Source organism: Tenrec ecaudatus, chromosome 4 (assembly GCF_050624435.1).
Source record: "Tenrec ecaudatus isolate mTenEca1 chromosome 4, mTenEca1.hap1, whole genome shotgun sequence".
NCBI lineage: Eukaryota > Metazoa > Chordata > Mammalia > Afrosoricida > Tenrecidae > Tenrec > Tenrec ecaudatus.
In genome coordinates, this window is record NC_134533.1 from 70,838,366 (window position 1) to 70,962,309 (window position 123,944).

The 123,944-nt window shown below is 40.7% G+C and overlaps 2 protein-coding genes and 4 non-coding genes across 11 annotated transcripts; 3 read left to right on the forward strand and 3 right to left on the reverse strand.

The window, feature by feature from the left end:
* Window positions 1-2,044: 2,044 nt before the first annotated feature.
* On the forward strand, window positions 2,045-17,738 carry PLEKHB1 (pleckstrin homology domain containing B1). 4 transcript variants are annotated; one of them, XM_075546249.1, is made up of 8 exons: window positions 2,045-2,799; window positions 4,622-4,770; window positions 5,859-5,934; window positions 7,205-7,357; window positions 8,276-8,378; window positions 9,305-9,344; window positions 16,040-16,139; window positions 16,444-17,738. In XM_075546249.1, exons 1-8 carry the CDS (start codon window positions 2,757-2,759, stop codon window positions 16,581-16,583), a joined length of 804 nt encoding a protein of 267 aa, XP_075402364.1. In that variant the 5' UTR covers window positions 2,045-2,756; the 3' UTR covers window positions 16,584-17,738. The 4 variants fall into 4 exon arrangements, with proteins under 4 accessions (XP_075402364.1, XP_075402367.1, XP_075402366.1 ...); XM_075546252.1 differs by lacking the exon at window positions 4,622-4,770 and adding an exon at window positions 11,787-11,891; XM_075546251.1 differs by lacking the exon at window positions 4,622-4,770 and having other exon boundaries at window positions 2,045-2,355; window positions 2,718-2,799.
* Window positions 17,739-30,946: 13,208 nt separating this feature from the next.
* On the reverse strand, window positions 30,947-92,811 carry RAB6A (RAB6A, member RAS oncogene family). Of its 3 annotated transcripts, none has more exons than XM_075546254.1 (8): window positions 92,265-92,811; window positions 66,678-66,736; window positions 56,176-56,229; window positions 53,681-53,786; window positions 51,478-51,589; window positions 43,085-43,178; window positions 33,726-33,792; window positions 30,947-33,008 (listed from the first exon to the last, which is right to left on the reverse strand). In XM_075546254.1, exons 1-8 carry the CDS (start codon window positions 92,332-92,334, stop codon window positions 32,944-32,946), a joined length of 627 nt encoding a protein of 208 aa, XP_075402369.1. In that variant the 5' UTR covers window positions 92,335-92,811; the 3' UTR covers window positions 30,947-32,943. The 3 variants fall into 3 exon arrangements, with proteins under 3 accessions (XP_075402369.1, XP_075402368.1, XP_075402370.1); XM_075546253.1 differs by lacking the exon at window positions 53,681-53,786 and adding an exon at window positions 53,853-53,958 and having other exon boundaries at window positions 92,265-92,810; XM_075546255.1 differs by lacking the exons at window positions 53,681-53,786; window positions 92,265-92,811 and adding exons at window positions 53,853-53,958; window positions 91,840-92,089.
* On the forward strand, window positions 34,267-34,373 carry LOC142447486 (U6 spliceosomal RNA). The gene has a single exon (XR_012784185.1). It is a non-coding gene; the product is annotated as a U6 spliceosomal RNA (small nuclear RNA).
* LOC142447512 (U6 spliceosomal RNA) lies at window positions 42,486-42,591 on the reverse strand. The gene has a single exon (XR_012784209.1). It is a non-coding gene; the product is annotated as a U6 spliceosomal RNA (small nuclear RNA).
* LOC142447545 (U7 small nuclear RNA) lies at window positions 45,299-45,359 on the forward strand. The gene has a single exon (XR_012784231.1). It is a non-coding gene; the product is annotated as a U7 small nuclear RNA (small nuclear RNA).
* LOC142447584 (U1 spliceosomal RNA) lies at window positions 62,261-62,424 on the reverse strand. The gene has a single exon (XR_012784258.1). It is a non-coding gene; the product is annotated as a U1 spliceosomal RNA (small nuclear RNA).
* Window positions 92,812-123,944: the final 31,133 nt, after the last annotated feature.

Sequence of the window (123,944 nt, forward strand, 5' to 3'; positions counted from 1 at the left end):
GGGCGGGTTCTGAGACCCAACGAGCTGAGTCAGAGAAATCGCAGCTTGTCGGTGAGGCAGTGGGAGACATATAGGGCTCGAGCTAGGGAGGTGCACGTTGACAACAAGAAGGGAGACTTTTTGCTTGCAGCTGCAGGACCTTGTTGTTTCCTGACCTACTCCCTGAAGTGCTGGGACAGGGGCTGCACAACCTGGGCCTGGAAAAATAAGCTCCTTGGAATGTTGGGGCAGAAGATGCATACTCCAATATCTGGAGAGGCTGGAAATGGGGGCTTTGAAGTTCTATCCTCCTGAGGAGCCAGAGAGGAGATGGGGGCTGCCTAGTCCAGATGTGGCCCAAACAGTAAGAGCCCCCAATAAAAGTATTTAATTAAAATAAAATAGAAAAGTGACTTGTTGGTCACCATCCATCTTAGCTGATTAAAGGACCAAGGTTCCCACAGCCAGCACTGCTGGAGTCGCTAGCATGCATCAGCGACTTCCCTCCCCAGTCCCTCCTCCTTCCATAAATCCATGAGACAGAATCTCACGTAGCCACCCTTCAGATCTGGAACTGAGCTCCTCCCCATGTTAGAGTGAGATGGAAAGGGCACCCCTTGGCCAAGGCCTAGGGTTGGGCAAGGAGGAACAAAATGTGTATAAGTGGATGGATGTACAACTCATGACGTGCTCTGCGCACCTTCACCTCAGCACAGTAAGTTCAACACACAAGCAAACCGTTTCCGTGGTGCTTATCATGGCTCTGGGGAAGCGCCAGGCATGATACTGTTAGGTTTCTCTCTGGCCTAAATTTCAGCCTCGGTCCTTGGCTCCCCGTGAGAAAGATTTCATGCCGAAGCCGGGCTCGTGATCCAAGTGAATTTAATGTGAGTTAAAAGAAGTTTCAGGTTTTACGCAGCACCCATAGGATTCCTTTGACCATGTGGCCTGGCAGAGACTGCCCCAGGTCACGCAAGGATCTCTCTCCTCCCAAGAAGATGACCAGACCGCCCAAGCAAGCCAAGACCCTTCTCCCTCTTGTCCCTGCCTTTTCAAGGGTTCTCGGAGGAGGCGTGGTGAACGACCCCAGGTTGATCCCATTGGCTGAATTGCAGTCACCTGGCCCAGGTGGGCTCCTCCAGGTGTAACACCCATCTGGGCCCACGGGCGGGAAAATCCAGCTTTGTCCTTTGCTGGCTCTCCTGGGCATGCGTAAATGGACTTCCCAATTCCCTAGGCTAAGCTACCTAACAATACCACGTGGTGTGTGCGGTTTTTCCTTAAGGAGCGCCTACACCTTTTATCAGAGAAGGTCGCTGACCACCATTTTAGAGACGTGTTGTGAGACCCTGTACAACGGAAGGGAAGCTGCCCCGTTCTGAGCCACCGCTGCACTTGTTATGCCGGTGTTCATTGTGGGAACCCCGAGAGTCTCACTGCCTACACTCCAGGTTCCCATTAATCAGAGGGGTGCACGCTCCTGCAGCAAAAGAAGGCCCGAAGGCTTTACTCCATCTGTCCTTCTGGTCGCCCTGCTTGGAGAAGGCTGCTCTTCCTGGCCTGTTGTGGGCCCTCCAATCCGAGGGCCTCATCTTCTCATGGTCTCGGACGGTTGTTCACTCGGGGTCTCCGTGGCGACGTCCTCTAGTGGACAGCCTATGTCTTCTTCTTGGTCTGGTCTTCCTCTGGAAGCGTGGCTGAGACCGGTTTAGAGACATAGGTAGTGGTTAAATGCTTCCTCGAGGGATAGGTTCGAATCCACCAGCCCCTCTGTGGGAGAAGCCTCAATTGCAGCCCTGGGCACCCTGTGGGGTAAACCCTGGCGTGAACGCCAGCGGGCGGAGGCGTTTGCGGCCTTTGTGCCCAGCATCCTTGGAGAGGTTTTGCTCCAGAATTCTGAATGCTTCATCGATTGCATGTAATCTAGCTCTCTGCGCATCCTGAGCCGCCTCCATCCTTTCTCCCCAGGAGTTGGGGCACTGGGGACAGGGAAAGAGGGGCAGCCCCATTCCTGGAATTCCCGAGGCAAAGGCCAATCATTCCTTGCGGGGGTGGGGGTGGGGGTGGGAGGAAGCTTAAGCAAAGCAGAGTTTTGTTTTTGGCTTATTTTCTTCCACCACGAACTCCTGGAACTGAGGACGGCCTTTCCAACTTCTTGCTGCCCCGGTGGAGAGGGGGAATCTAGGGCTGGCCGTGCCAGGGAGCAGACCGACTGCGGGAAGGCGGCGGCGGCCGAAGGGAACCCGGCAGGGTGCAGGGCGCTGCTCCCTGGGCCTGCGGGGCAGGGTGGAGCTCCGAGGCTAATAGGATCGGCCCGGCGAATCCCCGGGCAAGGCACGCTCTGCACGCGGGGCCCAGGCCCCAGGGGGGCCGGAGGTCAGGATTACAGGGGCCCCGGAGCTGCAGAGGGAGGCTTAAGGAGTCAGGCCCCCTGCAGCCAGGCCTGGGGTGACGGGCACGGCTCCGCAGGGGAGGAAAGAGCCTTAGCACTGTTTCCGAAAGAGGAAGGGCGGGGAGTAGCTCTTCCCTTGGGATCTATCTGGGAGATGAGAGATCCCTGCGGATCACAGACCACTCGTTCTTGCCCAGTGAGCTAAGGGCCAGGGCCAGGCATCAGCGGGAGGGGCTGAGGAAAGAGGACAATTTTGCCCAGAGCCGTGTCCCTCCCCCACTCTTCGCCCCCTCCCCCCTCCCAGCTCCCACCTGGAGCCACCTTCCTGATCCCCTTATCGCTTAAGGCGCTCAGGCAAATAACCCCTGCTGGAGCCTTCTCAGAAATGCTCCCTTGGCCGCCCAGGAACCATGAGCCCTGCAACTCCGGTAAGGACCAGGGGCCGAATGAAGGGGCGTGGGCAGGACAAATGCCCTTCCTAGTGCAGGATATAGAGGTGATCTGGTGGTTCAGTAATACGCTTTGGGCTTCGATCTGCAAGGTCCACAATTCGAAACCACCAGCCGCCACGCGGCAGCAAGAGGAGACTGCACCCGTGCCATCTCAGAGACCCATAGGGGCTAAAATACTACGAGGGTCATAGCCTGGATGGCACTGAGTGAAATATCGGGTGAGAGGGCCTGGAGCCTCGAGGCCTCTTACCTGAATGGCATTCCGTGTTTGCCTAAGTGGGACTCTGAAGCGGAGATATTCAGGGAAGTGATCTGGGAGGGTCAGGTCTAGGTGACAGGTATTCAGAAACAATCTTCTTTGTCCACTTGAGCAAGCCCACCCACCCCCCTCCGCCCCAATCCATTTTTTTTTCCTGGAGGGGCCTTTCCTACCCACAAATGGGACCATCTCTCACCTCATCTTGACATCTAGGCTCCAGCCTCTGTAAGGATGCCAGACCTCTGGAGCACAGCATCCACGGCCTTGCATGCAGTCTCCTTGCAATCCCCCCAGGTTTAAATACCTGTCATTCCCTTTCACCTGTGTTCTTCCATCCCTGCACTCTACCTTCCAAAGACACTGCGATACTGAACTCTCTTCTGGACTTGCTGAGCTTAGGTACTCCTGGAAACAGCTACTCACCTTTAAGATCCCTGTCGGCCTCCTCTGGGGAGCCTTCCTGAACCTCTTGGACAAAAGCAGTCTTTTCTTCCCCACTATGAAACGGAACCCTGTGCCCTAATTGCATCTCTACGAGTTTCGCTCACCAAACTGGGGAAGGGGAATTCGGTATGCTCCTTTGTGCCCAGCCCTAAGTGCCCAGGGCAATGCTTGGCACAGACTGAGCGTCAAGAAAATACGCAAACTTAAAAGATTAGTTTAACTAGTACAGAATATCTGCCGTGCATTAGCTTCTTTAAAAACTACCTATATGGGATCAAATTGAGGGCAGCAACTGGAGAGGTTAGCCAGGAACCTGAGGGGGCCGTGGGAGTGTGTCAGTGGGGAAGGCTGAAGGTCATTAGTGTCCTTGGATTGTACAGGGAGCCACTTGAGTTTTTGTTGGGCATATTGTCAACAGCAAAATAAATATTCAAAGCAAAAAAACTAGGAGATTAGCATCTCCTTTTTTTTTTGTCTAGAAAAAATTTGTAGGTTCTTAAGAAAAAGAACTAATGATTGATGTAATTGGTTCGCCTGAATTGTACACATGAAAAATGTTCAATTGGCAAATGTTATCTATATTTTATATTAATGACAAAAGGAAAAATATGTAAACCAATTGTCTTTCGTTTGCTTTAACAAACATTTATGGAGCATGTGCTTTATAACATTCTTGATGTTGAAGATATTGCATTCATCATCTTATTTGCTTATAATGAGTGTGCATGCATGCATGTATGTTGCTAATTGCATTGCTTAAAAGTATTCTAACTGAAGAGGACAGTGGTCAAACCAGTCTGCTTTGGGGAAGTCAGTGAGCTAGGAAGTCACTTGAATGGTGCCGTTCAATCCCATCTAGTTTATTGAACCAATGATAAGCAAAATGAAAAGTTGAATAGAAAGTAGATGTTTAGAAAATGATCCAATAAAATGATTTTTTTTTTAATGATTTTTAAAAAGAACTTCATGGTAAATGCATGAGCGGTCCCGGAAAGGCTGTGCACTGCCCAGCTCTAGGGCTGCAAACTACAAATCCCAGCATGCCTGGTCAGAGCATCTCTCCACGCCCCGCCTTCTCCCTGGGGGATGGGGCAGGTCCAGGGGGCGGAACCCCAGAGCGCCGCCTGGGGGGTGGAATGCCCCAGGCTCTCTCGGGCACTCAGAGCGCAGGCGCGGCGGGTTGGGTGGCAGCAGCATCAAGTAGCCTCCGCAGTGGCAACATCATCCTCTACAGGTGTAGCCAGGTGGGTGCTTCAAGGGGGCTAGAAAAGGGGTTTGCACCTGGCCCTCTCATGTGCGCTATGCCAGAGCTTGGAGAGGGGAGGGCGCTGCAAGAGAAAGCGCCTCCCGGGCCGGCCTTGCAGTCTAAGTATGCCAGCCCTTGCTACGCAGCAACAGGTGTGAGCAGATGGGGGAGGGGCAGAGGCTCTTGCTGTCATATAAGTTACCCGCAGGGACAAAAGGCCCCTGGATTACAAGTTCCATCACGTATGTGGGCAAGTTGGAGTAAAGATGGTGATCCAGCTAGCAAGTTTATCGCAAGGTGTATGATTGAGAAGCTGTGTTGTATGCGCAGTACTTTGGAAACAAGCCCCTCCCCCCCATTCTGATTAAATTGGTTCTAGGTGCGACCTGGGCTTCGCGAGTTTTAGAAGCTTCCACTCGTGTATTGGAGGAAGCTGGGGCTGCTGGCCCCATGGCTTACTAATCAAGTAGGGCTGATCAGGAGACTGAACCGCTTCAGGTCCCATTCCCTCCTCTGTAAAATGGGAATAAGAACAAGGAGTGTGTGCTGAAAGCACTGGGAACAGTACCTGGCAGGTAGTGCCCAATCAGTGATTGCTGCTGCTTCCCCTTTCTGATAAGTGGGTCCAGTGGTCCCGTGTGAGGGAGGCTTTTCCACCCCCTCCATTCAGGGCTATGATTCTAATGTTCTTGCCTGCCAGTATTAAGCAACTGCAGGGGTTCCCTGTTAAGAGTTCCTCATTCCAGCCTCACTACCTGCCTCATAGATATACTTTTACAGATCTGGAAATGAAGGCCAGGCCAGAGGGGCAAGGAATAGAGACTTGGCCAAGGACATAGAGCTGAGCTTGGGATTCCCACCACCCACCAGCTGCTGCCCCCACAGGGACAGTGTGCCCACCAGTTATCTGCCCAGAGCAGAGAATGGGGAAGAGATAGGCTGCCTCTCCCTTGCTTGTTTACTAACACTCCCCAGAACAGTTCCTCTGGGGGCCCCAGGGGAGGACGGTAGGGCCTGGGGGCTTCTCTCCCGGGAGCTGCTCTGGAACTGTTGATGAGGCCTGTGTGCCTGTGGCTTCTCTGACAGGTCCCGTCCGACTCCGAGCTGGAAAGTCCTTTTGAAGAAATGGCCCTGGTAAGGGGCGGCTGGCTGTGGAGACAGAGTAAGTGAGCTGGACCAAGTCCTTGACTGCCCTTCCCCTCATCCTGGGGTCAGGGGGAGGGAAACTAGGTGTGGGCTTGCCACCATGACTCCTCCTCCTAAATAAAAACCCAACCCAACCCACTGCCACTGAGCTGCTTCCTACCCATGGCAACCCTAAATAGGGTTTCTGAGACTACATGTTTACAGGAGCAGACAGGCTCATCTTTCTCTGAAAGTGAAGTGACTGGTGGGTTTGAACTGCCAACCTTGTGCTTAGCAGCCCTGTGCTGATCCCACAATGCCACCACAGCACCTTTCCCCTAATCAGTCAGTGCCTTTTTATCATTCTTGTTCTATCCACGTCCTGCCTTGAGTCTGCAACTTCCTTCCCAACTCCAACTTCTTGGTTAATTCGCACTTATTCTTCAATACCCAGCTCAAATGTCCCTTTCTCTGGGGAGTCTTCTCCCACTCCCTCTAACCCCCAGCACTGTCCCTGCTGTAGCTACCAAGATTGGTTAGCCTTGTCCCATAATGCCTTGTGTACATACTTATCAAATTGATCCTCCTGCGATACAACTGCTTTGACTCATGTCTCCCTACTTCCCCAGCCTGTGTGCTCTTTAAGGGCAAGAATAAGGTTTGGCCTACTGTGTGTTCACAGAACCTCGGCCCGAGGATGAACCCAGGGCAAAGCACAGAACAAGATGAAAAATGCCTCTTTGCAGTGCTTTGGAAACTGTCACACTCAAAACTCTCTGGCTTTTTGTGTTGTGGTTTCTCATCAGTGTCTGAGGTGCCACAGAGCTCAGGGTGCCAGACCCCCCTCCGACCAGAGTCATGATTTGAACAAGAGTTATGGCAAAGACCCCTAGGCTTAACACCCCACTCTCTTTTCTCAGTTTGGCTCAGTTCAGTAAACACTGAACATAGGTCCTGCCGGGTGCCTAGCCCCATGTGGGCACCTGTGGACTCAGTCTAGAGGAGGGGTCACACTCTGCACAAATTATTGTCACGTATGTTCAGGAGAAGATCGTGGCTTAGCACAGGGCTAGATCTTTACCCTGAAGGAAACTCCATTTTCCACTGAACACATTGATGGCGCTATGTCTCAGGCTGGATGGGAGGAAGACAGAAAGAGCCCCGGCCCACATTTCAAAGGGAGACGAAGGAAGGGGTGGTTATAACACTGGGTGCTGGAGGTGAGGGGACCCTAGCAGTGCACCTGGGCCTCCTGTCCCCCAGCAGACTGGGGTCAGCCTGTCTGGTGGGTGGGGAATATCACACAGGCTCCATCCTCCGCCGCTGGAAGCGGAACTGGTTCGCCCTGTGGCTGGACGGGACCCTGGGCTACTACCACGACGAGACGGCGCAGGACGAGGAGGACCGTGTACTCATCCACTTCAATGTCCGCGAGGTGAAGATTGGCCAAGAATGCCATGGTAAGCTGGCGTCCCCTCCTCCTTGGTCCTGTGACAAGGGTGGAGCCCCACTGTGTCTGAGGACACCTGCAGGTGGAAGGCTCTTTGCAGCTCCAAGAGGACTTCTGCAGAGCTTGGCACTGGGCCTCTACCAACTGACTGAAGCCCCCGTAGAGGCCACCCATTGTATAGATGTGGAACCTTCTAGATGGCAAGAGACTATGGACCAGGAATGCATGAGGAGGCTCAGCCTCATTTAGGGCTCTGTCCACATGACTGGAGTAGGGGAGAGGCCACCTTTGTCTGTAAAAGGAGTCAGTACCCAGTACCTGTGGGTGTGCATGAATCCATCAATCCCTCATTGAGCTCCTACCCATGCTGCGGTCCCAGAGGCCAGCCCCACACAGCACCTGTCCTCTCAGCACCCTCAGCACACGCAGTGCCACCAAGTCCATTCTGCCTCCCCAGGCTGTACGTCTTTACAGAGACAAACAGCGCACCTTTGTCCCTCAGAGCGCTTGGTGGGTTCAGACCATCGACTTTCAGTCAGCAGCACCATGCTTACCCCACTCTGCCCCTGCGCTCCTCTCCAGGCGCTAGGGATTGGGTACAGAGGAAGTGAAATCCAAAGATTCAGTACCTGCTCCAGGGACCCAGAGCAAATCTTGGAATTCCTCATCTAAAGCTCCGGTCCCAACGAGAACCGGGGAGTTGGAAGCTATAGGCAGGGAAAAGGGCAAGGTGGGGTGGCTAAGGAGTCGAGTCAAGTCCCACAGAAAGGATGTGGGGTCAGAGGATGGTGGCAGTGGCAATTAAGCATGGCCCAGAGAAGTCACTCTTGTTGCTTTCTGAGCTTGCTGCTGCTGGTGGTGGTGTGTGTGCATGTGCGCCTGGGCTTTGTGCCCTGTAGAAACCCCCTATATGTCTGTCTGCCTTCAGATGTGCAGCCCCCAGAGGGCCGGAGCCGAGATGGCCTTCTGACGGTGCACCTGCGGGAAGGCTCCCGCCTGCACCTGTGTGCAGAGACCCGGGATGATGCTATGTGAGTTGTCCCCTGGAGAGGAGTGGGTAGGACCATGGCAGTGAAGCCCTAGGTCCCCTGATGGTGGGAAGCGGGCGTGCCCTGGTCAGGCGGGTGTGCCAGTGAGGGCTGCAGACAGTGGTGAGGGATGATGCACAGGAGCTCACAGTAGGGCCCTGGGTGTTGGAGTGACACATCAACCTTAGTGGGCACTTTTGCTGCTGGTGATTGAAAAGGGTAACCTTGCTGCCAAAGAACCCCCTTCTTGCTTCCCTGGGTTAAGATGGCCACAGGCCTGCCCCCTGTAGGGTGTGGGGATAGAGGGGCCTCTGACCTGAGGCAGCCCAGCTCCATGGGGCACCCTGGTGTCACATGCAGCTCCCCAAGCCTAAGGCACCATCAGCACCCTCACATTCTTTCTCTCGGTTGGCCTTTCCCTGTAGGAGAGGGAAAGAAATGGGGTGTGGGGGAGGAGGGGACGCTGAGCTCTGGTAGACAAAGCACAGAGGCGCCTTGTCCACCCTGGCCCTGCGCCACGGCAATCAACAAAGGCCCAATTGTCTGGAGTCCACTGGGCTCCCGGGTCAGAGCTTGGGGACACTGGCTTGGTAGGTTCGGGATGTAGAGGTGGGCTGCAGCCAGGGAAGCTACGCAGATAGGTCAGGCTGAAGCCCACTTAGAGGGCACCCAACCCCACTTCCCATCGTATACACGGGGAACCTTCTAGATGGCAAGAGACTATAGACCAGGAATGAACAGGAGGCTCCAGCCTCATTTAGGGCTCTGTCCACATGACTAGAGCAGGGGAGAGGCCACCTTTGTCTATACCGAGGAGTCAGTGAGGCACTGGGGTGAGAGGCTGCGGGGGAGGAAAGTCTCAACTGTAGTGACCCATCTTCTTGCTCTCAAGCCCACCTCGTGTTTGCTAGTGGGGTTTTCTTTTGCAGAGCATGGAAGACAGCACTGCTGGAGACTAACGCCACACCGGTGAGCCCCCACCCTCCTCTACTCTGGTCCCCACCCCCATCTGCCATGGAATCACAGGTGACTCAGACTCGGTCTCCACCTGCCAGGGTTCCCGTCCAGTGTGGCTAGACTTGGGCAGCCTCAGAGGCCCTGAGTTCCAGGTGGAAAAGCATAGCTGGCCAGCCAGGGGCTCAAAGGCCGCAGAGACAGAAGCCTCCGGGAAGCTTGCTGGAGGGGTGCCATGTGAGCCAGGGGGCAGGAACTAGCTTTTGTGGAGCAACAATCATGTGCCAGGTGTGGTCCAGGTGTTCTCCCAGCCTCTTCTCACCATAACCCTGCAGAGGAGACTGACGTTCAATAATCCATGCAACAAACAGGGACTGACTCGCCGCGGTGTTCCAGGCCCTGTCAAGTGACAGGGAACAGAGGTGAACTGCAGCCTCTTCCCCCTGGGACCTCAGCCCAGTAGGGAGACAGACGTGAACTCGCTGATGACCCTCATGGTAACTACCCCTGGGGGAGGGGAGTGCAATGTGCCAGCCGGGGGAGCCTCCTGATGCAGTTGGGGGTCCAGACCCCGAAAGATACACAGAAGCCAATGGGATGGGCGATGTCGGCTGGAAAAGAAATAGCTTTCTTAGGCAGAGGGGACAGCATATGCAATGGCCCTGAGCAAGGCTTGAGACGGTGGCAAGTGAACAGAAGGTGGGCTGGAGTAATGAACTCCAGGAGTGAGAGGGAGGTGGAGTGGGGTGGTTTGCAGGCCAGGTCATGGGGTCTAGGCTAAGGGTGAAGGCTTCTGCTCAGCGCCCTGGGAAGCCACTGAGGAAGAGGGTCGTAAAATTCGGTCAGATTCAGACTTTTCAAAGGACAGCCTGCTGTTACACAGGTAATGGACTGGGGCAAGAGAGGCCAAGGAATCTCGTTCAAAGGAGGGCAGGTGACAGGCTGGGGCCAGCATGGAGACCTTGCTGGCAGAGACAGGCGGATGAGGACAGACTATTAAGGAGACGGACTCAGCCAGCACTTAGCGCCTGATGTGGGCGAGGGTGGGTTTGGAGAGCTGCCCAGCGCCCGTAGTTCAAGATGGCACAGCCTGGTCTTGGTCCCCATGTGCCTCACTTCCGGTGCTGTGTCTGCTCCTCTCTGAAGCACACAGAGGCCCCCTCATGTAGTGATAAAGCCCCTCGAGAAGTGTGGGGCACTGGGATACATTAGAATCCCCCTCGGGTGCCTCCCTGCTGAGGACCAGGCATGTGCAACACCTGACACTGGTCACATCATTTAATCTTCCAACAGCCCTGGCAGGGAAAAGTCTGGAGGCTGGTATCCTTAGTCCCATTGTATAGACAGGTAAGCTGAGGCTTAGAGAGAGGAAGTGACTGGTCCATAGCTTTGTCAATGGAAAAGCCTATCGGGACCAAGGTCAGTGAGATTTGAGAGGAGGGCAGTATCTGCAGATGGAACTGTGACACAAGCAGGGCAGTGATGTGTGTGTACATGTGTGTACACACATATACATGTGTTGAAGGGTCAAAGGGCTGGCCTGACTGAAGGGTAGTGGCAGAAAGAATGATGAGAGAGATGACCTCTGATGTCCTCAGGGGCCTTCCCAGAGGGTCTGGAGGTCCAGGTGAAGGAACAGGGCTGTCCCAGGCCATAGGAAGTAGTCAAGGGCAGTGAGCAGGGCGGACTGGGAGATTTGGGGCCTGAGTTGGGCCTCCAGGCCGAGGGTGGATTGAGGGAGGTAGAGCAGTGCTCAGCAGCGTAGAGGGACCCAGGGTTGGCTAGAGAAGGTGAGGGCTGACCGTCTGCACTCTGTGACTCTATGAAGCTACCCTGCCCTTCTCTGTCCACCCTCTTGCTGCTCAGCTTGCTCTCTGCCTGTCACCTGATCCACTATTCTACCTCCTGCTGCTGTCCCGCCCCACCACCACCACCCCCAGCCTGGCCCCTCTGGTGGCAGCTTCCTAGACCAGGTGTGTTAGTACCCAAGTCTGCCTGTCTCTGTGTCCACCTCAGTCTGCACATCCCTCAGCCTCAGTGCCTGTGCAGGCCGGACTGGTACTCACAGGTGCATATCTCACTCTGGCTGGAGGCTCCAGGAGGAGCCCTCAGCTGCCTTGGGGTACAGAGAACCTTGGGGTACAGCCAGGGCAAGATTGTTAGGGTGGGGCGCTGGATGTGAAGGCCAGTGGAGAGGGGGCACATCAGAGCTGTATTGACCCCCAGAGACTGGCGATGGTGGGCTAATGCCAGAGACCACAGGTCCTTTCTCTGCAACTTTGGCAAGTCCGTGTCCTTCTCCAAGCCACCCCCGTTCCCATGGGCTGTGGAGGAAGAGAGCACCCCCTCTCCCACCCTGACTTTGGTGGGGTCTGTTAGGAACTGAGTCTCTTAGGGTAGCGAGTGCCTCTGACGCCTCCCTCCCTCCCCCTTCTCGGGTCTCTGTGGCTTGAGCAGGCCCCAGCTGGAGCCACAGTCCCTCCCAGGAGCCGCCGGGTTTGCCCCAAGGTCAGGTGTGTGACCCGTTCATGGAGCCCCTGTAAGTTTGAGAGGCGGATCTGGGTAAGTGCTGGCGTAGTCCTCCCTGCCTCCTCCTGACCGTCAGGATGCGTCTCCCAGGCTAGGCCTGGGCATAGCCCTTCCCTGCTCACAAACCCCCCATGGCTCCCTAGCACCCATGGGACACCAACCCCAGCCCTTGCCACCTGGCCTTCAGTTAGCCTCTCCTGTCTCCTCATCCTCCTTTCTCTAGCCACCACCCTGCTGATCCTCTGTGCCCTGCTGCCCTCCCTCCGTCTCACATGCTGTTCTCCTCCTGAAAAGACCCTGCTTCTCCTCTGCCACCCAGCATTCTTTAAGAGCCACCTCAAAGGCTGGCTGGCACCGCTCAGGGAAGACTTCCAGGAGGCCAGGCCTTATCTCTGCCTCCCACAACCTAGTGCTCAGTACTGGCTTCATTCTGCTGGGGTCTACTTCCTATACTGCCTCCCACAACCTAGTGCTCAGTACTGGCTTCATTCTGCCGGGTCCATCGGCTCTGCTCTTCCAAAGCTGAGCCCAAGACTGGCTGCTCAGCGGCGAGGACAGCCTGTTTTGCCTGCATCCTGGCACACGAAGCTCTCAATCGAAGAGGCCAAAGGGAGTGTTCACTAAGTGAGCGAATGAAGGGAGAGTGAGTGCACACACACACACACACACACACACACACACACGGGCACTCAAGTGACATATTGTGACTCAGTCCATGTCTGTGTTTCTCGCTGCCCTGCAGAGGTTCTGGAAAGTAGGATTGGGGCCTGAATCCTCTCTCTGCCCCGCAGAGCTCAGCACAGGGCCCACTGGGGGCAGATGGGGACCAAGACCAGGCTCGGTGGGTCTCAGTGGGTGTGGCTGGGCTCTAGAATTGTGGACCCAGTTGCTATGGAGGTGATTCTACTCATGGGGGTCTGAGGAGAATTGTGCTTCAAGGGGTTTCTAGGGGCTGAACTTTTGGAAGAAGGGAGCCAGGTCTTTCTCCCCCAGAACCTCTGGGTGGATTCGAATCTCTAACCTTTCAGGCAGCTGCTGAGGACATTTGCCAGTTACACCAAACGGGCTCCCTAGAATCCTTAGGGACTTAAAAGGACAGAGGTTCAGCTCCTGTTTCTGAAAGGTCTAGGTCTTGGGTTGCTATTGTTGTTAGTTGGTCCTGACTCATAGTGACCCTGTGCACCAAGGAACAGACCACCACCCAGCCCCTCGCCCTTCTCCCAACTGTTCTAATGTACGGGCCCATTGTTGCAGCCATGATGTTGGTCCATCTTGTTGAGGGCCTTCCTCCTCTTGGCTGTCGCTCTACTTCACCAGGCACAAGCTCACATCCTGGCCTCTAAGGAGCATTCTGGTTGCACTTCTTCCAAGACAGATCTGTTTGTTCTTTTACCAGTCCATGGCACTTTCAATGTTCTTCACCAGCACCGTAGTTCAAGTGCATCCCATCTTCTTGGGTCTTCCTTTTTCATTGTCCAACTTTCCCATGGTCATAGGTGATGAAAAATATCATGCCTGGGGTCGGGTACACCTGAGTCTTCAAAGGAACCCTCTTGCTTTTCAACACTTTAAAGAGACTTATCCAGAGCAATGCTAGGAAATCTGTAGTTTGAAACATTTTTTCTGGGCGAGTGTATGCACTGGTTACACAGCCCTGGGTCTGTTAGATTCTCACGCTGCCTTGGGAGTGGGCAGGACAGAAAGGAGTGTCTCCATTAGCAGACGAGAAACTGGAAGCTCTGAGAGGTTACATAACCTGACCAAGGCCACCCATTTCCTCAGTGGCAGCGCTGGGACCCCCAACTCTGCATTCTGAGGCTTCTCCCTTCACCATAGGATACAACTTTGTTTAGAGGGAAGGATTCTTAAAAACAGAACTTCAAGGGCTGAAAACCTAACTATACCCAAATTTTCTGATGGAGGTCAGCTTTGCATGTGACCCCTGATTGGCTGGCATTGTCCTTACCCACAGAAGGGATTGGGCTTTCATAGGGTAGGGAAGAGGGGAAGGGGAGGGAATTGGCGATCAAGCTCTAAGGTTCCATCCCTGAAGTCCCTGGGGGCTGCCTGTTGCCAAGTGAACTACATGAGTTTGCCTTTGGGCCTCCCAGGCTTGGCGGGTAGAGACGGGAGCCCCAGTGGGCCGTGAGCTGGTGTTTTCCACCCTCCCCAGGGCCTCCCAAAGCCGCTGGTTCTCTGCAGCTACAGGGCAGGTGGATACTCTGTGGAACTCAGTTCCCTACTGCTTTGAAGGCTTAGATTCCTGTGACCCATCCTAGGCATTGCGCACAGGTCTGGCCACCTCTACCAGCTGCCCTCCTGCCTCCCTCTTAGGGAAAGGATGCAGTGAAGTGAGCCACTTGAGACCACAGACCCATAGCATGGTTTATCCGAGCCTTTTGTACTGCTCTTGGACTCTTCCCTGTCTCTAACTTGAAATTGGACTCAAAGTTGGGTGACCTTGGCTCTAATCCTGGCCCTGTCTTGGGTTCCCTTGAGGTAAATTCAATAGACATGTAAATACCAGGTGCCTACCCTCTGGTTGTTTCTGTCCAATCTGGCCTGATGAGACGTAATCGCTGCCCTTGAGGGCGGTGGGGAGGGGTGACTCACAAACACTCATGAAGACACAAGGACCGTGCGATCAGTGTTGTGCTGGAGAAAGCCCAAGTGCTGCAGGCTCTCGATGGGACCCCAACTGAGTCTGAGGTTCCAGAAGAGTGACACAGGAATTGCATGTAAAAGGCAAGGCAGGTTGTTGAAGGAAACAAGAGAAGGGAAGTGCTGAGCAAAGGCACCCAGACAGAAGATCACGTGGTGTACCTGGAGAACTTTCTTTATTGCTAATCTTCTCGACAAAGATGCCATCATATGTCTGCTTCAACCTGCCACAGTCTGGGTTCTCCCCCAAAACCACTTGTCTGAAAATGTTTATTCCAAGTTACCACTACCAAATTGCCCAGACCAATGGCTTACTTTCCTGATGTGGGCCACAAGGAGGGACACACTTGTCTTTTCAGTAGACCAGTCACGAGGCTGGTGGCTGATGCAATCTGAAAGCAAGTGAGAAGACATGGTTGGCAACCTGATCTTTCTGGTCAGAGTGCATGCTGGGGCATTCCCAGAGAACAGCAGTTACCAGGGAAAGTGGCAGCTTTGGGAGATTTAGAGATGATGTCATCCCTCTGAAATGGCCAGAGTTTGAGGTAGTGGAACCTCTCAGAGGAGGGGGACCCTGCAGGTGTGAAGATATGGGATGGAAGGGGGCTAAAAGGAAGAAGCCAGGAGAGAAGGGGAGCCTGGTCCCCTATGGGTAAGATGAGGGTACTGGATGGGAACTTCCATTTAATTCAGCACAAATGTGTGGGTTCCTGCTGGTGACAGACATGGGGGCAGATGTGGGGTCTGCTAGGAACAAGAGGTACAAGCAGACTGCAGAGAGCTCAGGAAGAAAGGCTTCTTTCTGAGACCGGATCCCGGGAGGCAAAAGACCGTAGACATTCCGCTGAGTCCCAGAAGATGGGAGGTAATAATGCTTGCCTAAAATTAGAGGTGGCATCATGTGGCGCTTTCTTTAGAATCGGGTAGATGGTAGATGCTTGGTAACACTTGAGTTACTTCCACTTCCTCCCTCTCTCACTCTGGTCTACTTCCTGGGAGTGGTGCTGACTAGAGACCCTGACAAGCGCAGAGAAATCACTGGGTCTCTCTAAGTGGAACTATCGCAGAGCTGTTAGCGAATACGAGGACACTTCAGGAAGTTTGGGTGGAAAGAGAACGGGGTTTTTCCATGAATGTTTGCAGGCTCCTCGTGTTAAGACTAGGAAGCAATGTTGGGAGCCATGGAGAATTTTTGAGCTGCGGAGGCTAGGGTGGGAGAACGGGCACCACTGGGAGCTGGTGCAGGGGAGGTCAAGACAGGTGATAAAGCCTTGTGGGGACTCGGGAACTCTTCCAGGAGCTCGATGCTTTTTTATTTTTTATTTTAAATATTTTCCAAATTTATAAACTATCGTTTCCAATTATTATTACTTTTAACGAGCCCATTTCTAAGTTCCGGGAAGCAGCTCTGTGGGACCCAGAGGGCTCTGAACCCCTGGGGGTGTGGGGGTTGGGAGGAGGTAGGGGACAAACCCTGGCCAGGGAGCTGCTCCATCAGTTAACCCAGCGGGGCTCCCCAGGTGCGCGTCTACAGCCCGTACCAGGATTACTACGAAGTGGTGCCACCAAACGCGCACGAGGCCACCTATGTCCGCAGCTACTACGGGCCGCCCTACCCAGGTATGTCTTCCTCGCCCCGGTGTCGCGCCCCTCCCTGCCCCCTATCATTCCAGTAATGACCTTGGATTACACTCTCCACCCCCTAAACTTTTCCCCACCGAAGCCCGGGCCGGTCGCGACGCCTGGCGGCTAGTGCAGGAACAGCCGCTTCCTTCCCGCGCCAGCGACGGCCAGCCAGCCCGCTGGAAAGTCCGGGAGCCTGGCGGGGACCTCGTTCTAACCGAGCCCTGGTACCCTGGGTGGGTCAGATGTGGAGGGGCCGGCAGGCATCGTTTGCCCCCTTGATGAATGGCTCTCCCCGCAGGCCCCGGCGGCGTGACGCACGTGATCGTGCGGGAGGATCCCTGCTACAGCGCGGGCGCCCCACTGGCCATGGGCATGCTCGCGGGGGCTGCCACGGGCGCCGCGCTCGGCTCGCTCATGTGGTCACCCTGCTGGTTCTGAGCACAGGGTCCCAGCGCGGGAAGCCCACCCTGCCTCCGCAGACATCTCTAGACCGCTCTTCCTCCTGGACACGACTCCTCTCCCAGCCCCGCAGTGGACACACCATCCCAGTCCTGCGCCACTTGGCCCCTACCACTTTTCCCTAGTGCCTCCGAGAAGCTTGGAGCCCCAATCCCCCCATGCCAAGAAGCTATTGTTTCACAGGTACCAACATTTCCCCAATTCTCTACTTACCATGGTCAAACACCCAGAAATTCCTGACGGACACAGATGGCGGTATTCTGCGGCCTGTCCCCAAACACACGCACCCACGTATGTGTTTCAAGACACAACATAATTTGACTTCAGGCCCTCCGGACTCTGGAGTCACCCTCCTCCAAGCGCTGCTGGCCTGATGGGGAAACTACATTTGACATGTGATTACATTTGACGAGTTGTCAGCCCTTTGTCAGGAATGCACAGTAGGCAAGAGTGGGAGTGGGGACCACACAGTAACTGCTGGCTTGCCTTAGAAATTAAAAGGCGGTTCACTTGGATTGGGCTGAGCTGGGCCTCCAGGCTCAAGAGCTTGCTGGGTAGGGAGTTTATGGACGAAAGCTTCATGAAGGCGTCTGTGACGTATTGCCTATTATTTGTATCAACACACACTCATAACCCACTCATTTCCCGGGTTTAACTCTACCCTAATATCACCAACTTCCCGGGCCTTTTCCTTCAATGGTCAGGTAAGCATTTGGGACCTCCAGCCTTACCTAAGAAATTGCCTCCATCAGGAAATGACTTTTTCATCACCAAAACGTGGCCCTTAAACCACAGCCATCAGTCTTGGTCTCTTCCATTGCTCTGGGGTACAGTGGTGTGCCTTTTGGAGAATAGTTGTGTTCACATCTGGGGCCTGTTTCCCCCTTTCCCACCCTGAGGTCCCTTGTGTGTCACTGCAGGTGGCCCAGTAATCCATTTCATTACCTTCCAGCCCCTCCCTTGTCCCCATCACCAATGGAAATGCTAATGTGGTCGCCATCCAGTCTCTGTTCCCATCAGCACTAGAAATGCTAACACACCTGCCCAGTCGCCAGAGTAGCTGGCTGAAGATTCCCTGCCCATGGGGGCTCCACTGGCTGTTGCAGACCAATAAAGGTGTGGATGGCTCTCGTTCAGGCTTTTGCTCTATTTATTCTCACCGGAGGCTCCCGGGGGCATCTTCATGACCCCAGCAAATACCAGCACCTTCTCTGGCCTGGTGCGGAGGGTGGATTCTGAAGTCATATTTCCTGAGGAATTTGGGTTGTCACTTAATTTTTCTGGATCTTGGTACCCCCATCAACAAGGTAGCAGTTGAAACTGGCCAGGGGCTGGAAGAGAGCCTGCCAGGTCTTGGTACCTGAGCTGAGGATGATCCAGGCCAAATCTTGCATGCTTTCTGAGGAGTCCTGTTCTGAGAGGTCTTTTGCAGCTCTGGTTCTTCAAGGTCACTCACCAGGAGGTACTGCACACCAGGTCCATCCTGAGGCTGTCCAACTCTACACTAAACGTCTGCACATACATACTTTGGGGATGCCAGCAGTGGGAGCTCACCAATACCAGAAGTATGACTCAGTTTCAAAACCAGATTCCTAAAGCCAGAAAGCTAAGCTGGAAAGGACCCTCATGCCCTTTGAAACTGGAGCCTCCCTTTTAACTAAGGATCAGGGGGGGAATTAACTTCTCAATTTCCATCCCTTGTGAGGCAGTTCAGCCTATGGGGCATCCAACTACAGTGAGAGCTTACGATGATCTGCTTCCTGTGTACTCTCAGGTGTTGCATTACAGCTCTATCTCCAGGTCCCAGTGCCTTCTAGTGCTAAAAACTTCCAAAGATTTGGAAACATCTGGTCTTCAGAAGACTTCGTTGTCAGGAACATAGCTCAGCTAGCCCATCCCCCCTACGCCTAGAGCACAGCACCTGGAGGTTTGAACTTAAAAAAATTTTTTTTATTGGGAGCTCTTACAGCTATTATAACAATCCATAATTCAATTAGATCAAGCATAATTGTATAATTGCTGCTACCATTCCCCTATAATTCTGTTATTCGTCCCCTCAAATGGTAAGCTCTAATAAAGAACTACAGGATAGCTTTGTTTCATCAGTGCTATATTGCACCCTGGATATGTCACCCATTCCGTGAGGGACTGTCCAGTTATCTTACAGGTGGGTTTTAGGTTTCCACTTTGTCTACACTCCTTCATATCAACTTTGTTTTTGAACTTCTGATACCTATTTCTGTTGATACCTCATGATGACACAGGCTGGTGTGCTTCTTCCATTTAGGCTTTGTTGCTTCCCTGCTAGATGGTCACAAGTTTAATCTCAGACGCTTTATCTTTTAATAGCTGGGCACCACACCAACTTTCTTCACCACATTTGCTTATGCCCCCATATTGTCTTCAGCAATCAAATCAGGAAGGTGAGTATTATTAGAACAAGAGGATTGGTCACAAGTCTTGGTCAAAGTCACAAATTAAGGCCCCGGACATGCCAAGGATGGGTAAGCGTGCTGAATAGAGTTCCACTGTAGTGCTGTCATCCCTGTTCCAGTGTGTGATGGGGAGAGGTAGCCAGCTGCTCCCTAGGTGGTTCCTGTCACCTCACATCCTAGTCTGTGTGAACCCATTTGGAAACACTGACGAGAAATGATGCATGGTGTTTTCCCTTTACTATCCAAGCGTTTCTTCATGTCATCACCATGCCCCTGCCCCTGCCCAGAACATGAATGCACCACACTTTACAGAAAGGCTGGGTAATCAAACGTGGTTCAGAGATGAAAATTCCGATTTCTGTAATCCCACACTTTAAACCTTTTATTCAATACCCTACAGCCCCCAACACACACAAGCAGCCAGCTGTTTGGCGCAAGTGTCTCCTAGTGTCTACTTCTTGTTTTCCTTTTGTTCTGACTGTTCCCTCTACCCCAACCCCCCAAATTCTCCCACCCCCACCCCCAGATTAAAAAACCTTTATACTTCTACCACATGCTTTCCATTTGCCTGATCGGACAGAGTATTAGGGCTGTAAATGGATCTTCAAGATACAATTTGCTTCAGAATCTCTCCACTACTAAGAATGCAGCATAAAATTTTAATTATTCCAGCCGTCTAAGACAGATTTTTAATTATTCATACACACATTAAGACAAACACTAATCCTTACAGACAACACAGTTTAAACTAGAGGTGACACAAGAGCCACATCAGACCCACACTTTGTGTTTTGTTTGTTCAGCATAGTGTCCAAAAAAGTTGGAATCAAAATGGTTTCTACATTCTCACCTGAAGATTACAAGTAATGGATAGTGGAACATAAAAAGACAGCATTAAGTATTAATGTGGAAGAACTGGAAATCTGATACACTGCTGGTATGAGTGAAAATGGGTATAACTACTGGGAAAGGCAAACCAAGGATGATTTTTGATCCATACATTCTAATCCTAGAGTACAATCAATAGAAATGCCACAAACACACAAAAAGTTATGTTCAATGCTACACTGGAAACAATTCCCATAAAAGAATATATCTATTGGTATATTCACAAAACAAATAATATTCAACAATGAGAATTATAAATCCAAAACAAGATATAAAAATATGGATAAAACCTCAAATACAAGTCGGAATTATTCTTGTATCTTTTGAGTAGTGCAATGATATGGTAATAAAGATGCAAATTATAATCCCAAGAGTAACCACTGAAAAAAGCATTTTTTTTTTAAAAAAAGCATTTCAAAGAGGTTAAATGAAAACCAAAACAAAGCAAAATGGAAATTATTCAAAAACATGAGCCATGCAGAAAACAAACAGCAAAATGACCAAACTAAATCCAAACATATATTTTTTAAAATCCAAACATATTAACATTAAGCATATATGAGCTAAAAGCAATAATCAGTAAACTCATTAGACTCTCACAAGCACTACCCAACCCTATGCTTTATACAAAAATGCATGAGGAAACACAAAGACAGCAAAGGTGATAAAGCAGAAGGCTGGAAAAGGGTATACTGAATGTTCAGTAGGTAAAGAAAGGTGGAGTAGCTATTTTAAAGTTAATCAAGACAAAAATTATGACCAGAAATGAAGACAATTTATAAAGAAAAACAGAGAACATAAAAAAGACATAAGCACTACAAATGCACACATGCTAGTAACAGATTTAAAATGCAACATGGATTGAACTAAGAGATAAATTATCATTATATTGGGATATTTTAATACCAATGTTTCAGCATTTTTAGTAATTAGTAGAGACAAAATTCATAAGAATATAGAAAATTTAAACATGAATCAGACTTAATGGACATTTAACACTACACCTAATATAAATACATAGTACTTTCTCAGTGTACATGAACAATGTGATCAAGATGGACTGTAAAATTGGTTCAAAACACAAGTCTCAACAAATTTCAAATAAAACCTTTCAGAATATTTTCTCAGACCACAGAAAAATCAAATTAAAAATCAATACAAATATCTAGAAAAGCTTCAAATATTTGGATATGAAACATACTTCCAAAAAACATAGGTTAAAAAATCACAGGGAAAATATTAAAATCTTGAATTAAAAGGAAATTTATAATTTTAAATGTTTATAATAGGAAGAAAGGATTATAAATTAGTAAGTTAAATCGCTGTCTTAAGAATCTAGACAAAGTTGCTGGGCTGCTAATGAGGGGCTGGTGATTGTGGACAGAGCATGTCTTTCAGGATCCTCCACCCAGTCCCTGTGTAGCCTGAAAGGCTATTACAATTTCCATATGATCATCACCTGCAGGTTTCCTTAGAAGGTTCTCAAGCACACAAAGAATCATCCTGACATTGCAAACAAATTGGCTACTTGTCTCTTCCATGCTCGTCACCAGGTTCCTTGGACTGAAATCAGTCATCTCTCAAGATGTGATGATAAGAGTTGTCTGAGCAGGATGTTGTTCATCAAAAGAGGTACCTTAGCCTAGAGACTCAGATGGAGTGCACCCAGCAGTGTCCTCCTTGAGGCAGACTGGGAGAGAGATTTGTGGGAACAAAGTAGCACCCCATTACCTACTGCAAGCCACATAGTTATGGAACACAAGAGTAACCTGGCTTCAGGCCTGAAAGTCCCCAACTGCCACCGTATGTTCTGCCATGGAACGGCGACGGAAATGTAGTTAATAAACATCTCATCAAATGCCAGACGAAGATGCTTACTTCTTCCTGCTCCAGTGGGTTCATTTGTCTCCTACTCTAATTATAAAAATATAAACTAACTTTCAAAAAGAAATGTAAAGAGGAAAATTAAACTAAGTAGGGAAATAGAGAACTGAAATAATAAAATGGAAAACAGGTGAACTGAAAAAAATTTAGAGTTGAACCTGGGCTGAGGACTAATCAGTTGAAGTGCAAAATCACAAATTAACAGTAAAAAAGATGAATAATTCTGTGCAAGTAAATTTGACAATTTAAGTGACGGGGACAAATCCTTTGAAAACTTAAAAAACAGAGGAAGGATCGTCCCTGACGTACACAAGGTTAGCATAATATGCTGAAGACTCTCTGGAAATGAAAACCATCTATGGACATACCACCCTGAATGCATGTCATCTCAGGAAATTATAAGCATAACAAATTTTAACAAAACACTAGCAAACTAAATCCATACATGTAAAGCCAAAACCCACTGCCACTGAGTTGATTCTGACTCTCAGAGGCTCGGTACAGGATTTCACCGCTGTGAATCTCTGGGGGCAGACAGCCTCACTGTTCTCCTGCGGACCAGCTCGTGGTTTTGAATCCAATGCTTACCCAACATCACAGAAAAAGATAAATCAGCTGACCAGGTATGTTTATCTCAGGTACAAAAGGTTGTTTTAACTTCAAAATTTAACAAAATTAACCATTCTGCTTAATGAGTACAGTGTTTTTGCATAGGTGATAACACTTGTTACACAGTGGTGATGGTTGGAAATATAGTCAATGTACTATGCTACTGCACTGACCACCCACAGCTGGCTAAAATGGCAGGTTTATGTATGCTAACAACTTTCTATCACTGTGATTGTTAACACAATAAAGGAGAAATATGATTAACTAAATCGACATAGATTATTTCAATACCACTCACACAAAAATGAGTCAGCATAGTAAGTAGAGAAGGAAGTGCCCTCACTCTGATAAAGAGCATCCATATGAAGTGAAATCAAATCAGTTTAAAAAAAGTCACAGAAGGGATAAAATATTTACAAAACATTATCTAAAAGGACATGAATCCAAACCAAAGAACTCTTAAAACTTCAAAAGCAAGCAAAATATGCCAACCAAAAGATGGGCAGTTATGAACAGATGCCCCACCAAAAACACATTGTTGACAAACAGGCATATGAAAAGTTGCTGCAAACTAAAACAATGAAAAAGCAAGATATTACACACTTACTAAAACACCGCCCCCCTGCACACACACACGCACACAAAACTGGAAGAAACCAAGATGCCCTTCAGTAGAATGGATAAACAAAATGTGGTACAGCATGAAATATACAGTATTAGTGAGAGAAATGAGCTTAAAAGCTACAAAAAGACATGAACTTGTAAGTACATGTTGTTAAGTGAAAGCAGTTTGAAATTACTACCCCAGAATAGCATTTGGAAAAGTGCAGCTGCAGACAGTCGGAGCCTCCAGGTGATCGGTCAAGCACTCTTCATGGCATCTCAGAGCCACCCAGCAGCCTCGCAGGTGAAAGGCCAAGGGAACTGTCCGCAAAAGGTCACAACCTTAAAAACCTTAGAGGGGCAGTTCTACTCAGGCACAAATATGGTTCACAGGAGCTGAAATAAGACTCATTGGCAAATGCTTTATTTCTTCTTCTGGTTTTTTTGATAGTGAAAAAATCAGTGGTTGCCAGAGGTGGTTATAAGAGGGTTGAAAAAAGGAAGTGCAAGCAATTTTTAGGGTCGTAAGACTATTTTCCATGATTCTGTAATAACACAGTATTATACATTTGTCAAAACTCAGAATTTTATTGACCCAAAGGGTGAATTTCAATATAACCAAATAAAAATTACAAAATCATTTAGGAAGTAGTCAGGGTTTCCTAAGAAAGCATGCAGACTGCGTGTATTACAAATATTTGCGGCCATCTCAGTGAAAGGAATAGGAAGGAAAGGTTATTGACCAAAGCAACTTTGGAAATAAGTACAGAACCCTGGTACTCGACCGCATCAATCTTCGACATAATTAGATGTCGACACAATGTTGAGAAAATTTTGCATTGGAGCTCGAAGAAAATATCAGGATCCGACCTGACGCTCATGATTTTTGTAAACAAAAGCAGTTTGTGTTTCGGTCACTCTGCATTAGTTGGCAGTTTAAACCTTTTGCGGCTGTGTTCCAAGCATTTGCTATAAATTTCTTAGTTTTTGTGTATTTTTGTACTGTTTTTAAATCTCAAAAGATATTGTTGATAATTTAGTAAACGCTTTTTAAAAACAGTTAAGAAGATTTTATGGGATTCCCCTTGCAAACAATGACTCTCTCTCTCCATCCCTCCTCTCTACATCTGTGTCCACAGATCCAGATCCTCATCAATCTCAAAGTAAGGGCCATATTGTAGTTAAAAACTTTAAAAAAAATTTTTTATTTACATTATTTAACTCTGAACTTTTGAAATTCCTGTGTAATATTTTATATAAAAAGGCAAGGTTAGGGTAAAAACTTGGTAGTTGAGAACGGATTAATCTGCTTTGTTATTTCTTATGGGAAAAATTGATTTGGAACTTGCCTGCATTGCATATCAACGCTCCTTCCAGAAGGAATTAGCGTCCATAGGTTCTACTGTAATCACAGGACTAAAGTCAAAGTACCTGTGCATAAGCATTGTATTCTAGTGGGTAGTTGTTTTCCTTGGGGATGTAGGGTAACAGTTCTGACACTATGAATTGAATAATGAAGTTAATGGCTGCCAGATGGATGTGAGACAGACCTCTCCATGTTATAAATAAACAAGGGGAAGAGACAAAAATGATCCACAATAATATATTGGAGACATCAGTATTAATTCTGAATAGTAAATTTAATTCTAAGTATGAATTTAGTGTACTAGAGACCCAAACCTGCTGTCATTAAGTCAATTCCAACTCATAATGACATAATGTTTGAGGCTGTAAATCTTTATGGGATCATAAAGCCTCATTTTTCTCCTGTGCAGCAACTGGTGAGTCTGAACCACTGAACTTGTGGTTAGTAATCCAATGGATACCTGGTAGTGCCACCAGGGCTCCAATAGAGATAGAGGGCTACATTGTTATTATGTGCATACATGTTAGCAAACACCTACAGAGGGGGTACTCAAAAGAACCTATGCATTTTTCCCCTAGGCAAGCATTGACCAACTTGCTCTAAGCGCACCCAGTAGTGTCTCCTGGGAAGGTTCTCTCTGGTCACAGTGAATTTTTTCCTAAAAGCAGTTTCATTTGAACCTTGTTTTTTGTGATGGCCGATTTAAAAGAACAGTATGTTGCTATGAAATTTTGTTTCCTGCATGGGAAAAATGTTGCAGAAACTGTTGTGATGTTAACAGTTTACAAGGATAGCGCTATGGGAAAAACCTCAAGTATACGAGTGGTTTTTCTCCTTTCAAAAAAAAGTGACATGTCTGCGGCCTGCGCCAGAGCCACCTAATTCTGGTTTAAAAGAACCTGAACTCTGCCCCCGCTGTAGGGAAGGAACTTATTGGTCGAGTCCATTTCGCTCAAAGTTCAACAGTGAAGGGCCGCCATTAGCAAAGGCTTCTTAGCGGGAAAACAGAGGAAGGAGCTGGATCCAAGTCCCGCCTAACAGAGCTCATAAGGCAAAGCCTCTGCCTAACCCAGCAAGAGAATCTTTGAATGGCAGAAATCCCAGGCGTCTCCCAGCCTCACAGCAGGAGACCAGACCTAGCCCAGCCTCTGTTCTCCCTGCAGTTGGTTTGAGTAACCAAGAGATGGTTCAGAAGCCCTCACAGCAATTTGTTGATTCAAAAGAACAGGAGCCTCTTATTGAAAGAGTAATACAGTTGTTATCAGGAAGTTTTAACCTAAGTACTCAAGAAATTAAAGTTGATACTGGAGTTGGATCAGAGTTGTGAAGTAAAGCCAAAAGCTGTAATTGAATCAGAAATTATTAAGAGTGGTAATTGGGCTTCGCAAACTAAAAGAACTATGGGATGTTTATTAGGAAAGTCTAATGTAAATTCTCAAGGTGTTCTGATTGTTGCTGGAATTATTGAACAGGATTATGAAAAAGTTAAGGCAGTAATAAATTCTGATATATCATGGTTTATAAAAGAGATCGCTTAAGACAATTTTTGCTTCCTTGCATTCCTAGAGTAAAAATGTATGTCTATCAGGAAAGAGTACTTAAGAAATCTGACCACCCTTTAAATCAAGGGGTCTTCTGGAATGCTGTTGTGGGGAAACCACAGTGCCCCCACATGGAATTAGAAATTGAAGAGAAAAGGTTTTTAAACTTTGGATGTATGGATATTTCTTTAGGGCATTCAGGAGGGCCTAAGACCCTACCATTAACTTCTTCTAAATCCAGCTTGGTAGAAATGAGCTAAGTTAACCAAGAGAGGCAATTGCAAGACTGTAAAATCATACAGTGTAAGAAGCCTGAAGGGCAAAGCGGCTTAATTGAGCCTGTAACCTTATCAGTAAGCTTGGAGAAAAAAATATCTGTTTGGTAAGTTACTTAAAGAACAGATGAACAAATTTAATAAGAATTTTTTCAGTCTTTCAAAGTATAAGAAGTTCTCACAATTTAGCTCTCTAGATTCTCTGAGAGCTGGGAGTGAAAATTTACTTAACAATGAAGGCTATCTAACCAGCCCTTATACTGAGTCAAAGGCTAGCAAGTTAACTGGGACTGCTAGCAGTGCTTTGAAATCCAAATTGTTAAAACAGAAGGGGGAGAAGAGGAATCTTATGTGTGACAAAGTTCATTTAGTCATTTTAACCAAAAAATTTTTCTCCTTACTAAAACCTTGTAATAAAATTAGGGAAAATAAACACGTTTTCAATTCTACAGAGAAAATTGATCCTAAGAAATCTGAAATGATGGAAACTGCATTTGGGATCCAGGCCCATTCACCTGGAAAAAGGGTTATGCATTTATATTTTTACAGAATAAAACTGATGGACTTCCTTTAAAAGGACGCAACCACGTTTGGAGAACGATGGACAAGGAAGAGATGGAGAAGCCATCCAATATTAATCATAATTCCTTTTTCAGGTTAATTATACCCTGAAGAGAGGGGCTATTTGTTTATATTTTCACAGGCAAAGGAGATAGGTGGATTTCTCTTCAGCCAGCAAGGCCCAGAAGAAAGCAGGGAAGCTGATGTGTGACCTGACCACCCTGTCCTGCTACTGAAGTTATTCAAAATATCAAGAAGACCTGGCAGATTCCTGAGAATGGCGTTTGCTGACCGCTGAGATATTTCTTCCGATGCAGATGCTGTCTAAGAAACTTTGGGACTCTATCATAACTGAACATTTTATACAATAGTAACTGGACTATTACTGCAGACTGTTGCTAAAAGATCAAGATTTTGGACTTGTCAATGTTATGTGATTGGAATGTAACTGATTTCTGTTTAACTCCTTACCTATATAATGTAACATTGCATGATTGGGATTTGATTAGGACACATTTGCAAGGGTTTAAGAGAAACATTTCAATGGATATTGATCAGCTTAAAAAGGATATTTTCTATACATTCAGACAGGCTTGAGGCATCTCCTGGCTCTGATATAATTAAGCACTTGGTGAAGGGCATGCAAGAATTGGACGCTCGTGCTTGGGTTCAAAGCATTTCTTAGACTGGGTTCCAGCCTAACAGTGCTGCTCATTATCACAATTTCCGTTCTGGCTGTCAGTGTTGCTTCTATAGAAAGCTAAGGGGTATGAAGGAGAATCATACTGTCTCTGGCACTTTTGAAGTTCATGCATACTGTGAGGAGCAGAGAACGGGAAGAGTGTTTAAGGACGAATCCTCCATTGTCTTGCAAAGGAGCCTGGAAGGTTAGGTTTCTAGTGGTAGGGGAGGACCCCTACCCTTGTGAGTAATAGGTAAGTCCTAATCACATTCTCATGGCATTGTTCCTCAATTTACCTTCCTATATGGTGCTGATCTGAGGTTGTCTACTACAAGCACATAGCTGGTTGCTGTGTGGCCAGCAGCTTTAACTATAGAAGCAGATATTCCTATTTGGCTCCATTTCTTCCGGCCCGGTATCCAGTCTCTCATACCTTCCTCCAATAGCAGATGGACATAGGGGAACTTTATCCTCCATGTCTGGATTTAAAATGTTTCCATTAAGCCTGAATTTTTGGCTATATTAATTGGATCATGAAGTTTTGCCTTGACAGCTTTTAATGTATAGAAAATAACCATGTCGCCTATGCGGCTTTTGAATTTTATATATGAGTTAAAGGGGGGACTTGTGGAGAGAGGTCAAAAGTTTAGACATCCTCCACAGGGTAGTTAGAGTACAGTAACCAGACTACAGGGTAAGCCTCTTGGGCAGTTAGTCAGCCAGACTACATGACAGGCCTCACTCCCTGCTACTGGGGACAATAAACTATTCCTCCTTGAGGCCTGAGACCAAGCGTCCTCACCCTAATAATGGTTCCTATGGAGATCTAGGGAATAGGTCAAAGTTAGGCCTCCATCCTGAACCTAGGATCCCTCCCCTTCCTACTGCGTGTATGTCCCTAGACCACTCTCCCCTCATTACTGTATTACCTATAGGACAGCCCCTTCCAGTGACGTATGTCCTCACCTGTAATTAGGGGGCTTGCATGTCCCCAGAGAATATAAAAGGGGCCGGGGCTACCATTAAACGCTCTCTCTCTCCCTCCACGTGGACCATCGAGTGGAGCTGAGGTGAGCATGCTACCAAGAAAAGAAAAAAAAAAGTGAAATGTCAATCGACGGCAAACATTTTCTGGAGGTCCGTCAACTACCCAATTAGACAAAAATGTCTACTCATAGTGCATTTGGAGTTCTTTCCACCAAGTCAGGCTATTAATCAAGCTTTCTATTGAGAGGTTCTGAAAAGCTTGCCTAAGTAGGACAAAAAAGTTGAGTTTCACAGTGACTTCCTTCAACAGTATAAGAGGTGTCAGTTTACAGTGGAGAAATCAAAACAGCACTACGTGGGCCAGGGGCTCAAGGTCAAAATAGTGATAAATCATATAAATGCAAGGGGGTGTCAGAAAGTTGGTGGAAAAAACCCAAGAATGAAACTTTTCAATTAACTTTGTGAACCCCCTTGCCTAGCATTAGAAAAAAAGAAATGTAGTACTGATAGATGGTACAATGTGGATGAACCTTGAAAATACTATTAAGAAGGCATATTAAAAAAAAAGACATTAAAAAAGTGGGGAAAAATACTGTAATAGGAAAACAAACATATAATCTCACTCATACAAAATGTCCAGAATAAATAAAATTTGACAGAAAGGAAACTAGCTCAGAGCTAGGTGAAAGCAGAGGCTGAGGTAAAATGGGGAGTGATTACTAATGGGTTACATACAGGGTTGAAGGATTGATGGAAATATTCTAAAATTGTGGTGATGGTTTTACAACTCTGTAGAAAAACTAAAAACTATTAAACACTATCAGGGTAAACTATATTTATTTAAAAATAAAAGCAACCTTAAATACATTAAAAACATCATAATGTACTTAAGAATACTAAGTTCAAAACCTTTTTCTTCTTGCATCTCTGGAATTGTTAGCGAGTGTAACTTTATTTTTCAGCTTTCTAATGGAAGAATTCTTCAGTGCAGTGTTGTCATTTATCAACGGAATCCAGTGTACTATTTAATCCATTTGTGTTATTTCAAGTATATTTCAAGTACTTTTCATACTTTTTTTGGGCTATGATATTTATCCTGATTCCAACTGTTATTTTCTTTCCATAACTTATTTAAAATGCTTCTGCTTCCATTGGTATTCACTTTCTCTTCTGAAGCAGTTTTCAGGTATCGAACTACTCTGGCTTGTGAGCTCATTCCTTTGGCAGAGTAAGCTCCTAGTTTGGGAAGAAATCCCTGAAAGGGACAAAGGTCAGAGAGGACATCCCATCATACCAACTGGTTGCTTTCGAACTGATTGCTGCAACTCAGGGTCATCCACTGTGTGCAGAGTGGAACTGCTCCCCAAGGTTTTCATGGCTAGGACCTTTTGGAAACACCTTTCTAAGCTTTTTCTCTGAGGTGCCTCTGACTAGGTGGGTTCAAACGGCCCATTAGCCAGTGCTAATCTGTTTGTACTATCCAGGGACGTCTCAAAACATAGTTCTCATTAGGGTCTTACCTTCAAGCTTCCAAGGCACTTAGAGGAGGCAATCTCCCAGTGTTCCTAGTTTACAGACTATAACCGACCAACCCAAAACCACTGCTGTCAATTCCAACTCCTAGTGACTCTACAGGGAACAATGATGGAATAGTGGTTATAAGTTGGGCTGCTAACTTCAAGGTCTGCAGTTCAAACCACCAACCACTCCAAGAGGGAAAAATGCGATTTTCTATTCCTGTAAACCAGGGGTCCTCAAACTACGGCCTCGGCCCACCAAGGACATTTATCCGGCCCACTGGGTGTTTTTGCCCCGTTTGCTTTTTTATTTAAAAAAAAGATGTGCAGTGTGCACAGGAATTTTTTCATAGTTGTTTTTTAAACTATAGTCCAGCCCTCCAACGGTGTGAGTGACTGTGAACTGGCCCCCTGTTTAAAAAGTCTGAGGACCGCTGCTGTAAACAATTAGTGTCTTGGAAATCCAAGGGGCAATTCTACCTTGTCCTATAGGGTCACCACGAGATGGAATTGATTTGGTGGCAGTGAGAATAGCCCATGATGTTTCCACGGCGGTAATCTTTAAGGAAGTAGACTGCTACATCTTTCTCCCAGAATGGCTGTTGGGTTCAAACTGCCTGCTCACTCCCATCCCTCACCTCCACAGGTGTTGTGCTTTTGTTGTTTTTCTATATTCCATTTTCCCTTCATAGTTCTTCTAGGGAAGGAGCTAGAAACACATGCAAATTTATTATCTTGGTAGGAATGGGAAACCAAGTCAACAATTGTTTTCTTGTTTTATTCATATTTTTGGCAGCAAAACTGTGTTTATTAAAAAAAAACTGGACAATGAACACACTTCACTGCTTCAATTAAAGAACCCCAAGCCAAAAAACAACACTAAAAGCACTTAACTGGCTATTTTCTTAAAGATACATGAAAAGAATCAATGTAGGAAGACAATCATCCTATGTCGGATATCACAACTTCTTCCAAATAAAGAATATGACCCATCTGCCATATTGAATTGATATTTATTTCAGGACATGCCATGTCAAAATAAAACAAAAGAGTCACCCCTTGCCTTTAACAATAAGATTGCGTTATAAAAACACTTGACAACTCCATCCTGTCTTTGAGCATAAGTTACTAGTATGTGGGCCAAGGAGTATCGGAAAGCATTTTTCTATTCAGATAAATAATCCAAGTGCCCTCTGAATATTACAAGGTGACAATAAGTGGAACGTGGAGGAGGAAGACGAAAGAGAGGGAGTAAGGTTCCCAGTTAAAGGGCTTTGTTGCAATGAGGAGATGAGGAAGTATGAAGATAGTTTTCTTATCTTTTCACCTCTATACTGTGGTAAGTAATGCTTACAACATAAATTTAGCAGGATTTCTGAGCGGATGCTCAGAAATTTTCTTCCTGTAAACAATGTATTTACAAATATGTTTATTAACTTACACAGCAACCTCACAATAACTAGTAACGGTTAAAAGGGTGCACGCCCAGTACATGTGTTTGCAGTGTTTCAAGGGAAGTACATATTGCCAAGGTGATCAAGCTCTAAATATTCAACGTAACATCCATAACCTGAAGTTACTTTTTAAAAAGCAGAGAAATAAATATCACCAAAGGGAAAAAATTAATTGTTGTTTAAATATAAAACTGAATCACCAGTTAATTTATCAAACTATACAGATCTAATAAAAAGCAAAACCAGCCTGAGCAACCCAACATAAAAAAAAGCTAAAAGTAAGGCATAAATCTGCATAATATTAAGTTTAGTTTCCATTCTCTTTCCTCTCTTCTATGCATGCTTTTCAGATCTGCCCAAAGGGCTTATGGAAAAAATGTTTCCTTCTTCAATTTAAGATATTTTCGTTGATTCTTCAATTTGGCCTTAAATGTCCTGAGTAAAGTATCTGCTATTCTCTGAAGGATTCTTGTTGGTGAGCTTTTAGATAACCATGGTTTCTACTGGTTATAGTTTTGATCATGGTGCCAAACAAGAATTCTTCCACTAGTTCTTTTTAAAGGAATTTTACTTAATGCTAGGCACATGCACAGTTTTGTTTTGTTTTTTAAAGAAAGAGAGAAAACCCAAGAGAAACCTATTGCTCTAAAAGGCTTTTCTTGGGAGAAACAGTTCCTTAGAACTTGGTGATTTTTCACAATAAAGAATTCAATATTAAAAACCTATTCTGAGGCATTTGTTCACATCTCTCTCCTAGAGTCTAATAAAGCACATGTGAAAGGGTCATTTGTTTTGGTTAGAAAGACGTTCTATGTTCCCCTACTTGTGAGTCCTTAATATGTTCAGTAGGACTCATTTTGAAGATGCATCAGACCTTAGAACCCTTATCAAGCACTAACCACCCTGATGGCGGAGTTCTGACCTGCAAGGAGGTCTTAACAATTTCTATCAGGGCTCAAGAATTATTTTGGACACTTTGGCCCAACAGGCCTAAAAAAAGTGGAAATCCTAAAATTGAAGGATAATTCAGACAGGCCTGGTCTTACTGCTGCTTCTGCTACCTGTTTGTTTTGAGGAAGGGAAGGTGAGGCTAGGGCGTACGAAAGGAATGGCTTAGGTGAAGAAAGGCAGGGAGAGATCAAGTAGGTAGGCAAGTGCTGTTATGAGCGTGTTGTTCGTCAACCAAGCCACATGCCACATTTATACTATTAAGATTTCCATCATTTCGAAATACATTATCATAACATTAAAAAAGGAAAACATGTTAAGAAACGGTATCTAATTTTTAAAGTTATCACTGGAATATGCTGAAATCTTTTGGCTTTTTGTGAAATACAAATAATGAAGACACTGACTTTTTGTGCTTGTGAAGCTAATAGATCATCTCCACGAGACAGGCAGCAATGATGAATTGCAATACGTTATTATTGAAGGGAAAAGGTTTAAGCCAATATTCACACTGCAGTCAATGAAAGAGTAAGGGGGTTGGGGGGCAGAGCAGTGAGCTTCTGGAGAAGGCTGAAGATGCCACGGGAGATTAGCAGGAACAGCCTCCTTCGCTGACAGGTTGCTCTGGAGGCTTTTCCAGTTTTATGTCAATCACTGAAATAAAAGTTAAGGATTTATAAATGGGAAAGTACAATTCTGCTGAATACAGACTCACCTGGCAAGCCCCTTACAAACCTATTTACTTCAGTCTACACAGTCATTATTTACTATTCGGAAATCAAAATCTGAAAAAGGTCTAGAACAACAACAAAGGAAGACTAATAAAAGGCTGTGAACACATAAAACTTTTAAAAATGGGAAGAGTGACATACAAAGCGCTATCACTTCTATGGCTTAATACTAATATGTATTCACGAAAAGGTTCAAAATTAAAACTCCCTCGGCCCAACTTAAATTAGATGGGCTTCATTAAGAATGTTCTGTTTCTGAAATCTCCAGCCTTGAGTACTTCTGGCCTATACGTAATGAAACTCTCAAATACTAGAAAAAGCCCAATACCAATGGGATGCAAAATAGAAAGCCTGGGATCAAAAGTTTCCTGCTTTTGTGTGTGTGTACACACACACACACACACACACACACACACACACACACACACACACACTCTCTCTCTCTCTCTCAATGAATAAACGCAGTGAAAAGCAGGCTGGGAAAGGTGCATATAGGTAACCATTAGCTGTAGAAATCTGAGCTTCTATGTGCCATCAGTTCCTGGCTGTAAAAGGCAACAGCACAATAATCTTAGTCAAACACACTAGGATCTAAACACGCGAATTACAATAAAATTTTCTGATGAAACAAAAAGGATACTGTCTTCTTTGCCTCTGTCCTGTGTGCTTTCCATTCCAGGCAATGCTGCTGCAACACGTCGAAAGAGCTGTGGTAAAGAGAAAGATAACTGAAAATGAAAATGGAGCAAATAGTATCCAGTAAAGGTGAATGACCATCGGGTGAATTAAAGGATATGGCTCTCCCGGGTTATTCATCCCTTAGACTTTAACATCATGAGTATATTTAAAATGTATGTTCAAATCCAGGACTGATGAACCAAGGACAGCAAGTAGGTAAGGGTTTGGTGGCGTGGTGATGGGGTAAAAGGGAGACAGTGTCAAGGAGTCCAAGAAATAAATGTTTGTAAACAGACTATGGTAGCAACTGTACAATTATGCTTGATGTGACTGAACGATGGAATGATATGTGTATTAACTCCCAATTAATACATTTTCAAAAGAAGAAATGTCTGTTCATTCTATAAATTTTGAATATTACAAGAAAAGTAGTATACTATATACAAGGAGATATAAAGACATGATTCCTGCTTTCTAACTAGTGAGATAAGACATGAACAATTATGCTCGCTTCGGCAGCACATACACTAAAATTGGAATGATAAAGAGAAGATTAGCATGGCCACTGCACAAGGATGAGACGCAAATTCGTGAAGCGTTACATATTTTAAAAAAAGACATGAACAATTATGAATTAAGCAGCAACTATTTTGAGTCATAAAACTAAAATATTGCAGGAACTTGGAATAAGGAAATATTAATTTAGTAAAACTATACAGAGACATACTTATCTTTCACAAATTTAGGCTTGTGAATCAGATATGGTGGGGCTTATAAATGGGGGAAGTAGCATTAAAAGTTAATGAAGCTTTCCTACAAAATTGGGAAGTCCACTTATATGATAAAGATTAATCTGGTCGAAATAACTCTTGATAATCCCCAGGAAATCCAACACAGCTGGCATTTTCTTTATCATTGGATTGAGCACTATCTGAAGTATGATGTTATAAAAAATATCTCAAAGAAAAAACCCACAAGCTGGCTAAGAATTTACTATTAGAGGTATGTAGGAATGGAAATTAGTACAATGAAAAACAGCTTTATACTTCTTATCTTACACCTGGTCGTAGGTACAGAATAGCAGAAGAAACTAATTATTTTAATTCTTTCTCTCTTGGTTAGGAATACAAGTATCAGAGTTAAATGCACAGGTGATGTAATTCCATTGTACCAAGTACCTGTTTAATTGTGGCACCGTCTCAGGTTCTCTGGGACAGAGCAATGAGCAAGATGTCATTTCTGAATTACATGAGCTCACAATCTAGCAAGGCTCAAACAATTCCCTAGGACACAAAGTGTTGAGTGTTATAAAGCAAGAGAATACAAAATTATATGAAAATACTGATGTAAGAAGGTCCTCTTCTCAGGTCAGGAAAAACCTTGAGGTGTCATTTGAGTTGAGATTTAAAAGCAGTTTTAAAATTTCAGTTGGCTGAAAAGCACAGTGTGCAAAGTGTTGAGAATTTACGTGTCTCATAAATATTGCTAAATTAAATTCAATCAAGAAGAAACACGACATGTTATAGGTGAAATACTAAGCTGGAGTAACAATTAAAATAAACCAAAGATTAACTGGTAGATTCATTACACACAGCCATCAAGTTGATTGACTCATCTCAGGCATCTGTAGCATTTCCAATACTAAACACCTGGAAGAACAGGCAGCCACATCTTTCTGTTGTGCAGTAGGGAGATGAGGTTGACCATTGATTTTGTGGTTAGCAACCTAACAAATACCACAGCACTACGAGTGATCCTGGTGGAGCCATTAATCAGCAAAGCATGCACAAGGAAATGGTCAAGCTTCTATCATCTACAAAGTTGAGCACAGTTACAGAAGACTAACCAGAGACTGTGACGTTTCAAGTTTTTGAGTTTGTTTTGCTTTTCTTATTTTTATCTTTGAAAAAAAAGTACACACACACACCCACACACACCCATAGTGAATGAAGGGGGACGTGCAGAGTGGAGACCCGAGGCCCAAGTGTCGGCCACTGGAGATCCCCTCATAGAGGGGTTTAGGAGAGGAGATGGGTCAGTCAGGGTGCGATGTAGTACCGACGAAGAACACAGCTTTCCCCCAGATCCTGGATGCTTCCTCCCCCAACTACCATGATCCGAATTCTACCTTGCAGGCCTGGATAGGGCAGAGGCTGTACACTGGTGCATATGGGGGCTGGAGCCACAGGGAATCTAGGATGGACGATACCTTCAGGACCAGGGGTGTGAGGGGTGATGCTGGGAGAGTGGAGGGTGATTATTATTATACTGTTTGCCTGGCGCAATAGAGGAAGAAGAATGTGTGGCTCATTGCCTCCAGGAAGAATTGCTTCCTTTGCCAGAAGACCAGAATAGGACAGAGCCTGGCTACTATTCCTGAATGTTTTGAACAAAGATTCCATAGAAGTCAAAAAAGGGAAAATATAGGGCAAATCTATAAATTCTAATACACTTCAGACTTCCTAGTCATGAATGTTAACTCTAGAAACTAATGCTGAAAGATAATGTTTTTCCTACACTTGTTGCTATGTTTCAGTTTATTGCTGGATCCACTGTGTTAATCCATCTCACTTAAGGGCTTCCTCTTTTACACTGACCACCTGCTGTATTCAACATGTCTTCCTCCACGGGCTAACCCCTATTGATAACTTGTCCAAAGTATGAGAAACAAAGCTTTGCTCTTTTCTTCTAAGGAGCATTGCAGCTACTTTATCATCAGACACAAATTTGTTTGTTCATCTGGCAGTCTATAGTACACTATTCTTTTTTAGAAAAGTAAATCATTTTATTGGGGGCTTTTACATAATTGTAGCAAAGCATACATCATTATCAAGAGGACATGCACAATTATTGGCTCCAACAGTTTCTGAACACTATCTTCCTTTTGCTCTTTTTAATCGTTTTGTTAGAGGCTCACACAACTCTTACCACAATCCATACATACATCGATTGTATAAAACACATCTGTACATTCATTAACCTCATCATTCTCAAAGCATTTGCTGTCTCCTTAAGCCCTTTGCATCAGGTCCTCCCTTTTTCCCCTCCCTCCCCGCTCGCACCTCTAGTATATTCTTTATCATCACCATGATTCAAAATCATCAATTGTTATTCAGTTGTTCTTATTCATTGCCTGGGTTTCATATAAATATGAAGCTATTAAAATTACCATGGCAGAAGGGAAGGGAAAAAATAAGGAGCTGATACCAAGGGCTCAAGTAGAAAGAAAATATTTAGAGAATGATGAGGAACAAATGTACAAATGTTCTTGACACGATGGATGTATGGACTGTGATGGGTTTAAGAGCCCCCAATAAAATGATTTTTTAAAAATACCATGGCTTAGGTCGCAAAGGGACATAGTTCCTCTAACATTTAAGTATGTCATTTGCAAGAAATCTGACCAATGCAGCACATCACTGATTTTTAGGTTGCTGCTTCCATGAGCTGATTATAAATTCAAAGACAGTGAAATCCATAACCAAACACTTCTCATTTTATCATAATGATGTAATCCATACCGAAGACTACCGTGCTTTGGAATTCCTATTCTTTACAATTTTAGCCATTGTTTGTTATGACACACATAATCAAATGCCTTTATAAGGTCAATGAAACACAAGATAACATCTTTCTGGTATTCTATACTTTCAGCCAAGATTTATGAGACGTGAGCAATGATATCCTCTACATCCACTTCTGAATCCCGCTTGGATTTTTGGCAGCTCCCTGTAGGTGTACTGCTTCAGCTGTTTATGAACTACTTTCAGAAAAAAAATGTATGCAATATGGTATCAGTGACATTGTTTGATTGTTTCTAGACTCTGTTGAACACCCTTCTTTAGAATGGGCACAAATATAGATCTCACCTAGTTGGCAGGCTTCATAAATGCCTTCCAAATTTCTTGGTGTAGACCAAGGAATGCCCCAGTACTTCGTTTATAATTTCAATTGCAGTCCTTCATTTCTCGAATCCTTGTTTTTTCATCAGTACCTTTAGTACAGCTTGGACTTCCTCCCTTAGTATCATCAGTTCTTGCTCATATGCTACATCTGAAATGGTTGGACGCTGACCTTTATCTTTGGTTCAGTAACTCTGTGAATTTTTCCCATTACCTTTTAATCCTTCCTGCAATACTCAAAATGTTTTGCCCACAGAAGCCTTCAACATTTCAACGTGAGGTTTGGACGTTTTCTTTAGTTCTTTCAAGCTGAGGAGCTGTCTGTGTTCACTAACACAGTCATTTTTTGGGTCTTATTGAGATGCTCTTTGAAAATTTCTGCCCACCTTTTACTTCATCATTTTGTGCAATCTCATTAACTTCTCTGTTCAAAGCACGTTTCAGAGTCTCTTCTGATATCCATTTGGTGTTTCTTTCTGTATGGTCTTTTTGGTGAGCTTTTGCTTTTTGTCCCTTATGATGCTCCTGATGTCATCTACAATTTGGTCATTTGTATTCAATCCATCATGAGATGGTCTCTAAATTCAGGTGGAACATTCTCCAGCTTGTATTTTGGCTCTCGTGAAGTTTACTTTTTTTCTTCACTTTCAACCTAAATTTCCGTATGAGCCATTGACTAGTTTAATCCAGTCAGCCCTGGCTTTTTTTATTTTTAACGTTGCTCTTGAGTTCTTCTATGCTCTCTTTTAACAAAAAGTATTGATCTGATTCTATCTGGAGAAGTCATCTTTTATATTGCTAAAAAAAAAAGTAATCTGCACTAAGTGGTTGGTCTTACAAAATTCTACCACATGATTGCCAGTGTCATTTCTATTTCCAAGGTCATATTTTTTAATACTATTGATCCTTCTTCTTGTTTCCAACTTTTGCATTCTAATCATTAGTAATCATCAATGCATCTTCATTGTACATTTGAGTCCATTCCAGACAGAACAAGTGGGTAGAATTATTCAATTTCACATTAACCTTAGTGATTGGTGTGTAAACCTGAATAATAGTTGTGATGGTTAGTTTATATAAACATACTTGCATGAAGGTGAGGTGGAGTCTTATCAATCAGGTCTCACCCTGATGACATTTCCTTGTGAGTATGGCCTTTGGGATAAGAGACAGACCCTGAGCAGAAGAGACTCTTTGCTTCTTCATCTTCTGTTGGCTCTGGTCTTGGGTCTGGTTTATTGATCTCTAGTGTCACCTGCCAATCCAAGGAGTTATCTGTGGACTGATGATTTTGGATTTATTTGGCTGACTTGGTAATTTCTGCATCCTGTTTTGCCATATCCTATTACTACATTAATCAGAGAAGCATTCCAGCCTATGGACTTGAACTGGACTGGACTGACCTACTTCTAAAATTGTGTAAGCCATTTCTTGATATAAACAACTATACACACACAGGCCATCAGTTTTGCTTCTCTAGAGAACCCAACCTAACACACTTGTATTGAGTCTTCTTTGTAGGAGTAAGGATCTTGAGGATAGATCGTAAGATGTTCTTTCTGACAATGCTTGCCATGACATTCCTCTAGTCATTGCAGCAGACTAAACCATGATATTAAACTCAAATTAGCCAATACTAATATATTTTGCTCACTAATTCCTAGTATATAAAAATCAAAAATCCAAACTCACTACCATTGAGTTGACTCAGATTCACAGAGACCCTATAGAACAGGGTAAAAGTACCCCTGTGAGTCCGAAGACTGTAACGATTTATTGGAGCGGAAAGCCTCGTATGTATCCTGGAGGATTGGAACTATTGACCTTGTGGGTAGCAGCTCAGTGCATAACCATTATATCATCATAGATCCTAATGTCTACAATATAGTTCTTTTTAATTAAAAAAAAAACCAGAATGGTTTCAGGAAGTGTCATCCCACTTTATTGCCTTATTGTTCCGCCAGCAAGGTATGCTGTATTGTTTTACTTTTCCAACAGCAATGGATGTGGGTTCCGATTTTTCAAAGTTTGTCTACAATATTTGTTAGTTTTCTGAACTGTATTATCAATTATGGAGTAAGTTTCTATCTCAGGTGGCTAGTGATCGAGAGCATTTCTCTTAACATTTGTTAGCTGCCCTAATGTCTTCTGTGGTGACACTCATGTTCTCTGGAATATTTAATTAGGTTGTCCTTTTCTTGTTGAGTTCTGAAGTTTTCATGTGCTTGGTCAAAATTTTCTTTAGATTTTAGAGATTTAGTTCCTTGACTGGTGTGTCATTACCAAAATTATTTCCTAGTCTGGGTTTTTCTTCATTCTTTAGGTAAAATATTCTGATGAACACAATTGTCTTATTTTTAGTAGTTCCCATAATTTTACCTTCTGTTGTGTGTTTTTCATTATATTTGGTAGTGCATTTATGCCCTGCTGTAGGGCCTAGAGTCTTGTCCGTATGTTTTTTACAGTTAAAAGCTAATATAAGTTTTTTGTTTTTATTTATTTACTTTAATTTGCCAGTTTGTTTTATTCGCCTTTGTTTTTGTTTTAAATCATTTTATTGGGGCTCATACAACTCTATCACAATCCATACATACATCCACTGGGTCAAGCACATTTGCACATTTGTTGCCATCATCATTCTCAAAACATTTGTTTTCTACTTGAACCCTTAGTATCAGCTCATTCCCCCACACCCCCACCCTGCCTCCTCCACCCTCCCTCCTTCATTAACCCTTGATAATTCATAAATTAGCTTGCCATGTCTTACGATGTCTCCCTTTGCCTACTTTCCTGTTGTCCGCCTCGCAGGGAAGAGGTTATATGTAAATCGTGATCAGTTGCCCCTTTCTACCCCACCTTCCCCATCCCGTCCCCTACTTTCATTATTGGTCCCGAGGAGTTTATCTGTCCTGGATTCCCTGTGTTTCCATTTCTTATCTGTACCAGTGTACATCCTCTGGTCTAGCCAGATCTGTAAGGTAGAATTGGGATCATGATAGTCGGGAGTGAGGGGAGACATTAAAGAACTAGAGGAAAGTTGTGTCATCGATTCTATACTGCACTCTGACTGGCTCATCTCCTCCCCGGGATGTCCAGTTGCCTACAGACGGGCTTTGGGTCTCTACTCTGCATTCCTCCTCATTCACAATATGATATTTTGTTCTTTGATGCCTGATACCTGATCCCTTTGACACCTCGTGGTCACCCATGCTGGTATGTTTCTTCCATGTGGGCATTTTTGCTTCTCAGCCAGATGGCCACTTGTTTACCTTCAATTCTTTAAGACCCCAGACGCTTTATCTTTTGATAGCTGGGCACCATCAGCTTTCTTCACATTTGCTTAGGCTTTTTCTTCAGCAATTGTGTCGGGAAGGTGAGCATCATGGAATGCCAGTTTAATAGAACGAAGTATTCATGCATTGAAGGAGTACTTGAGTAGAGGTCCAATGGCTATGTGCTACCTTAATACTAAACCTATAAATATATGCACATAGATCTATTTCCCCATCATCAAATATAAATATACTTATATATATACCTGCCTGTATTTAGACCTTTCTAAATGCCTGTTGCCTCCTAGTTCCTTCCTCTATTTCCTTTTGTCCCACTATCATGTTCAGCCTTCATTTGGGTTTCAGTAGTTCTTCTCAGTTACATTGCCCTTAATCAAGCCCTACCAGGCCTCCTACACCCTCCTCGCCATCGATTTTAGATCAATTGTTGTTCCCTTGTCTGTGGGGGGTTGTTAATAGCCACTTCCCTTCCCCCTGCTCCCCCTCTCCCATGTGCCCCCAGGGCTGTCAGTACCATTGTTTTCTCCTCCAGATTGTTTATCCCCTGTATATATTTTTAAAAAGATCATTTTATTGGGGGCTCTTATAAGCACTTATAGCAATCCATATATCAATTGTATCAAGCATATATGTACATGTTGCCATCATTATTTTCTAGATACTTACATTTTATTTGAGCCCTTTGTCCTAAAAGAGCAGGTAATATAATTTGTATTCAAATTCTTTGTGACTCCATAGACAGTGCTAGGTTCTAGAAATTAATTCCAATGTTATTTGGTAAACTCTGACAGTGGTTTCAGAGGGAGCTGAGAAAACTGAGGGAAGTCGCTTATCACACCTAGAAGTGGTATGGAGATTGTTAAGCATGTTTCTGAAGAGCTGCCATCTAACCTCAAACTAAAAGGAGGGCTAGGAACTAACCAGGATAGAACAGCAAAACAGAATATTTCAAGAATAGGAAACAGCATGAGTAAAAATGCAAATCATTAAATAATACACTATAAGGAGGACACAACAACCACCTAGATTAATTGCACATGATTTAAGACAAGGAAGGGGAAGGAATAAAGTAGTAAAGATGAAAATATAGATTTTTTAAATTAAGCTATACTTTTTCAGCTACAAGGATTTTATTTTGAAGTGAAAACCCGATGCTGATCACTACAATGAAAATATATAGATAGGCAGATCCCGAAAAAAAAAAGGGAAAAAAAAAAAGAAAATATATAGATATATTGCTCTGTAAATCTTTTGTCTGGGACTACTACTCTTTATAACATGTAGCTATGAAGAAACATGCATAAAAAATGTTGGCTATACTAGATGAGATTATAGAGAAAAAAATCATGCCCTGACCCAAGCTTTATCCCATGGAGTTGCTGGGTGAGTTGAAGCCAATTTTTGTTTTCCTGTATTTAAAATTTGTATGCTTGCATCAAAGGATGCATCTCAATTTCTTCATTATGTTTTATTTTTTACGATTTATATATTGTACACCAGGCAGGTGATTTACATTTCAGACCATCAAAAAATGTGGAGTGCTTCACAAATGTGCATGTCATCCTTGCACAGGGGCCATGCTAAGTGTCTCTGTTTCATTCCAGTTTTAATGTGTATGCTGCCTAAAACGCACTGTAGGAAAAAAAAAGATAATGTATGGTTCTTCCCGTATGTCTCTGATCCTCAACAAATACCCCCTTATACACAGTGCTATATGACCAGCAGTTTATTAAGAAATAAAAATTGTGAATGTACTTTCACATCAAAACCAAGAAAGCATCATTCTTAATAGCAACTACTAACTTTGCTTCATCAGTTTTATCATCGGAGTATGAAATAAGGAAAAATCACCATTTAATTGAAAAGTACAGTGGGTTCAAAACTTTGCAACCACAGTCTTGCAATCAAAACAATACTGTTTTCTTGAGTATAATTGGAAAAGTTAGCAAACTTTTTCTTTTGCTAAAAACGAGTACATTGGTATGTTTTTCAATGAAAATATTTGCTAGCTCATGAAGCTTGCTGTAACCAACTAGATGAAACATTAGAGAATGTTTCTGAAATAATTTCACACAGCATTTTAAAATGTTTTTTAATAACCTCAATCCATACTCAAAGCAACTTACCTGCTTTACATTATATCCTGCTTTTGCACTAGTTTCGATAAACATGACATTGAGCTCTTTGGCTTTCCTCTCTCCCTCTTCAATTGACACTTGCCTGTAGAAAACAAATATACATTCTATTTTTGAAACAATATTGCAAAAACCATAAGCAAAGTTCTGAAAATAACTTTTGTTGATATCGGTGACTACAAAGCAAATCATGTTTAAAAGTTAATTTAGCTTCTTCTTCACCTGTCTACCTTCCAGCTTATTGCTTTCCTTTCCCCCACACTTGTCCATCCACCACTGAAGGATATCAATGTCTATTTCTTTTAGTATGAAAAACCTTTTTCTTGATTTTTTTCTTTTAAAACAATGGTCTCATACAATACTTATCCTTTTGAGAATGATTAACTTCACTCAGCATGTCTTTCAAATCCTTCCATTTGACAGTGTTTCAGTTTTATCATTATTCTTTTTGTAAGTTTTAAAAAGTTGGGAATGAATACATATATCATTCCATATTTCAATCATGTCAAGTAGAATTATACAATTACTACCACAATCAGTTTCTAAGCAATCTTTTTCTACATGGACTCCTTGACATCGTCTCCCCCCCCCCACACATTACCCACCTCCCCCCAAGCCCCTTGTTCTACTTGCTTTCCCTATGGATTCAATTCTGGTTTCATATGACGAAAAACAAAAAAGCACGTAACACAGCTTCAAGGGGGTGACCTCCATTCACACAACACTTCTGAGATAAACTCCAAGATGAACAAATAAAAAAATGAAGAAAACAATACACCAAAAATACAGAAAATATTGAAAACCAGGTAAGGTCCAGCCTGAATCACAGGGGGATCTACTGACACAGTGTAAAATCTATGCCTTGTAAGGCATCTTTTATTTATTTGCTGAGCTCATCCTTAAATTTTTTAATTTAAAAACTATAAATAGCCTGCATTTTTAGTACTGGGTCATAAACAATTACCCTTGTGATTCAAAGTTTTATGTGAAGTTATTTTTATTGTTGTACAATGTGTTGATTTGTTACTATAAATGTAAAATGTATATGTTATATGAATAAATTATGGAATCATCCTCACATGCTCTTTAAATGTTTTATACTGTGGATAACGTTGTTATAAACACCTTGTGTCCAATACTTGTACACTGTGGACCATTTCTTTGGGTTGGATTTCCTGCAGCTCTAAAACTACAAATCAAAGACTTATGTATTTTTAAGCTTCTTGGTACATAATAGTATTTTTATGAGGAATCTTGTGATGCATTATAATGAGCAGTGTGCTTCAAAGTGTGAGCTCTTCGAGTACAAGGCTATATTCCTTAGGTCTGACTGGCCCAGGAAGGCACCCTGGTGCCATAGTGTGTTACACATTTAGCTGTTCAAATGGGAAAAAATGAGAATGTCTGCTCTCGTAAAAATTAAATCTCAGAAACTCAAAGAGGCAATTCTACTATGTCCTATAGGGTCACTAAGAGTCGAATCGACTTGATTACAGTGAGTTGGTATTTGTTTGGGGTTTGGTAGCTGGACCCTAGGTATTCTATATATGTGTGTGTGTTTTCAACTTGCCAGCTGACAAACCAAGCTTCCACAACACTGAGAAAACTAAAGTAATGGAACATAACTTCTACAAGCACCCACCACATTTATCCACTGTTCCAACTCAATACATGTGCCCATATATTATGCCTCCACTTCAGTTAGTATATAGCAGTGTATCCTAAAGAGAGTGTACCGTCCCCTGAGAGAGTACTGGAACAACTGATGGCTGCAAAATCAGAAACCTATACTTTTGCCTACATTATGGGCCATAGTACAAGTTTAACATTGCCAGGCGGATACTGAGTAATTTTTCTTCTGAAAAGGGATGGCAGGGCAAATAAATTGGGGACCTACGATATAGAGAAACTACTTTACTCCCAAACTCTACCTGTGTATCAAATTACAATTCCAATTTCTTTTTCCCAAGATGATATTCTAGCAATGCATCCTTCACAGAAATGGGCACTCACTTACATAGCTCTCTGTGAACTTTTCACATTTACTTTAACCTTTCATCTTCTCTCTGTAATGTATATATGTATATACACATATTAAACAATTTTTTCACACATATATTTTTAAAATTTAAGAGTAAGCTGCCAACCTGTAACCCTGTACCCTAAATACTCAAGCAGTGTGCATTCTATTAAAACCAAAACCAGAAGTGTTACAGCTCTTTTAGAATTTGTCTAGCAGGTTTTCTGGTTTTCCTGGAAAACCCCCACATACCAGAAAAAAAAAAAAACAGATATTAACATGGATATATTTTTATTAGTTTACACATTTTATTCAGGTTTTGACAATCATTCCAATAATGTTTTTAAAAGCAAGTCTGGATAGAGCAGAGGTTGTACACTGGTGGATATAGGAGATGGAGTCACAGGGAATCCAGGGTGGATGATACCTTCAGGACAAGGGGGGTGTGAGGGGCAATACTGGGAGGAGAGGGAGAGTGGGTTGGAAAGAGGGAACCGATTACAAGGATCTACATGTGACATCCTCCCTGGGGAACAGACAACAGAAATGGGGGTGAAGGGAGATGCCGGATAGGGCAAGATATGACAAAATAATAATTTATAAATTATCAAGGGCTTATGAGGGAGGAGGGAGCGGGGAGGGAGGGGGAAAAAAAAGAGGACCTGATGCAAAGGGCTTAAGTGGAGAGCAAATGCTTTGAAAATGATTAGGGCAAAGAATGCACAGATGTGCTTTATACAATTGATGTATGTATATGTATGGATTGTGATAAGAGTTGTATGAGCCCCTAATAAAATGTTAAAAACAAAACAAAACAAAAAACAAATGAAATATTTTTTTGACCAGAAACTTGCTCTCAACTATTTGGTACCCATATGAAGTGGGGGATGGAATTAAATGCTGGATATTATGATTGTGAATTCAAACAAATTAGTTAATAACTAATTCTCAAATATTTTGTTTTTAGTCACCAGAGCTGCTTTGATTTGGCCCTGAGTCTATCACAATCTCAGTTTTAATAACTTCCTTGTTTTATAGTCATGATAACATAAACCAGATATTTTATCTCAGATTTCAAAGTGGCTATTTCTTAAGTAAGCCTGGTTCCTTTCAGAGTGAAATGGTATTTAAAGATAGCAATCTGAGATCCTTACTCCTGGTTTAGGTCTTTTCTGTTAATTGAGATAAAAAATATTAAAAATTTTTAATGCTAAAACATGTCATGAGGTGGGGGGGAAATATCATTAATTCATTCTTGCCTTACCAGGGTAACCAGTTTTCCTATCTTCATAGTGAATTTTACCTTTTTTATTTATTTACTATTTGCTCGTTTCCTTTAACCCCTAAATCAGTGATTCTCACCAAGGGGCAATTTTGACCCTTACAACTCTTGCACGTTGGTAATGCTGAGAGAAATGTAAGGTTGTCATACCTTGGTGAGGCAGGGAAGGGCCCTATTGCTAGGGGTCAGGGATGCTACAAACATCCTGCAATGCACAGAATAGACTCCCACAAGTATAAGGCTCCCAACGGCCAGTCATGTTGAAAATAAGAAACACGATTCCAAATGGGGGATGTTTGATAATGTACGGCTTGGACCACTTTAGCTATAATCATTCCTGTGGAGATCTCATCCAGTCTCAATGGTTTAAATATCCTATCTAAGCTGATGGCACCTTTTCATCCATGTAACCTAGACCTCTCTTCTGAGCTCCAGACTTACATAACCAACTGCCTACCTGGCATCTTTACCTAGATAGCTCATGTTCTTTCTACACTTACCAAGGCCAAAACTGAGATCGGGATGTTCCTTCCCAAACCAGTTCTTTATGCATTTTCTTCCATCTGTTAGTGACAAGTACTCTGGCTAAAAATATGGGTGTCACTCTTCATTCCTCTTTCTCTCACACCCCACCTTTTGTCCATCAGAATATGCTGATAGGGCTATCTTCTAAATTATATCTGGATTTCACACAGCTGTCATTCATCATACTAGTCCAAATCTTTTGAAACCTGAAATGTAGTCTATATTAGCTACCTCATTTGTCACCCTGCTTCTATCTATTAACTTTACTTTCAATAAATCAAACAGCGAAGCATGAAAAGCATGTCAAACATTGGGCCTCCACTCAAGTACCCACTCAATGCAAGAACACTTTGTTCTATTAAACTGGCATTCCATGATGCTCACCTTCCTGACAATGAAGACAAAGCAGGTGCATAAAGATATGTGGTGAAGAAAGCTGATGGTGTCCAGCTATCAAAAGATATAGCGTCTGTGGTCTTAAAAGCTTTAAGATAAATAAGTGGCCATCTAGCTGAGAAGCAACAAAGCCACATGGAAGAAGCACACCAGCCTGTGTAATCATGAGATGGTGATGGGATCAGGTATGAGGCATTAAAGAACAAAAATCTTATCATTGTTAATGAAGGGGAGTGCAGAGAACGGACCCAAAGCTCATCTGTAGGCAATTGGACATACCCTTACAGAAGGACCACGGGGATGAGATGAGCAAGTCAGGGTGCAGTGTAGCACCGTCAAAACATCCAACTTTCCTCTAGTTCTTTAATGCTTCCTTCACCCCACTATAATGATCCCAATTCTATCCTTACAAATCCAGCTGGACCAGAGGATGTACACTGGTATAGATAGGAACTGGAAACACAGGGAATCCAGGATGGATGATCCCTTCAGGACCAGTGGTGACAGTGGCAATATCGGAAGGATGGAGTGAAGGTGGGGTAGAAAGGGGAAAACCTATCACAAAGATCTCCATACAAGCCCCTCCCTGAGGGACAGACAATAGAAAAGTGGGTGAAAGGAGACATTGGACAGTGTAAGACATGATAAAAAATAATAATTTATAAATTATCAAGGGTGAGGGAGGGAAGAGGGGCAGGGAGAGAGGTGATGATACCAAGGATTCAAGTAGAAAGAAAATGTTTTGAGAATAATGATGGCAACAAATGTACAAATGTGCTTGACACAGTGGATGGATATATAGACTGTGGTAAGAATTGTAGGAGCCCCCGATAAAATGATTTTTAAAAAAAGAAAGGAAAGAAAAGCATGTTAGAGTAGGCTACTCCTTGGCTCAAACTCTCTAATCTCATTCAGAAAAAGCACTTAAAGGGTCTGGCCTTCATTATACCCATTTTAGAACATTTTACTATGGTCTGAGGGAAAGCTTACAGAGCAAATTAGTTTCAACAATGTATATACACTTGTTTCATGACGATATTACTTGCAATCTTCTCAATGTAGTGGCACTTATCCCATATCCCCCGTTTCAATTGCCTATCTTTCCTGCACATCCACACCCCACCCCCTTAAACATACAGAATTAAATTCTGAGGAACATGTTCCTCGCAGGTGGACTGTTCACTATAAAAGCCTAGTTTTTATGCTGAGAAGTTATATCCAGGAGTAGTTCCGTTCCAGGATTGAAGAGTGTGTAAAAGTCATCCCACCAGTCTCTATCAAAACAACCAAGTCTGTTCCTATTCATGACTTTGAATTTTGGTCTACGTTTTCCTCCCACTCTGTTCAGGACTTTCTACTGTGATCCCAGTTATAGTAGTCAGGAGTGGTAACAGGTACCATCTAGTTCTTTATTGATCTCAGGCTAGTGGAGCCTGTGGTTTAGGTGGTCCATTAATTCTTCTGACTTGAAACTTTGGGGGTTTTTCATTCTCTTTTTCTCTGAAGGGGAAGAGATCGATAATTGTATCTTAAGATGGCTGCTCATAAGCTTTTAAGATCCCAGTTTCTACTAAGCAAAGTAGTAAATAAATCATTGTGTTTATGCCAATTGACCTAGATGTTCCCTGAGAACTAGAGTCCAAAGACCTCAAGCAGTGACTGAGTTGTTCAGGGTGTTCACAGCCAAAATGTCTATGTAACGTTGCACCCTGTATTGGCTATTATATCTAACTACATTAATATAAATAGGTATGTAGAAATATACTCCCTCACACACATATGAAGAATACTGATGGAATTTGGGTTGGGACTGAATTATATTTATTAATTAGTTATTACTGATAGTTCCACAATGTTAAAAGTTTCCCTATCTCCTTTGGTTACTTATAGTAGTGGGGTTTTATAGTTTGCTTTATATGTCTTTTATGTCCCTAGTTAGATTTATTTCTAAGTAGTTCATCTTTTGGGTGGCTATTGTAACTGGTATTATTTTTCTGATTTCCTTTATAGATTTTTTCATTAGTGTAAAGGAATTGCTTTGACATGATCTGGTACTGTGCCACTTTACAAAATATTTTCATTTAGTTTTAGGAGTTTCTTATAGTCTCTGAAATATCCTATGTATTGGTTCATATTATCTTCATATCGGGGTTGTTACACTTCTTCATTAGCAATTTGGATGGCTTTTACTCCCCTTTCTTACCTTATGCTCTGACTAGGGCTTTTTGAACAATACTGAATGAGAATGATGATAAAGGACATCCTTTTTTGGTTCCTATTTTCAAGAAGAATATTGCCATTCTCTGTTGAGAAAAATGTTGGTTGTTGGTTTTAAGTATATGCTTTTAATTATGTTTAGGGATGTTTCCCTTTTATTTTTATTTTGCTGAGAGTTTTCAATCAAGAAAGGGTGCTAGATTTCTCAAATGCATTTCATTATCATATGGTACTTTTCTTTTGCTTTATGTGGTAGATTATTATGTTGATTGAATTTGTATTATCGAACCATTCTTATATAGGTTGTATAAGTCACACTTAGTCATGGTGTTTGAGGGGATACAGTACTGAATTCGACTTGTTAAATTTTGGTTGAGGATTTTTGTATCTGTATTCATGAGGGATATCGGTTTATAATTTTCTTTTTTAGTGGTTATCAGGGTTATACATGTTCCATAAATGGAATTTGGGACTATTCTATCATTTTCTATATTCTGGAATAGTTTTGGTAACATCAGTCTTAGCTCTTCTTGCAATGTTTAGTAGAATCCTTTATTGAGGCGGTCTGGGCCTGTTTGTTTTTTGTTGCTGTTGGGAGCGATTTTATCACTTCTAAAAATTTCTAATTTGGGCTGTGTTAGATAGGTAGTATGTTTTTAGAAATTTGCTTTTGTCTGAATTTATTTTGTTAGGATATAGTTTTTCATAGTATAGTGATACCTCAGTTGTTGAACACAATTTGTTCCAAATTTGTGTTTGAACAACAAAATGTTCAAGAACTGAATTTACTTTTCCCGTAAGAAATAATGGGAAACCAAATAATTGGTTCTAAGAGTCCCAAAATTACATTCATCAATTCATTTTTCCAGGACTTTAAATCACTAGGAAGGCTTTTAGCCTTCTTCCTTCTTGCATATCATTGTCTTGGATATGCTATCGCCATCGAATTGTTACTGATTTACCCAAATTAACAATAACTTTTCAACCTCTTCTATGGTCTGAGTTCTTTTCTTTGGTGGCTAACGCTTCACACCTTTCACCACATTAGCTGCTTGAATCACGTATTTCCATCTTCCCCCATCTCCAAATATCAACAATGTGGATGGCCATGTTGATTCAGCCACCTAATCAGTCAAGCAGCAACCGATTTCAAATTTCACAATGATGCCTTTAACTTTGTCATGGTTCCCAGTTTTCCTCTTAGCTTTACTGCTGTGCTGGTATCACTGACTTTCTTTGGAACCATGGTTACGGAACACAATGACGATGTTTTAATGCCCCCACAGGAGAACTGTAAGCTGTGTGTGCCAGAGCAGCGCTTAGACTGATTCCTTAAAGGAGATAAAAATAACTGTTACTTAAGAACACTGACAGCAGATATGCATGCTTATGGCTTCTACAGCGAGTGCTAATACAGTTTACATCCTGTGACTTGAATATGGCCTTTCTTGTTTAACTAAAGTATCACAATCAAGCTATTCAGTTCAACTACACCGTCGGGCTGAACCATAAAAAAATAAAAAAGACTTAATACCACTAAATGTTTATAGAAAGACTACCAAGCAGAATGTTTATATTTAATCATTCTGAACAATTTTTAATGATGGAATTTGTTGTGTAAGACATTTTTCTTTGTTTATCTCAAGCCTGATAAATATTCTGAATTTTTAAAGGATTTATAATGACCCGTTTTGTAACTAAACAGTTTTGCACTTGAGTTGCATGCAAATAGGTTTAGATAAAACAAAACTCACTGGATTTAATATATATTTCAGGCTTCTTCAATGAAGAAATAGAGGAGGTGTAAGTTAAGTATTAGACAAGCTTTCTTTCAAATTAGTGACAAAAGTTAACAGATTGACTAATAAAGAAATAATACAGTATACATAACATATACCTCCCCCACCACCCCCCCGAAAACAAACAACCCCAAACCCTCCATACCTTTTGTCAGCAAGATCTGTTTTATTGCCTACTAACATGATGATAACATCACTTCCTCTTTCTGTTCTGACATCATCAATCCATTTTGTAGTTTGCTGGAATGAGTTAACATCTGGTACAGAAGGGTGGACACAGAGATTAGTGCTACTGAAAATTCCTTAAGTGACGGAACCCAACACCAAAAAGAGAGCCCAGGAAGTTGGAAGGGTTCTGGCACATTAGGACCTCACTTTTAATGTGCCTGCAATATAATTCCATTTTATCTGATTACAACTGCCAGTGATCTAAAGAAATCACAAGGGAAAAATAATCTCAGTGTTCCTTTTATAATTTATTTACGTTTTCGACATGATCAAATGAGTGCAATATAGTATGTACTTGAAAGCAAAAGAAAAAATCTTTTGTAAGGTAAGGACAGTCATGGCAGATAAGATGGTGTTACATTGCCAAAATGCTTTTTTGATTGATCACTCACACAAACCAAACATGACAAAGAAAGCATCTCCAGAAGTATGTCAGCCAGTAAGTTCCAACACATCAAGAAATTTTATAAAGACCTCAAATAGCTTCGAACACCACTCTGTTTGCACTGCTTCCTTAGTTTGTGATCACTTTAACTTGAGGTTCGTTAGCTTAGGTCACCACAATCACAACAAAATCCACCATTTCTAGTGTTGGATTCTCAGCAGAGTACTTTTCCGCTTTTACAGGAGCTAAGCAAAACAAGTTACTAATATTATTTTAACCGCATTTGTGTAAATTTTACAGAAATATACTCTAGTTTTCACTTGCTTTAGTTAAAGTAAGCACAAACATTTTAAAGCTGCAAAACATGTCAATGCACAATGAACATACTTAAAAAAAATTAAGTAGCACCCCAAAGTGAAGCTGCAAGAAAAGACTGCATATAGCACCTACCCAGAAAAATTGTTTTTTAAATACTTGTATGACAAATTTATAACTTCTAATTCGGTCATGCAATTATTGCTGACTAGGTTTGACTTTTATATAGATGCAAAAATGTAAAGTAATAGTATCATTAGCTCAAATCAACAGTACCTTTATTTTTAACGTCCTGAAAGCTGTTCTTAACATCATTGCCACCAAGTTGATGATGACTCACTCATAGCGACCCTGTAGGACAGGGTCGAACTGTCCCTGTTTCTGAGGCTAAAACCTTTTATTGTAATAGAAAGCCTCGTCTTTCTCCCAGAAGCTGTAGTATCCTGGTTTTTAATATACATTATGGACTATTAAGTATATTGTGTAATGTATATAAAATAATAAGACAATTTAGGGACACGTTCAATTAGGGAGCATTTTTCTGTCAGTCACTAAAGCTTCATGGAAAATTTAGTCACTTAAAATGACAAAGGCATTATTCAGTCTTTGGAAAATAAAAAAGAGAAAACATTACTTACAAGATTTTCTCTAGATCTCTTTTTTCCTTAGTGAGAGATTAAAATATAATTTTTCTTTTTTGGGTTTTATTGGGGGTTTGTGCAATGCTTATCACAACCCATACATACATACATCCATTGTGTCAAGCACAATTTGCACATTTGTTGCCATCATCATTCTCAAAACATCTGCTTTCCACTTGAGCCCCTGGCATCAGCTCCTCATTTTTTCCCTTCCTCCAAAAACGTAATTTCTTAGTAACAAAGTTAGTCAGTCTTAGTCATGGAGCCCACATGATTCAAATGAAAATGATTAATAGAGAACTGTACATTATGTTTTCTCTGTCTTCCTCTATAGAAAGAAGATGGCAGGAAGCAGAGAAAAGCTAGTGGGAGCTTTTAATAACCACAACAGAGGCTCTGAGAAATTTGGCAAGAGGCGTAAACGCAGACTGTTTTATTTCAGAAAAATCTGAGATCGAGTTAAATGAAAAAGGAAACATTCTTTCTACTAGAATAAAGGAAGGTATGATTTAGTGGTAAAAGGATACTAGCAAGATTTTCAGATAATTCCTGATTGAACTTGAACAACAATTTCTGGGAGAAAATAATCTAGCACAGTAGAAATAAAGCGTGTTGGCACAGATGCCAAAGTAATTATTTCTGACCTGGCTGATCTATAAAGTTTGCTCTTATAAAACTCATTTTTACATGCCAATATGAGGAACAAGCACAAGACAAGAACATGCATGCAGCTAAGCTAAATGTTAAAGAAATCAAGAAAGCATAATCCCCCCACTCACTTGTGATATCATAAACAACAACTGCCACAGTGGAGTCACGAATGTAGCTAGGAATCAAGCTCCTGAACCGTTCTTGACCTGCTGTGTCCCATAATTGCAATCGTACCTAACAACAAAATCAGTCAAACAAGCAAGAAAAATAAGAGAGGTCAACCCATTGCAAAATACCTACTTGTGATATCGTAAACTACTACAGCTGCAGCAGAATCTCGGATGTAACTGGGAATGAGGCTACGGAAACGTTCCTGACCCGCAGTATCCCACAGCTGCAGCCTGATCTGTGGGATGGGAAAATATAAATAAAAAAAAAAAAACCCAAAACCCAAAACAAAAACAAAACTTAATATTAAAAAGAACAAAAGAAACCATGCTTTTAAAAAGGGAAGGGGATGGAGGGATGGAGGCAGAAAGGAAGTTCATGCAAGAGGCCAAAGAGGCATGAAAAATAAAAATAACAGAAAATTTTCCTTTTCAAAAAGGAGAATTTTAAAATGTTGCTTGCTCAGTCGACACGACTGAAAAATGGCATTGGAAAAGATTTCACATAGACAACATGTCTTCCTTTTCTTCTTCCCTATAACCTCTTTTTAAATCTCGATGCCTTCAAGAGGGTTTTAAAAAGTACTTAGTTGATATTCAAATAGAGAAAAACATAAGTAAATGTCAATAAGCAGCCCAAGTTATTAGAATAAAGGAATTAATGCTTTTCAGAAAGTCTTTCTAAAGCTAAAATAGGTCAAGAACACTTTGAAATAGGGGCTCTGACTCCTTTGCTTATTGTTCCACACACACATTTCTCCCCATTAACCCAACTCACAGTGACTGTAGGAGTATAAGAACAACAAAGCTCACCAAAAAAGATAAAACATCTTTTTTTTAAAAAAAATATGCATGACAAAAGAAAAAAATGCTTTATAGTTGTTGTTTTTTTAATTTTCTTCCAAATCTTAGACTGTGGAGATGTTCCATTTACCATCTGCTTCTCTTGTGCCTCTTGGACAAAGTATCTTTTAGTAACTCTACAAGAAGTAATTACTTTTTTTCCTTAATATTAAAATACGGATTTTATTAATCAAATCAGAGGTGTTTTTTTTAACTACCACAAAGTAACTATTTTTTACTTCATCAACGTTAGGAGGAAAAAATACCTGAAATCAAGTATCACGTTCTCTTACCATAAAGCAACTTGGCAGCTTTAAAAAAATTTTTAAATAACATACTAAATTTAAAACTCAAAAGAGAACATATGAAAGAACAAAACCCACACGTCTAAGACACAGAGCAAAAAAAAAAAGATAAAGCCATCTTTCTTGGGTACAGAACTCAATATTGTGTGTTTAATCTGCAATGGGTAGTGAACTAGCCATTTTTCAAAGCATATGGAAATTACTTTGCCATTTAAAGGGATCATTACAAAGCCAACCAATAAATACATGTTACTTCTTTCTATTCACAGTCTACATTGGTACACTGTGTATACATTGTATACCAGCAAATAATATGTAACAATTCACAAACTATGTAATATTCAAATGAAATCTTCCTGAAGCATAATATTAAAAGTTCTTCAACAGTTATAATTTCTTCAGAAAATAACCCTTTTTTTTTTCTTTTTAAATCGTTCTATTGGGGGCTCGTACAACTCTTATCACAATCCATACATACATACATTGTGTCAAGCACATATGTACTTTTGTTGTCATCATTCTCAAAATATTTGCCATCTACTTGAGTCCTTAATATAGGCTGCTCGTTTTCCCTGTTCCTCCCCACCACTCCTCAACTCATAAACCCTTCATAATTCATAAATAATTATTCTTGTCATGTTATGCTGTCCAACGTCTCTTCCCTCCACCTTCTTCTCCGCTGTCCATCCTCCAGGGAGGAGGCCATACATAGATTCTTGTAATCAGTTCCCTTTCTATCCCACATTCCCTCTACCCTCCAGGCATCGCCACTCTCACCGCTGGTCCTGAAGAGGAGTCACCTGTCCTGGATTCCCTGTGTTTCCAGTTGCTATGCTATCTGTACCAATGTACATCCTCTGGTCTAGCCAGATTTGTAAAGGTAGAACTGGGATCATGATAGTGGAGGTGGGAGGGACAGGAAGCATTTAAGAACTAGAGGAAAGTAATGTTTCATCATTGCTACCCTGCACCCTGACTGCCTCATCACCCCACAGAAAGTAACCTTTAATTATCTCTTTACCCAATGTACTGTCACTTTCCCAAATCAAGAAGACAAAATACGTTTAAGAAGACCAGGGTCATCAATATTTGGAAACAATCTGGTTTTCTCCTTTATATTTCACTTGGAGATAAGAAGTCAAAAATAAAATGTTCTCTGGACTCTATAACAACTTTTTTCCTACAAGCCTATAAACTTAATTTGATAATGTTACTTATTACTTCTTACTATGATAACCACTAAGTAGCGCTTTTATCAGTTTTCTACTTGAGTGTTACAGGAAATTGCACTCTAAAAATATTACTTACTGTTCGATCTTCCAAGTACATTGTTTTTGATAAAAAGTCAATGCCAATTGTTGCCTGCAAAAGAAAACAAAACAAAGATGTTAACAAATATTAATATTTTAATGGTGGTCAGCAGTTTAGGGTTAAAATGGAAATTAAGTATGAAGAAACAAAAATATATCAAGGTAAGAAAGAACAAAATTTTTAATCATAATGGTTTCCCATCTATTCAACACCTACTTTGTGTTAGTGATTGTTCTATGGCCTTTACATTACCATCTTTAATCCTATCTTATTTGGAGGGACCAATCCCTGGAGAAGGACATCATGCTTGGTAAAGACGAGAACAAAAGAAAAAGACTAAGACTCAAGATGGTTCGACACAGTGGCTGCAACAATTAGCCCAAACATAAAAACATTGTGAGGATGGTGTAGAAGACAAAGCAGTTATACATATTATTGTAATTTTAGTACATATGGTCGCTATGACAACATCTAATAACAAAAACAATCCTTGTATATCACTGCAAGACAACCATCATCATCCCAACTTTTAACAAAGGATAAAAAACAGGAATAAGAAATTTGAAATTCAGAGATGCCAACTAACTAGCCTAATATCAGCCATATAACTTTTGCTGTACATTTGAGATTGCATATAACCATAATTTTTTTTTCAGTAAGATGATTTTTTAATTTTCTTTTTCAACTATTTTTGAGAACATACACAGCAGAATATACACCCATTGAACACTTTTTATATGTATAATTCAGTTATATTGATTACATTCTTTGAGCCAGACAAAAATTCTCTCCATTTCTGAGTTTTTCCTTCCCCATTAAAATACCTGATCCCATATAAATAGATTTTAAAAGAGCACAGTGGTCAAGGCAGACACTCTACTTGTTTGGCTTTAAGAAGACTTCAAGGAATATTTTTGTTTAAGGTTTAAAGATTATGTGGTTTAAGGTTTAAATTTTATCATTGTTTAAAGGGTTCACTCATCCTCCATGATTGCAGAAAATCTAGAATTCATGAAAATTTGAAATTGTTTCACATTTCCTCCCTTTTGAGTAGGATTGTCCTCTGGAATCGTTGGTCAAAATGTTCGGTAATGTCAGTCAGTCACGATCCAGTTCATTTAGTCTCATAGCAAAAAAAAAAAAGGAATTGTTCATGGAGGCACCTAACCATATATTCTTTTAATCCCTAATTCCTGACTCTCCTTCCAATGCTCAATGAATAGATCAATTATTGTGCCATTGATAACCACTCGCAAGTTTTTAAGAACTGAAGCGTTGTGCGATGAATGAGGTGGAAGATACGCACCAAACATGCTAGTAGACCACCAAGTGTCCTATGAAACCATAACACTAAACCTCCAAAGGAGTGACATCCAATGAGGTAGCTGGTTATACATAGGCCCGGAGTAGAGTTGTCGTGAGAGGGAAAAATCAAAAAGCATTACAAGGGTTCCAGCTCAACACAGTTTTTGTTCGCTTAATTCAAAGTTATGAACAGATGCTCCTAAACATCTAAAACGAAACTCTTAACCCCCTTTGAAAAGCTGCTCCTATCTCTACTCATTCCTCCTTCAGTTGAAGTTAAATCATCACATGTTTACATTTCTGCAAAACCGACTAGCCATTCTTGAGATCCTTTTCTCCCTCAACCTACCTCCTACCAATCAAGCTCGCACTCCCGCCTACCTTACAGCCTAATCACTACACAGAAGCATTTTTTGCTGACCATCTACTTGACCAAGCATGTCCATATCTGAGCACTAAGACTTGGGGCAGGCAGACCTCAGGGCTTTCTAGCAGATTTGTCAAAAAGTAATATTGCAATATTTGATATCCTAACTGCTGCTTCCATAGGTGTCAAAGGTAGGCACCCTGAGTATAAAGTCCTTGTCAACTTCACTTTTTCCTTTTAATGTTGCTGTTTATTTCCAGTTGGGAGGATTTCTCTTTTTATTGAGGTAAAATCCATGTTAAAGGCTGCAATCTTTGATCTTCACCAGTCAAAGTCGTGTCATCTAACCTAAGTTATTAATGAGACTTCCTCTTCAAACCTAAAGTAATGTTATTCAAGCTGCATTCTTCATAGAGCCCAGCTTCTTGGATTATTTGCTCAGAATATAGATTAAGTAAGAATGGTGAAAGGATAGAACCCTGACACACACCTTTCCTAATTTTAAACCACACAGTACCCCCTCGCTCTGTTCAAATGACTGCTTTTGGCATGGGTTCCACAGGAGCACAAGCATTTTGGAACTGCCATTCATCACAATGTTATCCCTAATTTATTAGGATTCATATAATTACATGTATAGTGAATGAAACAAAGAAAAACATCTTTCTGATATTCTTTGCTTTCAGCCAAGATTCATCTGATATCAGCGACAATATCCCTCATCCATGTCCTCTTCTAAATCCAGTTTGAATTTCAGGCAGCTCCCTGCAATCATTTCTGAAATATTCTCAATAAATTTTGTGTGTAATATTGCTGATACTGTTCATAATTTCCATACTGTTGGAACATCCTTTTCTGAAATGGGCATAAATATTGATTTTTTCCGCAGATGGCCAATTTCTTGCCACAAACAAGCTAGCATTATCAGAGCTGCAAGGGATTGTTCACACAGTTCAACTTGGAACCTTGTTTGCCGTCAATACCTTCAAGGCAGCCTGCGCTTCTCCCCTTCAGCACAATCTATTTCGCGATCATATGCTACCTAATGAAATGGTCGAATCTGAACCAATTCTTTTTGATACAGTACTGTGCATTCTTTGCATCTTCTTTTGATGCTTCTGCATCATTCAGTGTTTTGCCCACAGAAGTTTTCAATATTGATATTCAAGATTTAAATTTTTTTCTTCAAATTGTTCGGCTAGAAATGTGATTCTTCTCTAGTTTCCTAACCCCAGATCTTTGGACATTTTATTATAATATTTTACCTAGAGGAATGCCAAGCATGTTCTTCTATTTAGGTTTCTTAACTCTAGATCTTTGCATATCTTATAATACTGTATATACTCGAGTCTTTCAGCACATTTTAATGCAGTGTTTGCGGTAAAATTAGGTGTATAGGCTGATATTCTGGTCAGCTTATACTCGAGTATATACAGAAGTTTACTTATACACAATGAAATTCTACATAGCCAGTAAGAAAAATGAAGTCTTCTTGTAAGCTATAAAACAGATAGTTTTTGAAGAAATTACGCTGAGTGAAAGAAGTCAAGCACAGTAAAGGCAAAAGTGTATTACCTCACATATATATTTACAACAATAAACAGTTGCTAGTATAACCAAATACCTCATGGACTAAGGTTCCATGGTTTCATGGGATCTCATTATATTCTCCCTCCCAGGAGGAGAAAAGGAAAAGGTAGGGGGAAATGCAATGTACGGCTAATCGCTTTCATGAACAAATGAGACCAGACGCACTGGATGATGCCTAGCTACCATTACTACACATTTTGATTAATGATTCCATATGAATTCTGATTAAAATAGGAAAATATGGAACAGATTTTCAAATTTTTACAGACAACAGACTTTCTGGAACCATGGAGGCTAGGTAAACTATTGAAATGTTGCCTTCAAATATTATGTAAACCGTAACCCCCAAAGACAATGTTTTACATCCTACTTTGATAAATAATGACTAAGGTCTTAAAAGCTGTGAGTAGCTATCCAGGATGTAATTATTGGTCTTTTCCTGTGCAGAGGAATATAGAGTGATGAAAAATCAAAAACACCAGCCTTCTAGTCTCACTTCCTTCGAGAGCCGAGAGCCACGAAGGGGAAAGGACTGGTGTTGCTGCCTATTTGTGGTATTATCAGGTTGGGGCCCTCCGCCATCCCTAACATCTGCCTTCACTGCACTTGGAATTGCCGCCTCCTTCCCCCTCACTGGAAAGATGCTCCTGAGAAGATGAAGGTGCCCTAACCTGCACCCATGTGCCTCGGCCTCATACTTCTGTTCACTGATTTGGTCCCTGTGCTCCTGTGGGCTTTTCCTATCCCCAACAGGATCAAATAAAACTTTCTGTCTCCTATTGAAAAAAGAAACAAAAATATGCATAGAGACAGTTAGTGCACACAAATATTAATCTCCTTAACTCTGAGACCAGAATTAGATGATGCTCAGCTACCCCTCCAATTGTTCTGAAAAGGACCACTTCAGGAAGTCTTGGGGAGAATGGAAGAAGAATGTAGAACATTCAAAATCATAAAGAAAAAACTTAGTTTCATGGAAACTAACAGAACTCTCGAGATTAAGACCCTTATTCTCTTCTCCCTTTATGGCTGAAACTAAACTTATTTCTATGGCCCAATTTTCGATCCAACAAGAGACTGTCTATTTATGGGGAACAGTAACACTATTGAGGTACACAAATGATATAAAGTCCTTTTATATATTGTTGGGTGCTGTCACTTAATTCCAACTCAAAGTGACACTGTAAGAACATAACTATGCCATAGTGTTTTCTACGTAGAAATCTTAATGAAAGAATAACAGGTCTTTTCTCCTGCAGACCTGGCCTATGGCAGGGATGTTCAATACGTCAATCACAATCTACTTGTTGATCTCAAATGTAGTGTGGGTAGATCTCATGGTATTAAAAAAATAGACGTAAGCTTATCATCAATCCCGTCACTTAACAGATATACAGTGCAACCCATCAGATGCAATCTCAGGTGTCAAACGAATGAGCAAACAACTGTTCTAAGTGCAGCAAAACTGACAAACTAAGTTATTGCCAATTTTTAGACCTTGGTTTTTTTTCTTAAACTAAGAAAGGGTGTTAAAATGAGTGGGGGAGCTGGACCAAGTAAGAAGTCAAAAACGTACCACTTTCATAGGGAATGGGAGATTTTGACACTACAAGCCGACATTCAGCTGAAGTCCAGAGCGCATGAAGAGATCTAGAACTTACAGAGGGAAAGCACCCAAACCTGAGAAAATGTGCCACCTCCTTGACTGCATTACTTGGCTCTACTTATTTATGTGAGTCAGCCTTCTCCCACATAAAGATCATTGGGTCCAAGTACCTTTCCACCATGACTGATGATCATTTGGAAGTGTGCTTGAGGTTGGCTGTCAGCAGCTACTGTGCGGATTATGCATCCCTGGCTCATTCCACTCAATGCCAAGTCATCAGAGTTATAAACTCAGGTAATGACAAAAAATGTGCAGTTAATTGTGTTGTGTAATATGGACTCATGGGGTTATGCAAGGTACATAAACATACACTGTACATATAAGGAATTCTCAATGCATTTATGAATAAATGTAATAAATAAATAAAAATGTTTTGTATTTTTGTAATTGGTAGATCATTTTGACTTGATCATTTTATAAGTAGCTCTCATGCTGGAAAAGTATGGGCACGCTGGCCTGTGGGTTCAAATCGCTGACTTTACAATTAACAGCTGAATGTTTAACTATTGTGCCACCAGAGCTCTTTAAATTTTATATAAACTTTTAATTGATTTTTATAGTATACAATTTAAATGTGGTAACATTTACCTTAAACCAGTAGTTCTCAACCTTCCTAATGCCAAGACCCTTTAATATAGTTCCCCATGTTGTGGTGACCTAACAATAAAATTATTTTCATTGCTACTTCATAACTTTAATTTTGCTACTGTTGTTATGAATTGCACGACCCCTGTGAAAGGGGCCGAGATCCACAGGTTGAGAACCACTGCCCTATACAATCCAATGCCTAATCATAGGTCATGAAGTCTTATAGCTGTTTTCTTCGAGTTCTACAATTTTAGTTCTTACATCTAACTTGATCCATTTTTTAAGAAGTTTCTGTATGTAGTGAAATAGACTTCACTACTTTGTTATGTGGAGACCCAGTCAATCCAGTACCGTTTGTTAAAAAGACTGCTCTTTCTCCATTGCGACATCTTAACTATCTTGCCCAAAATCAGTATGTTTATTTCTACTCTTAATTCTATTCCAATTATATGTCTACTCTTATACAAGTACTAGATAACATCGATTGCTGTAGTTTTGTAGTAAGATCGTTTGGCTGCCCCTTGTATTTCTATATTGACTTGTCAATTTCTTTTCTTTTTTTTTTCCAGGGGAGAGTGAGAACGCAGTCCCCCACTACCACAAATTATGCAGTCGAGTTTCCCACATTTGGGGAAATCGCAGGGGTCAGCGCATCCGGAGTACAATGGATAAGCCTCGCCCTGGGAAAACCACCTTCATGATCATGGTATCCCCCCTGCCAGGTAAGTAGGAGACTTGTCAATTTCTACAACGAATTCAGTTGGAATTTTTTCAGGAACTCCATAAAACCTATATATCAATTTGTGAAGTAATCATTTTATCAATATTAATTCTTTCAATCCATAAATTGAGGGTCTCGCTCCATTTACTTAGTTCTTTCAATTCCTTTCAATGACACTGTCTGATTTCCAGTACAAAAGTCCTAATCTTCAGTGCAAATATTTCATAACTGCTTCTTTAACTTCTTAGGTATGTTACTCCTTTTGATATGATTGTAAGTTATATTAGCTTTTGAATTTTCATTTTAATTGTGTATTACTAATATAAAATTCAATTAATTTTTATATATTGATCTTATATCCTTATTTCTAATATACTTTTTGTGTAGATGCCTTATGATTTTTCATATACAAGCTCATGTCATGTGCAAATTGTTTTACTTTTCCAATCTGGATGGTATTTCTTGCTTTCTTTCTTTTTCTTGCCCAAATGGCTAAGCTAGAACCTCTAGTGTAAGACAGAATAAACGAGAGCACACAGATAATGTTCTAGATTTTAGGGGGCATCTGTCTTACTCAATCCTAGTATGATAGAAATACCACAAGTAGATGCTTTAACAAATTTATTTTCTCCCAGCTTAGGTAGCTGGGACTACAAGTCTGCATTCCTGCCAACAGAGTAGGAAAGGTTCTGGGGGAAGAATCTGTCCCAGCTCCTCAAGCCACTAGTTCGTACCTGGGCATGCAGCTAGTTTGTCTGCATCAACTTCAGCTATGGCTGCAGTGCCATGTCTGCTCTTTCGTATCTCAAAAATCTCACACCCTACACTGATAAGACATGATTAAAATTCATAAAGATAAACATGTTCCAAACGGGATTGATAACACATTATTTTGGGGGGGGACACAATTCAATGCATAATAGAAAGAATTCAGTTTTTTCAATGTAAATTATTATGCTATCTGTAGATTTTTCACAGATGCTGAAGAAATGGCATGGGGACCATGTCTGACCTCCTTCTTCTTTATCCACACTTACCATTCAACATCCCTCCCATAGCACTCTACTTCTCTACTGAGTTCACTAGTTTATTCAGTTGTATAAACAATACTCATTATTGTGGGTTTATTAGGAAAGGTCACAAGTGAACATCAGTGAACATTAAGGATGCAGCCCATCTTCTCCGTCACGACAGTAAGCTTGTCTTTCTCTGATCTTCTGCTTCTCACCTACACAGTCACTTGGCCTTTACCCTGCTTCTGCTAATGATAAATACCCTAAGGCCAGCCCATTCTGCAAGCCAGCATCCTGCCCATTTAAAAAAAAAATCATTTTATTGGGAGCTCTTACAGCAATTACAACAATCCATATATCAATTGTATCAAGCACATTAATACATATGTTGCCATCATTTTCAAAACACATTTTCTTTCTACTTGAGTCTTTGTTAACAGCTCCTCTTCCCCCACCACCCCACCCTCATGAACCCCTTATAAATTATAATTATTTTCATATCATACACCGTCCGCTGTCTCCCTTCATCCATGTGTCTGTTTTCATCCCCCTGGGGGCAAGTGGTTATATGCAATTGGTTCCCCCTTTGTCCTCCCATCTCCCCCTTCTCTCAAGGTATCGCTATTCTCATTACTGTACCTGAGGGGTTCATCAGTCCTGTATGTCGTGTGTCGAGAGCTCTTATTTGTACCAGTGTAAATGTTCTGGTCTAGCCAAATTTGTAAGGTAGAGCTGAGGTCATGATGGGGGGGGGGGGGAGCGGCACGAGGCATTAAAGAACTAGATGAATGTTGTATGTTTCATAGGCGCTATGCTGCACCCTGGCTGACTTGTCCCTTCCTTGTGACCCTTCTGTGAGGGGTGCCTCATTGTCTACAAATGGGCTTTGATCTCTACTCTGGACCCACCTCATTCGCATTGATATGATCAATTCTTTTGGGTCTTCTGATGCCTGATACTGTCGACACCTCATGATCACACAAGCTGGTGCGCTTATTCCATGTGGTTTTGTTGCTTCCCTGCTAGATGGCTACTTGTTTACCTTCAAGCCATTAAGACTCCAGCCATCTTTTAATAGCCAGCACCATCAGCATTCTTTGCCACATTTGCTTACGTAACCATTTGGTCTTTAGCGATCATGTCAGGAACATCCTTGCCCAAATGAACTCAGCTTTATTGTTTTCCATAGACTGGGAAACCCTTTGCTCTTTCATGGTCTAAGTGTGGTTTGTCTGCTGTCATAGCCTCTAATGTCTCCACCACTTCAGGCAGGGAAACTCAGCATGCAGTCAGCTGGTAGCCCCTCTCTTGATGGGATTTCTGGTTCTTAATTCTGAGATTGTTCATGTGTATATCCCATGAAATAGCAAAACTGACTGAGTTAAGAGTCCTATATACCTTATTTGTATGTTCTACCCAATAATCTCACTTTACTGAAGATGCCATCTATGTGCTGAGGAAGATTCCTTCTACTCACAATACACTGAGTGTTTTTACCGTGAAAAGATGTTGGGTTGTCAACTACTGTTTCTGCATCTATTGAGATAATAATAGGCATTATTCTATTCATATGACGTATTACATTGCTTAATATAATGCATTATATTGATACTTTTGATTAACTTTCATATGTTGAGCAACCTTAAATTCATGGGATAAAAATTACTGATAATAGTGTATATACCAAGCTGTTTTGAGAATGATGATGGCAACAAGTGTAGAAATGTGTGTGGCACAATGGATGGATGTATGGATTGTGATAAAGAGCTGTAAGAGACCCCAATGAAATGATTTAAAAAACAAACAAAACAAAAACAAAATGGCAAGAAAATAATAAAGAGTAAGAAAGAAGAAAAAAAAGTTGTACGAGCCAATAAAATGATTTAAAAAAAAGAAAAAAGTATCAAAAAAGAGGGAAAACTAATAGTAAGCAAGAAAAGCTTACACCTGGAATAAAATCGGTCAGTGTAAGACATGAAAAAATAATAATACCTTATAAATTATCAAGGGTTCATGGGTGGGGGAGGAGGGAAAAAACTGAGGAGCTGATACCAAGGATTCAAGTAGAAAGAAAATGTTTTGAAAATAATGATGCTGAGAATGAAGACGGCAACGAATATATAAGGGTGCTTTACTCAATTGATGGATGTATGGATTGTGATAAGAGTTGTATGAGCCCCAAAAAAAGATTTATTAAAAAAATTAAATGATGATGTATGCATGCATGGATGTATGTATGGATTGTGGTAAGAGCTGTACAGGCACCCAATAAAATGATTTTTAAAAAACCACCCCCAAAAGTAGTGTTTATCTAATACTTTTTACATGTTGCTGGACTCAGAATGCTAGTATTTTGTTGAGGACTTATTTGTATTTATATTTGTATATATTTATGCATATTCATATTTATATTCATAAAACACTGTTGTATAGATTTTTAAATTCCTTTTGATGTCTCTCTTGTCTAATATTGTTATCAGGGTAATATGGTCTGCTTCCACAAAGACTAGAGTCAAGAAAACCCTATGAAGAAGTTCTACTATGTTACAGGGATCAAAGTTAAAAACACATATAACACTACCACCACCAAGTCATATATTTACATTCTAAAATTTATGAGATCCTGCCTTTTGTGTGCTTTCTCAGTTTAATAAGATAGAAAGGTTAGATTACTGACGTGAGGTCTTTCTTCATTTTATAATAAGAATTCACTGCTATAAATTTCCTTCCAGCAGTGCTTCAGCTGCATTCCCTAGCTTTGGGTATGCTCGCATTTTCATTTTCATGCGTCTCGACGTATTTGATGATTTCCCTTGTAATTTTTACTGGACCTATGACAATTTCGTAGCATGTAATGTTAACTGTGACATTTGAGAATTTTTCCAAACTTAATTACTAGAGCTTCAATTTCATCATTCATTCCTGATTTCAACTTTATATATATATATTTTTCACCAAAAACCTATAATTGAATGAAAGCTCTAAAAAAATTAAGTACTTACAGTCACTCCTAACTTCATCTCAGATGTTATGAGAAATAATCTTTTATACATTGTGGGATAGGAAGCAAAGATTCAAATGAGAAGATATAAATTGTATGTAGTATTAAACAGATAACAAAAAGTACTTTTACATCCATGCCTGCATGAGAATAAATGAACTATAAAGAAAATAAATGAACTTTAAAAACACTTTGAATATTATTTATAATATAAAAGAGACAATTAATAGGGTAGCAAAACAAAATACCTGATAGGTGTTGTCAAAACTGTCATACATGAATCTGGTGATCAACGATGTCTTTCCAACTGAATGAAAATAAAATAAAAGAGCTTCAGTCAATAAATACATTACATTGTCTTACCAAATAATTCTTCCACTAAGAATTACAATTGATGGGGGAGGCAGGGTTGTATAAGGCGATACCAGGAGTTCATGAAGGAAAAGAATGTTCTGAAACTGAACGTGGTAGTAATTGTACAATACTGCTTGATGTGTATGAACTATGGAATAATAAATCTGTATTAACTCCCAATAAAATGATTTGGGGGGAGAAACATGTTGAAAGAGAGAGGGGGAAGAATTACAATTAAATTAATTTGAAAGATCTGCAAAGGTTCCATTAATAACAAAAAGCCGCATGGCCCTGAGTTTGTCACTTGCCTTTAATAACCAAAATGCTCTCAAATTATGGATATAGGTAAAGGGTATTTATATAAGAGCTGAGGAGTATGAAAAAACAAGATGAAGGAAAACAACCAAGCATATAAACATTACCAAGTCACAAAAGACCAAGCAGCTGTATCTTTGCTCTCAGTAAAAAAGCAGTAGCTGTATGTTGAAAGAATTAAGCAGAGGTTTTTATCTGTTGTTCACTAAATGTGAATTTAAACTTATAGCTTAAGTCCAGTCAACTCAACTACCTTCTAGGATAAAACTATCCATTAAAGAACCAGAAAAAATTATCTGATTATATCCAATATACAGTATAAAAATTACTAGATGTAGGAAGAAAAACACTAATTAATACTCAAAAGAATAGTCAATAAAAATGGGTTCTGAGATGACCCTCACTGCAGTTAACAAGGATTTCAAGGAACCACTATAAATATGTTCAAACACTTACAAGAAGATATACATTAACAGATAGGAAATCTAGCAGAGAAACAGAAATGAGTAAGGACTCAAATGTAAACTTGGGGATAATTGTAATAACTGGTAAGAAACAGTAACTGTTTAGACTTAACATGGACTGGAAAGAGCAAGATAATTGGTACTTCTGAATACAGATGAATAGAAATTATAAAATGGAGCTCTAAGAGAAAAATTATGAAAGAAAAATTAACCATTTCAATTATTTATAGTAGAATATCAAATAATCTAATATTCAAATTATATATCTAGGAGAATAAGAAAGAAAAGAATGGGGGGGAATATTTATAGAAATAAGAGCTGAACATTTCCCAAATATGGTGAGTGGCAAGAAAGAACTCAATAGATTCAGGAAACTGAAAAAATTCCAAGCAAGATAAAGACAAAGAAAATCACAGCTTGGCAAACTGTGAAAACCTTGAAAACATCCAGGAAAAAATTACATATGAGAATGTAATAGGAAGGGATGATATAGAAAGGGGTAGATACAAATCTTTACTTCTCCAGAGAGAAAAAGTTGCACCACCATATCCTAAAGCCAATTATAGTACTCTTTAAGAATGAGAATGACAAAAGTGAGAGAGTTCCTGGACACATACTAAAAAATACAGAAAAACTGGCAGAGCCCCAAAACTATGGGCCTTGGTCAACCTTTAGGCCTGAAACTGGTGGTTCAATTTTCTTTTTTGTGTGAATGGGGAGTTTTATTGGTTCAATTCAAGGACAAACTCTGAGGCAGAGGGTAGAGTCGCACATGGTCTGGGGACATCCGGACAAGGCCACTGACCCTGTCTGTCCATGCTTTGGTGTTGCTTCCCTTCCATGGATCAGTTCTGATCTCTTATTTCAGGCTTCAAATTTTAAACCTTATATGTATCACCATTTTTTTAAGGTTTTACCATCTTAAAGATTTTACTGCATCAAGAGATCTTAAGAAACATTGTAATTGGTGGTGGATCAATTTTCAGGTGTATGAATTGAGCTGTAACACGAGGAAAGGACAAACACCTTTGAATAAAAATCCATTTGATATAAAAAATGTAGCATTTACTCGAAGGCAAATTTCAAAAGACAGGAAGAGGTAGAAGAGAAAGAATGGAAAACATGAAAACACAGAAGAAAGTAGCGTAAGTGATATTATACTGTGGAGATAGCAATCAATATGAAACAAAATGTGTATAAATTGTTGAATGGAAAACTGATTTGCTTTATAAACCTTCACCCATTTCACACACACAAAAAACACGTTGAAGAATGTCTTCAGGATGAAGGGAAATGACATCATATAATATAAACGTAATTGTCATAACCTTCTGAGCTGATCTTTCTACCCTGAATTTAAGATCCTTTCTGAAGTCACTGTTTTGGTTGGATTTTTTTTTAGCCCATGCTAATAAGACTATACCGAGTACATTGTGGAGATAATCTGTCTGCAGTAATCCACTGATCACAGACACCTGTTTGAACACATTTTATCTGAAATAAAGGTGTGCATATATGAACTGGACCCATAGTTACAAAACGTTTTGACTTATCTTGATACTACTGTAATGTTCCTATATTTTACAAGACAGGACACAGGCTGTGGAGATTAGTGATGTGTACTTGTGAGAGGTAAGTGCTGCCATCACCAAAAACATGAAAACAGAACAGATACTCCATAGATTGAGTAAAATTAGATGAGACAAATAAAAAATAAACAAAACTTCAAAGTCACAGCAAACGTAGAACTTATCTCAGTTAAATCAACGGGCTGCATCTACCCAGAAACAAAGCGCAGAGGCAGAGAAGTACTGTTACTCTGAGGGATTACAAGCAGTATCACAGAATAAAATGCGTACAAACTGTTGAATTAAAACAAATCTGCTATGTAAACTTTTACCCAAAGCACAAATAGATTAAAAAGTCTAATATATATACATGAGCCCACTGTCAACTAATCAATACCGACTCCTAGCAATCCTATAGATCTAAGTAAAATTGCCCCAAAGCTTTCAAAGCTATAAACCTTTACAGAATCAGATGTCCTTATATTTATCCTTCTCAGTTTGAACCTTAACTTTTTGGTTATCAGATCAACACTTAACTCACTGCACCACAAGGGACTCCTTTGAGTACATATAACTCAAACCAAACAGCCAATCTGCAACTTGCAAGCTGATGCCAACTCACAGTGACCATATATAGGGTTTCCAAGACTGTAAATATTTTCTTAAAATTTTATTAAATATGTTCCCAATTATATATTTTTGTCAGTAAAATCAACACTCAAGAATAAATTTATGTATTAGTAGTAATGTCAATAGTGGAAATTTACTTCTACTTTAGAAGCAGGAGGGCACTCTAGACACTATTTGATAAAGAACATGAGAAATTCATGTACTAACTTCCTTCTGGAATTTTCTTCTTAACCCAAAATATGCAAATGAAAGTAAGAATGACAGGACAGCCTTTTCCGTGTAAAATATTGTTGATTTTAAATCCTCTCTCCTTGTGCAGCATCCAGGAGCACTGGTGGCACAGTCACTGAACAGGTGGCTGTTAATCAAAGGCAGTGTGAACTCCCCAGGTGAGTTCTGGAGAACGAGGTGAGAGTCTACGTCTGGAAAGATTATAGCCTGGGAAGCCATGTGGAGTAAGTCTTCTCTACCCTGTCAGAAAGCTATTGAGTTGAAACAGATTTTTTGTTTCTTTGGTTGGTTTTGCAGATTTATCAGGCAATGAAATCCATCTTTGGCTTTAATGAGCTAACAAAGATGTTAAATAAGGTTTAGTCTGTAGATCTTATGGAAGCAAAGAGCCTCTTCTTTCAATAGCAGAGTGGCTGACAGGTTTGAAGAGCCAACCTTGTAGTTAGCAGTCCAATATTTACCTGACAGCAAACACCACCAGGGTTCCTGAGTATATATATATATATATAAAAAATATACCTAAAAACTCCAATTGAAAGTCAGAGATTTTCAAACTGGACAAGAATGCAAACACAATACATTCTCTTTAATGCTGTTGTTGTCGTCATCAAGTTTCAAGTAGACTCTTAACAAGTCTTTATAAAACAGAACACCCAGTCCTCAGAATTGTTCTTATGTTTGACAGTTGTAGCCACTGTTGTCAATCCATCTTGCTGAGAGTATTCCTCTTCTGCTGCATGTCTTCTTTACCAAGCCTGATGTCCTGCTCCAGGGACTGGTCTCTCCTGACAGCATGCCTCTAAGGAGCATTCTGATTGCACTTCTTACCAGACAGACACATCTATTTGTTCTCTTGGCAGTCTATGGTACTTTCAATATTCTTTAGCAGCACCATCATTCAAAAGCATCAATATTTCAGTCTTCCTTATTCAATGTCCAACTTTCATATACATTTATGAAGCATATGGAAATTCCAAGGTTTGGATCAGGGGTACCTCAGTCATCAAATTAACTAGCATCCTTGCTTTTCAACATTTTAAAGAGGTCTGTCTACGCATCAGATTTAACCAATGCAAAAAAATGTCAAACTCTGTAATAGATACATTTTAAAAACAAAGTAACAAATAAGTTTAAAAGTAAAAGGATGTAAAAATCTCATAAAATTCCAAGCCCACATTATTTCACTCATGAATTCTAATCTAAGAATTAATCTTACACAAACCTTTTGGGAAAAAAAGAGCAAGAATACTTTCTAATTCTTGACATAGAATCAGTATTACCCTAATATTAAAACATGACAAAGATATTACAAGAAAAGAAAATTATAGATTAATACCTTTGATGAATACCCATTCAAAATTTCTTAAAACATTAGCAAGTCAAATTCACCTCTATATAAAAATATATATCTCATAATGAGTGGGAGTTTATCATCTTAGGAATAAAATATTTAACCATATGAAACAAGTTAATCAAATGATATCTAGAATATCAATAAAGAAAATCCACATAATCATCTTAGTAGATATAAAGTGATACAATTCCACATGAATTTGTGATAAAAGCTCTAAGGAAACTAGTAAGCCAGGAAAAAAAGGTAATTTCCTCAATGTCATAAAGAGTATCTATACATAACCTATAGCTAATGTCACACATAAGGGTGAAATAAAAAATTCTTTCCTCCTAAAACTAAGAACAAGAGCAGATTACCCAATGACACCACTACTATTCAGTATAGTACTGACATTCTTGGACAGTGCAGTACTCATCAGAAAAAGGCAAAAAATAAATCTCAGTTTGCTTGCACAGCTGACACCAAGCAAAAGGAGTGAGTCCTTGTGGTGCAGGCTATGCATTGGGCTTGGATCCACATGGTCGCCGGTTTAAAACCAACTTTCCTATGCATATGAGGCAATTGAAAAGACTATGACTTGGTTCAGGTGCACCTTAGTCCTCAAAGTAACATCATTGTTTTCAATACTCTAAAGAAGTCTTGTGCAGCAGATGTAATCAATGCAATACATCTTTTGATCTCTTGACTGCTCCATGAGCACTGACTGTGGATTCAAGCACCAATTAAAAAAAAAAACCCTTAAGAATTTCCTTCTTTTCCCTCCATTTATCACCATGTTACTGAAAAGGGAATTTGTGTTACTGACAAAGGGATTTCCTATGATCAAGTTATTGGTCTTAAAAATGTTATCAATCTCCAGCTTCGTTTCTATCACCAAGACCATATTTTCAACTATTGTTCTTTCCTTGTTCCCAACTTCTGCATTCCAGTCACCAACAATTACTGATGCATCTTGAGTGCATGTTTGTTTAATTTCCGACTGAAGACTGGTAGAATCCTTCAATTTCTGAATCACTAGCATTAATAGCTGGTGCATAAATTTGAGTAACAGTTGAATTGACTGTTTCCTTCAAAAAGGTTAGATAGAATCCTATCACAGATAAGCAGTATATTTCCAAAACTTAACCCTGAAATGTAATTTTTGACAATGAATGCAACCCAATTCCTCTTGATTTTGTCATTCCCAGCATTAAAAACCCTAAGACTTTCTGATGCAAAATGTCTAATACCAGCCCATTTCAGTCCACTAGCAACAAGAACATTGATTTTTATGCATGCCATTTCATTTCTGATAACTTTCAACTTTCGTGGAGTCATACTTCATAGATTGCAAGTTCCGAATATTAGATTTCTGCAATTCTTTCTTCTAACCTTGAGTCATGCCCCATCAGCAAATGAAAATCCCAGAGGCTCCACTCCTACAGGTTTTACTTCATTCACATCACCATGGTTGAATGTACTTTGAGAATGTCATTACTCTTCAATCACATTTCAAGTGCCTTACAATCCAAGTCGTCCATCCTCCGGCACTATCTCTGACAATGGTTTGCTTCCACGTATTAGGTCTTCAGTATCTGACAATGTTTCCCTGCTATGCTTGTGGTTTTCAGTGGTTACTTCCTCTGAAGTGGGAGGCCAATTCCTTCTTCTTCACAGTCTAGAGCAGTGGTTCTCAACCTGTGAGTAGTCACTCCACTGGGGGGTCAAACGACTCTTTCATAAGGGTCGCCTAAGACCACTAGAAAACACATTTCCGATTGGTCTTAGTAACAGACACTGCTCCCCTATCTGTCTCCAGGTGGGTCCGCTCACATGCAGATACGCCCACGTATGAGTACAGGGAGTGAAAACTGTTACCATGCCACACCGTGCTTCAGGACAAAATTTCATTTATTTGTAATTAGATATATTTTATAATATACAACTACATACTGTTTTTGTGATTAATCACTATGCTTTAATTATGTTCAATTCGTACCAATGAAAATACATCCTACATATCAGATATTTTCATGACGCTTCCTAACAGTAGCAAAATTACAGTTATAAAGTATCAATGAAAATAATTTCATGAGGAACTGTATTAAAGGGTCATGGCATTAGGAAGGCTGAGAACCACCGCTCTAGATGATCCTGCTGGCATTTGAAATACCAATGGCATAACTTCAAGCAGCACAGCAACACACAAGCCATCACATTACGACAAACTGACACAAGTGGTTGTAGAATTATCACATGACCCAAGATACAGCATCTGGAGTCTTAAAGGCTTTTAGTTAAACAAGCACCCATCTAGCAGGGAGCAATGAAGCCCACATGGAAAAAACACACCAGCCTGTGTGATCATGAGATGTCAAGGAGAAGAGGTATCAAAAGTTCAAACACAGCAACCAAATCGATGTGAAGGGGTATGGATGTACATGTAAAATAATAGGACTAAAAAAATAATAATAATAGGACTGTCCTTCTCAGAATGGCCACACTGAAAGTATGAGAAATCCAGAGTGTGGTATGGTACTGATGAACCACATTAACTGTCTCCCCTTACTGTTTTGGTTTACATTTGTTCTACCTCATTAATCATGTTACATTTGCCTATATTCATTGGTGTATTTAAGATCATTCAGTACATTAAAGTCAAGATAGACAACCCAACAAAAAAACAGAAATAATGGGTCCCTGAAGTATGGGGGAGGGGAGTGGGAGAATGGGGAGTTGTGAGCATTTATGACTGTATAATCCCACTAGATGGCATCAAACAACAGAATTGTATGTGAATGGATAGAGATGATAAGAAATGGCATATTAAAAATTATAGAAAGAAAAGAGGAATAAAGGCTCCTGGGGCGGTATAGTGAGGGAGGGGAGATAAAGAGGAGCTGACATCAAGGAGTTCAAGAAAGAAAATGTTTTGAAACAGACTGTGGTAGCAATTGTATAACACTGCTTGATGTAATTGAACTATGGAATGCTATAATATCTGTAAGAACGCTCCCAGTAAAATAAAATGTAAAAAGTAAGTAATTCACTGAATTGCACACTTGGAGATACTGAGAAAAAAAAACCCTGAATTGTGCTGGGCAGTGCAGAGCTTTTGTAGTATGAATTTTTCCCTACTAGGAGAGCATCAAGCAACTCCCCTTGAGTTAGTGCACCCAGTGGCATCATCTGGGAAGCTGCTCTCTAGTAACAGTGAATTTATTTCATAAAAGCAGTTTCACTGGAACCTCATTTTTTGTGATGACTGATTTAAGAGAACAGCGGGCAGCTGTTAAATTTTGTTTCCTGGGCATAAAAAAAACCACAGAAACTAATGTGATATTGAACACAGCTTACAAGGACAATGCTGTGGGAAAAACGCAAGTGCACAAGTGGTTTTCTTGTTTCAAAAAGGTGAAATGTCGTTTGATGATAAACCTCATTCTAAACAGATGAAAATGACAACTCGTAGTGCATTTGGAGTTCTTTCTACTAGGTCAAACTGTTAATCAAGCATTCTATTTAGAGATTCTGAAAATATTGCATAACAGTGTACAACAAAAAGGGCCTGATTTAAGTCACACAGGGGAACTGGTTTTGCCACCATGACAATTCACATGCTCAGGCACCCATCTCAGTGCATCGTTTTTGTTTTTTTTTTTAGAGGGGGGACAGCAGGCCTCTCTTGCCCCACACACCTTACTCATCTGACCTCACTCCTTAAGACTTCTTTTTGTTTCCACTAATGAAGAGGGCTAGGAAAGGACAGTGATTTGCCCACATAAAAGAGGTGAAGAAAAAAAAAAACAACTGAGGTGCTGTCAGCCATCCAAACAGATGAGTTTGAAAATGTTTCTAAGAATGGAATTGCAGATTTGACAAATGGATTAAGTGCAATTTTGCAATGCAGAGTACTTTCAAGGTGATAAGGTTTAATAAAAAACTTAAATACACAGCTTTGGGGAAACTTTTCAGGCTTTTTGGTGTTCCCCCTCATATGTAAAAATGTTTACGGTTAGGGAACCAGTGGAGAGGTCTGGGAGGCTGGCCCCAGAACCATAAATTAAGTGGATTCCTGCCCCTCCCCAAAAAAGAATTTGTTCCAAAGGACGACATTGACTCTGCAGCCCCGGGAGATGAACATATCTGATCAGAGCACACGGGAGAAGATGAAGGGGCAGGAGGAGAGAGTGGAGCACAGCCTGGCCCACCAGGCCGTGAGGATGATGTTCCTGAGTAGAGCAGCCAGTCCACAGAGAGAACAACATGGCTGGCCCCACTATGAGAAATGATGCCAATCAGTGACTAAGGGCGATACAGGGGACTGCACCGGAGACACTGTGGGAATTGCACCTGACCTGATCCCACCACACCGAGGCAAAGCACTGGGGGAGTGCAGCGGAACAGCAAGGGAATGGAGTGGCAAGGTCCCCAGGGAATGCTGAAAGTGGACTTTGGGGCCAGGGCGTGGTGCCCCAAAAGACTGGACTGGAAAACGCTCCTAAGGGCCAGCAAACGATCCCTGAACTAACTACAAACTTTTCTCTTGTGAACTGTTTTGTTCTGTTCTTTGTCAGTGGTTTCTTTTTGTTGTTTTGTTGCTTGGTTGTATACTGTTGTTTTGTTTTCCTCTGTCTTGTTTTCGTGCATGTTAGTGTCTCCACAGGTCTGTCTGAATAGGACAGGCTGGATGAACTATCTGGAGGAAAAACAACGGGACCGACAGTTCCGGGGGGACTTGGGGTGGGGGGTTAGAGGGGGTAAGGAAGTGGTGTTAACAAACCCAGGGACAAGGGAAAAACATGGGACCCCAAATGGTAGAGAAGGGGGAGTGGCAGGCCTGGTGGGAAATGATCAAGGGTAAGGTTGCTTAGAGAAGAGGTATACTCTAGCCCAGGTGGCGATGAAGCATGGTAGTAGGGCAGGAGGAAAGTCAAGGGAGATGGAGGAAAGAGCTAGGAGTCAAAGGGCATTCATGGAGGTCTAGACAAAGACATGTACATGCAAATATATATAGGAGGATGGGGAAATAGACCTATGTGTCTATATTGATAGGTCAAGTATTAAGGTGGCGGAAGGACCTTGGGCCTCTACTCAAACACTCCCTCAATGCATGAATACCTTCTTTTATTAAATTGGAACTCTATGATGCTCACTCTCCCGACACAACAGCTGGAGCCAAAGTGGGTGAACAAGTAAATGTGGTGAAGAAAGCTGATGGTGCCCGGCTATCAAAAGAGATAGTGACTGGGGTCTTAAAGGCTTGAAGATAAACAAGCGGCCATCTAGCTCAGAAGCAACAAAGTCCACATGGAAGAACACACCAGCCTGTGTGATCGAGTGGTCCCAAAGGGATCAGTTACCAGGCATCAAAGAACAAAAAATCATATCATTGACTGCACACCTCCATGATAGGATCGCTGAAGACAAATGGGTGCGTAAGCAAATGTGGTGAAGAAAGCTGATGGTGCCTGACTATCAAAAGAGATAGTGTCTGGGGTCTTAAAGGCTTGAAGGTGAACAAGCGGCCATCTAGCTCAGAAGCAAATAAGCCCACATGGAAGAAGCACACCGGCCAGTGCGATCACGAGGTGCCAAGGGACCAGGTATAAGGCATCATGCAAAAAAAAGGTGTAAGTGTGTGTATGTATGTGTATATATGTATATATATACCATATTAAATGAAGGGGGAAGTGCAGAGTGGAGACCCAAGGCCCAGTGTCGGCCAATGGAGATCCCCTCATAGAGGGGTTTAGGAGAGGAGATGGGTTAATTAGGGTGTGAGGTAGTACCGATGAAGAACACAGCTTTCCCCCAGATCCTGGATGCTTCCTCCCCCCAACTACCATGATCCGAATTCTAGCTTGCAGGGCTGGATAGGACAGAGGCTGCACACTGGTACATATGAGGGCTGGAGGTACAGGGAATCCAGGGTGGATGATACCTTCAGGACCAAGGGTGTGAGGGACGATGCTGGGAGAGTGGAGGGTGAGTGGGTTGGAAAGGGGGAACTGATTACAAGGATCCACATGTGACCTCTTCCCTGGGAGAGGGACAGCAGAGAAGGGGGGAAGGGAGACTACGGATAGGACAAGATATGACAAAATAACGATGTATAAATTACCAAGGGCACATGAGGGAGGGGGGAAAGGGGAGGGAGGGGAAAAAAAAAGAGGACCTGATGCAAGGGGCTTAAGTGGAGAGCAAATGCCTTGAGAATGACTGGGGCAGGGAATGTATGGATGTGCTTTATACAATTGATGTATGTATATGTATGGATGGTGATAAGAGTTGTATGAGTCCCTAATAAAATGTAAAAAAAGAAAAGAGGAGAAAAAAATGATTAGGGCAAAGACTGTACAGATGTGCTTTATACAATTGATGTATGTTTATGTATGAACTGTGATAAGAATTGTTTGAGCCCCAATAAATTGTTTAAAAAAATGTTTACGGTAGCAACTACTTTATTATATCTGCTATGATAATCTAATACTCTGATTTTAATAAATGAGCTAAGCCAAAGCTCCATGTGTAGTCACTGTTCCATCATATTAACAATGACAACTGAGAAAGTACCCAGGGCCACAGCAGAAAAGCTCAGCTACAGCAAAACTCACTGAAATGAGTGAATGCTATCATCAAGGTGATGCAATTCTAGAGTAAAACAAGAAAACCAATTAAAACAAATGCTACCTGTATGTTGCTAACCCAGTCAACACCAGTTAAGTGGAATAGAACTAGTAGCCTTTCTCTATAGAAAAATTAAATAATTTTGTTTCTCCAGAAGAAAAGACAACTACTTTGTAGAATCAATCACAGCTAGAAATGGGGAAATTAGCTTATTTGGGAAGAAAAGTAATTTTGTCATCTATAACTTAAAAGTTTTCAGTGGTGTTTTTATTTGCAATGTTATTGATGGCGAGGACAATGACTATTATATGAGCTTCCAAGATAATTAAATAGAGACAAATGTAAAAATAAAAATTATTCACCTACAAGAAAGATAAAGACAGAAAAGTTACTCTCTCCCCATTGGCCTCTCTCACCAATAATAAGTAATGCTTAGATGTCTATTTATTTCCCATTTCATTCCGAAACTACTAAATGCTATGGGGAAAGGGAGGCTGGGGGATGGGAATGCAAAAACAAGAGTAACAACTCTCACAGGAACTTACAATCCACGAAGGAGAAAACATGAAAACAGTTAAGAGTATGAAAAGAAAAGGAAGTGGAGAGTGGGGAGTGGAGGGGGGGGAATAAGGAGCTGATGCCAAGGGCTTAAGTGGAGAGGAAATATTTTGAGAATGATGAGGGCAATGAATGTACAAAAGTGCTTTACACAATTGATATATGTAATGGATTGTGATAAAAATTGTGTGAGCCCCCAATAAAATGATTTAATTTTTAAAAGTGTTACTATAAAACTCAATGTCTCGGCAATGTTGTTAGGTGCCCTCAACTTGGCTCTGACTAATGGTAACCTATGCACAATAGAACTAAAACACTGCCTTTCCCTGCATTTAAGAAAAGAATGAGAAATAACTCACTGCTATCAAGTTGATGCCAACTCATGACCCTACAGGACAAGGTAGAACTGCCCTGTGAGTGTCTGAGATTTTAACTCTTCAAGGGAGTAGAAAGCCCCTTCTATCTCCCAAGGAGCAGGCTGTTTTGAGCCTGCGGACCTTGTGGATCACAGCTGAACCCACTTTAATACAGTCACTGTGTCAATTCATCCATTGAGGGTTTTCCTCTTTTTTTTTAACTTACCATGCAAGACGACCTTCTCCAAGAAGTGATCCATCTTGATAATATGTCTAAAGTACATGAGACAAAATCTCGCTATTCTCCCTTATTAGAAGCATTTGACTGTACTTATTTCAAGAGAGATTTGTTCATTTTTTCTGGCAGTCAATAGTACATTAAATATTCTTCACCAATATCATAATTCAAAGATATCAATTCTAAGATCTAATCACTTTCCATGCATATAAAGAATTGAAAGTACTATGGCTTGAGTCATGTGCACCTTAGTCCTCAAAGTAACATCTTTGCTTCTTAACACTAAATAGGTCTTTTGCAGAATTACTTGACACAGTAAGTCCTTTTTTAAAATAAAAATACCATACATACTCATGTATAAATTTTTCAGCACATTTTTAATGCAGTTTTTGTGGTAAAAATAAGTGCCTCAGCTGATATTTAGGTTGGCTTATACTCAAGTATATACAGTGGGTGTATTTTATTTTTCTCAAATGCCTTCAATCTAGAAGTTATATAAAACTAAAATAATATAACTGTATAAGGAAAATCAGTTATAAAGGCAATATATGTACTTGGTTAAAAACAGCCAAAAATTACAGATTGGTCGTAGATATAAAAAAAGGAAAATAGTTTACTGCTTCATTCCACAAACATCTCTGCCAACACCAACCCCACCTTTGATTTTTTTGAATGCTGTTTCCATGGGTGTTGTTTATGAATCCAAGTAAAATGGAACCCTAGGTAACTTCAATGATTTCTTATTATCATGATGTTGCGAAGATGTTTGTTTTCATGTTGAGGTGTAATCCATTCTAAGGAATAGTCTGTGATCTTCCTTGGTATTTCAAGTGTTCTTTGCTTTCAGCCAATAAAATTGTGTCACCTGCATATTGTGAATTATAGTCTCCCTCCAATATTGCCACACTCTTATTCATACAGTTCAGCTCCTCAGACTATTTGCTAAACATCCCTATTGATAGAATACAACTCTTAACACACCTTTCCTGATTTTAACCCAGTGTCCTGTCCTTTTTCTGCTCAAATGACTGCCTCCGTCTATGTACATGTTCTACGTGAGCTCAACTAAGTGTTCTGGAACTCACATTCTCAGCAATGTTCTATAAATTATGATCTGCATAGCTAGCTGACTGATTTTGATTTGTCAATGAAACAAATAAACATCTATCTAGTATTCTCTGCTTTCAGCCAAGATCCATCTGATATCAGCAATGATATCCCTGTTCCACCCTCTCTTCTGAATCCAACTTGAATTTCTAGCAGTTTCTTATTGATATACTACATAATCACTTGCTTTTGGATGGATCACTTTTCTTTGGAATTAATACAATTCTCTTTCAGTCGGTTAACCTGGCCTTCTAAATTGCTTAGCATAGAAGCGTGAGTGCCTCCAGGGTTGCATCAAGTTGCTGGACCATCGGTATCCCTTCAATTCCCAGAGCCTTGTTTTGTGTCCATACTTTCAGGACAACTCAGAACTTCTTCTTACAATACCATCTGGTTTTCAATCATGCTCCCTGCTAAAGTAGTTGACTATCTACCAAGTCTACATTCAAGAACAAGTTTGAGTCTCTTCCAATAACCATTTTGGTCTTTTCGTTGTCGTTTTTTTAATGACATTTTGCTTTTTTCAATATGAAGTCCTTCATGTCATCGCACAGCTTGCCTTGGATTTGGGTGATTAGTTTTCAATGCAACAAATTTGTTCCTGTGACAGTCTCTAAACTCAGGTGAGATGTACTCAGGTCTTATTTTGGCTCTTGTGGGCTTGTTTTACTACTTGAATTGTTTGAAACTTCAATCAATAAAAGGTGTCCCTTACCAAATAATAATCAATGTTTGAAACAAAAATGCCTTGTGGGGTTTTAAGGAGCCCTGATGGTATAGTGGTGGTGCATTGGGTTGCAATATGCAAGGTCTGTAGTTCAAAACAATCAGCTGTTCCAAGAGAGAAAGATGGGCCTGTCTATTCTCTTATAAATAGTTATAGTCTCAGAAACTCACAAGCACAGTTCTATCTAGTCCTACAGACTTTCTGAGTTGGCATCAACTCAATAGCAAAATGTTTGGGTTTTTTTGGCTAATTGAGAGGAGTAATAGTAAGCAGAGAAGATTTGTAAGGTTTTTGCATTATTCAAAAAAGGGGTGTATCAATTCATTAATTGTAAATCCCATTAAGTCAGCTTTGATGGTTATTACTAAATAAAAGGGGAGATGTATAACTTCCAGACTATTAAGGCAAGAATTTACTTTTGTTTAAATGATAAATTCATAAAAGAAAAGAATTGGGGGAGGAGGGTGATGGTACAAATAAGATGGTAGAGTTATTCTAAATCCAATATAAATAAAACCTACTTAGATTTTGCTTACTAATATCTATGAAGCAATTATTAAAATTACTTTGCGTTTATTGTTACCAGGCACCGCAGAATTGGGTTCAACTTATTAGCAGTGAGTTTGGTTTGGGTACAAGAAAGGCAAACTGAAAATGTACAGAGCTACAAGGAAAACATAGACCTTCTAAGTAGTTTTCTGTATGTACTTCTTCCAAGACAGATTTTTCTTTTTGTCTTTCTGGCAGTCCCTAGTACTCCACAGGATACAATGCTATTAACAATAAAAAATTTTCAGATTTCACTAATTTTATCTTTTTTTTTTTTCTTTCTGTTACAAGATCCAATTCAGCATCCCACACTGCATCTAGTAATCGCTTTCCTTTGTCTCCTCTGATCTGCAATATTTCCTATTTTCCTTGTTTTCACAATCCTCACAATTATGAAGAGCACTAGTTTGTGAGATGCCCTTCAACTTATTTATTTTTATTGTTATAAATCGTAGAAAATATCAAAATGTGAAGCTACCTGACAGATCTCCATCTAGGTCTATGTGGCAGTTACATACCACATATACTCATATAATAAGCCAAGTTTTTCAGCACATTTTTGAATGCAGTTTTTGTGGTTAAAATGAAGTGCCTCCGCTGATATTCAGGTCGGCTTATACCCGACTATATATGGTAATCTCCTCTATCAACTTGCAAAGGGTCTAGCCTGTCAATCAGGTCACAGCTTGATGATCTCATTTAGAGGCCATAAGAAGATAAATAGCTCACTGGAGGCCAAATACACTCTCTGCTTCTCATTCTCTGCTGACAAGACATATGGACTTATGCTGATGACAGCCAGAGCCCTGGAGTTGGAGAAGCCATGTGGAGACCCACGCAAGCGCGAAGATGCTTCCACTGCCACTGGATCCAAAAGATTTTCTACCCACTGGCCTGTGATCTTCCTTCACTCAGCATCATTGCATGTGTTGTGTGAGTCCGAAGAGGAATTTTCAGACTGGTATTGTACATATGGGCTAATATTGGACTTATGGACTTGATCTGGACTGGGCTGGGATGTTTTCTTAATATACAATTACTCTGATATAAAGTTCTCCATTATACATATGAGTGTCTCTGGATTTGTTTCTCTAGTTAACAAGGATTAGATTAACACTCTATACCTCTTTTTCAAAAAATACTTTATACTGCAAATTAGTTTTCCATTTAATAATTCAAACACATTTTGCTTCACAAACCAAGAGAAGAAGGGCTAGTGGTCTGAAGTTAGGGAGTTAGTTGTGCGAACTAGCCCCTATGGGGGCTAGGGCTGAGAATGAGAAGGGGCCAGCTGGTCTGAAACACATAGCTTGTATGGCTTTGGCTGAGATGACCAATGAGAGAAATATGTTTGAGACTGTGAGCTGGTATAAACTGTTGAAATTTGTTGGGTTGCTCTAGACTGGGCTTTGCTTATGGATAAAGATGACCAAAGTTCCAACCAGATATGAAGATGTGCCACATCAAGAAATACTCTTTCTTTCTTTTGAAGAAATATTCTTGTTCTCCACAATACCGGGTAGGAACCCTGGTGGGTGTAAGAGCAGTGAACTTCCCAGTCCACAGAGCAAGTAAATCTGAGCGCCTTCAGGAAGGACTCTGGCTTATGGAGTGGAGGACCTCCATGCACTTAATTGGGGGAGCTAAGATTTGCTGAACCACAAAGCTACAGCTAGGCATTTTGGGGCAGAGGCTTATAGTGGAATAGCTTACCCTTTGGGCATTTCTCAACATCCCTATAAGAATTTTGTAATATTTTACAAGGAGTCAAAGGGACTTGGTGTGGCTGAGAGGTCAAAGACCAGAAAGAGGCTTAAATGTGAATACTAGGAAGGACTGTCCTATAGGAGAAGCTGTCCAGTATGAACGGTTGCATCCTGAGCTTTTATAACCTAACTTCCTTAATAAACCCCATAATCATGTGTATTGTCTGTGAATTCTATGTTGCAATAGCAATAAATTATCAAACCTAAGTGAAAGTAGAGTTCTGTGGAGAGGGGTAGTTAAGTGTGAGAACTTGTAGGAATGTTGAAGGGTAGGGGCAAGTCAGAACTCAGCAAAACAGAAATAAGCTTTGGGTGATGCTTATGTGAAGTATGATTTTCCTTCCCTTTTGCATAGATGGAGGAAGATAGACACAACCCCCAAGTTCAGCAGTTCTTAACCTGGGGGTCGAATGACCCTTTCACAGGGGTCACCTGATTCATAATAGTAGCAAAATTAGTTCTGAGGTAGAAATGAAAATAATTTTATGGTTGGGGGATCAACACAACATGAGGAACTGTATTAAAGGGTTATAGAATTAGGAAGTTGAGAACTACTGCCCAAGTAATTTCTTTTTATCATCTCCCACTTTCTCTCAAATGATTTAATCTCAATATTTGTACTTCACTAGTGTTGATATTTCCCTTATAGACCTGCCTGTTCTTTGTATGAAAATCGAGCCCTGAGGGTCAGTTTCAGAGACCCAAGATCCCTAATAGTTTCTACTATTTTCTACTTGACCAGTAACCCTTATTACTTAAAAAAAAAAAATCTATCATTGGTTTTGATTAATTTCCAGACTACGGACCATAGTCTTAGGTCTTACCTGTCTTTCTACCCAGTAGGCCTGGTCTTCTATGATTATGAGTTTTGTTCCACATTCTTCTACCACTCTAACCAAGATTTTCTAATGTTATTCCTTTAAGTCAGAGAAAACCAGCCTCTTACAACTAATTGTATGGTTATATGAAGATTATAGTAAAGTCATAGAGAACAGGAAATATCAGAGAGAGAATAAAATAAAGGAGTCAGACACATTTTATGGTAGGATGCTCACCTAAGCCCCACTTGGTGATCCACATGGAAGTGGGAGAGACGAGAACGTCTTTACTATCTTGGGACATTTATATAGAGCCATAAAACATGCATATTCAGTAGTTACATGTCGAAACATGGGTAGAATCTACAGTAAGGTCCCTGAGTTCACAGGTGAGGAAACCTGCAACAGGACAACCACAGAACTGATCTATATTAGTGCATATTAGGGGTACATACTATCTTATTTCATATGATGTTCCTTGATCACTTTGAGACTGCAAATATCTTCAGTGTTCTAAAAAATTCACCAGACATCCATCTGACAAAAACTCATCATCCATCAGACATAGCTGCCTACAGCAAATACAGTACGGTGTTCTAGTACTGACTTCCTATTTCCCCTACTCTGGCTATATTTATTAATTGAAATTCTTCCATAAAGAAGTGTCCCTGGAGACTCCGGATAGGGCAAGATATGACAAAATAACGATGTATAAATTACCAAGGGCACATGAGGGAGGGGGAAAGAGGAGGGAGGGGGAAAAAAAAAGAGGACCTGATGCAAGGGGCTTAAGTGGAGAGCAAATGCCTTGAGAATGACTGGGGCAGGGAATGTATGGATGTGCTTTATACAATTGATGTATGTATATGTATGGATGGTGATAAGAGTTGTATGAGTCCCTAATAAAATGTAAAAAAAGAAAAGAGGAGAAAAAAATGATTAGGGCAAAGACTGTACAGATGTGCTTTATACAATTGATGTATGTATATGTATAAACTGTGATAAGAATTGTATGAGCCCCAATAAATTGTTAAAAAAAAAAAAAAAAAGAGGACCTGAATCAAAGGGCTTAAGTGGAGAGCAAATGCTTTGAGAATGATTGGGGCAGGAAATGTGTGGATGTGCTTTACACAATTGATGTATGTATATGTATGGATTGTGATAAGAGTTGTATGAGCCCCTAATAAAATGTAAAAAAAGAAAATGATTAGGGCAACGAATGTACAGATGTGCTTTATACAATGGATGCATGTATATGTATGGATGGTGATAAGAGTTGTATGAGCCCCTAATAAAATGTTAAAAAAAGTGTCCCTTCTTTATTTATATTACTATGGATTCATGATTATTTTTATTCTAGGGTTTAATCCAATACTATCATTTCTTGCTCAATTTTTCTTTAATTCCTCTTGGTTACATTACCCTTGATCATGCTCTACCAGGCCTCTTACACCCTCCTCACCACCAATTTGGATCACTTGTTGTTCCCTTGTCCCTGAGTTTGTTAACACCACTACCTTTTCCTCCACCTGCCCCTCTCCCATGTCCCTCCAGAACTGTTGGTCCATATTTGTTGCTCAAATAATCCCAATTTTCCCTATTGTAAGTTTTTTTTCTGATTGGTTATGATTTTTTTTAACTTGCCCTCACTCTTTTTGAAAATACTTTATTACATTCTGGTACTACGAGATGTTCCAGGCTCATCTTTTATTTTTCCTGCACAGTCCTGAAATAAACCACGCCTCCAAGAAACGTATACAGCTGCCTATAAAAGTTAAATGTGTTTGAAACATACACCACTTACAATAAGGCCTGATATATAATATTAAATGATATTGAGAATAATATATACTACAATGAGACACCACTCCACCTCAGCATTGATAGTAAAGTTTAAAACACAACAGGAAACAAATAGTATAAGGGTATGGAGAAAATGGAACCATCATATCAATATTGTGTTAGAACAATCAAACATTTAAGATCAAATAAGCACCATATATTCAAAGACAAAGTTCAAAGGGTTAGGAAAGAAGGAAAAATGCAAAACTAATATAGGGAGAAAGCAGAATAAGTGATGGTACGTTGAGGAGACTGAAACAAATTATATATGAGTTTTTTAATGTAAATCTGATGCTCTGTAAATTTTCACCTAATTCACAATTAAACGTTAAAAAAAATACATGGTCACAGTATTCAGAATACTACCCAATCAGACTGAGGTTGAAATGGCTTTTTAGATTGGGAGTATAAATGGTTAGTACTCAACTACTGGCCAAACGATAGGCAGTTTAAACTCAAGGCTTGGACAATACACATGAAAGGTCACAGCCTAGGAGGTCTATGGAGTACTTCTACTATGCACGTATAAAGTTATTGTGAACTGTGACTCATTGGCTGCTGACAACAAAAATCTATTCATTATTGCAATAACAAAGATTTTGAGAAAACAATGCAAAATATTCTGGAGAGAAAAGTTCACCTAAATAACTCTGAAATATAAGAGGGATGCTTTACTTTAAACTTGACATATTCAGTCATTTTCTAAAGAAGAGCTACTTTCAATTTCTGGACATTTCATTAGCATTAAACAGGTAAGAATAATAGAAAAGTGCTAACAATAGACTTTGGATGAAATCTGAGAGGGACTCATATTAGCCATACTATTATCAAAGATTCTTCTCATTTTACATATGGAAAAAACAGGCATTTTTACACATGAGAAAACTGAGCAGCTCATGAGTTTGAAATGCTGACCTTGTAGTTAGCAAGCCAACCTCTGCCCAAAAAACAAACTGACTACCATCAAGTCAATGATGACTCATAGTAACCCTATAGGACAGGGTAGAACTGCCCCTGTGGGTTTCCAAGAATGAACTCTACAAGAGTAGAAAGCCCCATCTTTTTCCCACAGAGCAGCTAGTGGTTTCAAACTGCTGTCCTCTTGGTTCACAGCCCAATGGGTAACACTACACCAGTGCCAATGCTCCTTGTACCCTACCAGGACTCCTCATAGAGCTACATATGAAAATTTACATTGAGACTAAATAAAATATAAAAATCAGTTGCTCAATCGCACTAAACCAATTACCATCCATTCAATTTCCACTCATGGTGATCCCATGTAATTGGAGTAGAACTGCACTCTACAGAGTTTTCAAGGCTTTTCTTCTAAAGTACATGGGGTTCAGTTCAAACCACCAACCTTTCGGTTAGTAGCTAAGTATTTAACTGTACTGCTCAGGGGCTACTAAGTCTTATTAACCACCACCATATTGAACAGCTCATATATGGACTATTTCTATCTTGACAAAAAGTACACCACCGATCTCGGAATTCTAAAATCAAAAACCTCAAAAACATGTAAAGTATTCCAACAATAAAGGTCTGTATGGAAAACTACAACCATGAATGTCAAGAATATCGATATCAAAATAAAAATGACCTGAGATTTGCATCAAAATAACCCATGGGAAAGAATGCAAAAGATGAAACAAGATTAAGTCATAACTCGATCATTACTGAAGCTGAGTACATCTACATTATCTGACATTTCACATTTACAAGAATAGTAAAAAATCTGCTATTTTGCATATTGATGATATAGCAACTGATGTAGCAAATGCTGAGGTTAAGAGTAACACTATCCAAAAAAAAAAAAAAGTAACACTAGCTTTGATGGTTAAGGTTAGCTGTCAATTGGCTGGGCCATGATCCTGTGGTATGGCAGGTATCCTCCATTTTGCGATCTGAAGTCATCTGTTAACATCAGTTCTCGCATAATAATTTGGACTTAACCATGTCAAATCACAATTGATGTCATTACAGTCACATGAGTTATTAACAAGCAAAATAGCCAGATAACAGATTTTTTATTATTGTAAATGCAAAATGTCATATAATGAGAAAGGTCAAAAGCCAGGAATCAGAATGTCTACATTAGATTCTGAAAGGTAACAAAGTTTTCAAACTTCTGAAGAATATGTTCAACCAAGAATACTACACTGAATTATCAGGATCTTATGAAGATAATTTCAGGCACACAGGTCTCAAAAAATGATCTATCATATGTCCTTTATGAGGAAGCACAATATGGAGAACATAAAGAATAAACCAAAAAACAAGGGAAAATAGAATCTAGGAATCAGGGGATCCAAGGGAGAAAGGGAAAACAGATTACAAGGATCTACATATAACCTCCTCCCTGGACAGCAGAGAAGTGGGTGAAGGGAGACGTCAGACAGTGTAAGATATGACAAAGTAATAATAACTTATAAATTATCAAGGGTTCATGGGAGGAGGGTAGCAAGAAGGGAAGGGAAAAATAAGGAGCTGATACCAAGGGCTCAAGTAGAAAGCAAATGTTTTAAGAATGATGTTTTAACAAATATACAAATGTGCTTGACACAATGGATGGATGGATGGATGGATTGTGATAAGAATTGTACAAGCCCCCAATAACATGATTTTTTAAAAAGTTTTTAAAAACTTCAAAATGCTTATAAATGTAAATCCCAGGATGATAGTTGTGGTAGTTAGATGAGTTTATGTCAACTTGAAGATGTATGAAAGTGTAGGGGTGGAATCCAACTGTCAATCAGGTCACAGCTTGATGATGCCTCCTTGGGCGACTTTATAGGACAGGGAAGAACTACCCTGATAGGTTTCCAAGACTGTGACTCCTTACAGGAATAGAAAACTTTGTCTTCCTCTCTGTAACAAGTAAACTTCACATTCAAAGTATAAAGGCGGGAGCTACACAAAGTTGGTGGAAAATTCCATTATCAACCAATTCGATTTTTTTCCCACCAACTTTTTGAAGCCCCTACATGTCAGTCTTCTTTTATTAAACAACTTACATTACTGAAATATTAAAAGGTAGGCACCTATATAAAGATTACCAAGGTCAAAACATCACTAACAGAATCCATTCTCATTGAGAAGTTAAATATTAAATACAGTCTAACTCCAAATTAATTCTATAAATGTCTTCAAATTCATGAAAAACTTTCATGTACCATATTAACAGCAAGTACTTTTCTTAACCAATAGCTTAAAGACTACTGTATTTAGTAAAACACTAAATTTTACTAAACTGGACAGGAAAAAAATTCCAGAATTTTTTTTTTAAATGATGGGGGTAGGCCTATAGATTATTAGATCAGGTCCCATTAGATTCACCACAGACCCCATCATGCGGAACATTTGTGTATACAACCAAATGACTTAAGTATAAAATGTTAAATAATTATATAAGGAAAATTTTCAGACAATACCTTACCATAACAAAGAGTAAGCCTACTAGTATTTTAACCTTGTTTAGTATATTAACCTTGTTTACTACAAAACTCATTCATTCACTTAACACATATTTTGAACCTCTACTGTCCAGCCTGGCACTATGCTACACACTGGGGATACAATAAAGAAAGATAGTTTTTATCTTCATGGGACATGCACTCTGCTGTGGAAATAAATGATAAATAAATCATTATAAATGCGGTAAATGCTATTAAGGAAACAAACAAGGCTTTATCATAGATTATCGTCGTTGAAAGCTGAATTGTAGAATTCTAACCGAGCTAAAAATAAATAATTCATGAAGAGTTACATCAAGATGGCATGGACTCTACAGATCTTTGCTAATACATAAGAAAACTAGACACTGCTCATGAAAATAGAGATCAATTTTTCATTGCCAAAGCTACAGAATGGCCATACTTTAACAATACAGTGGTCTCAAAAGATAATTATCTTCACAACTCCACATTGTAAAAGAGCATGTAAACACAATCCTAAAACAGCTAGATATTATGTGGGATCCTGGATGGAATCACAGAACGGAAAAAGGGAAATTAGATAAAAAATAAGGAATTCTAAGTAGATTATGGATTCTGAAGATAATAATGTAACAATAATACTATGATGCTGTTAACAGAAAATGGCAGAAGGGAATATTATCTTCTGTACTATTTTCTCAAATTTTCTATGCATATAAAACTCGTTTACTAAACATTTAAAAAATAATGCATGTGTGTTATCTTTAGAATTAAACCAACCACATAAGTTGATGCATCTGGGGCTATCCTTTGTTACAATACTGTTAGTGTTGTCTGCTTTCAGCTGAACTCCCTCTGTTTTGGTTATTAGAATAAGATTATACACTCATTTTATCACTGAAAAAAAAAACTTCCCCAAAAAGTCTATTTTAAAATACACACACAATTAATTTGGCTTGGGGAATTAGTTGGGAGAAAAAGTTATTAAAGGTTAAAAGTAAGAGATATGAGAAACAATAAAATCTGGCACTGTTAATTAGAACATAAATTCTCCAGAAACTCAAAGGAAACCTGATGATTACTATCTTAACTGATGTTAAAATCTCCCTAGGACAAGAGATGAGTTATCAAGCAAACTAAGTAACTGCATCACAGCATAGGGCAGAAAATAACATCACCAGAGTGCACAATAAGCACTTTAGACCTTATTTATCAATAATTACCTATAGGCCATCTTTTATGTATGGTCTGTCTTGAAATCGACATAATATGGTGGACCAGGGTCAATCCCACATGTTCTATCAAATTACTTATCTAAAGAAACAAGCTTCAATTTGATTACAAAAAAAAAACATTAACAGACTGTTTCCTGGGTAAAGGAGAGAAAGATTATCTATCGATGAAAGAAGAAAGATGATTGCTAAGGTCCAATTGGAGGCAGTTTTGCAACTAGTTTCAGCCTACTTTTAATGTCATACAAATTAGTATTAAGCAAAGCTCTCTGTATTTATTTCAATACCTGACTTCTTATCCAAACAAGTAAATAACCTTTTCCATAACCTCACCTAAGACATCTGGCAGGTGCCCAGTGTTTGAAAATTTGGGAGAAACTTATCTCTCAACATGTGAATGTTAAAAATGGTCTTGAAAGTGGCAAGAAAAACAAAGGGTGCTAATCTCTAAATTGCAAAGTGTCACATGTGCAGAATACATCATGAAACTATAAGTAATCTTAGACAACCATCACTAAATTAGGATCTTGTATCTAATATAAAGTATAGCAACAACAGAAACCTGACCACGAAAACGACAGTATAATTTCACACATCAGATACTACGGCATCCTGAGCTTGAATGAGCCATTTAGCTGCAACGGTATTACATATTTAAATCTAAGTTAGAGAACAAGGTGAGGAATGGATTACTACTGTACTCCATTCCTCCGTAACCCCAAAGAAAACCCTACAAAACAGTGTCGTTATGCTAAGCCTCTCCTCGCAGAAATCCTCACTTTAACGCTGGAAAATACTCAAAAAGAAATGAATTAACATTTCCCCAGAAATTCCTGTTTGCACCACCATGAGGAGACTCGTGTTGAATCGAGAAAAAGGGGAGGTGAGATGTGAAAATTCCAAGTAAAATGATGACATAGCATCTGGCAGTGATCTGAAAAGCATCCACAATGCCAAAGGAATTGGCAGCGAAGGAAGTCATAGAAGAAAATAAAGGGTCTCAACAGCCACAGCCCAGCCCAGCCCAGCCCAGCGGGCAGAAAATCACGCCGCCGCCGCCGCCGCCACCCTGCCCACCCCCACCATCCACCCTCAAGCCGTCTCCAAATCCAGGTAAATTGCTACCGCCACCCAGACGAAAAGCCTCCACGGATGTTCTGCGACCACCATTTCCCACCCTCTAAGGGAGCCGCACTTCCAGGGCCAAGCCTCTGGGGAAAACAACGCCCAGCGCCCGCCCGCCCGCCCGCCTCACCCAAGGTTGAAGGGGGCCGGGGCCCCGGAGTGGGCTCCCGGGGGTGGGCCCGCAGGCGAGCCAACCCGGCGCGGAGCAAGGAGTAGGGTGGGGCTCCGGAACGGGGGCTGGGGCTGGGGAGACGACGAGGACCCGAACAAGAAAGGAATGGAGAGGCGGCCGCGGCTGGGCGGGGTGACGGCTGCGGAGGGCAGCGCCGGGCTGCGGGGAGCCGGGGCGGCCGCGTCGCGGAGGGAAGGGCCGGGGGAGGGGGGCCGAGGAGCGAAACGCCGAGCGACGGATCGGCGAACCCTGGGAAGGGCTGGGGGTGGGACGCGGCGCGAACGTCAGGGCAGCGCGGAGCCTCGGCGGGCCGAAGGGCCGCACCGGAGGCGGTGCGGCGGAGCCGCGGCCAGCTGCCAGGAGTGGGGGCGCCGCGCACTCACCGCTCTGCTCCCCCAGGAACACCAGCTTGAATTTCCTCAGCGGATTCCCGAAGTCTCCGCCCGCAGACATGATGGAGCCGGAGGAGCTGCCGCCGCCTCAGTCCAGAGACCTCCCGGACCGACGCCGCTCCAACCGGCAGACGAAAAGGATGGGGAAGGGCAGGAGCCGAGCTCTACTCGGCCCCTGCAGGGCCCGGCGGCGGAGCAAAGCCGGAGGGCAAGACGCCGTCACCGAGGGGCAGCCGTCGCCGCCGCCGCCTCCCCGCAGAGTCGCCTAGTACCTATCGAGGCCCGCGGCGGGGAAGGGAGGGAGGGCGGTGTCGGAAGCCGCCACGGGTGTGCTCCGTTCCCTGGGCTAGCGCCCTGGCCTGCCGCAGCACCCGGCGCGGACACTGGGCGGAGAGTGGCGGAGCCGGAGCCGCAGACGCGTCTGGGACTTCTCAAACGCAGCGCCTCAGCTCCCCAGCTACCGCCGCCACCGCAGCCCAACCTGCTGAGTGCGCGAGCCTCTGGTGCGGCGCGGGGCGAGCCCGGGCGCGAGCCTGCCGCCCCGCCGGCCGCCGACGTGGGTGCGTGCGTGCGTGCGTGCGCGTGCGCGCCACAGCCGGCGCCTTCCTGGTTTACCCAGCAATCCGGCCAACCCCACGGAACCGAGAAGAGGGCCTGTTAGGTTTCCCCTCCCGTCCGGAGGAGGAGGAGGAGGAGGCGGGACGAAGCCTGAGCGAAACCAGGGGATGGGATGTGGAACGCGGAATGAGCCAATCGGAAGAGGCCAAGGCGTCCAGGGACAACAGTGAGCTGGCGGCGCGAGAGTGCGCGCGACCCTCGCGCCGTGGAAAGCGTCGCGTCGTGGCGGCCATAGGAAGTGTGGCGCGTCGCAGCCTGAGGGAAAAGCAGGGGAGGCGGAGGCGGGGCGGGGACAGACCTAGGCATGACCCCGACAGTGCCGGTGGGTCAGAGAGCCCTTGCTGATGAACTAAGTACCTCTTTCCCGAGCCCTCAGCGATCTGTCACAGCCCTCAGAATTCCCAATTATCCCTGCACCCTTCTCCATCTTCTCATCGTCATTCCTCATGCGGCATCTTACTAGGTACATTTTCCCCCGTCTCTCCCGGGAGTTTCCTAACTGCAAGAAGCAGAACCTCCGCAATTTGTAGATGAGGAAACAAGGCCAGAAGGAGGAAATGACTTTTTTTTCGAAATCCACGAAGACCGTGAAAAACAGGTTTTCTTATTTTCCCTCATTGACCCTTTGCAGCCTGCTTATTAATGAACCCATCCACTTCCTAACCAAACTCAAGCCTGGACTTCTGTTAAAAGCCAGACTTTTCTCCAATGTGCACAACTCTAACGGTAGGGCCACCCTATGCCATGCTAGGAAAAGGGTTGTGACTTCAGGTAAACCAAGACCTTACTTCTCACCGAGGAAGATTTGCAGAAACTCCCACAACATTACAGGTGTAACATAACTGGAGCCCAAATCTGGGCAGGGGGATATTTCAATAGCACCCTATCGACATCCCTGAGTCGACATCCCTTAAATTAATCGCTTAAAGTATGTGTATTTTTCTGCGGATAAGGTTGTAACTTTCATCAGATTTTCAACCAGATGGGTGATCCAAAAAATAAAAGGTTAATGCCACAGTCAAGAGGTGACATGCTGCAAAAATTATGTGGTATCCCGGATGGAGCCCTGGGGTCGAAAAAATACTTTTCCATCTTCCCTTCAGCTATAGTATAGGCTTATGACTCAGTTTGATCCACTAGGAGACAAGGAATGTGCTAGAATATACAGCAGTTCTCAGCCTGTCAGTCATAACCCCTGTGGGGTCGAATGACCCTTTCTACTTTTCTTTTTAAATCTTTTTATTGGGAACTCGTACAACTCATCACAATCCATACATATATTCATTGTGTCAAGCACATTTGTACATTTGTTGCCATCATCATTCTCAAAATATTTTCTTTCTACTTGAGTCCTTGGTATCAATCAGTTCCTTATTTTCCCCCATCTTCCCTCTCTCACAAACCTTTGTTAATTTATAAATTATTATTATTTTTTCACAGGGGTTGCCTAAGACCATCAGAAAACACATATTTCTGATGGTCTTAGGAACTGAGAAACTGCTCCTCTATCCATTTCCAGGGGTGTCCACCAACATACAGATACCCCCACATACAAGTACCAAGTTTGAAGACTATTACCCACGCTACACCGTGCTTCAAGACAAAATTTCATCTATTTGTAATTATAAATAAATATTTTAAATATATCATAATTACATATTGTTTTGTGATTAATCAATATGCTTTAATTATGTTCAATTTGTAACAATGAAAATACATCCTCCATATCAGATATTTACATTATGATTCATAACAGCAGAAAATACAGTTATGAAGTAGCAACAAAAACAATTTTATGGCTTGGAATCACCACAACATGAGAACTGTATGAAAGGGTCCCAGCATTAGGAAGGTTGAGAATCACTGTGCTAGAAGATTCTGTGATAAATTTTCTTCCCTAATGAAATGAGATACATGATTAAAACTACTATTTTTCTACCACAGGATGTGACTGTGTGAGGATATAGTTACAGCTAAATAATCTTATGAACATTACTACTTAATCCTGAGGAAAAAAGCCACTACATTGAAGATGGCTAAGCAGAATGCTAACCAGCATAATAGAACCTTTTACCAACCCTAGGACTAGCCTTCCTCTGTATTTGTTTCTGATGAAAAAATACATATGTTTATTTTTAATAATATAAATGTCTTTGTCTTCTTGCAGATGAAAATATAGGACACTCTCGCCAGTACATCTGTTAAAACACCTTACACAATTCCTTGACCATTTGTGTGTGTGTGTCTTAATAGTTATCAAGCTTCTCGAATGATTAAAAAAAGGAAAAAAAGTAGTTATCAAGCTTAAACTGCCTTTTTTGTTTAATACCCCCTAAAAAAGGATTTATTGCTCATGGAGAAGCAGGAAATCAATAGAAAGAAGAAGAAGAAAAAAAGTCCAGGTAAAAGGACTGAAATCACGGTGCTCATATTTGAAACAAATAGCAGATCTGGCAGAAATTCAAGTTCCATCAAATACAAAGTCCTTATAACCCACTCTACTGGTTATAATAATCATTGCTGCTAAAAATAATGGCCAGTCAAAAAATAATAATGGTCAGTCAATGTACAAAACATAAAAATGACAAGTGCTTAATAATTCAAGGTGACCAATTAAGTGAGCACAATTAACACAGAGTATGTTTAAGGAAGTCTTGTTTTTAAAGGACACAGAAAGAAATATGAGGGGTAGAGTGAGTCTTTTGTTCAAAGCTTGTTTTCTAATTCCCTGACCTACAAGCATGTGGCAGGGAGAAAGTATAAAGATTATTTGGCCTGGCTGAGCATAATAGTGGATGGAACAAGAGGCAAGTGTAAGGAAATAGAGGAAAGAACTAGGTGACAAAGAGTATTTACAGGGATCTAAAGACTGGAATGTACATATGTAAATATATTTATATAAGAGTGTGGGGAAACAGATCTATGTGCGTATATTTATAGGTTTAGTATTAAGGCAGCAGATGGACCTTGGGCCTCCACTCAAACACTTACTCAATGCAAGAACATGTTGTTCTATTAAATTGGCATTCCAGGATGCATACCTTCCCGACACGATTGTTGAAGAAAAATGTGTGCATAAGCAAATGTGGTGAAGAAAGCTGATGGTGCCCAGCTATCAAAAGATATAGCATCTGGGGTCTTAAAGGCTTGAAGATAAACAAGTAGCCATTTAGCTGAGAATAAAAGCCCACATGGAAGAAACACACCAGCCTGCATGACCACGAGCTGTAGAAGGGACCAGGTATCAAGCAAGCATCAAGGAACAAAAAATCATATCATTGTAAATGTGTGAATGCAGAGTGGAGACTCAAAGCCCATCGGCAGCCAACCAGACACCCTCTTACTGAAGGGTTGTGGGGAGGAGATGAGCCAGTCAGGGTGCAGGGTAGCAACGATGAAACATATAACTTTCCTCTAGTTCTTAAATACTTCCTCCCCACCCCCACTATCATGATCCCAATTCTACCTTACAAATCTGGCTAGACCGGAGGATGTGCATTGGTACAGATGGCAACTGGAAACACAGGGAATCCAGGACAGGTGACTCCTCCAGGATCACTGGTGAGAGTGGAAATGACTGGAGGGTGAGGGAATGTGGGATGGAGGGGGGGAACTAATTACAAGAATCTACATATGGCCGCCTCCCTGGGAGAATGGACAGCAGAGAAGAGGGCAGGGGGAGACATCAGACAGTGTAACATATGACAAAATGATGATAATTTATGAATTATGACGAGTTCATGGGGTAGGGGGGAGTGGGGAGGGAGGGGAAAAGTGGGCAGCTGATATTAAGGGCTCAAGTGGAAGGCAAATGTTTTGAGGAGGATGATGGCAACAAATGTACATATGCGCTTGACACAATGGATGGATGGATAGTGATAAGAATTGTACGAGCCCCCAATAAAATGATTATTTTAAAAAGATTATTTGGCCCAAGTGGAAGAGAAGGAGGTAAAACTTGAATGGATTAGTACTTCCTGTGACTATAACCAATACATTAGCTAAAACTAGAAGTTATTTTTGCTACAGTTTGATCTTCACCATCTATTTTTGATAATTCTACTTTGTTCCATTCATGTGAATCATGGCCCCTGTTATAAATAATGTGCTTTCTCAGAGTGTTATAGGTAGAATGTTACTTTCTTGAAATTACATGGGGGAAGAAGATGATTCTTTTTTTGATAGTCCAGAATGTGTAATACTTGACACATTGATGAGGCTCTCTTCTCCCCAAATTCTATCCCACACAAATAATAAAGTGTCTGAAAAGTATAGGGAATGAATCACTCCACCTGCTACTGAGAGATAATCTGAGAGTAAAAGAGAACAACTCCTTCGGCTGTTTATATAAAGAACCGAGCATCCTAGGACAGAAAAGTGAGACCAACACTGTTTGCACTGAAGTACCAGCAGGCTGTGTGGCCAAAGTGTAATTTGACTAAGATGGCAATAGAAACTATATTTTTGTGAAAATTTCTTCAGATTTTTTAATAACACAAAGTAACTTCATTTACATAAAATTCAGAGATGTATAAAAATCACAGCAGTGGTTATATCTTCAAACTACCCAGTAACGTAAATCCCAGAATTAAAAACTTTAGACAACAATATGAAGGGGTACCTCCCCAAAATGAAAAGAGGTTCCACTAGACAGAGCTTTCATACTAGGCGTTTTTTTCCCGCTAGGTGCTAGGTGAGCATCCCATCCAGCAACTGTCTCTGGGTTAGTGCACCCAGTAGTGTCCCCTGGAAAGGTTCTCTGTGATCATAGTGAATTTTTTCATAAAAGCAATTTTGCTTGAACCTCGTTTTGTGTGATTGCTGATTTAAGAGAATAGTGTGCTGCTGTGAAATTTTGTTTCCTGCTTGGGAAAAATGTTGCAGAAGCTGTTGTGATATTGAACACAGCTTACAAGGACAGTGCAATGGGAAGAACTAAAGTGCATGAGTGTTTTTCACATTTCAAAAAAGGTAGAATGTCAATTTTTTTTAATTTTAACAATTTATTGGGGCTCATACAATTCTTTTCACAGTTGGTGGAATGTCAATTAATGACAAACCTCATTCTGAATGTCTGTCAGCTTCCCAAAAGGACAAAAATGTTGACTCATAGTGCATTTGAAGTTCATTCCAACAGGTCAGACTTAATCAAGTGTTCTATTTGGAAGTTCTGAAAAGATTGTATAACAGTGTGGGACAAAAAAGACCTGATTTGCAGCAGATAGAGGACTGGTTTTGCCACCACAACAATGCACCTGCTCATGCAGCCATCTCAGTGTGCCAGTTTTGGGCATAAAATCAGCATGCCTCACTTACCCCACACACCTTACTCACATGACCTTACTCAGTATGACTTCTTTTTGCTTCTGCGAATGAAGAGGAACATGAAAAGACAGTCATTTAATGATGTAGAAGAGGTCAAGAAAAAAACAAGGCAGGTGCTGTCAGTCACCCAAACAGATAAATTTGAAAAATGTTTCCAAGAATGGAGTCACATATTTGACAAATGTATTAAGTGTAATGGAGAGTACTTTGAAGGTGATAAGGTTGTTGTTGTTTTTAATTAAACACATAGCTTTGAGGGGGTGAAAATCTGGGGTTTTCTGGGTACCCCTTGGTATCATGGGATACAAATTGAGCAATCTGCCTCTATCTTTTTCTGAGATCATCCCAAAATAAGAATAAAATATAGAAATACTAATACATGGATTCAGATAATAGCAATAGTTGAACAGCATGATGGGCATAATTAATGTCACTGAGTTGTATACATAGAATATGTAAAAGAAGCTAAGTGGATAATGTTTGGTTACACATATACTTACCGTAACAAGAGCACAGCAAAAACAAACTCTGACTATAACATATGTAACCCAGAGCTATAAATTAGGAGGTAAAAAATAAAGCAATGAAAAAAATTAAATATAAAGCAATGATAACTGCCTAAATAGAACATAAAAAGTACTTACAGTTGGGAAAGTAACAAGAAACCATCAGGCTTGAGGACAAATGGGTGCATAAGCAAATGTGGCGAAGAAAGCTAATGGTGCCCGGCTATCAAAAGAGATAGTGTCTGGAGTCTTAAAGGCTTGAAGGTAAACAAGCAGCCATCTAGCTCAGAAGCAACAAAGCCCACATGGAAGAAGCACACCAGCCTGTGCGATCACGAGGTGTTGAAGGGATCAGGTATAAGGTATCATTAGAACAAAAAAATCTTATCATAGTGAATGAAGGGCGAAGTGCAGAGTGGAGCCCCAAAGCCCGTTTGTTGACCACTGGAGATCCCCTTGCAGAGGGGTCTAGGGGAGAAGATGAGCCAGTCAAGGTGCAATGTAGCACCCATGAAAAATACAACTTTCCTCTAGTTCCAAAATGCTTCCCCCCCCCCCACTATGATCTGAATTCTACCTTGCAAGTCTGGCTAGACCAGAGCATGTACACTGGTCAGATAGGAACTAGAAAAACAGGGAATTCAGGGAAGATGATCCCTTCAAGACCAGTGGTGTGAGTGGCAATACTGGGAGAGTACAGGGAGAGTGGGTTGGAAAGAGGGAACCGATTACAAAGATCTACATGTGACCTCCTCCCTGGGGGACGGAAAACAGGATGAAGAGACGTTGGACAGGGCAAGATATGACAAAATAATAATTTATAAATTATCAAGGACTCATGAGGGAGAGGGAACAGGGAGGGAAGGGGAAAAATGAGAAACTGATGCTAAGGGCTTAAGTGAAGAGCAAATGTTTTGAGAATGATGAGGGCAATGAATGTACAGATGTGCTTTACACAATTGATGTATGTATGGACTGTGATAAGAGTTGTACGAGCCCCTAATAAAACAATTTAAAAAAATAAGAAACCATCAGGCTCATGAATGTAAAGCATCCAGTAACATAGGAGGTGAGTGTCATGGATTGAATTGTGTCCCCCAAAATTATGTGTTGGAATTCTAACCCCTATACCAGTGGATGTAATCCAATTGGAAAATAGGGTTCTCTTTGTCTCTTTAATGAGACCATGTCAATGCTGAGTGTGCCAATGCTACTCATTTTACAGATCTAAAATGAGTTTATGGGCACAGAGAAGCAAGCACAAACAGAAGGGAAGGTACATGCCACCGGAGAGCCCCAACGAGTCAAGAAATGCTGGGTCTAGAGCAGTGGTTTTCAACCTTCCTGTTGCCACGACCCTTTCATACAGTGGTGACCCCCAACCATAAAATTATTTTCGTTGCTACTTCATAACTGTAATTTTGCTACTGTTATGAATCATAATGTAAATATCTGATAGGCAGGATATATATTTTACAAATTGAACATAATTAAAGCATAGTAATTAATCACAAAAATAATATGTAATTATATATTGTGAAATATTTATTTCTTTTGTTTTTTTAAAATTTGTAATGACAAATAGATGAAATTTTTTCTTGAAGCCTGGTGTAGCATAGGTAAGTCTTCAAGCCAGGTATTTGTATGTGGGCGTATTTGCCTGGAGATGGATAGAGGAGCCATGTTTTGGTTCCTAAGACCATTGGAAATACGTGTTTTCCGATGGTCTTAGGCAACTCCTGTGAAAGGATTGTTCGACCCCAAAGGGACCGCTACTCACAGGTTGAGAACTGCTGGTCTATAGGAAGTGAAAGAGATCTTTCAGCAGAGATGACAGAGAAGCTTCTCCTAGAGCAGGTGCTCCGAATTCAAATTTCAAGTCTCCAAATCTGTGAGAAAATAAAACATTCACTGTACAGTCCTAATCTGGCTTTTTCAACTTCTTGTTTCCTAATCTTAAAATATGTATATATTTAAAACATACTTTTTTTTGAAGTTACTGATGTAAAGAGATTTTTATTGACATGGTTAAATTCACAGGATCCTCAGTTCTTTATAGATAGACTACCTGGTGGGTATTATCACTTAGAAAGGGATCTTGACCTTGATAACTCATATTTTGAAGAAAAGTTTTATGCTTTATTTTTAAATTTTAATCATATTCTCGTGTAATTTTAAAAGTCCTCTTGCATTTGTAAAAGTCCTCCCTATGAAGTTAAGAAGACAAAATCAATGAACAGAAAAATAAATAAGAAGGTCTGTAAAAAGAGAAAAGACATTGCATTTATGAAGCAAGAAAGCCATTTTATTCTTAAAGAAAAAGTAGGCCCTGAAGATAAGGGTGCTACAGCAAATTGTAGTGAAGACAGCAGATGGTGCCCGGCTATCTATCAGAATAGTGTCTGAGCTCTTAAAGGCTTGTTTTAAAACAAGCAGCCATCTAATGAAGATTCAACTGAATCCACATGGAAGAAGATACCAGTTTGTGTAATCCAATGATGGCAATAACAAAATTCAAATATGATGAAGGGAAAAGTATCAGAGCTAAAATTATGAACTCTCAATTGGTAGAAGACTATGGAGAACAGTTAGATTAAGCCGCTGTCAGAATGGGTCTTGAACAGCCTTACTATCAGACAGTGATCACTGTAATCTTGATACTTGGTCAGCTGACCTCCCTAAAGACCCAATCTGAATTTGTTCCAGGTGCAAGTATCTCTTGTATGTTACATGACAAAAATTTTTCCCTGGATTTTTAAAATATTGAGGGTGGTCTTTTCTTTCTTACTATTTGTATTTTATCTCTGTATTATCACTATTTTATCCTTACCATTTTACTTTTTCTGTTTTTTATTATTTCTGTTGGGTTTTCCAGTTTGTGAAGCACGGAAGGAGTGGATGCATAGAGAAAATCACTGATGGAAGGGTTTATAGGGGATGCAGGAGTATGGGTGGGAGATAGGAAGGGTGAGGGGATTTGGGAAGTAAGCAATGGAGGCGGGAGGGAGGAGGCAGCATTAGAACTGATTTTGATTACACAACTCAATTTAAAAATGATTTAACCATGGGGGAGAAAATGTTCTAAAATTGATTGTGGTAATGACTGTACAATTCTTCATACGATTGAACTATTGAATTGTATGATATGTGAATTAGGTGCCAATAAAAATGCAAAATAAATGAAGAAGAACAAGTGGGGTGGGGGACATTAACACAAAAAACAAGCTTTCTTAGAAAATAAAGTTATTGTATTCAAAGTTTATATTTAAATAGAAGAATTGGAGGACACCATTAAGGAAATGTTTCAGAAAACCTAGTAGAAAGCTGAAAGAAGGCCAGTAGAAGAGAAAAGATAATTTGAGTATCAATCTAGAACACAAGTTCAGCACAGAATAATATTAAATACAGAGATACAATATATAAGTTAAAGAGAAAATTATAGAATAGTATAAATTTCCTATACCTGAGCAAAAAACTGTCCAGATTTGTATAAGGTATACAAGATGCTGATCAGAAGTAAATAAAAGAATACATCACCAAATCAGATCACCATAAATTCCCATAATATCAAAGACAAAAAGAAATCTGAAAAGTTCCTGAAAGTTAGAACATTCAAAAGACTGAAATCTCAAGACCACCACTTGCTGCTAGGGAGAAAGATGAGACTGTCTACAATGGACTCAAATGTAGTGAGTTTTGTTTGTTTGTTGGGGCCGGAGGAGGGGGGCATGTCAGAGCAAAGGCCAGGATTTTCTGTGAAGATCAGAGGTTCCCCTAAGTTTATATGGCTCCCTCCAGGCAATTATGAAAAGTCTGATCCAACAGCCCACCAGAAAAGGCTAAATCTGTTTGCCAAACTCTTTGTTTAACAAAAAAAATTAGGTCTCAGTACCTGGAGGTTTCCCTGCCAGGGAATTTGAACAATTGACTTTCATACTCATTTAGTGGTGGGGAACATCCAATCTGCCAGCTGAAAAAAATGACAAAACATATTCACTGCCATTGAGTCAGTTCTGACTTGTTGTGAGGACTGTCTAGCCTTGTCTTTCTCCTTCGGGCAAATAAAAGGATCGTGAAATCATCAATGTGAGCTCACGTCACCAGACTCACCCAGGAGAAGCTGGTCCAGCCATCACTTCAGGGGGTCACTGAACGTGAAGAAGTTTCAGCAGGACTTCCAGACTAAGAACAGACTATGAAGAAGGAATCGACTGTCTGCTTCAGCGGAATTAGCCACTGAAAGCCTAGGGACAGCAGCAGAACATTGTCAGAGATAGTGCCAGAGGTCAGAGGCAATCAAAACATAACTGAGGAAGAGCTGCCTTCTCAAAGTAGAGTTGACCTCAATGGTGTGGATAGAGTTAAAGCCTTTGAGACTTTCATTTGCTGGTGGGGCATAACTCATCACGGGACCCCCTAAAGTAGGGAAAGAAAGAATACTTAAAATATAATGGCAGAAAACGTCTCAAATCTGATGAAGTCCATAGATCTATAATATCAACAAAATTTAAGGAGAGGACAGAGTTCTACAGTGAGAAATATTATAATCAAGCTGAGAAACTACAGGTGAGAATTCAGACAGCAGCAAAATGAAGTCAAATAGTCACATGCAGAGACTTGCCAATAGGATTAAGTGCTGCTTCCCCTCAAAAGACTTGAAGGCAGTGGAAGAATATACCTATGTTGAAAGTAGAGAATTTCTGACCCAGAATGTTATATCTTATAAATTTCTATGAATAGAAATTTGTACCAAAAAAAATTGTCTCCTGGAACTCAGCCTTGGCTTCAAATAAACTGGTTCAACTAGTTAAAAAGAGAGAGAGAGAGAGAAGATCGAAATCCTGAGTGGCATCACCATCTCCTCAATAACACGTAGACTCCGATTACCTGACAAACTATCACTTTGATGCGGAGTAGGGTAAAAAAAAAATCTCATATTTTCCTGTTATGTAAGGTTTTTGGGTTGGAAAAGGCTATTAACAGTCCGATATATACAGATGACACAATCTTGCTTGCTGAAAGCAAGGAGGTCTTGAAGCTCTTACTGGTGAAAATCAAACGCTACAGCTTTCAGTATAGATTGAAACTTAATGTAAGGAAAATAAATATTTTACAACTTGATGAATAGACATTATGATAAATGGAGAAAAGGTTAATGTTGTCAAGGATTTCACATTGCTTGTATCCACAATCAATGCTTTTGGAAGCAGCAATCAAAAAGTAAAATGATATAGCATTAGGCATCTCTGCTATACTTCACCTCTTTAAAGTGTTTAAAAGCAAGGATGTCACTTTGCAGGAATGTGCACCCGACCTAAGCTATAGAATTTTCAGTCACCTCATATGCATGTGAAAGTTGAACAATGAATAAGACAAATCACAGATGCATGGATGTATTTGAATTATAGTGTTTTTAAAGAATATTGAAAGTACAGTCGAACAAATGAATTTGCCTCGGAATAAGTAAAGCCGGAATGCTCCTTAGATATGAGAATGACAAGACTTCTTCTCATGGACTTGGGACATGTTATCAGAAGAGCCCATTCCCTGGAAAAAGACACCATACTTGGTAAAGCAGGTCAGCAAAAAGAGGAAGATCCTCAAGGAGATGGATTGCCACCATGGCTGAAAAAAGTGGACTCAACTGGACTTGAGCAGATGACTCCAGGGCACTCAAGGGTGGATGCTGGCCTTTTGTTCGAATGAATCTCTTGCCTTGGGGATGCTCAATAAAAGGTGACCTGGAACTACAATACCATATAGTTACTATTTTAATGCCCTCCTTGCATCATTATGACATGTATTAACCTGGTAGGCATTGCACTGCTGTGAATGAATATTTTTGGGAAATCTGCCCTATTACCAATCCCTGTTGTTTGTGTAAATAATGTCCGGGTCACTTAAGAGTTCAATCTGTACAAGTCAACAATTCATGTATTGCAGTTCATAGCTGGCCAATACTCATAGAATTTCCTTTTCTCAACAGTGTTTTAAATTCTATACCACTTGCTTCATTAATGACACTATTAATGCATAGTGGTTGCGCATTGGGCTACTAACTGCAAGATCAGCAGGTCCAAACTACCAGCCAGCTCCAGGGAAAGGATGAGGCTCCCTACTCCTATGAGGATTTTTAGGCTCAGAGACTCCTGGGGGCAGCTCTACCCTGCCGAGTGTCACTATGAGTCAGTAATGACTTGATGGCAGTAGAAGTGATGCCATAGGGGGATGATTGATAATATTCTCTAACAGAAAATGACAATGATGCCTTGAGGGTGAACCAGAGACAAATAGAAACCAAGCTAATTATGGCAGATACAGGTTAAAATATAATATCATTTGATCTCCCTTTTGACCCACTTTACAGCTGTTTTATTTAAATAATAATAATAAAATGAGGGGGAAATAGTCGTGGATTAAGGCCCTGGTGAATCTCCCTCTGACCATGGACCAGGCATGTGAACAGCCTTACTATCAAGCAGAATGTATAGGAAAGTGTATTATTGCAGATATAGTTAGGTTAAAATGTAGCACCCTATCATTTGATCTTCCTTATGATCCACTTAATATTTGCTGCTTTCTTTTCAATTGAGGTTTTCAGCTATTTTATTTTGGTATTGCTGTTAGTTTTTTTTTCTGAAGATGAAACCCAGGATAGATAAATCTGTAGAGACAGTAACTGGATTAATTGTTCCTTGGGGTATGGCAAGGGAGGTTGGGAGGAAATGGGGAGCTAATAACGAGAAGTATGAGAATGAAGAAAATGTTCTAAACTGATTATGGTGATGATTGTACCATTCTTCTAGATGTAATTCAGCTATTACATTTTATGATATGTGTACTACATGCAAATAAAACTGTTAAAGAAAAAATCACCTATATGAGACTAAATAGTCAACAGGCACTTTAAAACACAGATGAAGATGTAAGGAGGAGGGAAACTAGATGAACAGAAAACATGTAAGAATGTTACCAATGTTTTTTTTGAATGTTACCAATGTTATTGAGCAACTCATGTAAAAGAAACGCTTAATGGAGATCTATCCTGAAAAGATAAATATGATTTTTAAGTGGGCACAGGACGTGACAGCTTTCCTTCCTGTTGTACACGGGGTCACTGTGAGTCTGAGGCAATTCAGTGGCCCTAACAAGCCCAAGGGCTCAAAAACGCACCTCTCATCTGCCCTTTATCAAAAAATTATTAAAAGAGATAACAAGGGGAACTAAACCAACGACAAAAAGGTTACAGATCCAGGAATAGTACAGCAGTAGATCCTATACAGGACAGGAGTAAAAATGGTTCCATGAAAAGCCACAAGCCACAGGGGAGCAGCTGTACAGCAGCTCTAAAGAGTTACCAGCCCAGCGTGGAGCACAAGAAAGAGTTACCTTTGACCATCTGAAAACCACATCGAGAGACTAATGGAGGGTGAATAAAAAGATATCAGTCAGCGCAATGATAACTACGCAAATAAAGATAATATTTTAGTACTATTAAACTTGTTTTAAAAATGTAGTATGGATGAAAATATTAGCAAATGATATACCTGATAAACATCTAGGATCCAGTATATAATATAAAAATGCATACAATTCAACATAAAAAAACACAAACCAATTTAAAGGTGGGCACAGGATTTGAGTAGAAAGTTTTCCAAAGACATTTAATGGCAATAGCACATGATAATAAGAAAGCCCTCAACATCTCAATATAACTTATCACCTGGGAAATTTAAGCCAAAACAACAACGAGATACCACTTCATACCCACTATGATGGCTGTACTACTACTACTAATAAAATAACTATGTATATATTTTGGGGAGTTTCTTAAACTACTAAACATAAAGATTGCATATGGTACAGAAATTCCACTTCTAGATACACGAGGATGAGTCAAAAAGTATTGCTATAACATAATAGAAACCTTTACTAAACAAAAATATCAAAATATGAAGTCGTTGTTTCTCAACATATTCTCCACCTAAGTCAATACCCTTCTCAAAATTATTTGACTCTATCCCTTCTTAAAGAGTTCTGCACCCTTCAATGTATACCAAGTCAAAATGACAGACTTTTTCACCCTTCAGGGACTCATTGTGTTTTCTTAAAGTGATTTTGAGTTTGGGGAACAAAAATAAGTCTAAGGGAGCAATATCAGAGCTGTAGGGTGGACCAGGTAAGGATTCTCAATGAAATGCTCCTAGGACCGCCCTTGCTACCTTTAGAAAATGTGCAGGTATGTGCAGCTACTTTGTTGTGATGAAAAATTTCCTTGGTGTAAACTTACTTGGTCTTTTCTTACTGATGCAATTTAAATATTTTAAAACTTCAGAATAATCCCCCATGATTGACCTGTATCATTTGAGAAAATATATTAAGATGGCCTCCTTAGAATACAAAAAAAAAAAAGTTCCCATACTCTTCTGAGCTGCCCTCTCTGCCTTTAATTCCCCCGCTCCTGCCTTTAATTTGACTGGCCCGTATGATCCCTCAGAAGACCATTTTGGTTGCATCTTTTACAATTTTTTCTTAAGATACCCTGAAAAGACTAAGACAAGTGTATTACTGAGAGCATTTGTTTGTAGACATTCACTGGTTGCACAGACACATTTAAACATGTTTTGTTTGGAACAAGCCTATACACGGATTAGCTGGAACCTAGTAGCAATACTTTCTGGCTGACTCTTGTTTATGAAAGAGTATTAAAAACTTTTGTTCGCATGAAAACTTGTATATGAATATTTACAGCAACATTACTAATAGCCAAAAAGTAAAGCAACACAAATATCCATCAAATAATAAATGAACTAAATGTATATTTTATGTATATCTGTGCAATGCAACATTATTTGACTATAAAAAGGAATTAAGTGTTCATATATACTATAGCATGGCTGACTCTTGAAAGCAATATTTAACTAAAAGAAACTAGACACAAAATAATACATATTGCCTTTTCTTTTGGGAGTGATGAAATAGTGTGGAATTATAATGCTGATGGTTGTACAATATTGTAAATATGTGCAGAAATAACTTGAAAAGGGTGAATTTTATGGTATGTGAATTAGATCTCTAAAATTAAATTAGTACCAATAGTTCATATCATTGATATAATTTCTTTTTATTTATTATTTTTTAAAATTTCTCTTTTTTAAAATCCTGACTGAAGATGGTTTAAAAGAAGAAAAGAATGCTAGCCATTAAGTTAAAGGAAAGAGGTTCCTTTTAGGAAAACTTTCAAATGGAATTATAAGAACTCAAGATAGTAAAAAGAAACCTTGGTAATTATTTCAAGGGCAGGTTAGGTTAACGATCCAACAATTAAAAAGAAAAGGACAGAGGTCAATTGGAATAATATATAAGCAAAACATAACTGGCGTGAAAAGTACAATCTAATCTATAGAATAGCCAAGAGGCCAAATAAACGAGTAGGTAGTTATCAACAGGTTTTTAAAACATAAAAAGAATCACTTAATAGGTGCTGTGTTTGCAGAGTATTAGTCTAAACCCTTTCTTTACTTTAAATTTGCTTTTAATAAATACTATCTATGTATATTCCAAAAATATTATAAGCATCTCTGGGTGGACTGCCATTTGCACCACCCTACTTTTAAGATATTTTAAACACAAGCTATGACATGGATATATGCATACCCACATTTATCACAGCACTATTCACAATCTTTTTTAAAAAATTGAAACAACCTAAATGCTCATTCATATAAGAATGGATAAACAAACTTTGGTATCTACACATCATGGAATACTCTGCCACATTATAAAGATGAGTGTATGAAACAGCTGGAGGACATTATGCTGAGTGAAACTGTTGTTGTGAGGTGCCATCAAGTCAATACTGACTCATAGCGACCTTAGGTACAACAGAATGAAACTCTGCCAGGTCCTGGGCCATCCTCACCATTGTTATGTTTGGGCCCACTGTTGCAGCCACTGTGTCAATCCATCTAGTCCATCAGAAAAAGACAAATAGGATATGGGACCACTATAGTAAAAAGTCAAGAAAGTATTCTCACAGTAATAAACATTCTTTGATGGCTGCCAAAGGTGGGAGGTGATGTCACTGGTCAGACTGAGGGTAGATGAGTACTAACTTGGGCATAGGAGATGGCAGTATACAATAAGCAGAGAAGCTGACAAAAACTTATGGAGATGGGGGGACACACTGGGAGGAATGCAAGAGTTCAAGGCAACAGAGAGAAATACTATTATATATACAATCCTGCAACAATAGTGATCTACAAGTAGATGCACACACAGATACACAGGCTGAATGGATGTGAGAGTAAGAACATACCCACACATATAGAGAAAGAGGTCTCACGGAGGATAGCTGTACATGGGTCTTTAATCTTTGCTGTAAATATATCTATGAAATGTGGTAGTGCATACAGGAGGCAACATTAAGAAAACTTTTGTGACATAGCCAAACACCTTGCGGGAATGAGTTATGGGACTCGAGGGCTCAGAACTATAGTCTCAGAGGACACCAAAGTCAACTGTCATAATATAGTTCACAGAGATAATGTTCAATAATCTACTTTGGTGATTAGTAACTAGAGTCTTAAAAGTTCATGGCAAATGAATGATTCTGGGTTCCCACTTAATTCTAGCTCCAATCCAAGAACACATAATTCTTATGGCATGGCCCTGCTCAATACTTGCCTTGAAGACATTACTGAAAATATGGGTGCTCCACAAAATGGGGGAGAAGGCAGATGGTACCAGCTACCAGAAAGAATAGCATCTTAAAGATTTGTCTCCAAACAAGCAGTCATCTAAGTGAGGCATTAACTCAGTCCCCTTGGAAGAAGTACACCAGTCTGTGTGATCCAATGATGATAAAGAGTAAAATACAAATACAATGGACAGAAAGGTATCAGTTCAAAATCTAAATAACCAATTTGTAGGAGTCTATTGAGGACAGACAGTGGGAACCCAAAATCCATCTGCGGAGCAGCTATATAGAGTAAGCCTCTGGTAGATATAATTACACTATTATTGGACAGAGATTGTTGTAAACTTGATTATGGTGGATGGAACTACAGTATAACAGGGTACCTGGTCAGCTGATCTCCTTCTTGACCCATTCTGAATTTGTTCTAGCTTGGAATATTTCTCCCTTGTTTGTTGATAGAGGTTTTCTCTGGCTTTATTTAAAACTGTTGGTGGTCTTTTCTTTCCTTTTTATTGGTTTTTGGTAGGTTTCCCAGTATATAAAGCACGGAAGGGACAAATGTGTAGCGACAGTAATTGATGACTTAATGGCTTGTCAGGGATGGCGAGAGGTTGCAGGGAACTGGGGAGCCAATGGTGAATACCAGAAGAAGGAAGGTGCACTGGAACTGACTGTGGTGATGTGGATACAACTCTTCTTGAACATGACTGAACGATGGAAGTGTATACGTGAATTTTACCGTAATAAATCTATGGGGGACATAAAAAAGGTCATGAGTGGCCATGTAAGGTGCAACTAATGATCTCTCCCCATCTAAAGGAAAGAAGAGTGGCAAAAATCAAAAGCCACGTGGAAACAACTAGACCCGATAGACTAATGCACCTCCCAAATAAAAGTCTCCACAACCCTGAGACCAGAAGAACTGGCCAGTTCCCAGCTCCCACTACTACCTGCAATGAAAGGGATCACAAGAGAAGGTCGTGGAGAGAATAGCAGAAAAGTGTGGAACCAAACTCAAAATCATTTAAGAAACCAGACCAGTGGTTGGCTAGAGATTCTGGTCTGGAAATGAACTCATATCCATGGTTCATTTTTCAGGCAAACAATTGATCTATAAGGGGAACAGTAACACTAGAGAGGTACTGTGGTAGTTACATAATCTGGTGTCAGTTTGGTACTTGAGAGGATTAAGAGTGAAGTGGTGGAGTCTAGTCTGTCAATAGGATCGTAGCCAATGAGGCCTCTGTGTGGGCATGGCCTTCTGAAGTTCTGGGAACTCCTGTATTTCCTCCTTGGAGGCAGGAGACACTTTTCTCTCTGCTCACTCCCTTGGAGACACTCTACTGACAAGACACATGGCACTACGCTGTTAGACTCTGTGTCCTGGCAACTGGAAAAACCACCTGGAGACCCCTGCCAGTGCTGACATGCTTACGACGACACTGGATCTACAACTTTCTACCCACTGGACTTTGATCTTCCTGCATTCGGTGTCATCACATGGGTTTTGTGAGTCTGAAGAGGAGTTTATAGATTGGTATCGGGCATATGGGCTAATATCGGACTTATGGGTTTGGACTGGACTGGGTTGGGATGCTTTCTTAATGTACAATTCCCCTTTATATAAAACTCTCTCATACACATAGGAGTTTCTGTGGATTTGTTTCTCTAGTCTACCCGGACTAAAACAGGTATGAATACCTTAAAATAATCAACCATTTGAAATTAAAAGCCCAGTATTTACCTAATGACAAAGTTCAGGAAATTTAGGAAAGAAGGAAGAATGGAAATTGGAAACACAAAGCAGAAGTCGGATAAGTGATATTCTATTGAGGGGATTTCAATGAATGAGGTGAAATAAAATGTAGATGAATTGTTGACTGTAAACTGATGGTCTGCTCTATAAATTTCACCTAATTCACAATAAAGCGTTTAAAACAATAACAGTACATAGCATGTAATGTCACAAATCTAACTGCCTGTGAATTGTCCAATGGGAAACCAATTTGCTTAGTAAACTTTCACTCAATTAATAATTTTTGAAAATGACAACATAAATACTTATAAACTACCATCTAATCTCCATCGACTTGTAATGTATTTAAGCATTTGTTAAGGACACAGGATCTACAAGGCAATACGCATTGTGCTGAGTGAAGCTGGGGAAAATAATATGCCGAGGTCATTTTTACATAAACACTCAAAAAACTCTGTGTTCTTTGAGTTTCTATCCTTATGGCCACTCAATACTGCAAACTTTAGGGTTTAAAGTAAGAATAGTTTTTAAAATAATAATAATAATAAAAATAAAGTAAGAATACATTTGCAATTCCAAAAATCTGTTCAACCTTCAGCCAGAAACTGTGTAGACAGCTTCTAATCAGATTCCCAATTTCTATGTTAAATCTGTTCTTGTTGCACATTTTAACCTTGTTTATTAAAAATGTAAAATGAATACACAATTATCAACAATTTGCTTCCTGGTAAGTGAGGTGCTTTTGCAGGAATACCTCGACAGTTATTCTGTCCTTGGGAAGTTTACAGTCTAGCTGAAGAGGAAAGCCATATTAAAAGTTAAATAATAAAGATATGAATAATTCAAAACAGTAAATAGAGATTTCACAAAGCATTGCAGAACTCATTGCCAAATAATTACAAAAGCAGTTACCTCTGTAAGAGATCAGAGGAGAGAGACTACCTCATGATACATTATTTTACGACATCTCAGTTGCATCTTAGCAGATACAGAATTTAAAGAGGTGAAAGAAGGAGAGAAAAAAACTACAAGTATTGAGACTGTTACAAAAACATTGTAATAACACAGTACCAGTGTCATATATACTTTCAATCTCCTTGAAAATTTCTTCTGTTTGGACTCACTTTGGAATGGAAATACCAGCATCACATTCACCTTGACTTGGGTTGGATTCATGGCAGATGGACTAGCCTTGTTCAGCTCTGTAATAGAGTGTATCATGTAAATTTCTGGGGAAAAAATAAATTTCCAATACTTAGTTTATGAATTAATGGGTAAAGTAAGACTAAAGATCCCATAAATCTATATAGACAGTAATCATTTGACAGTTTCATAGAGTTATGGCAAGGGGAGTTTGGGGAAAGGAGGAACTAGTAATAATGGGTACAAGAATGAAGAATATATTCTAACATTGATTGTGGTGATGACTACACAATTCTTTTTAATGTATTTAAACCAATGAACTGTATGGTATATGAATTGCATGTCAATAATACTTTAAAAAACACCTTAATATTACCCCTCATATCTAGTAAGCTTTATGTAAATATTTATTGAAAAAACCTGCAGACATGTGTCCCAATTAAAAACTTTTTGCAAGGCCATTAACATATAAAAATACTTCAGTTCATGGAAAAAAATTATTTAAAAGACAATGGTATTACATAAACTTTTTGAAACTTTGTCATATCATTGTTGGCTGCCATGGAAAGAAGCCATGGGGAAGCTGGTGGGCAAACACTGGCCTGTTAACCACAAGGTCAGTCATTACATCCCATCAGCTCAAGGGAAATTTGAGGTTATCTCTTCCCATCAATATTTATGGCCTTGCGGGGGAAAAATGAGGAGCTTATACCAGGGGTTTAGGTGGAGAGCCAATGTTTTGAGAATGATGAGGGCAACAAATGTACTTTACACAACTGATGTATGTATGGATTGATGAGTTGCATGAGCCCCTAATAAAATTATATATATATATATATGGTCTTGCGAACCCTATAGGGTGGATATGAATTGGAATAATGAGCCCTGATAGGGCAGTGGGTTACAAGTTGGATTGCTCACCACAGGGTCAGCAGTTCAAAACCAACAGCTGCTTCTCAGAACAAAGATAAGGCTTTCCACCTTCATGAAGGTTTACAGCCTGCCAGCTTTTTCCCTGTGCTACAGGGTCACTACAAGAAGGAATGAACTGGGTGGCAGTGAGTTTTTGCCATGGAGTTGCCACATCCCCTTACACAACAGAACAAAACAAAATGTTGTCCAGATCGGCCCCATCCCTAGGATGAGTTGCAGACTGAATGAACTTTGCTTGATTTTTTTCCTTTTTTTTAACATGCTATTGCTTACCTCCAGAAAGTCCATGATCTCAGCAGCCAGGTCCTCTCAGAGAGAGCAAATATATTTCCAGTCAAGGCTTATATACACTAGGGGGTGGGGGAGCGTTTGCAAGCTCCCCTAATTACAGGTAACCACAACCTAACAGAAAGGGGTTGTATATTAGGCAAATGTGCAATAGGAGGACAAGCTAGGGGTGTACACACAATAGGAAGGGGCTGCACTAGGGGCACACATGTGACAAGATGGGCAGACTCTAGAGTCAGGATGGCAGCCTAACCTTGGTCCTCCCTGAGTAGGCTTGACCTTAGTCTTTGGGCTCTCCTTCATGGGAACAATCCATTATCCTTATCAAAAGGGAGTGGGCCCTACTTTGGATGGGACAGATTATAGGGTCTGATTGCTCTAGTTAGCTGATAGCTCTCAGGGAGATAACCATTCATCAGTTGACCTCCAAGTGTGTAGTCATTGACCATGTGTTAGCGAGCAGCACCTTAGGTTTAACATATAATATGGGAGGACAACCTGGGGAATGACCTTTCTGTATCCCACAAATCCCCCTTTTGTTTTAGGTATTAAATTCAAAAGAGCTACAGAGGCAACATGGTTACTCTTTATATTGAAAGCTGCCAAGGCAAAATTAATGACAATAAGTAATGCAGCCAAACTTAAAATTTTAGCTGTGGCAATTATTTTGAATCTAGGCTCTGGGGTAAAGCCCCCCACCCCAGTCCAGCCACCACTGGGGGAAGGTTTGAGGGGGCATGGTGACATGGCGGGAAGAGAGAACAAAAGGGTGCCTGCTTCTATAGGGAGATATAATCAACCATGTGCTCACTTTAAGGCAGCACAGCTGTTAGGGGAGAATCTGTCGGAACGATATTTAAAGCAGGATAATGTACTTGGACTTCATCTCTAACTTAACCAAAGTGGTTGCTTTCCCACTGTGGAATGCTAGTTTTCCAGATTTCCTCTGTTATAAGTTAGGGAAGATGGTCCTCATCATGTTTTGCTAATGTTAATTTCCCACATTTCTCCTTTTTTTCTTTTTAAATAATTTTATTGGGGGCTCATACAACTCTTATCACAATCCATACATACATCCATTATGTCAAGCACATTTGCACATTTGTTGCTTTCATCATTCTCAAAACATTTGCTTTCCACTTGAGCCCTTGGTATCAGCTCCTCATTTTTTCCCCTCTCTCACGAACCCTTGATAATTTATAAATTATTATTATTTTTGGCATCTCTTACACTGTCCGATGTCTCCCCACATTTCCATGTTATGTTTAAATTTTAATAGAGTTGTAGAAGCTACATACATGGTCTCTTTTCATATATCTTAGCATGAGACTGCTGAGTATCAAAATGATGACAATGAACAGCAATCAGACTAGAATCTAACTATGTGAAATACTTTGAACCCAAGCGCATGTATCCAACCCCTCTATACCATCCACCACTTTAAGTCCATCCTTGAATGTATAGAAAATATCCTTTTGTAGCTGATTAACATAAAGAAATGTTTCCCTTAAACCTTTGTAAATGTTCTCTAATCAAATCCCAATTATGAAAGGTTACATTGTTTGGGTAAGAAGTTACACAGAATCTGCAACATTCTAATACATTTTAACATCAAATGATATGGAAAGTCCATCATCTGATTTCGGAGCAGTCTATTGTAATACTCCAATCAGTTATGCTGGAGTTCTAGAGTGTCTTTCTGGTAACGTCGACAATGGCGGAAATGAGTGTGAGCATCGGGGTGGCAGCAATTGCCGTTCTCGTGAGTCTGCCAGGTCTTCCTGGTGTAACTTGGGTCATCAAGCAGTGAGAAGCAAGCTCTTTGGGTTGTCTTCCCACTCTCCAGCTGTCCTTCCTCCCTGCGCCTTGGCCGAACTTGTCACCCAGGGGGAATCCATTTACTCACTCTGTTGCCTGAAAAGACAAGAAGCAAAATAGCCCCTCTTTCCACCAGGCTTTCTCTCCATCTGCTCTCTCTGTAGGAGTAAAACTGTTTTTATCCACCCTAATGTTACAAGCTTTTGGTATGGAGAAAAAATTTTGAGTTAGTACAGCTAAATGAAGCTTATCATGTACAAAATCGCCTTTGTCTCCCCCTTCTGTTTTAATAATTGAGATTTTAGAGTGCCGTGTGCCCATTTGACAGGGACCTGCCCTTAAAGATTGTAAGGGATTTCTGTTATGTGGCGAATGTTCCAATCTTGACAAAAACTGTGAGACCCTTTTATAAGTGGGGGCCTTCTCCATTTTAGATGTGCTGGACTGCCCATCACAGTGAAACAGGACAGTAAATGGCTGGTAACGTGCTTTGGGGATTCACCAGTCAGGGCTGACACCCATAAAAATCCCGAGAAAGTATCTCTAGTATCGTGTACAGCACCTAGGCATCCAAACCAGGGTATGTGAATGACATCCAAATGCCAGAGTGAATATGACTGGTCTCCACAAGGATTAACTCCATCAGGTTCCTTGCTAAGTGCAGTTGGTTGACAATGAGTGCATTTGCTATTGATTTGTCTGGCTTGGGCCCACATTAGATGATAGCATTGTGGAAGGCTAGCAGCATTGTCATGTAGACTTTGATGCTCAGCTTTTGGGAACAGAGAGTAGGGCATGCCTTTTGAGTTAACTCATCTGCTTTGGAATCTCTCATAGAAATTGGCCCTGGCAACTGTGTGTGTGTGTCGTCGTGTGCCCAATGAAGAATGGATGGAGACAGGACCTTATTTGAAGTTGTAGGGTAATAAATAACTTACCAATGTCAGAGTGCGGATCTGACTTCAACTTTGCTGCTTCAATGGTAAAGCGTGCATGTTCTGTATACACTGAATCACCGATTATATTGGTAGGCTGCTTTACATCTTTGGACAGTAGAATGAGAGCAAAATTTTCTGTTTTTTGGGCATAGGTGTAACAAGTTTGAAAGTGTGGAGAAGAGGGACCCCAGTGGGCTGCTGCACTGTTACTGGAGCTGTCTGTACAGTAAGTGGTGGCTCCCTTATGAGATGAGAAGAAGAAACACGGAGTTCAGTTTAGGAACTCCCAGAGCTTTCCTGGAGGGTGATGACAATCTAATTTTCTATAAAATTCAGTTAACACTACCTGAAAATCGGTAGAAGATTCCAAAAGAGTTTTTAATCTGAGCTGGGATATATAGCAAAATTATGATTGATGGATCATACCTACTCACTTGGCAGCAATGCTGGCCTTTAGCAATCAGCTAAGTGAAGGGGAGCCTGGTTGGAGGGCCCAGGAGGGCCGTATAGAATTACTAGTTCTTAAATCTATGAGCATATGCCAATTACCAGATTTCTTTTTAATTATAAATACAGGGGAACTACAATAGCTGAGAGTTTTTTTCCTTAAGACCCTCTCATCGGTTCTTGAACTAACTCAAGTGTGCAATTTCCCTTTAAGAAGGAACCACTGTTCCACCCCTATTGGGTCATTGGACTTCCAAGATGGTTTAATGGGTGCAGGTCTCATTATACTGGCTGGTTTTCTAAAGCAGATTGCCAGTCCTTTCTTCTAAGTCTGGCTAAATCTGGAAGCTCAACTGAGACCTGTGTTAGCATCCAAAAACCTGCAAGCTTACACTGGCTGACAAATGGTAACTGCGAGTGAAGTGCATAGGCCTGGGATTTAACCCATCTCCTGCCCTGGAAGTGAGAAGGCTATCACTGAACCACCAATGCCCTCCTCTATTAACATAGACTGGTGAAAAAACCTTTTTTACATGAAACTGACATTTTACTCTTGGCTTCAGACAGTCTCTCTGGTAAATAGGCCAAGAAAGACTTAAATTTGTAAAATTCCCACAATCCCAGGCCATATACATTGTATATCCTTTAGTAAATTTTCTATTTTTAATCAAAGACAGGAAATTTTAATTCTTACCCCAAACAACCCCCACCCCCAAATCAGGTTTACTGTCTTAATAATGTGATCCATATATACATCTGTCATTATTCTACTAGCAAAATTGTACGGACATTCTATTCTCCTACTTGTTGTCAATGAGCAAGTACCGCGCCTCTGACTGACCTCATTGGCTACAACATTGCGAATGGCAAAGCTTCTTGTTTTATCCCACTGGATGGTTTTTTTAAAATCATGCATTCATACAGGTTTTAAAGAGAACTCTCCGTGTCTCAATCACATCTGTCATTAACTCTTTATGACCTTGAGTCCTCAGGCCTGCACACTTTCATTTCTCTAGGCATGGGGTTAGGATCCAGTGAGCTCGATGTTAGGTGGCCATATGTTCTGGAACAGTCCACATTTATAAGTCTTCTGCTAAGCATAATTATTAATAGTGTCCCCTTAACCTCTTCAAGGGATCCCTGGTTGGATGATAAATTATTGGTTGCCTGTTCCAAGGATCTCTGATTTTCAGCGCTTCTGACAGCCTAACCTTGGGCATCAGGGCCTTGGAAAGGTTTTGTAGTGACATCACCTTTGAAAACTAAAATCCTCAAGCCTCTAGAGAACAGGAAGCAGTGCAGAAGTCTGCACTTTACACAAATGCTCAGTTCCCTCTTTCCTTTCAACCTCAAGAGCCTCTAACTGAAAAGAAAAACAGGTATGGAATGTAGACTTGAGTCTACTGCAACCGCAAAGGAAAACAGCCCCACCTTCCTCTGCCACGACACACTCAGCATGGCTGAAAGCGCCAAAGACCTAGGAAGGCGCGCTCCATCCAGCATCTCTCAGGCCCAAGAACGAGCAGTCAGTGAGCGCCCAACGAGCCTCAGCTGACCAATCAGGAAAGACGGGGCGGGGACTCGTTGAGAGGACGTGGGCCCGGGGGTGGAGGTGAGGCTGAGGGCGGATGGTTGAGGCCCAGCGATCCCAGTTCGCCAGTTGTGTCTGCCACGTTCTTCCCAGACGTCGCCGCTGGAGTTTGCTCCGTGGAGTGCCTTCGTCAGCACTTCCGGGTTGAACTCCAGCTGAGCTGCCGAGTCTCCACCCTCTGCAGTGCTGCTTGCTCACCTTCAAAGCCAGCCGCAGTCTAAGCCAGCCGGCCCCTCCCTCTCCTTCCAGATGACTCATCCCTTCATCCCAACTAAAGTGGTGCTGCCTGGAGTGGCCTGACACGTTTGAATTTAAAACTTTTATCTTTCTGATTATAAAAATAAATGCACATTTTGGAAAATTGTCAAAAATTTAAATAGTGTAATGAAAGTGATTATCCAACCAACCAGAAACAATCATGAGTAACTTTCATCATTCTTCCATTGTTTTCTGTGTATGTACACATTTTTATATAGTGGGAATAATGCCGTATAAAATTAAACATTGAAAAAAAAGTTAACAACAAATTAAATTAAACATGGTTTCTTACATACTAAGCATTTTCTTTGTCATTTTAATTACTTGCATAATTTAAAAGAGAAGGTGGTGGCATGTACTTGCATGATTTTCATACTATATCCCCACTAGACATTAAAATCCTTTCAATTTTAACTGGTTAGATAGCCTAACCAGTAGTTAGGCAGGCAGGGAAGAAGTGGCAACTAAGACAGGTTATTCCACTACTTTTCCCTCTAAAATTGTTTCACATGAATGACAAGATTATAGAGTTTTAGAGCTTTATAATTTCATGATTCTACAGGGCTACAGTCTTGAGAAACAGAATCATAACATTTTGGAGGGGGAGGGGCTTTTGAAGAAACAGTTCCAAATTTTCGCCAAATATAGGACTATAGTAACAATCAGAATATTCTTAAAAAATGAATCCTTTATATTATTATGACCTCCTTCTAGTTGTCCTCAGATTCTCTCCTGTGTCAGGATGGTACTAGCAAGTGTTCACACACTGACTGGGAAGGAAATAAGTTAGGTCAGGGACCTAAATGTAAAACCTAAAACTATAAAGATCATAGAAGAAAAAAATGGGGACAAACCTAGGGTCCCTAATGTATGGCATCAATATGGACTATCAAGCATAACCAGAAATGCACAAACAGCAAAAGATCAACTAGATGACTTGCTACTGCTGCCTGGTGCCATCGGGTCGGTTCTGACCACAGCGGCCCTGCCCACAACAGAATGAAACACCACCTGGTCCTGCCCCATCCTTGTAATTGTTGTTATGGTTGAGCCCATAGTGGCCACTCTGCCAATCCATCTCATTGAGCGCCTTCCTCTTTTTCACGACCCCTCCACTTTATCAAGCAGGTGTCCTTCTCTAGGGACTGGTCTCTCCTGATAACATGTCCAAGTATGTAAGACAAAACCTTGTCATGCTTGCCTCTAAGGAGCGGTACGGCCTATGTCTTCCAAGACAGTGATGACAGTTGTGGCTACTCGGTTGCTCCAGGAGGTTGGGGTAGGAGAGATCATCAATCGCATGAGGAAGTTTATGAATCAGAAATCTTTTGTTTGACATCCAATTCAAACTGTTGCTATGGTTAAGTGCCATTGAGTTGGTTCTGACTCATGGTGACCCTAGATGCACGACAGAACGGAACACTGCCTGGCCCAGTGTCATCCTCACGACTGGTGTGTTTGAGCCCCGTTGCTGCAGTCATTGTGACAATCTGTCTTGTCAAGGGGGCTTCCTCTTTTCCACTGCCTTTGACTTTACCAAGCGTGATGTCCTTTTCCAGAGACTGGTCTCTTCTGACAACATGTCCTAAATACGGGAGACAAAGTCTTCCCAGCTTCACTTCTAAGGAACATTCTGGGGGTACTTTCAATATTCTTAGCCAACACCACAATTCAAATGTTCAATCCTTCCTTATTCAGTGTCCAACTTTCACATGCATATGAGGCAGATTTGTACAGCAAATCGAATACATAAGCTATTAGAGAGATTCGAATCAAAACTACCATGAGATACCATCTCACATCAGCAATAATGGCACTGATCAAAAACAACAAACAGAAAGAAAACAACAAATGCTGGAAAGCTTGTGGGGAGATTGAAATTCTCATACAATGCTGGGGGGGATAATAAAATGGTAACGCCACTATGAAAAATTATAGCGCACCCTCAGAAAGCTAGAAATAGAAATACCACAGAATCAAGTGATCCCATTCCTGGGTATATGAGGGGGCTTCAAAAGGTGTAGAAAATTCTATTATCTCTTAATTCCATTTCCCACAAACTTTTTGAAGTCTCCTCATATTGCTTAGAGAAATAAGATCTATGACACAAATAGACATATGCACTCCCCTGTTCACAACTGCAAAAAAGATGGAAACAACCTACATGCCCAACATGGAATGAATAAATAAACAGAAGGTGATACATATATACAATGGAATACTATCCAACATTAAAGAACAGCACTGCATCTGTGAAGCATCTGACAACATATATGAACCTGAAGAACATTATGCTGAGTGAAATAAGTCATTCACAGAAGGGCAAATATTGCATATGATTGCTTCTCTGGGAAGTCAGGAAAAGGTTTACATGCAGAAAGTAGCATTCTTTGATGGTTAGCAGGGAAGGAAAATCACTAACTAGATAGTAGACACGTGCTAACTTTGGTGAAGGGAAAGACAAGATGCAATAGGGAGAAATCAGAACAAACAACATAACTCAGGCAAAGGAAGACACTGAAAGGTATGAAAGAGTAAAAGGCAGCAATGGTAAATACTATTAAATATGTAATTCTGCAATAGCAGTATTAACAATAATGTACAAGTGGATACATAGCTAGATATATGAGCTAAAAAGGGTGGGAATAGGTACATTTACATGCATATATATTCATATAGATACATACTCATATTTGTACATGCATATATATTCATATATATACACACTCATATTTGTACATGACATGGCCAAATGTCATGAAAACAACTCAGCCATAACCAAACAGCTTCATAACAAAGAGAGATCCTCAATTTGAGGCTAGAGAACCATGGTGTCAAGGGACATCTAGGTCAACTGGCAGAACATCATCCATTAAGAATGTTCTACATCCTATTTTGGTGACTAGTAACCTGGAGGAAAAAAGGAACAAGTTTAAAATTAATAAAAATGTCAGATTTACTGTGCTGATGGAATCCCCTTCTAAGATAAACTTGAAGTCACTCCTGGAGAGCACACGGAAGACAGGCCTATCAAGGAAAAGTGTGTGTCAGGGTTGTATCCTTTCACCACACTTATTCAATCTGAATGCTGAGCAAATAATATGAGAAGCTGGGCTGTATGAAGAAAAAAAAACAGCATCAGGATGGGAGGGACCTGTGATATCAATTGACACAATCTGGCCTGCTGAAATCAAGAAGGACTTGAGGCACTTGACAATGAAAATCAAAGACTGCAGTTTTCTGTGTGGATTGAAACTCCTTGTAGAGAAAAATCAAAACCTCACAACTGGACTAATTCTCATCATGATGAAGGGTGAAAAGAGTGAACTTGTAAGGATTTTGTTTTCCTTGGATCCACAATCACTCACAGAATGAGCATTAAAGAAATCAAGCAATGTATTGCATTGGGAAAATCTGCTGCACAAGACAGACCTCTTATAGTATCAAAGAACAAGGATATAATTTTGAAGACTAAGGTGTGTTTGAAACCATATTTTCACTCATCTCATATATATGTGAAAGTTAGACAATGAATAAGGAAGACCCCAGAAAATGTATGAATTTGAATTCTGGTTGGCTAAGAATACTGAAAGTACCATGGACTTCCATAAGAACAATCAAATCTGTCTTGGAAGAAGTACAGCCAGAATGTCCCTCAGAAGCAAAGACAAGACTGTTTCACGCACTTTGTTTAATAAACTTTTTTCGCATGCACTTTGGCATGCTATCAGGAAAGATCAATCCATGGAAAAGGTCATCATGCAGATGGTTGATGGGTACTGACTTGGGTGAAGGGAGGATGAAAGTCCAGAAAGTGGAGAAGAGCAATCAGGAGAGGATGGGTGTGATAGAACATAAAGGAGAGGAGCTATCGGTGTGTGGTTTGAAACGCTGACTGCAGAGCTGAGGATCTGAAATGTAAATTCCCTTACCCAAGTCACAACAAAAAATCATGGAAAAACAAAACAAAACTGCTCATCGTGCTTGGTAGCCTGGAGGGTCATCAAAACAGAGGAAGGCCCTCAAAGAGATGGATTGACACAGTGGCTGCAAAACTGAACTCAAAAACAGTTGTCAGGATGGTGCAGGGCGAGGCAGTGTTTTATTCTCTGTACACAGGAGATCTCTGGGTCAGAACGGACTCTATGGCACCCATTCACGACAGTAACATCCAGAGAACAAAATCACTCAAAGCAGGCACCTATGAGATCAAAATGATGGCATGTGCTCAATTGCAAAATGAAGACTGAAGGAATGAGCAGGAAATGTAGGCGCGGGAGATGGGAAACCCAAGATGGAAATGGGGAGAGTGCTTACACAGTGTGACACACAATGTCAAGGAACAGTCTGTGTATAAATTGCAGCATGGGAAACTAATTTGCTCTGTAATTTGTTCACTTGCTCTCTCTCTCGCACACACACACATTTAAAAATCATTTTATTAGGGGAACATCCAACTCTTATCACAATCTATACACACATCAATTGTGTAAAGCACATTTGTACATTTGTTGCCCTCATCATTCTCAAAACATTTGCTCTCCAGGTAAGCCCCTGGCATCAGCTCATCATTTATCTCCCTCCCTGCCTGCTAACCCCCCCCCCCTTTATTTTAAAGAAGTTAGAGCTTCCAGCCCCAGCCTGACTAGCTAGGTGCTTCCCTAGGTCTTCAATGCTGATTCTTGTACATTAAGTAGATTAGGGAAGGGGAAGTTTTTTATGGATTTAATTATTTATACAGGAGAGACATAATGCAACGTTTAACAGTGCCTTTTAATCCATTTGCAGCCCTGGTAGTGTAGCGGGTCAGGAGTTGCACTGCTAGCTAAATAGTTGGTGGTTTGAACCCACCATTAGCTCCTCAGGAGACAGTACTCTGGACTGTCAGAGAACAAACAAGGCTGTTTGGGAAGAAGTACTGCCCTAATGGTCCTTAGAGGCAAGGATGGTGAGACTTCGTCTCAAGTACTTTGGAGAAGGCTAGTCCCTGGAGAAGGACATCATACTTGGTAAAGTAGCACAAAAGAGGAAGATTGTCAACAAGATGGATTGACACAATAGCTGCAACAATGAGCTCAGATAACAATTGTGAGGATGGTACAGGACTGGGCAGTGTTTTCTTCTATTGTACATAGGACTGCTATGAGTCAGAACCCACTCGATGGTACCGAACAACAACAACACCTTCTACCTTACCGCTCCTCATCCATCATCCTCCTCTTACAGATTTGGCAGGCTGTTCAAGTCGACCAGCAGCTCCACAGAACAGTGAGACTGGCTGGCCCTGTAAAGTTATACAGTTGTGGAAACCCTATCTTGGGTTGTTATGAGTCAGAATTACTTCAGTGGCA

Coding starts and splice junctions, on each gene's coding strand:
- RAB6A (XM_075546254.1), bottom strand. CDS start 92,334: ATGTCTGCGGGCGGAGACTTCGGGAATCCGCTGAGGAAATTCAAGCTG. Junction 66,737..92,264: donor GTTCCTGGGGGAGCAGAGCG/GTGAGTGCGCGG, acceptor ATTTTCATTCAG/TTGGAAAGACATCGTTGATC. Junction 33,009..33,725: donor GGACAGAGGCAAAGAAGACA/GTATCCTTTTTG, acceptor CTTTTATTTCAG/TGATTGACATAAAACTGGAA.
- PLEKHB1 (XM_075546249.1), top strand. CDS start 2,757: ATGCTCCCTTGGCCGCCCAGGAACCATGAGCCCTGCAACTCCG. Junction 8,379..9,304: donor GAGACCCGGGATGATGCTAT/GTGAGTTGTCCC, acceptor TTTCTTTTGCAG/AGCATGGAAGACAGCACTGC. Junction 9,345..16,039: donor TGGAGACTAACGCCACACCG/GTGAGCCCCCAC, acceptor GGGGCTCCCCAG/GTGCGCGTCTACAGCCCGTA.